A 104053-nucleotide genomic window follows, 5' to 3' on the forward strand; every position below is an offset into this window, starting at 1 on the left:
GTAGGAGCTTTGCCGTTATACGAACTCAGTGGTCCCGAAAAGAATGGACATGGTCCGGGACAATGTATTGATTAGTATGTTTAATAATATTAAATTACACATATTTGCTGCCTCGCTTAAATGTCTCAGATTTGGGTATTATATCCCGGGTGTTTTGGTTATTGGAATTTTGCGGGTTTTGGTGGTCTTGTTATCCCCAAGGGTAGAAGGGTAGGTAGGTTTCTTATATATATAAGAAATGTCCACGTGTAGTGGGGGATTTCAAATTAATTTTAGTGCTATCAGGGCTTTTAATGCAATTTTACAAATTAATTACTTATTAACATTGAATTACAAGCGGCATCACTCAGAAATTCCTAAAAATGCAGATTGTTTGTTGAGGTGGGACGAAAAAAATATCACGCGTCTTGTTACCATAGACAAATTTATTACATTTATCTCAAGTATGAGTCTGGTGCAACCCTAGTTTTGCAAATAATCTCCCCAACTTAGCCAACTAAGAATAAAAATACTGTGCAATCGCTGACACACATCCGTTTCTTTTTAATGTGCATTTAAACAGTCAACCTACCACCCACCCCGAAAGCGCATTGACTTGAGATAATTGTCTAAATTGACTTAATTGACTTGACTCAAATTGAATTCATTCTTCTCGTCCTCATCTATTTATCTATCTACTACGCATCACACAAATTTACGTCATGCATCAATTATTTAATACCATACGTAGAATAAGCTGCATCAAAAATAAATTCTTCTCACTGCTTCTGGACCAGGAGTACATATTTATAAGACGACTGTTCCAATCGCCAGTTCACTCACCATACACATACATATTTCGCATACTCAAGTGTTACCAGTTACCAATATTTCCTTCTGAAATTATGAATTTCTTGTTTTTCATTTTCAAATACTTTGTACTCACGGGTGCCCTACTTGCTATGGTAAGATGTATTTTTTATATAATGATACCGTCAGACTTATAATTATCCTACCGGGGTTTGGTCTAGCCTATGCAAAAAAAATGTATGGGATCTGAATTGTAAATTTTTACCCAGAAATATTCTGCATAGATTCCACTCAGTTTTTGAATAAGATCAAAAACAGAATAAGATAATTGGATAAGATACTACTGGTAGAACTACCAGTAGTATCTTATCCACTTTCAACTTTGAAAAAACAAACTTTTTCGTAAAAATGGTGACCCTTGGCATTTTTGACATTAATCTGAAAAAGAACGACAACCACAACCTAAATTATGCAAACAGGTAAATTCTAGTCAGAATCAAGATGTTAAGCACCTTTAAGATAAGCCAGGTGAAAAAACGGTTGCATAATTATGAGACTTACTGTACGTTCAACATCGAAAAAATACATCCTTATTTTCTCACAGAAACCTTCCTATTCAGAAGCTTTAACTGGTGGGGTTGCTCGTCAAGATATTCAATATCAGCATACAACTCAACTCAACAAAATCACTACCATATTGGAGTTCTTGCAATCGAAAATGCCGCAATTACAGTCAAAATTGGATATATTGTTAAGTAGAAAGGCAACAGCGCAATTGCCACCTGCCATTACGACACAGCGTCCAAGCACAATTAAACCGACGGTGATAATCCCAGACAACAATGCAGAAAGACTTCTAGCTGAAAGTGGTCGAAATGGAACCTACAACGGAGAGGGGTTCGTTCACTGGAACAATGCGACTTTTCCAGCAAATCAGCCCAATAACTCGACACCTACAGTGCGACCACTCCGGTCATTTCGAGCAAACAATAATCAAACATATTCACCGATGACGACACAAACGTCGACAACTTGAACAATTTAAAGTTAAATTGGGAGAATTATTGTTCACAGACATTATGAATGTAGAATTAAGAAGAAAAAACTTTATTGTTTTTAAAATTGATGTCATGCTTTTCATTTCGATTGCGATCGTCATCAGGACGGAAAATATTGCTTTACAGATAAAGTTAAATTTATACATATTATCAACTAATATTAAACTTTTAACCAAAAAATCGACCCATTATGTAATTTATGTATGGATAACTTCACTCCTTAATTATCGGGAATATTTCCCATGTAACGCAATCAATTAAATTTTCCAACCTTTTTAGAACTCGAAAAAATGACTGTTCCAAAGCGTTTCCAAAACTGCATTTTTTTAAATTTCAGAATATTGTTAAAACACTCCAGAATTGTTAATTGTTCATAGAATTTTATGTGGGTGGTATGACAATTTTTGGCATCTATGTGGCTTTCATAAATATCTCATAAATCTCCCAAAATTTTGTTAACTCATTCCATACCAGGTGGATTTGTACAAAAAAAGCGTGAGTAACGTATATTTTTTGTTAAATGGAATTTTATATATCACAATAGTTGAAATGTTTTCAGGTTTATTATTTTAGCAATTAGATGAGACATTACTGAAATTGCTACCAGTGCCAAAGGTATTAAAGGTCAAAATCGTTATCACGGAGACGCCCTACTCTCTGTAGAGACCCGGCAACAATTTTGAAATCTTGGTCTCTAGACCCGGCTATATTTGGATCTAGACCGGCTATAATTAGAATAGGGCTATAAATACGGTATGTACGGTATGTTTATACATTATATATCTTGGCTAGTATGTCTAGCTGAATTTAAGTGAGGATTATGAACGTTTGGAAAAAGCTTAGCTAACTTTATGGTAATTTTATTATAAGCAGCTTCAGTTACTGGATAGGTAATTTCCAGTCTGACAATTTGTGAAATTGGCGTACCACAATTCGGGAACATGACATCAACCACTTTCACACAGTAGGGATCCATATCCGGCAAGCTGACCTGTTCCATGGTATACTCAAAGTGGCGAAGGTAAGGAAGACAAGTCCTTAAAGTTTCGTCTTTCTAAAAATTACCAAACTATTAGCAAGTTTTATAACTTACAAGGGAACCTCAAAAACTGTCCCACCTCGATTTCCTTTGGAATAGCCTTAATCGACAGATAATTTAGTGAAACTAAAACCTTTTCATAGAACATGCGGTGCAAAATCGCGTTTTCGTGAAATTTTTGCAAATTTTTTGCAATAAGAAAATTGTATTTTACATTAGTAAGACTTGTACATTTTGTTGCATTTAAAGGAACGAAGAATTCAAATATGCAAACATTTGCCATTTTTTGCAAATTGCGACAATCGGAAAAATTTCGCAAATTTGAATTCTTCTTTCCTTGAAATGCAACAAAATTTAGAAAATTTACTAATGCAAAATACAATTTTATTATTGCAAAAAATTTGCAAAAATTTCGCGAAAACGCGATTTTGCACCGAATGTTCTATGACAAAGTTTTAGTTTCACTAAAGTATCTGTCGATTAAGGCTATTCCGAAGGAAATCGAGATCGAACAGTAGTTGAGGTTCCCTTGTTAACAATATTTTGAGCTAATTTAATCTGCCCAAAATGTATGTACCTTAAAGAGGTCAATAATTTTGAATAAGTTCATTGTCATCTTAGACTTTTCCTGTATATGCTGCTCATATTTACAAAACTGATCCTGAAGATCCTGGTCGTTTCCTTGGTATACTGTAAGTATTATTATAAAAATTGCACTTATTTGTGCAGGCACAGTGGTTAAAAATATATGTACGAGGCGAAAATTCTCTAGCAATAATTTCTGCTGTACAGTAATTATGTAATCTCTTCTCTTCTCTATATTATAAGCTGGGAATGTTTGTCTGTAACGGAAGTGAACGTAATTTTCCGTGACGGAAGTGAAAGTGGAGAAAGTTTCACTTCCTTTGCCAACAGAAATTTACAGTTAATAATATGGATAATATGGAAAATATTTCCACAATAATTGAAAATAATTGAACAATCCTACTTAATTTTCACCACAATCAAATAAGCCCGTCTCCTGCCGGGAGACGGGCTACGGTTACCACGGTTAGCAGACGTGGGGGCCCCTGATGTGGCGGAGCCCTTAATTCTTGCCTATATGCTAACTGCGCCACTCAAAAAATAGGCAGTCCGACGGACCACAGGAATTCAACATGCAAGCTAATACTGAATTTCGCTTGTAATGCATAGCGTCGTCGGACAGGTGGCGCTAGAACACGTCCCACAAATCTCACTATGAAATAAATCCATTAGCATTACTCACCTGGAAACATATCTCGTATAATCAGCTCCTTCACTCGCGGTAGTTGTGGAAGCCTCAAATAAGTAACGTACTTGACTAACCACAACAGGTTTCTTTGAATCTATCCAAAAGTTGAAGCACAAACTCCCCACTAAACTTGAGATAGACTTTCTTGAGCCTTACGTTTAATTTCAGAACGGCTGTGTGATGCTCCTTCGTGGATTTATAAAAATTCATCGTGTCCTCCGGACTTCCAAGGGTTTCCAATTTGCATAAAGCTTTTTGGCTAGCATCGTCCGTAACCAGTTTGATTCCCTTCGTGAAGTGGTTAACTTTTCCATCATACGTGAGGGTTTTTAGATTAACTGCTTTTCTAAAAATGCTTGGAAGCAGGATGAGGAGCTTGGCTCGTGTATCTTTTCCGCTGTGCGAGACTCTAAAATTTAGCTCTTGAAGGAATGCCCAATTTACTAGCCCCTCAGTGGGGAATGAGTTGACGTCCAAGTCGTCTTCCATTGAAATATGGAGGTGTATGGTGAGGGATGTGACTTAATACATGGTGAAAAAAGGAATAGATTTGTTTTGGAGGAGTTTCCGTATGTCCTTCTAATCGTACAATGGAGGTTTTAGAGCGTATGCTCGCAGATTTGGACAAATCCATCACAAATTTAATTAGTTCCAAATTTGCAAATGGAACTATGTATCTGCCAATGCGCAGGTTCGGCGGAGACATTGGCATAAAAATATGAGAAAATGCTCCCCTAAGGCTGGCAAATCTTCTATATTATCAGCTGAAAATGTCTGTCTGCAACGGAAGTGAAAGTAATTTTCCGTGACGGAAGTGAAAGTAATTTTCCGTGACGGAAGTGAAAGTAATTTTCCGTGACGGAAGCGAAAGTAATTTTCCGTGACGGAAGTGAAAGTGGGGAAGTTTTCCCTTACCAACAGACATTTCCAGCGTATAATATAGATACAATAATTCGGTGGAATTATGAACAATCTGGTTTAATTTTCATGAAAATCAAATAAGCCCGTCGTCCAGCGGGAGACTGGCTTATCCGCTAGTCTACATTATAAGCTGTAAATGTTTGTCTGCAACGGAAGTGAAAGTAATTTTCCGTGACGGAAGTAAAACTAGAGAAAGTTTCACTTCCCTCGCCAACAGACATTTCTGGCTAATTATAAAAGTAAAAAAATGATTCGCTGGAATTATGAAGAATCCGATTTAATTTTCACGAAAAGCAAAATAATAAGCTCTCGCCCGGCGGGAGACGGGCTTATACACTAGTTTTTCATATTTTTAATTTGCTCCGCATTTTTCCCCTTTTGGATGTAACTATCTTCGCCAAACCGGCGCATTGGCAGATAGTTCCATGTGCAAATTTTATGCTAATTAGATTTGTTGTAGATTGTTTAACCCAAATCTTTGAGCATACGTTGGGAGATCTCCATTGTCAGTCGGCTAACGTGGGATCCGTGAGTTAGGAAAAAATTGGAAATATGACTCATAAAAGTTTGCACCGAGTCACGTGGCAATTTTCCTTTCCTACAATTAAACATTTTTGTGGAAATGGTAAAGTTTCGGTGCATGTATTGAGGATAAAGGTCAAAATATTGGGATAGCTCGGGTCCGCAGGATCGATCGGATAAATTGAATTTTATAACATCCAAATTTCGATAACGGTTAGAGGACCAATTCAGCCAGTCGGAATTTACTTGACGAGTTAATTTTACACACGAGAGGTTAAAATGGGCCCATATTTTTTCGATAATCTGTAATTGAAACAAAAAAATATACTTACACACCTAAATTGAATTTCCTCCACTCCGGTTCCAATTTGCCACTTGGTTGACCTTTCATGCATAACTAACAATAAGCACATATTTTGTTGACATGACCGTCAGTAAGACAGTTTAGGTAATAAATTGTCGTTTATTTGTGACAGATAATAACCATAATTATCATTTCCAAAAGTAATTGCATCTATGTACATACATGCATTTCGCAGGACCTAATGACGACCCTATAGAGATCCCGTACTATATAGTGGCGATGGAGAACTTTGATCTAAAAATGGTCAAAAAATGATTCTAGAAATCTTAAATTTTGGTATGATATCCTAAATATATCTAGTCATAGACATTCGCGAACAAAAAACACTGAAGTCCATTGTCCATCTCGTATTTAACATTTTTCATCACACCCGCCATTACTGCTTTTTCGGAAGACTTTGCAACTTAATGGGTAATTATATCCAACCTGAATCCAAATTTTCTTAAAGTTTCGACTGTTTCACAATGCTGGGAGTATGTCTTCTTGCAAATGGCCACATTTTTTTTATTGCGTGAAGATAAGGGTTGAATGTGAGGTTTTAATTTTTCAACTCCAAACTGTCATTTTTGTCAATTTTTTCGTTAACAGTTATTTCGTAGTGGATGGTCGCAAGGTCGGGCCAAGAAATTACAGTCTATATTTTTTGATACTTCTTGATGAAAGAAATCCGACGGTCTATCACACATTTCCGAAAATAAACTTGTTTGCTCATGCACCCATCTTGAACTTAGGGGTCCGAAATATGCCCAAATTGGCCGTAGTATTACCAGTATTTAATACTACTAATTAATTTAACTTAAGTTTTACTCTATATTAACTTATTGTTTAATTTATTTTTAATTTATTTTCAGGGTGTCCTCTTCGGATGGAGGGTGACTTGGAATCCCTGTCCCGACGCCCCGCTGCTCCACTGACCGCCGAGGACTTCGAGGAACCTCCAGAATTTGATGAAGATGGTGTACCCATTGACGCTTGGATGGACAACGCAACCGTGATTGCTCCCGTGAGATCTCCTCCCCTGCCCACTGTTGCTGGTTCATCCGTACCTCATGCCGCGGCCGTGACTCCAGTTATCATTCCTGTTGGTGTGGACGCTCCCATCATTGCTGAGATGGATGTAGATGGAGATGCATCGTCGTGGTCTTCGGATTCCTGGTCAACAGCCTCTTGGAACGATGTTCCATATGAGTGCACGCAATGTGGCGAGTACATTTCCTTATCTTTCTTCGGTAGTAGTTTCATATCACGCGACTTTGCATAATAGTAAACTTACGTTCATTCAATCTTGATTTGTATATTTTCAGCGTTCCAGTCCACTGAGTACGACGAGATGCGACTTCATGATGAAGCCTATCATCCTTTGACGTATTCCTGTATGCTTTGCAATAGGACCAGCGCCGATCGTGAGGAGATCTATGATCATATCGCATCTTATCATCGTGTTCGTTCTCACCAGCAAACATACATTTCTCCGTACTAGTTTTAGTTAGATTTAGTTACGATTTTGTACGGTTATGATTTGGTTACGCTTAAATGGATAGTCCACTGTTTTTGTTCAAATTATTGTACTTCTTGTGATATTACAATGCTAAACTCTTGTAGTAAAATTGAGAACATATTTATTTAACTTATTTCCTTTTTGCTTGTGTCCATCCTCAATTTATTTGCATAAATTTTAACTTGCACTTATTTTTTCTCATACTCTTCATCCTATTTTTTCATCATTTCATATATCACCAAATTTTGACTCATAAATTTGTTCTCATCAGCTCATCTTAACCTTCTAGTTACTTGCACCATTTCAGTTTCATTTAATTTGCACAATTTCTCTAACACTTATAAATTCTATAAAAAATGCAACCACTAGTGCACAAGCCCGTTTCCTCCAGGGGACAAATTGACATATACATCCACTAGTGTCTAAGCCCGTCCAACTTCGGTGGAATATTGACCATGCATTCACTAGTTGTATAAGCCCGTCCAACTTGGGGTCGCATATGTTCATACTGCTTATACAGAGGGTGATGCATCAGTTTCTTCTGTTGAGATTCTTTCAGAATTTTCTTCTTTTGTGTTTGTCGTGTCAACTGGTAGCAAACAAATTTTTACAATTGGTCTTTTTAGTTCTCCACTGGCTGTCTTAACTGTCACTGTACGAATCTGTTGATCCTCTCCAGGATGTAATTTAATTATCCGACCAAGACTCCATTTCAACGGCGGTGTATTATCATCTTTAATAATTACGAGAGATCCTAATTTAATTGAAGGGACCGGGACTAGCCATTTTTGACGAGCTTGCATTCTTGTAAGATATTCTGCGGACCAGCGTTTCCAAAATTGTTGTAGCATATTTTGTATTAATTGCCATCGGATCAATCTTGAAACTGGTACTTCACTTAAATCTGAATCTGGTACTGAGGTCAAGGCTTGTCCTATAAGAAAATGACCTGAGGTCAATGCTCGTAAATCTGTAGGGTCTGTTGATTCTGGTGTAAGCGGTCTTGAATTTAACACTGCTTCAATCTGACACGTAAGCGTGCTTAATTCTTCGAACGTTAACCTCTGCAGTCCCATAATTCTTTTTAAATGGAACTTAGTAGACTTGACTCCACTCTCCCATAGACCTCCAAAATGAGGAGCCGCTGGAGGATTAAAGTGCCAAGTAATTCCTTCCTCTGACAATGTATTGAATACCTTTTGATTATGTTCGTTTGATTTTGACAATTTGATGAACTCTTTCAGCTGTTTCTCAGCACCCACGAAATTTGTTCCATTGTCGCTGTAAATATCTGCAGGCTTTCCCCTCCTTGCCACAAACCTTCTTAATGCTGCTAAAAATGCCTGGGTAGTGGCATCACTAACTACTTCAAGATGAATGGCTCGGGTCGTGCAACATATAAATATACATAGATAGGCCTTTAAAGTAATTTTACTTCTTGGCGAGATTGGTCTGATTAGATATGGACCCGCGTAGTCTAAACCAGTATGTTTAAACGCTTTTGAGGGGTTTACTCTAAAGGCTGGCAGATTTGCCATAATCTGCTGTAAGGTTTCTGCCCTTAGCCTTGTACACATGATACACTTCCGAATTACTTTTCTAATAACATCTTTTCCACGAACAATCCAATATTTTTGTTGTAAAAAAGATAACAGCACTTGAGGTGCACCATGCAAGTTTGATAAATGAGCATTTTCAATGATGAGGTATGTTACCCTGTGATATTGTGGGAGAAGAATTGGATATTTTTGATCTGTAGGCATCTCAGCGTGTTTAAGCCTTCCGCCTACGCGAAGAATATGGTCCTTATCCAGAAATGGATTTAATGGTAACAGTCTGCTTTTTGTAGATAACTTCTCCTTATTTTGTAACTGCAGGATTTCTTGAGTGAATTCTTGCTGTTGCGCGATACTTATCCACTTTTTTAAAGCACCATCCAATTCAGTAGTCGATATTCCACATGATAATATTTTTTCACTCACTTGGCCTTGTTTAGTCTTCAGTGAGCATAAACAATTATTCTAGAATCGTAGTAACAAAGCTGTGATTCGTTGCAATTTGGTAATGGATGAATATCTAAGCAATAACTCATTTTGTACTTTGATAGCTGTCATCTGACACACAATATTTTCACGTTTTTCTTCCTTTGGATCGGATACCTGATGAAACTCTTCTGGAACTTCTGGTTTAGGAATGCTTTCCACTAGCCAGTTAGGTCCATTCCACCACAATTGATGATTTATCAGTTCTTTGACAGTAATTCCACGAGAGGCACAGTCTGCGGGATTTTCTACACCACGAACAAATCCCCAATATTCTGCTGGTAAATTTTCTTGAATTTTTGAGATGCGATTAGCTACAAATGTATGATACTTGTATGGCTCCGACCTTATCCAACGTAGCACTAACGTAGAATCTGTATAAGCTATCATGCTTTTGAAGTGAATTTTTAGTGCCTTTGCGATTTGTGGCATAAATTCTGACAGAAGTAGAGCTCCACAGAGTTCTAATCTCGGTAGGGATTGCTTCTGCAGGGGCGCAACTCTCGTCTTAGATGCTATTAAATACGACAATCCATATCCATGAGCATCATACGATACAAGATATACCACAGCCGAGTATGCCTCTTCAGAGGCGTCGCTAAATCCAATTAAATACGTGATATTTTGTTTTTTACTTGCATGGCCTGTTTGAGACCGCGGAATTTTGAGTAATTTCAAATCTTGCAATCCGATTTTGAACTGGTTCCATGTATTTTGGATCTTTTCGGGAACAATCTGGTCCCATTCAGTCCTCAATTTCCATGTAGATTTCATTAATATTTTTGCCTTGATGAAGACCGGCGCACACCAACCGATGGGATCAAAAAGCTTGGAGATTTCTGATAAAATAACTCGTTTCGTTAATGAAGTTGTTGTCGAATTATTACATATATCAGTTTTAAATCCAAATGAATCTTCAACTGGATTCCAGTAGATCCCAAGAGTTTTTATGGTGGCATCTTTGTCGAAAGTCGTGCTTTGCAGTTTGCAAATTTATTTATATTATTTTTTATTTTTACACAGGCCGTCGCTATTAATGGGTAGCAATCTTCATGTGTATCTTCTTGATTTTCTAGTCAACCCGAATTGGTGTAGAACAGACTCGATGTTCCATTACTTCCTGCGGACGAGTTATTTTCACTCATCCCCTGGGTGTGAAACACATGGCTTGTTCTCTCTGGTTGCTGTTCATTTTGTTGCTGATTTAAAGCCTGACGTTCAAACGGCCTCTCTCTACGATGATTCGTTGGATTCTGACGATCATTTCTTTGATTGTCCATAGAATTGTTTTGCAGTAAATAATTATGTGGCTGATTACACTTTTTGCATTTAAATGCACTGTCACATGCGTTGCCATGCTTTGGAACTAGGCACGTATAACAGAGTTTCTTATTTTTTACAATGGCCCAGCGCTCTTGTACTGATGCTACTTTAAATTTTTCACATGGATACATTTGGTGACTCTGCTTGCTACCTAATTGACACTTGGATTGTTTTGGCACATTCGTTTTGGTATGCAATACAGTGGTCTTTTTCTCATGGGTCGGCTTGTGCTGTAACGTATGGTCTTCTAATGCAGTCGCATGACGTTCTAAAAATTCACATATCTGAATATTTTGGAATATCCTTGTCCTTCACAGTATGTTCCCACAGGTCTCTGGCATTAGAATCCAACTTATTGATCATTTGATGCACGTAAACGATTTCCATGGTATTCTCAATAGAGAACCCTAATTGTTCTAGTGATCGAATACATCTATTTGTCCCATCAATAAGTGATTTGATGGATTTTGCAGAACCATTACTGCGAGACTGAGTAAAGTAGCGATCCAAAATTGCTGTCGTAATTTTTCTTCTATTTTGATACCGCTCATGTAACTGAATCCAGGCCAAGTCGTAGTTGGCTTCTGTTAGTGTCAAATCTGCTGTGAATCTAGCGGCTTCGCCTTTCAACAAAGACTTCAAATAGGTAAATTTTTGAACTTTGGACAAACTTGGATTCGTATGAATTGCAGCTTCAAACGTATCTTTGAACGTGGTCCAGTCCAAACACTCCCCGTGAAATTGTTGAATTTCAAATTTAGGAAGGCGCATAGCTTGTACAGGAGGCGCTCCACCTGTCGGAGTAGCAGTTGCAGTTCCCCCCACGGGCATAAGAGACGTTATAATGGCACGTAACCCACATTGTACTTTTCGCACTGCAGTTAACTGTTCATGATACTCAAGCAAATGATCATCGATATCAGCCGGAGCTAATTCCGACACAGCTAAAAAGTTATCATCCAGTTTCTCCGTGATTTCATCACAGTTTACCATATATTTATGCAACGTTGGTAAATCCAAAAACGGAGTTTTATTATGATAGTCTACTTCTTGCGCAATAAAGCATAACTTTGCCGCAATTCCATTCCTCTCCAACCTTAATTTCTCGGCCTTTGCCATTTTAGAAGAGTTACTGATTTGAAAAAATAGTGGAAAAATTTAAAAAAATGTGCTATCACTATTAACTTCAACTAACTATTCACATTAACTTCAATTCACAACAAAAAATTATTGCAACAATTATAGTTCAAATTTACCTAATTATCACTAATTTTCTCAAGTTCGAACTAATTTAATTTTTATCACACTAAAAAATTCATTGGATCAAATTAAAAATCGATGAATTAATTAATATTTTTCGGTTCACACCTACTTTATTCGCGAGACCATGTTGAGTTTCGTGAGAAACTGTGATAAGTGTTTTTTGTGTAATTTGTATTTGTGAGGATGGATTTTATGTGAATAATTAAACTGTGTACGAAAAGGTTAATATTTATAATAATGTAACGATTATTGCTTTATTTACACTTTTGGCATATTACATACACATATTTAATGCATGCAATAGTTATTATTATTTGGGGTAAATTGATATTTTTGTATTTATAATTAATTATGAGGCAAATTGATACGTGTATATTTATTTTCTCCGTTCCTTCTCATTTGAGGTAACGTGAGATTTAATGAAACGCGCTTGTGCATAACAGCGTTTGCTTTAGCACATAGATTTTTTGGACCTGTTTTGGTGGTGGACCGTTACCGTTTATATACGGAAGGTCGGACGCGAAAGCGCGCTGCTTACGTGACCTGAGTCGCAGTTATTTTGGTCATTCCGAGAATTGACCGTCGCATAAATAATATGCATAAATCTTTCTCTGTTTTTTATGAACAAAGTTGGATGTATTTACATTGTATGCGTTGGTGGGTGACACAAAGCGAGAGTATGAAACTGCTGCATAGCGAGTCGAGCAAGTTTCTCGTGCCATCCATCATACACACATATGCGTTACATACATAATATTTCCTTGCATTTTACCTACAATGCAAATTCTCAACTTCCTCACATCTTCAACTTTTACTTACCTGTTTACATGTTTTTAAACATATTAAACAACAATGACAGGTTTTTAATAGATGAACCATAATAAGGTGAGTTCACTATTAATCTAATTCGTTGGAGTTTTACATATTACTCACCTCATTTGGAAGGAGATCGAATGGATTTTCATTTTTTAGACCAATAAATTCCATACAGTGTTCATTTTGAAATGGGAAAGATTCCATTGTCACTTTAACGTATTTATGTATCCTTTAGAAAATGGAGACGTGTTTGTAGGACTTTCAAAAAAACGATCAATAATTTGCTAACTTGTCAATGAAATTTTACTTAACTACCATATGTTTACTGTAAGGAAAAAGGTTCCCAAGAAGAAATATTCTGCTTACGAAATGGAAGACACACAAATTATGTATGGCAGCATACACAAAGAAACCTGAGGAACCAACGGATAAAAATGCCACAAGTTAGAATATTTAAGTAGGTCAACCTTTTTCCTATTCATGACTTACACATGAATAGCTGACTGGCACAAGGATACGTATGTACAGATTGTATTGAATTCTAATGCACTGTACTAGCGTATAAGCCCGTCTGCCGATGGGCGAGAGTTAATTTAATACTCCAAATTCCACAAAGTATATTTTTTAGATGTTTATTAAAGGAAAGTCTTTGTCTCCAATGGAAGGAAAGCAACGAACATTAAAATGAACATTTAAAAATGGTCCTCAATTAATTTTAATTTGAATTTTCGCGCCATTCAAAACTTAACTTTCTCCACTTTAACTTCCGTAACGGAAAATTACTTTCACTTCCGTTGCAGCCAAACATTTCCACATTATAATATGGATAATAGTTTAGAGGAAACTTATACCCATGCGTACGATAGGTCGGGTTAATGTAGTTAGTTGAAGTTATAGTTCAAGTTAAGAGCATAACTTGACAGGTTTCTCATCTGCCTCGATTATTTTGCCAATAAAAACGGTCTTACAAAGGATACTTTTGAGGTGATAGTCGTATCCAGGGTACCCATTATGTTTTTTAGAATCTACTAGACCCCACATGAAGGGTTCACTCATAAATACATATTTCCGTGTAAAACCCATATTTGCCGCCATGGCGTGGCACCACATTGGGCAAATTTGAATGTTTTTATTTTTTAAATCGCCATAACTTTTGAAATCTTGGACGGATTTTCAAAATCTTTTGCCAAATGGTACAATAGAGTTTAATTAAGTTTTTTTGTATATATAATTAAATTCATAAAACACAATTTATGCATACATAGTCCGACCATAAGTTCCCGTGCATGCATTTCCGGTGATAAAGCCCAAAGTATTAGAGCTATCTGATAGAAATTTTTGTGGATGAACAAGGTATTAATCTTGTTTAGAAATCATAACTTCGTTTTCACAATTTCCTCCACGGGCTTGTACACAAGACATAAGTCGTGGCGAAAACTGCTCGATCGCGGCACGCACGGATTTCCTGGGAAAAGCGCCAGATCTTCAGTAAGTGCGACCTCAGCCCTTCCACACTTGGGTGAAATTTAGAGCATACTTGTACCTATAATTTTCACCACCAGTCATAATTTAGGGGATTAAGGTCTGCAGATACTGAGCACCGTTCTACGGATGAAAAAAAGTCATGAAAATTCGTCTGAAGCCAGTTTTGGACAATTTTGCACCTTGCGCATGAGCAGATTCTTGTTGAAAGGTCCAATGTCGATTTTCGGAGGGTCCAGGGTTCAGGTTATTAACGTTTGGCTTTAGGACACTCTGAAAATAATTCTTGGCTTCAACTTGTACCCTTTGCGGTAAAAAACAGAGATTTCATTTCTCCAGCCAACTTGCTCCCATGCACACCACGGTGATGACTTCGTATTGACTTCCGCATACTTAAACGGATGTCAGACTTCTGTACAACAAATATCTGGCCTTTTTTTCTATTAAATTTTTTGCCAACGGTGAAAAGTCTGAAATACTTTTTGCACGAAAATTGGCGCGTACCACGATCAACCTGTGGCCGTCAAGAGTTATGTCTTGTCTAATTGCCCGTGGACGAAATCTTGACAAAGAAGTTATGATTTCTAAACAATATTAATACCTTGTTAATCCATAAAAATTTCGAACAGATAGCTCTAATACTTTGGGATTTATTACCGGAAATGCATTCACGAGAACTTATGACTCAACTATGTATATATCAGATATATATAGTAGCAAAGGTCAGAATCGATATGTATATGTACTAGCCCCAGTTACAATAAACGATCAAGGGCAGATTTAAACCTTTTCTTCAGATTTATGGAAAAACAACAATGACAAAGGGACTCTATGTACATACATCTATAGCATTGGTTAGATTAGGCTGAGGGTATATAAAAAGGCAAGATTTTCCCATTTCAACAACAACCTTCTCGTCTTTCTCTGGGGATGTCTAACAAGGGAACATACCGAGGTGTCCAACGAGTTAAGGGTCAACACCTATACCAAAATGACCACAAAACACGACTTATTAAACAAACTGAAGGAATTTCCGTGTAAAATTCACTTTTCGTCACTTCAATTTCGAAGAAATTTTGAAAAATTTGAAAAAGTTTTTCAAAATTTTAAAAGGTTTTTCAAAATTTCAAAAAGTTTTTCAAAATTTTAAAAAGTCTTCAAAACTTCTTCAAAATTGAAGTGACGAAAAGTGAATTTTACACGGAAATTTCTTCAGTTTGTTCAATAAGTCGTGTATTGTGGTCATTTTGGTATAGGTGTTGACCCTTAACTCGTTGGACACCTCGGTATGTTCCCTTGTTAGACATCCCCAGAGAAAGACAAAAAGATTGTTGTTGAAATGGGAAAATCTTGCCTTTTTATATACCCTCAGCCTAATCTAACCAATGCTATAGATGTACATACAGTCCCTTTGTCATTGTTGTTTTTCCATAAATCTGGAGAAAAGGTTTAAATCTGCCCTTGATCCTTTCTTGTAACTGGGGCTAGTACATATCGATTTTACACCTTAGCTACTATGCCTACATATACCTGATATATGTATATGTGGTTGAAAGTTTCACTTTCAACCTTGAATCAGTCTAATGCTCATTTTTTTATTCGGCAAATGATTATTTACCAAAATTCTGCAACACTAAAAACCATCACAAGGGGTTCAACTTTCGATTTTCATGAAGTTTTCAGAATACTGAAATTTTCAAATTTCTACAAAATTTCAGAATTTTTTTTAAACATGGGGGTTCGTCGAAAAAATCGTAATTAACCCGAAATCTAACAAACTTATCTGTATTCTAGTACAGTTGTAACGCATATAATTGTACTAGCGAATAAGCCCGTCTCCCGCCGGGCGAGAGCTCAGCTGATTTTCATGAAAATTGAGTGGGATTTTGTGTATAATTATGAAGAATTATTTTTTTTATTATACCTCTTATTAACTGGACATGTATATTGGAAAGAAAAGTGAAAGTAACTGTTCCGCGCGATGGAAGCAAAAGTGACATCCACTCAATTTTACCTCACTGTAAAGTACAGGGTCCATGATAACCAATATAACTATTATTAGACAACCACTCACGATAATCCTAAAGAAACATCGTCAGACAACCACTATCAGACAACAAATCACAGATGAGTTGTGTCACGTCACAGCACAATATCCTCAGTGCCAACGTGACACAATTCTTCGACCCTGGGCTGTGCGCACAGCCCAGCACAGCACAGCACAATAGCCTCAGTGCCAACGTGACACAATTCTTCGACCCTGTGCTGTGCGCACAGCCCAGCACAGCACAGCTCAATAGCCTCAGTGCCGACGTGACACAACTCTTCGACCCTGTGCTGTGCGCACAGCCCAGCACAGCACAGCACAGCTCAATAGCCTCAGTGCCGACGTGACACAACTCTTCGACCCTGTGCTGTGCGCACAGCCCAGCACAGCACAGCACAGCTCAATAGCCTCAGTGCCGACGTGACACAACTCTTCGACCCTGTGCTGTGCGCACAGTCCAGCACAGCACAGCACAGCTCAATAGCCTCAGTGCCGACGTGACACAACTCTTCGACCCTGTGCTGTGCACAAAGCCCAGCACAGCACAGCACAGCACAATATCCCCAGTGCCAACTTGTGGACCCTGTGCAGTGGATGCAGAACAGCACCGACAACTTCATCACAGATCGATGAGTTGTTTCAGGTCACCTTGTGCTGTGCGTACATCTGGGGTGATTATCTTAGACGGTTATCTGGGGGTGGTTATCTTAGATGGTTATCTGCGGGTAGTTATCTTAGATGGTTATCTGGGGGTGGTTATCTTATATGGTTATCTGGGGGTGGTTATCTTGGATGGTTATCTGGGGGTGCCTGTTAGATGGTGGTTAGCTGGGCATAATTGTCAGGAGGTGGCTGTCAGGAGATGGTTAACTGGGGGTATTTGTTTTTTTAAATTCAAAATTTAATTTGAATTTTCGCGCCATTCGAAACTTAACTTTCTCCACTTTCACTTCCGTTCCGGAAAATTACTTTCACTTCCGTTGCAGACAAACATTTCCAGCTTATAATATAGATCGCTTCAGATGACCTTACCTATGTAGAACCATCATACATATCAATACATAGATTCTAAATTAAGTGAATGACATTTCTTAGTTTATTTAGAATTACCATACGAACTGTATAAAATGCATGCCATACTGTGACGGAGCTTTCTCCTATAAACACACCCACACATTCTAAACTTAGAAAGCCATAAAGTTGTAGAATCGTTCTCAATGCCTGGAGCGAAACAGGATATGCTTCCGAGAGGGGCAAGAAAATTGTAGAGTGTGCACGAATACCTACATACATACATACGCATGGAGAGGCGAGAATCCGTATTAATGCAAAAATATATTAATGTTTAAAATAATAGCTAGGATTCATTTATCATGATTATCGTATGCAATATGCAATATGCAATATGCTAAGGAAATAAAGGCTCCCACATTTTTCTGGGCAAAATGTATTTATTTCTTCCGGGTCCTTTAAATCTGTTAAACGTCGATCCATTACATTACAATTTAGATATATGCATATATGCATATATCTAAATTGTATCTATATATTTTATCTATATATGTTTTCAAGCTATAGCTTGAAAACACTTGTTTAAATTAATTTACCAGAAAATCATGACTCATTCATCGCTACTCCGCCACCTTTGCCGAACATTTGCTGAGCATGGGTGTGCACGTCCTGATAAAAAGAATAGTTGTGCAAGTCTGCTGCTGTGCAAGGCAGGTACAGGTTCCCGTGGGGGTCTCAACCTCAAACGACTCCCCAGGTTTCACACCGCCCCACTGCAAATTATATTTATTTTTGTAATAACGGTTCCAGTTTTATCCGCCATTTACTCGTAACCCGACCCACCACTAAGAAGTCTATCGTAAGTTAACTTTAGAATATTTACCTCTGGATAAAACAGTCCATCTAGAGTGCATGCCTTCCCTTCCGTCGTCAAAAGTAGCCAGGTAGAGGGTGTTCCGGAAGTAATGCAACTTTGGTAAAATGCATATATGCAAGGGTATCAATTTGCCCCAAATTCGAAATTGGGTGAATATTGTAGTCCACACATTTATCTAGTAGAATCCGAAAACCAGAAGTCGATATCTCTATCCGTTCCAAAATGAGGTCAAATACCACCAAGCAACTCGCAACCATCGTCTGCCACTACCTCGAAAAAGTGGTTACGCGCTCCAAGAAATTGAGCTGTGTTCACTTTAAAAAATAAGAAATTCCAAAAGTGACGATTTGTTGTGTTATACTAAGGTATGAGCTGCAAAAAACGACTAATCGCAAAAAATATCTGGTCGGTACATTCGTGTGGCAGCCCCGAAAGTAATAAACTTCGTGTAGATATAAATTTGTTATGTCGGAGCGAAATTCGCTGAAGTACTTGAAGTTCTCACCGAACACCATACATTATTTGAAAGCTTAGAAGTTGGACATCAAATCCTAGAAGGTTCTAGAAGCTTATAAATATAGTCAAGAGTAAAATAAAAGTAGCAAGCAGGAGGGCAGAAAAAATCCTTGACCTGAAGTAATTAAAATTAACCAAAATTGATCGTCCTGTACAAGACGATTTACTGCTCAGATTATCAAAATGCTTTTATTTGCACATAGTACAACTCTCCCACCTTCAAGAAAACCATTTATGCAAAACTGGAAATTAAATATAAGCCAAAGTATCACGCTCCGCCTTAAAACGGATCAAATGCAATTAACATGGGAGAGGTAACATGGGAAACGTTCCCAAATTTGCCAAATACAAGACCTATTGAAAAATTTTAGTTCCTATCCTAGAAAAAATATTGTAATCGAAAAACTTCAGTCAAAAATTTGAACTTATTTCAACACATGTGGTCAAAAATCTCAAAAAAGGTGACCAAAAACAGTGGCGAAGCACTAATTGTGAGCGCCTAACAAAAACGTCTCCAAATTTGGCGGAAGGGGTGTACGGACCATTGGAAGCAAAACTTAATTAGCTTTAACCTTTGTCCCTTTCTGACCAAAATTTCGCTTTAAAAAATTCGTTCGTTGAGTTTATATGTGCATTTGACCAAAGTTGCATTACTTCCGGAACACCCTCTAGCCGCGCAAATAAGGAAAATCTTGCCAATTTCCATTATGCAAGGAAATATGCAATCCTGAATTTCCTCCTTCTTAATCTACTTAACGAACGAAACTGTAGTTCTTTTGATTTACGACTCGCGTCGTTGCTTCTCTCTGTGTTACAGTAAAATGAGCAAGAAAATCAGCAACACGAATTAATTTGAGTCTGTAAGAGTTTTTTTTGCGAAAGGTGGTGCCCATTAAACTTATTTAATGCGTCTGGTAAACACATATGTTTGTTCAGCCTGAATAGCAAAATTAATTCAGGGATGGTCTAACCATATAAGAAATATGTGGGCATAAACGTCAACACCTGTACATTAGGGGCTTATTTATTTTTCTAATAAAAAACGATTAATGAATAAAAACTGAAGTCATAAATTTTTCCACGTGCTGGATGGAACAATGATATGTGAACTAGTTTGTAGAGTGTGTTGATTCAAATCGTCCCCATTGATTTGTAGAACCCTTTGTACAAAACTATGAAAATTTGCACAACGTCAGAAGGAATAATAGGTTAAGGAGATAAATTTAGGAAAACTACTTACATAATTAGGAAAGAACCTCTAGTAAAAAAGAATACCTCGAAGTTTTCACCATTTTCGAGTAGCAAGTCTTCAAATATTGACAGGGACGAATTAAATCAACACTCTTTAGTAAATACATCCGAGGAGGTAAGGTATTCAATTTTTATGCGAAGTTCTTTTATGCTTCGGGTTAACCACGAGCATCAATTAATTTGAGCACGCAACCGTTTTTTGTGTTTACAGATAGTGCGGTGGCAATAAAACCAAACGAGTCAGAAAAATGTCTTACAATGGAGGTCTCCCAACGTATGCTCACGGTGTTTCGTCTTAACAATGATTAATGCATTATGAATTTGACTTATTATTTGTATGTATTTTAACTTATGATTTCTTATGCATTTTACTTTATGATGATTGAACTAATCTCAATTCCATGATTTGACTAATATAATTAGCTATCTTTTTATGTAAACTTACCTTTTTCCTCTTTACTCAAGTCAGTATATGTACGTTACACAAGAATTGTGTCTCAAGTCGCCAGTTTGTCGCTGGACTTTTGAATGTATAATATCGTTTTATCAGTTCATTGTCATGTCCTTTAAAGTTCAAATATTTTCCTCTCTTTGCGTTTCTTCTCTACATTTCTATTGGTTAACTGACTATTTAAGTGTGACGTACATAAACTTATAAATACACCTCGAACTCAAGTTCACCTGGTCAGTCGCTCAGTATCAATCGGTCATTTTCCATGTAATAAGTATTTCTAAATGTAGTAAATTATCTGACCCAAGAAAGTAACCGAGTCTCAATTCACCTCCTCATTTACTTCAACTTTGTCGACAACTTGTGCATCTTACCATCCCTGCATAAAGTTGTAAAATAGTGTTGCACTCACGAACATTTTTTGGTCTCATCGTACCGGATACTCTCCAGATATTCGTGAACTTATCGTGTTTTAGTGTAATAAAATGGCACCGTCAGCCATCGACAAAGTTGAACGTGACCGTGACACTGTTAAAGTTAATCTTACCTGGTTGGAAAAGCGTTTCAATGACCACGTCACAGCGCCTGCCCCAGAAGCGAAGATTCGACACTACATCAAAACAGTGGAACGTGCTCAAGAGAAGATTGAAGATTTATTTCAGAAAATCGCATCAATTGTTGACCCCAAAGACATGGATCCTCATTCAGCAGAATACATGTCAATGAAAGATCGAGCCCTGGAATTGGAGCACCAGTTTGCAACAGTTCTCAAGACCTTCGCCGTTCCTGTCATCCCCACAGCTGCATCACCTTCAACTCCAAGTACCCTACAGCTACCTAAGTTGACCCTTCCTACCTTCGACGGTGACCTCAACGAGTGGATAGCTTTTCGAGATATGTTCACGAATGCAGTCCACAACAATGCAAGTCTAAGCAAATCACAGAAACTTACATATCTCAAAGCGCAACTAAAAGGTGAAGCTGCACGACAGGTCCAGTCCATTACAATATCCGACGCCAATTACGATATTGCATGGACACAATTGTCAGATCGATACCAAAACGACCGTGAGATTTTCTTTTCAATTATGAAGCGATTCCATGACCAACCACTTGTTCAGCCACACTCAGCCCATGGCATTCGCCAGCTACTCGATGTGAGTCGCGAATGCATCCGATCCCTTGATGTTTTGAAGTTGTCAACGCACCATTGGGGTGCCCACCTCATGTTCATCATCGCAAGGAAGATGGACTACGCCTCCAAGGAATTGTGGGAGCAGTCTCTCAAAGACAGCGCAATTCCGTCCCTCCAAACACTTTACGACTTTCTCGAGCAGCGTGCCCGTGCTCTCTCAGCGAGCTCCACCAACGCCCAGAAGTCGTCAAAGCAAGCAACCCATAGACACGACAATGAGAAGACTTCACGTCCCAATGGCCAGCCCAGTCGTAATCTTGCTCATCTCGTCCAGTCGCCACCATGCAAAGTATGTTCGGAAAACCATCCAGTTTTCAAATGTCCAACCCTAAATGCCATGTCCGTACAAGAACGGTCCGAAGCGGTGAAGAAAGCCAGCCTTTGCTTCAACTGCCTCAAAGACAACCATACAAGCGCCCAGTGCCCAAGCTCAAAGACGTGCAGAACCTGCAACGGTAAGCACCACACTCTTCTTCATCGCGGACGGAACCCTGACGCCTCCCGATCGCAAGAAACCAGCAGTCACATGGTCCACCTCGCCCGGTCCGGTACTGCCACTGCCACAGCAAAACCTGACAAGCAACACAACGGTTCAAATGGTCAAGTTTTCGCCACCACATGTCAAGATATGAAGACCAAGAATTTAGAAACACTTCTGGCAACAGCAAGAGTCCTCGTTCCTGATCGGTACAGTAAATTGCAACCCATCCGCATTCTCAGCGATAGTGGATCCAACACCCACTACATCACGGAGAGCTGCATCAAAAAACTCGGATTACCAAGAACCCGATGCGTCGCTTCCGCCACTGGACTTGGTGAAGGAGCCCTTACTGTCGCCAAAGGATTTACATGGCTCACAGTTAGTCCCCATTTCAATCCATCCATATCAATGAAAGTCAAGGCGCTCATCATTCCCAAAATCACTGGAGATTTGCCCTTGAACCCCATCAGTCAGCACCAATGGCCACATCTGCAAAACCTGAAGCTTGCAGACCCCAGTTGGCATCAGCCTCTCCCAGTAGACATGCTACTGGGGGCCGAGTTCTTCTTCGAGGTCACCAAAGACGGCAAGAAGACTGGCCCACCCGGAAGTCCCGTCGCACTCAACTCATCATTTGGTTGGATGATTGGAGGAGGGTGCCCGGACTACAACAACTCTCTTCTCCGCAATGTGTCCCATTTGTCCACGACAGATCACATGACCGAAGAGCAGTCCCTTGACCAAGCAATGCGCAAATTTTGGGAAATTGAAGAAGTTCCACCTCATCGCACCCTGACCAAGGAGGAAGAAGCATGCGAAGAACATTTCACCTCCACCGTCAAGCAAACAAGTAATGGACAACTAATGGTTCACATCCCGTACAAGTTACCATGCCCTGTCCTTGGTTCCTCCCTGGAAATTGCAATACGAAGACTGAAACAAATTGAACGCAGATTAGCCATGCAACCCCACTACAAAGATGAATATGCCAAATTCATGAAAGAATATTTGGACTTAGGCCACATGACTGAAGTCGGCCCACCAGACAAGGACGACACCAATCACTGCTATATTCCTCACCATTTCGTACTCAAGGCCGACTCCACTACAACAAAATTTCGTATCGTGTTTGACGCCTCCTCCAAGACGTCAAACGGCGTGTCGCTCAACGACACAATGTTGATTGGACCTACCATTCAAGATAACCTGTTCGACCTCATCCTGCGCTTTCGTCTCCACAAAATCGCATTCACCGCCGACGTGGAAAAAATGTACAGACAAGTCCTCGTCCGTCCCGAAGATGCAAACCTGCAAAGAATTGTGTGGAGAGAGAACAGCAACGAACCAATCAAGCATTTCATATTGCGTACCGTTACCTATGGTACTGCAGCTGCCTCCTTTCAAGCCACCAGGGCCCTACAAGAAGTTGGACAACTCAAGAAAGAAGAGTTACCAAAAGCTGCTGCCGTCATTTGCCGCGACTTCTACATGGATGACCTCATCAGTGGAGATGCGAATGAAGAAGATGCACTCATCACTCAATCTCAACTCCTCGAGGCTATGGAATCAGGCGGATTCAAACTCCGCAAATGGTCCTCAAATTGTGAAACCCTGCTCAACGCACTACCCGAAGACCTACCAGAGTCAAAGTCAACTCTGCCCCTTGACGTGGATCCCACTATCAAGACGCTGGGAATCTGCTGGAACCCCAAAGAAGATGTCTTTGTATTCAAGATACAACCCCCTGCCCACGACGATACACCTCTAACAAAGAGGAAAGTTCTCTCAGAACTCGCCAAAATATTTGACCCTCCCGGCTGGTTATCACCCGTCATCATCAACGCTAAACTACTGATGCAATCCCTTCACACTCTCCAAGTTGGATGGGATACTACGCTACCTGAATCCATTCAACAACAATGGATATCCCTGGTCCGTGACATGTCAACCCTAGCAAGACTCCAGTTACCACGACACTATCTACACGACTCCACGATCGCCAGTCCCACGCTGGATGTTCCGGTGGTCACAAATATGTCTGGTCTCTGTGGTCAATCAAGTCAGTTAAACCCCGCGATCTCCAGTACCATGCTGGGTGTTTCGGTGGTGGACACTGACTCTTCGAAACAAAGACATGGTCACACTCTCCAATCAAGTACTCCTCATCATCCCACCCAATCCAACAATTCATCATTGCCAGCTTATTGTCTCGCTGGATTTTCCGACGCATCAGAACGAGCCTACTCAGCCGTGGTCTACTTTTGTGCATACCAAGAAGATAAGATTTCGACAAGTCTCATCACTTCGAAAACTAGAGTTGCTCCAGTCAAGACCGTTTCTCTTCCCCGACTCGAATTATGTGGAGCACTCCTCCTCTCTGAACTCATGTCGTCAGTCCAATCAGCCCTTCGGATTCCACTACATTCCGTCACAGCTTGGACCGACTCCTCCGTTACCCTCTCGTGGATTAAGTCACACCCCTCTCGATGGAAGACCTTTGTTGCAAACCGTCTCACAAAGATCCAAGCTCTTGTTCCCCCTGAACGCTGGGGTCATGTCCGCTCCGAGGACAATCCTGCCGACTGCGCATCCCGTGGCATAAGTTCATCCAAACTTATCAATCACTCTCTATGGTGGAAAGGTCCACACTGGCTCAAGCATGGAATTCCAATTCCACATGGAGTTATTGGACCCCATGATGATCAGTGCAAAAATGAAGAACGGAATCAAACAATTTGCCATGCAGAAATCTCGTCTCCAAATCAAGTCCTACTTAACAAGTACTAGTCGTTGGATAAATTGCTACGAGTAACAGCAATTTTACTCCGATTCGCTACCAATTGTCGAGTCAAGGTCAGATCCAGTAACCCGACCATGCTCCCTCTCACCCCAGTGGAACTCAACCGTTCTCTACTCTGCTGGGTCCGAATCACTCAAGCTGAAGCATTCGCATTGGAGATTAAATGCCTGCAACAAGATAAGAACATCCCTCTTTCAAGTAAAATTGTCACCTTGAAACCGTTCATGGATCAAGACTCTGTCCTACGTGTTGGTGGTCGCTTACGCCACTCTCTACTGTCCCCAGAAGAGAAGAACCCCATCCTCCTCCCACGCCACGGAAGACTCGTTGAACTCCTCCTCCTGCGAGAACATCTCAACCACTTCCATGCTGGTCCACAACTCATGATGTCCATAATTCATCGCCAATTCTGGATTATCCGTGCGAAGGATGTAATTCGCCAATTTGTTAAGAAATGTGTCACCTGTGCTCGCCACAAGCCAGTCACCCTTCAACCAATGATGGGAGACCTCCCTTCCTTCCGCGTGACCCCAAGTCGTCCGTTCCAGAAAACCGGGGTCGACTATGCAGGTCCCTTCCTAATCAAACCAATCCAACCAAGAAGCACTACAACAATCAAAGCCTACCTTGCCCTCTTCATATGCTGCTGTACCCGTGCAGTTCACTTGGAAATTGTCAGCTCCCTGTCAACTGACGCATTCCTGGCAGCACTCTGGCGCTTTGTGTCGCGACGTGGACTTCCCTCCGACATGTACAGCGATTGAGGCACCAACTTCGTTGGAGCCGACCGAGAACTCAAGGAGATGCTGACCATGTTCCTGTCTGCAAAACACAACCAAACCATAGCCGACCACATCTCAACCAAGGGGATTCGATGGCACTTCAACGTACCAGCAAGTCCTCACTTCGGTGGCCTATGGGAAGCAGGAGTCAAGAGTGTCAAGTTTCACTTAAAACGAGTGATTGGATCTCAACGCCTCACATTCGAAGAATTTACGACAACAAGTGCGAGAATCGAAGCAATACTCAACTCCCGTCCCCTTTGTCCTGAATCGAGCGATCCCAGTGATCTCACTACGTTAACCCCCGGACATTTCCTTATTGGTACCGCTCTCACCTCCATCCCTGAACCACATCTCCAAGATTTGCAAATAAGTCGCCTCTCCCGATGGCAACTCCTCCAGAGAATAACTCAAGATTTCTGGAAGCGGTGGTCCTCCGAATATCTCACCAGAATCCAACAACGAACTAAATGGATCTACGGTGACCACAAGATATCAATTGGTGACCTAGTCCTCATCAAACATGAAAATTTACCCCCCATGCAATGGCAACTCGGACGAATCACGCAACTCCACCCTGGACCAGACTCCGTTGTTCGTGTCGCAACAGTGAAGACAGCAACCGGAGAACTTAAGCGTCCCTTGGTGAAGTTGTCCCCACTTCCCATCACTTCCGCATCGGATCAAGCCGTCTCATCCACACCACAATAAAATTGAAAATTGGCATTTCAAGGCCGGCGGAATGTTTCGTCTTAACATGATTAATGCATTATGAATTTGACTTATTATTTGTATGTATTTTAACTTATGATTTCTTATGCATTTTACTTTATGATGATTGAACTAATCTCAATTCCATGATTTGACTAATATAATTAGCTATCTTTTTATGTAAACTTACCTTTTTCCTCTTTACTCAAGTCAGTATATGTACGTTACACAAGAATTGTGTCTCAAGTCGCCAGTTTGTCGCTGGACTTTTGAATGTATAATATCGTTTTATCAGTTCATTGTCATGTCCTTTAAAGTTCAAATATTTTCCTCTCTTTGCGTTTCTTCTCTACATTTCTATTGGTTAACTGACTATTTAAGTGTGACGTACATAAACTTATAAATACACCTCGAACTCAAGTTCACCTGGTCAGTCGCTCAGTATCAATCGGTCATTTTCCATGTAATAAGTATTTCTAAATGTAGTAAATTATCTGACCCAAGAAAGTAACCGAGTCTCAATTCACCTCCTCATTTACTTCAACTTTGTCGACAACTTGTGCATCTTACCATCCCTGCATAAAGTTGTAAAATAGTGTTGCACTCACGAACACACGGATTTGGACCAAACTAGTGTCAATCGATCAGAAATATAATTAGTATGAAATTTGGAAATGGAACTACCTGCCAATACGCAGGTTTGGCGGAGATATTTGCATCAAAGGGGGAAAAACGCGCAGCAAATTTGGAAAATGAAAAATATGCCAGCCTTTTGGTGCGTTTTCTCCTCTTTTTATGCAAGTTTCTCCGCTAAACTTGAGCATTGGCAGATAGTTCCATTTGCAAATTTCATACTAATTATATTTGTGGTCGATTGACATTAATTTCGTCCAAATCTGTGAGCATACGTTGGGAGAGATCCATTGTTAGTATAGTAAAACAATTTCGCATCCACAAAGCTGGATACATGTCTCTGTGTGCTTAAATTGACTATTTCGTCACAATCATAACCATTCCTTCACAAAGAGAAGTAACACATTTATGTAACCATGAGTATGTATATCGTTACATAAATTACTTTATTTGGTCTACAAGCACTGCCTCAACTCAACAAGGCTTAATTGAACTGATTAGCATAATGTACATATATACATATATAAGCAGTCCAGAGATTAGCATCCCCATAAATTTATTCTCGTTAATGTATTGAGTCTGCTGTTGCCCCCATTTTTCTAGTCTAATGCCCCCTCCCCCCCCACCTGACTTTAAAAATAGTGTTCGGACGAACGTCTTTCAGACTCTAATGATCGAACTTACCACCTTGCGGCTACCTTATTCTACGCTATTATTCTATAATGGGGTCGACATTCAGCACTAAAAACCATGTTTGTACCCCTCCCACCATCCCAACGACTATCATAAGTGGCTTGGCTAAATTGACTTAATTGATTCGACTTAAATTCAGAGATGGGTGATTAAACATTTATTTTCTCCGGATTAGGGATTAAGGATTAGTTTCCTCGGATTGTTGGATTAGGATTAGGATTGGAATTGGTCAATTTTCTTGGATTAGATTTTCCTGGTATTAGTGTTTTTAAGAAGAACATCCTGGATTAAGGACTAGAATTAAATAATCCGGATTAGTTCTATGATTAAGGATTAGGAATTAGTTCCAAAATTTTGTCTTCGCTGGATTATTGATTAGGGATTAACTAATTCTAATCCGGATTAGTAATCACCAATCCTTAATCCAGATTTTTCCCAACTCTGCTTAAATTTCATTCCATATTTTTCTATCATGTGCAGTGGGCCACAGAAAAAGAGTTTTCCCAAAACAGCAATTGCTATTTTTTGGGGGTCATGCATGAAATCTTGATCAAAAACTTAAAATATTTTATCACTCGAGGGGAGAGAAACTTCTGCCAGTTGGAAATATTTAAAAAAAAATTAACTTATAAACACAGTGCAGTGTGTTTCGCCACATAAAATTATTCTTTTACCTAAAAATTACATTTTTCCCCTTTTTTGAACTTTAGCAGATAACAGATAATTCCCCAAAAGATTATGTGACCACGCTCCCGCTGACGGACGGACGGACGGACAGACACACTGACGCAAAAGGTCATTCCTTAATAGGGTTTCACTTCACCCTGCATAAATTGCCTATTAAGTTCAATTAGTTTCAATTCACTGCTCCCAGTACATATAAATAAGTCGACATTACCAGAGTACGCATCATTTACATAGCAAACAGATATTTATAATTTATACACACCAGTGTTACTAATATTCTTCAGAAATCATGAATTTATTGGTTCCCACTCAAAAATGGTTTGTCCTCCTCGTTCCTCTACTTGCATTGGTAAGCTTTTTTTTGACCCGGATAATATTTTTCATGCGTAAAAATGCTCATCCTAATTTCCATAAATGTCATTTTTTGCATATTCTCGTAGTTCGTTTTCCCTTCTGCAGCCGCATTTAATTGGGGGGCTCGTCCGGACACGCAAACCCTTCAGACAACGCAATTATACATTATCACTTTCAAATTGCAACAAGTGGAAGCAAAATTGGACACATTGTTAAGTCAAAGGGAACAACAGCAGTTGCCGTGCAGCACAACGGCACCGCATCAAAACCCGATCGAACCCGGGATGACAAGGGCAGATAACAATGGACAAGAATTTACCACTGAACGTGGTTCAAACGTGGGTTCGGACTCATCGAAATAGTGATGCGACTCTTCAAAAAATTGCCCCATTAACACCACATTGAGCAAACAGAACATATTTCATATTCACAAATCAAACTATGTACTTGATAGCTAAATACAGGGTGGTTTAAATGTCGGGTTACAATGGAAAATTTTTCAAAGGGAAAAATTCGTAAATACCATTGGTTACGGATTTGGGATTGAGATTTTTATCAATTTTTATGAAAACTTATGGAACACTGATGACAAAATTCTTAAAATATTGAATTTCAGAGGCAAAATGTCGGTAACTAATGGAGATTTGTGAATTTTTCCCACTGAAAAATTTTCCATTATAACCTGACATTTAAACCACCCTGTATGTACACAAGAAAAGACGACTCGAACAATACAAAGTTAAATTAATATTGCAAAATAATATTAAAATTTTGACAAAAAAACAACTTTCACAACATACGTACATACATATATATATATATCTCTACTGTGTTTGCAGCCGCATTTAATATTTCATTTATGATTTGTTTAGTGTCACTAAATTAGTGATTTATGTAGGATTTTATTATTTTATGGTTTGAATTTGAAAATTGGGCATTATATTAATTTAGTGATAACAAGGTCCTTAAATTCCAGAAATTTTGTCCGTGTCCGTTTTCCCATCGCTTGGATCGCCCCTGTGTTTTCGAAAAACAAGAATTTTCTTTTTAACCTGAAAAATGTTGGCGAATTAAATCAACACCCTTTAAATATGATTATCTGTATGACTTAATTGTGCACAGTTAGTAAAATCTTTAATTTAGGTTTAGAAAATCATCAAATTACATAATTGCACAAATTTTATGGAAACCTGTCTTCTTGGAATCGTATGAAATCTGATGCTCATGCATTTTCATGGATTCCCTTTGTTGAGAGTGGAGGGGTACATTGAGTCTCACTTTTTTGGCACGAGAGAATTTGAGCCCACCTGCTCAAATTCCTTGTCAACATTTTCCTCGAGTTTTTTTTTTAATTCTTAACTACAAATTAATTATTAGTGACAAAGAGAGACAACAATGAACTACATAATTATAAATTTAAGGTGAGTGCAAAGTTGTAAACAAGGTACTGTCCCAGGGCCTTTATCTTCACATGTAAACAAACACATGGGGGTGGGGTCCATCCAAAACAATGTGTATATAATTGGTCTCTTGACCGTGGTCAGAAACATTAGTTTAATATTATTGAAAAATTATTTACTACATATTTCTCATGAAGAAATACTGAGAATTAGATTGTTATCGTAATTTGATAACATCGTACCTGCAAAAGACATGGAGTTTTACCGTGTTTTAACGTCGCAGAGTCTTATACGTACAACACATGCAGAAGGCATGTGTTGTACGGGATTGGTAGTTATACGGCGCATGGATGATGTGACGTCAGCAGAGATCGGCAAAACCTGCTTTCATTATATACCTTTATGGCAACTTTAGAACGAAATCGAATTTCGACATGCGGTTTTCGCCAACCTGTTTCTAATTTTTCAAATACGGCCGAGTTAGAAGATGGGCATTGTAGATCATAAGGTCATGGCGCCACGGTGATGAGATGAACCTGTCAAATTTTTTGTTTCCACAGTTTTAGACGTAGTTTTGGGCGGGGATTTCAAAAATCGCCATCATTTCGTCGTGTTACGACGCCAAAGTAATTCCGTCGAAATGAGGCAAACTGAGATTTTTACAAAATTGAATATATACATGAAATACAGTTAAATTAAGTGTTCCCGTGCTGTCGCAGGTTTGTCTACACCATGTCGAAAAATGGCGGGAACACTGGATTATGGATCTAAATTCGAAATTTAATTTTATTTGGAGTTGAATCTGGGAATGATGCAAATAGGCGAGTATGTAGACCTGATGAGAGCAAAAATTTAAAACATGTATGATGCATGATTCTCCAGAGTGGCTCGATATAAATGAAATGAGGGAACCTTAATTGTTTCATTATTTTTTTTAATAATTCAGATTTCAAAATTTCTTTATTTTGTATCGCATTCTCAGAATTTTGGGTTGCTTAGGTACGTGGCCTTGCTGCAGTTTATTTAAAAACATTAACACTTCAGGGGGGTGTGAAGTGAATTTTCAAAAACTAATTATTTATAGTGTAAACACGGTATGTATAATGTATTATTTAATTTCAAATGTATTTAACTAACATTATAATAAATTATTACAAAAAAATCAAAATGAAATAAACTCTATTCTATCCTGAGTTCGTTATGTGGGCTTCTCACATGTGGAATAGTTGATGTCTAAAATACAAATTATAATATTTATTTGGTATCAAAAGCTTCCATAATGTTGTAAATACTTATGTACTTCATCATCGTCAGTGGAATGGACAAATAATTGGCGACGACTGGATGGGTCCTCTAGTGGTGTTTCCACTGCTGTCTCGATTTCCAATTCATCCTCATCCGTATAGCCATACATAGTGGAAAGTCCCATGTTCTCATAATCATGCACCATACTTTGAATTGTCATTGACTCTTCAAGATCGGGAAAAACTTCGTCATATTCGAAGTCTTCGTCGTCTTCGTCATCGATTTGGCCCGGGTTGATCTTAAATTAAGTTACAAATAATAAGAAAGTTATTGAGTCCGTGCAATGCAATGTGTCTTACAATTAATCTTTCCGTTGGAAGGGAGTCAATTAAGTCTTCATAAAATCGATCATTTGTCCAGTATTCTTCCCCTAACCTAGAGAAATTAGTTTAACACAGTTACCTATTTCTATTTAATAAGCCTTTGTATGAACACCTTTTCACATGGTTGACATGTGCAATCCAATAACTGGTATTATAATTTCTCATAAATTCTTCTGCCGTCCTTTGCACTGTGGAAAGGTTTTGATCAAGATTATTTTTCCGGATATAATCCTTTGTATCCTTCCAAACATATTCTATTGCCGAGAGGTCGCAATTATACGGGGGTAATCTATTGAAATCTTTGAGTTATTACAATGCCAACGATCTATTACATATGTTTGCTACATTACCGAAGTATTTCGTGACCAGCTTCCTTTGCCAGCTTATCAATAACGTAGTATTTGTTTCCAACCTTCATCGACTTAATAATGTCCCAAAGTTCCCATTTTAGATATTGCTTCTCTGGTTTTATGGGGCCGCGGCTTGGATCCCAATGATTCGTTAGCCAGGTGTACATGACCCCCTTCTTGTCCCTGGAGACTGGTACCTCGGCAGATCCGTGATATCTATTTCAGCGACACAACAGTACAATGTAGTTAATATATTAAGCGCAAAAACATTTAGATATATATATATATATATATATTTATATCTAGTATATTTGTATAAAGATGAGTTTAAGTTATGATTCTTAACGGTGCATTGTCCACAATAATCAGGAAACTTCCTTTCCCTTCCAATGATGTTAACAATTTGCGAAACCAGGCGAGATAGGTAGGGCCATCTACGTTTTCTGAAAATATTATGTAACATTAAAATACGAAAAAATCCATCTTCACCACCTGCAATTTTTTAAATGTCGACAAAAAATAATTAGATATAACGTATTTTATTTCTTACCCGCGTTAAGCACGATTAGCCGAGGTCCTCTACCTATTTTATTTTGCTTAAATGTATATAGTTTTCTTTCCTGCCAGCTTCTGAATGTTCTTGGCACCCATGCTTTGCCAGTTCTGGCGTGGGGGTCCACCCAGGTTTCGTCTGCTTATTATTTATTAACTAAACCGACAAAAACAATATTTTTATATAAATATACGGAACTAGTACGCACCTGTGTATATAATTTTTTTTTGTTGGGGTCCCTTTCGTTTTCTCGTAGACGTTTAAGAAACCGACCTCGCCATCGAATTATATCTTCTCTTTGTAGGATTGCAACTCGGAGATCAACTGTGCCAAATTTATACCCAATTTTGTGCATCAGCTTTCTAAACGTATACAACGAGCACTTAAATCTCGTTATTGGCTTAGACGATGTTCTCTAGAATAATAGTACTTGGATGTAAACTTATTCCTGGTTAAAAAAAACTATTTTTTGTACCTCTAAAACATCGTCGTCATCCTTCATCCGCGCCATAAACTCGTTATAAATTTCTTCCAGAAATGCGACGCGATTATTCTGAAAGTGTTTCTGTATCATGGCTTTTAGTATATCTAGTTTGAATTGGTCCAGCAATTTAAAAGTCCTCATTTCTCGTGGTCGTTTCTTTCCAGGTGTCTGTATTTGAACGTTGTTGCGGTGTGCTACAACGACCCTTGACACCGTCCAGAGTTTGACATTTGTGGCTAATGAAGCTAATTTCGAGGGCGATCCCACGAGTAGCTCTGAATTAGCTGTCGCCCTGTCAAAAAAGTATTTCACGTTGATAATAATCTGCTGAGCTGTTGATTGTAATGCCCGGCCACGAAAATTGAATGGGCTTTGAAATGACACCGGAGTATCTCTGGGACAATTATTCTCGGCTGATGGTGTTGGCGTTGCAACAACAAAGTCATTCATTTGCATAGGAAGCATCGTCGAGCTACACCTACTGAGACTTTGATATGGCTTAACTGCTCCCTCGACATCAGGTATAGGGTATATAAGGTTATCTTCTCCAACAAGGCTTTCTACAATTGCCCATTTCAAGAACATACCACATTCGTCGAAATTGCATGGCTGACCCATTAGTAAAGAGTCCTGGAGATACTTTGTGATAAGACTTTCATGATCTTCTGTCAAAGGTTTTGGCTCGTAAACTCCATTGTTGTTGATTGGCAGCCAGAATTTTCTGGCTGTTGGTATGTGTTTCATGTAACTAGGAATATAAATTAGAATGACAAAAATTGTTCTCGATTGGGCGGACGGAATAGCTAAATTATACTGGTCCGCAAACATTCCTCTGGAAATTTGTTGATTCGTTTGAGTACCTCCACCACCCACAACAAAATATTTGCGGGTAACCTGATTTCCGCTAGAAGTGGTCTCCACAACTTCTACGAGTTCTTTGTTGGAGTGGTCAATCGTCCCGATAATTTTTGGACTATCGCCACTTTCTAGAAAGATGGTCAAAAATCCAGAAAGGTTCTCGTGCTTCGAGCGCCTTTTGGATGGGCACAACATTTCATATTCAAGGAAAGATTGTTGAGCACTAGTTTCAGTGACTAATTCTGATATAAGCAAACGACATTTCCCAAAAGCTGCTGGTGGTTGTGGATATTCTAGGGTTGTTTTCTCAGTAATTGACGATCTATCTCAGAACCACCTCTTCTGGGTATCTCTGGAGTCTTCGCAGGTGTCATCCCCGTGGTGTCATCATCGGTGGATTCAGGTTGAGGGCCACTTGCTTCTTCAGCGTTACCGCTGTCAGCACAAACGCGGGTGTCGATTGGTTGGCTGGTGGTCGTGTGTATATTCGAAGTAGACACTGGAATATTACTCTCCGCATTTATCGGTAATGATCCATTCTGCAATAGTGTAAATAAAAAAATTAACTTGGTTCAATCGTACAAATTACACAACGAGTTACCAAATAGAACGAAGGAAATGACGGATATAACTCAGCAGTGTGACAGACTCCTTGCCACAAGTCGGTAACAAGTTGCATCCATTGTTTCCCCAGATCGGCACCCCTACTTGTTGAGATACCTTCGTCCTCGAACGATGAAAATCTTGCGAAGAATAACGTCAGGCTAGGGGAGAACTCGAACGGAATGTACTACAGTGAAGATGTATATCTCTTATGCACTGTTGATTCAAAAATAGACTTGCTTTTCATTACTAATGAAAATAAAATAAATAAATCCGGTCTCAATTTTTGGACTTTTTCAAGCAATTCGTTGTCCGCTGTTTCAGGGGGAACACCTAACAAGTATGCCTTGTCATGTTCACGGCACGCTAAGTCTGCAAACAGTTACTAAGCATTGAAATCAACGTCAATGTATTATTTGTAATTGAATTCATACGTATGTATACCCAAGGCATTGATTGGACCCCCAAGATCATCCATTTTTTCCAAATTTGTACCAGGACCACAGTAACTATATATATAACACAAATTTGAAATTGTAGACTCTTTTATGCACCAATAATGCACTAGCAATTTTATGCAACATTTACCGATATCCTGGTAAGTTAAATCTCAGAAGTCCCGAGTTGCGGTTATGATTATTTGCAGTTGAGTTGCTTGCGTCAATTGCTGCTCTTCGAACTCGTGCATCTAATTTTTGCTGTGTGCAATATTGTAATCGTCGTGTGTATCTCTGGGCGTAGAAGTTGCTTAACAGGGTTAAGGTGAGTATATGGGTGTCGTTAAAAATGGAGAGGTATGAACAACCCTCAGGGAGGGGTCCATTTAACTCCACAATAAAATGCGAAGCATTCTCAGCACTACAATTGAGTGAAAATTCATTGAGAATTTTTGCAGACCGTACTGCTTCTAATAGACTTTGAGGCTTATAATACGGCCTTCCTCGATGTCCTTCAGGGGCAAATAAGCCCTTTTCTCTGATAAAACTTTCATTCGAGCCGGGAAAAGTAAAAAATTGGTTTATCTAGGAGGTGATTGTAGAGTTGTCGACATGCATAGAAGGATACATGTTGCTGATGCTGGTGGAAATGGTCGACCCATAATGGGCCTGACGATACCCATGAATTTCTTGGGCATGTTGAGACATGTTCTTTGTGATTCCAGATTTCCTTAGTAAAGTAAAATCTATGCTTTGTGTTTCGTAATAAAAGCAATTGGTTGAGTTACATACTGCTATTGTGGAGCAGTCGGATAGATGAGCTAAAACTCTTTTTGAATATATGAAATTGGTGGTGATATTTTTCTGGTGGCAATAGTGCGATCGAATTACTTTTTCGTAGAATGCCGACAATTGTGTTCCAAGCAAATTGTAGCTTCGTTTCCAAGCAAATGGGAAATTTAAATCTGGGGTCTGACCTTGCTCATCCAAAAACGAGTTCCACTCTGGGGGAGTGTTGAATGGGTCATTGATACCAAAAGCCGCATATCCCTGGTATAATGCCGCATTGACAGAAGCATCTAATTAATTAATTTTTATTATAAGACCAGTTGGTTCGTAAAGAAATTGTGTTATAAATTATACAGCTTACAAAACATCACGAACACGGCATTCAGATCTGGGATAAAAAAGGGACGGTCGTTCCAAATATATTGTGACGTGGTTCCATTTTGGAACACGGTGTGCATTGTGACAGGGTAAACCATTTTCTGTAGTAAAGTCAAGACTTGAATGAATGCAGGATTGTCCTCGGAGCTACTATTTATATGACTCGAATAGGGCCTCAGAGGTAATTTTAATTACTAATTTGCAGGTGTTCAACGCAATATTAAATGCTTATGCAAAGTATTGTTTTTGAAGTGCTCCGACTGTGCGTCACTTGTTGAGTTACGAAACATTAATTACTAATTTGCAGGTGTTCCGACGCAATATTAAATGCTTATGCAAAGTATTGTTTTTGAAGTGCTCCGACTGTGCGTCACTTGTTGACTTACGAAACATTACTTACTAATTTGCAGGTGTTCCGACGCAATATTAAATGCTTCTGCAAACTATTGTTTTTAAAGTGCTCCAACTGTGCGTCATTCGTTGAGTTATGAAACATTAATCCATTGTTTCGACGCAGGTGCTTATCATAATTGACTGATAAGCCACCCAGATAACCATAATTCACTTTTTAATTATTTTCATCGCGTACCGTGCTGCTGGTGTAATACCATATGTGGGGCATGACAGTATAGCAGGTTTGCCTTCATTTATATCGAGCCACTTTGGATAATCATGCATAACGCATATTTTACATGTTTGTTCTCAACAGGTCTACGTACTCGAATATTTGCATTATTCCCACATTCAACTCCAACTCAAATTAAATGTGGAATTTAGATGTATAATCGCATAGCACCATAGTCCAGTGTTCCCGCCAGTTTTCGACATGGTGTAGACAAAACCTGTAACAACGCGGGGACACTTAATTTAGCTATATTTCATCTATAGATTAAATTTTTGTAAAAATCTCAGTTTGCCTCGACGTAGGATTACTTTGAGGTCGTCACACGTCGAAATGATGGCGATTTTTGAAATCCCCGCCCAAAACTACGTCTAAAACTGTGGAAACAAAAAATTTGACAGGTTCATCTCATCACCGTGGCGCCATGACCATATGATCTACAATGTCCATCTTCGAACTCGGCCGTGCTTGAAAAATTAGAAACAGGTTGGCGAAAACCGCATGTCGAAATTCGATTTCGTTCTAAAGTTGCCATAAAGGTATATAATGAAAGCAGGTTTTGCCGATCTCTGCTGACGTCACATCATCCATGCGCCGTATAACTACCAATCCCGTACAACACATGCCTTCTGCATGTGTTGTACGTATAAGACTCTGCGACGTTAAAACACGGTAAAACTCCATGTCTTTTGCAGGTACGATGTTATCAAATTACGATAACAATCTAATTCTCAGTATTTCTTCATGAGAAATATGTAGTAAATAATTTTTCAATAATATTAAACTAATGTTTCTGACCACGGTCAAGAGACCAATTATATACACATTGTTTTGGATGGACCCCACCCCGATGTGTTTGTTTACATGTGAAGATAAAGGCCCTGGGACAGTACACCTGATAAAGGATAGCCTTATCCTGTAAATGATACCAAACCATGGAATATCTGATTTGAAACGATGAACATTTGTAAAAATAAGTAAAAATCAAAGTTTTTAAAATTTATTGGTGCTTCTTCTTGTTGTTGTTGACAAGTTGTTGCAGGATAAATTCGGTAATTAAGATTTGCTTAATGGCTAATTTCGTATTGTGTTCTTTTGCACAAATTATTACTTTCTAATTTTCAAATTGCCCAGTAATCAATAATTAATTATGGATTTATCAATTATTTTTACGATTTGCTAGTACCGTTCCGACAAGGACTACATAATGGCCCCAGAACCCCTTCAGGGGACCGGAAATCAACACGTGGCCACCGAATCTCCTCCTCGAAGAAAACCCCCCCGACGCCTCACCCCAGAGGAGAGGGGGGTCATGCTCGAAAAGCGAAGAAACACCGTGCCCGAACTCCTCGGCCCCCTCGTGGACGCCGGACGGGCGAAAGATGTACGAAAATTACGAAATCTCTCTCGAAAATGGGATTTACACCTGCGTCACGTGCGGTTTTGTGACGGGGCCGCAATACAAAGAAAATTGGAAGCGATTACAACTGATTAAAAGGCACGTTAAGGCGGCACATTTAAGTAAGGGGGAGGATTTCAATTTCAAAGAATTTTGTGTACCTGGCACAAAATTTTTGATCGTCTCGAGTAATTTAAAAATATTTATTTCCAATTTTCAGACGCGTATCAATGTCATTTGTGCGAAAAGAAGTTTATCAGTAGTAAAGGGTAACTTAATTCTTTTTATTTTACACTATGATTAGGAAATTATTAAGATTTGATTTGAATTTTTCCCGCGCTAAACGTGACCACGTGTCCTTTCCAAGCTTGGAAAGGACACGTGGTCACGTTTGGCAAAGATGCTTGCCAATATCTGTGCCAAACGTTTCCCCAAAATAGCCAAAATTGCTCGCCAAATAAACCCTTAAAATTTGATAAGTACTCTTCGTTCAAAATTAATAAGCAGTAAAAAATCTGAAAGGTTATTCGGCAGATGAATTTTTCCCATAACTTGATTTTGTTTAAAAATACTTTTATTTTCCAACTTTGCTCTGATTTTCGTTGGAAAAGGAGACGAAATATGCACAATTAAATCGTTCTCAATGGCAACCTGAAACTTCGGCCATTTCTAGGGTTTTAGATTGTCAACTTGTCATGATATTTTGACATGTCATAAATGTCACACATTTATTTTTATTGACAATATGACATTTATAAAAATTTGTCAAATTCGAAATTGTCAACTTTTCTGTCAACTTGTCATTGACAATTATGACATTTTTGTTTTTTCTCTTTTCCCCAAATAAAAATCATCGTAGGCGGTATATTTTGTTTCTCAGCTACACATCTTTCTTGTCATACATTTTGAAGCTGTGACATTTATGACAAAAAATTGACAAATTGACATGTCATGACATTTATTCCGTTGACACTGACAATGTAAAACCCTAGCCATTTGACTTCTTAAAAAATTTTGAGGCATATTAATTTTGAACCAACTTTTCCCATTAAAGTTACCAGCTCCACCTCCGTAAGATGCATCCCCCCGAAGAATTCAAGGCCCCCCTCCGGCTTTGTGATCTCTGTGGAAAATCCGTCTCCAACCTGGACGCGCATTTGTGGGGTCACAATACCCCCGAGGAAAAAGAGCAAGTCGTCCAGTCCGGAAGAGGCTTCGCGATCTTGCCGTGTGACCGGTGTGGCAAAGAATTTACCGGTTTTGACAAATTCGCGGCGCATCAAACGATCCGGAATCGGTGCAAAGGGACCGGGCATCCGGTAGAATTTACGTCTCCGAATCCAGGTCTGGCACCGTGTTCTCTCCGATTTTGACAAAAAAACTAGTCTACATAAATCTGTCACAAGTTTAGTTAAAGGGTGTTTATTTAATTTGTCCCAATTTATCCGATCAATATTCGAAAACCTGCACTATAAAAAAGGTTGAAAAGGTAATTTTCTATTAGAGACACACCACTAATTAGTCTTTCGGCAAGTTGTATTAATCATTCCCTTAGCATTCTTCTTTTGAATTTGTCCTAATTTTCGTAAATTTATGCCGGGTTCCTACAAAAACATCGGAACAAATTAAATCAACACCCTATATAAATTTCCCAAAGATTAATCACCAAACCAATTTATGTACCTGTGCTAAAAAAAGTTGACATTTTCACCGTCCAACTTTGACAAGAATCGGGACAAATTAAATCAACACCCTTTAATTGAAATAAATTTGTGATCGATTTAAATACTCTACTGTTCATGTGAAAAAAGTGTAGCCTTCGCCGAGCCAAATTTCTCTAAAAGGTTACCTGGCAGCTATCCTAATTTTTTGGGGAATATCGTAGCAACGTTTGATTTTTGACACTGAAATAAATTTCTTTAATGGATAAAATCCGAAAAATGGACAAATTCCGCCAGGTAACCTTTCAGAATTTCTAGGGCCACACTTTTTTCACATGAACAGTAGTTGATTTGTCAAAACCGGAAAGAACACGCCTGCATTTCATTTTTTTTAAAAAAGGTTCAGCCCGGAAAATTGCATGTGCCACGTGTGGCAAACCGGTCTTTTACACGAACCTCCCCCAGCACGAGTGGACCCACAAAAATCGGATAGAAAAAGCGGAGAGTGCCCGACTCGGGAAGGCACCAATACCTCGATGTCACGTGTGCGACAAACTCGTGACTCGCTCGGCTCTCAAGAGTCATCTCCAAAGTCATGGAAATATACCGGAAGTTGAGAGGAAATTAAAGTACTTAAGAAACGTGGATCATGAAGGTGTCCCCCTTTCCCCCAGTGGGAAAGATGACGGTTTGTTGCAATGTCCTGGTAAGATTTTTCTTAACGGGGAACAACAATTTAGCCTCTAAAGCGTTTTACTCAGGACGGAATTTTCGATTGACAAAAAAAAACGGGAAAAGAAGATGTCAATACAAATAACATTTTGCACTGGAAATACTCGCATTTGTAGACAATTTCAAGTATTTAATTCCAGTTGAGTAACACAATTTCAATTTAATAGAAAACATTTGTAGAACTTGAACTAGAATTTCACGTGAAAAAATCCGTCCTGAGTACTTGACTTTAAGGAGTACGAAAATAATTCCGGGAATGTGGAGGAGTAGTGAAATATTTCGTTTTTTATAAAACTCGAGAAAACCAAAAGATCCTAAATTTAAAATTTGTCCAAATGTCCAAATTGTCATCCTACTGACTGCATACATACCTGTTCAAAAAAACTTTTTTTCATTCAAAGTTCTGTCATCTTGATTTCTGATTGAAGATTTTCACTCAAGTTCAGTCATTTTCTTTCAACCAAGTTTCATTTCACTTCATCCGACTTCATTTCTTACTTCGCCCCATAGGGTGAAAAATGAAGGGAGACAGAAATCCTTTCATTCAAAATCAATCGTCTGAAATGCGGCATTTATAAAACCACCCCCACCCCCACCTAAATCCACCCCCACCCCCATCAAATCCACCCCCACCCCCATCAAATCCACCCCCACCCCCATCCACCCCCACCCCCATCCACCCCCACAATTTTAATGGGGCAACGTGAGATACCTTGGGGCAAAGTGAGATTCTATTTCGTATTGGGGTATCGTTCGTAATTAGCAAGCGAAGCGAGCAGGTTAGGTTAGATCAACTAGGTACGCGGAAAGCCTGGAAGGCTGAGCTAGCAAATCTAGCTAGCTAGGCTAGATAGGACCTAGGTAGCTAGGGTAGCTAGAACCTAGGTAGCTAGGCTAGATAAAACCTAGGTAGCTAGGGTAGCTAGCCTAGCTAGCTATGCTAGATAGAACCTAGGTAGCACTTCTAGCTAGCTAACCTAGGTAGCCTTGCTAGCTAGCAGAGCTACCTAGGTTAGCTAGCTAGAATTTCTACCTAGGTTCTATCTAGCCTAGCTGGGTGGGGGTGGATGGGGGTGGGGGTGGATTTGATGGGGGTGGGGGTGGTTTTATAAATGCCGCTGAAATGACTGAATATTCCATTCAGGTTCATTCAAATGACCACATTTTCATTCCCTGTCATAGTCAATCACGTGAATGAAAATGAACAGGTATGACTGACTGACTGACAGACAAAATCTGCACATAAAGTAGCTAAATCCACTTTCTTCTTGCAGAACCGGCCTGCTCATCGCGCCTCTTTGCGACGCAATTCAACTTGGAAGATCATATCAGTCGTCGCACCGGGCGCGGGCGGAGCGCCCCTTCAAATGTGACGTTTGTCAGGCGCGATTCCTCGTCAGGAGTGATCTAATGCGACACGCGAAGAACCACCCGCCACGTTCCGCCCTCCGTCTCACGTGTCCCCAGTGCCCCGTCCTCTTCGCGAAGCCCAACGAGCTGAGAAAGCACTTGACGGTGGACCACGCCGTCCCGAAGGAAAGCGCGACGGAGAGAAGGCGCAAATACCGCGAGGGAGCAAAAAATCTTGGTGAGCGAATATGTACCAGTTCACATTCATTAATTCAAGGGATACATTATTCCTTCATGAAATTAATGAATATTTTTTTATAATTTTTGACCGAATGACGATTGAATTATATGTTCGTGAATGAATAATTTTATTCATTGTTCACTTTTCACGATTTGCTTCATACATGACATATGTAAATATGTTGAGAAATCAATCTAAAGGCCGGTGATTTAAGTCGTCTCCATCGTTTTTTGAAAACCGACACACATTTACTTCAAAGTTTTTCCGATTTTTGGAGCAACAAGTTTTCAAATATTAATCGGGACCAATTAAATCAACACCCTTTACTAAGAGATAAAATGAGTAAAAAATTCATATTGAACAATAGCAGTGTCTAAAGAAACACTTTGGACGCCAGCCCCCCCTTTCGATTTTTAAAGTGGGGTGAACGGTTATGTGACCGTGATGACCTGGTCACATGACGATGTACTTGTCGTCGTCGTCGTTTTATGCAAATAAATATGCATTTAAAAAAGTAGTATGATTTTCATAAGTAAAAAAAAAAAACTTATTATTTTTAAATGCATAAGGCTGCCATGGACATATAAATTATAACTTAAAATTATGACGTGTGACTTATTTTATAAGTTATAAGTCATGGAAATGCCATGTGTCGACGTATCCTTATAATTATATATAAAAAAGTGGTGGACGGTGTACATAAGGAGGGCCGAGTCGTTGTTGGTTGGAAGGTGGTTGTGGTGGACGGTGTATTTAGGAGGGGCCGGGTCGTGATCTTCTGGAAGTTGGGATGCGGGTCGCGATACGGTCGGAACGGCGAAGTGGGACGAGAGGGCGTGGGACGAAATTGGGAGAAAAAGGGTTCGTGACGGAGAGTGAGGGAGGAGGGTTTGAGGAGCATTGGGGAATAGCTGGAGGTGGGCACGATGGGCGACTTTGTGGGCAGATTCGAGGGGAGTAGCGGCAGGTTCTGCAGGGACGTCGACGACGTGGTGCTGCGGTTGAGCAGGACGAAGAGGAGGGGGATCACGGCGGCGATTGAGGAGGGCCTGCACGCGGCCTCGGAAAAGCTTGCAGTAGGCAAGGAGGAACGTTCCACTGCACGTAAGGAAGACGAAGACCGCTAGCCAACATGCTAAATAAATTTAAAAAATAGAGACAAAAGTCCTTAAATTTTTCTAAATTATTTTTTTGTGGCATGTAAACAAACTCTGCCAGATAACCGCTCAGATTTTTTAATTAAAAAAATATACCTATGATCGCCACCGTCGGCCATCCACTTTGTCCACACGGTGGACACGGCTGTGGGCCTGGAATGGGAGGACACTGTTCCCCATTTCCAGGTCCTAAGATGGTCGTCCAGCGACCATCAAACATGGTGGCGTTTGAGGCGCACGCGAAAACACCCTCCGCAGACTCCCCCCACCAACAGCTCCTCACACAGCTGTTGCAGTCCAAGGCTTTGGAAAGACACCCCATCTAAATTATAAAATTATAATTTTGAAGCAATCCCTACAAAGAATTGCAAAATAAACTTACCGTATGAGTATTTTGTATGAGAGGGAGCGAGAGAGAAAAAAACTGGACCAGACGAGTCGGACTCCGATACGCACATGTGCGGTTTTAATACACCGTTTACCACCAGGAATTGAACTTTTAATGGCTTTTCTTATTTTTACACATCTTGTACTTTGCAAGTAATATGGCTTTTACAAACTTTACAAACTTGCAAATAATTTTTATGTAGTCGTAAGAATTATGCAACAATTAACTCTTGCATTTGTACTACCTCCTCTTGAAAGACCGAGTCTCCCTTTTGGTGCGGAGATTGAACTATGCTCCAGTGACGGAAGATAATTTTCCAATGTCAATCATTTGAAAATTTGCTATTAATAATAAAAAGAGTTACTCACTTGTGACCAAGATCGGATGTCCTCCACTCCATATACCCTCTTCTCCATTTCGTTTACAAAAGGGCCGACATTGAATCCTGGTTGGATTTGCGATCCCTTTTTTATGCAAAGTTCTTTACTCAGAATAACCCGAGCGACGCCAAACGGTCAAACGATATGACTGCAAGTGTAAACCGAAATGTAGTTAAGCCTTTGTTTCTTATAAAAGCCGAGTTTTTAAATGCTAGCCAATGCTGAATAATGATGGAAATGCATGGAAAATGAAAACGCTATGAAAATTATTTCACAGTACATAGATTTATTAATAAATGTTAGATATGCCTATTTACAAAGATATTTATGCCTTACATATTAATTTATCTTTTGGTGGTGTTGCTGGTTCTGTGGTGTGGAGTGTGGTGGGTAGGTGTGGGTTTCACGGATTACACTTATCTATTTACAATACGGTATTTATATACATAGTATTTACATATTTACAATTTCTCGAGGTGGTATCTTCCTTCGGCCAGGTTGTTGTTGTTGATGTCCTCAAGAGAAGCTTTGGATAGAATTCCGAGAATTCCCTGGATTAAAAAGAAATAATATCAATGACTGTTATGATTAATATTTGGTATTCATTTAAGAAGGACTTCCAGGTGCATTTGTCGTACCAAAGTTTTGCGACAAGTTGTGTCCAAACAAGAGCGACTTGAAGAATGATAAAAAGCGCTGCAGCTGCTCCAGCAGCAATCCATGAAATAATATCATGCCCTGAATTTTCTGGCTGGGTTTGTACACTTGTATCATGTTCATTTACGAGTGCTGGGTGGTCAAAGTTGAGCTCAGTAGAATTCTCAGTTTCATTCGCAACAGTAGAATTATTTGCGACACTTGCATTACATTTGCTCCAAAACTCAATGAATTTGGTCAGAGGTCTTAGGTGAATCCTTTTGCATTCAGCAACAGTGCACGCCTGTTCAACGATAATTCCAAACTGTTTCTTCTCGGCTGTCAGTTGACAAAAATAGTCAGGTCGAGCTATCGGTAACCAAACTGACTTGTAAAATCCAAAAGTTCCGTTTCTTACACACTCCACACACTCGACTTCTATGTTCCGGAAGCATAGAGCTGTTGGGACGAAGGCGCAGATAAGAAAAATGTACAAGTTGATCTCCATTTTTACAGAGTTTACTGAGTTGATGACTACCAATTGATAACTATTTGACACTTTGATATTATTTATTCCTGAAATTTTGGTTTGCTAAGAGTTTAGCTACTTTTCGACTGCAGCAAGTCTGTCCACCGGTTTTCTCACTGTTCAAGTGTGCACGCTTTATAAAATTTTCGACAATTTCGTCGTTTGTATTTAGGTTAGATCCGAATACTCTGGTTGCTGCCTTCAGACTGAGCCCTTGACTTAATTTGTAGAGTATATATAGTACGAACAGGTCACAGTTAGTGGATGTGTCACTCTGAATCGTTCTAGTTAATTGGGAAACAATTGGAACGGGAATAGGGATATGATAGTGGTCAAAGTCTTCTCCCAAACTATCAATTGCAAAAGCAACTGTTTGTCCACCACGTCTCAGAATATAAATTCCTAACCAATGCTCACCAATTCCAGGTTTGCTATTTATAATGTACGCGGCGGGCAACCTTTTTAGATCTATGTTAACTATTTCACTGGGACTAAGTACATTAAAATTGTGGATTCCTTGTGGGATCATTAGTTTTCGAAGGTAACAGAGAAGTGACAAAGTATCCATTTTAAAACTGCAAAAGGGCGTCAGAATACACTTGGTTATTTTTGTCAATTTGAATTAGCGTTTGATTCTGGGCAATGGCAAAACAAGTAATTGTGTTAGTCAGGGCTTCTCGAAATTTCAATTCTATTTGAAGTTGGCCCTGTTTTTGTGGCTGAAATGCTCCTCCAAAGTTGTCAGGTGATAGATCTAAAACTACCATGAATGTTCCGTTTTTATAATCATCCTTAGTGATCCCTGTACCAAGTTCGGGGTATGTGAAAGCTGCTTGAATCGTTTCAAATCCAATCAGGTTGATGTCTTTGCTCATGTCAAATGTGATTTCTCGCCACAAGACCGAGTCTCCATTTACAGTGATGACTAAACTTTGAATGTTGAAATGGTTTAGGCAGAATATTGACTAAAACTCGTTCTGTATCTTGCATGAAAAACACAATCATTTCTGGCAATACACCAGACCATAAAATTTCTGAAGCAACGTTCATGGAACCTTTTGCGACTGAAAAAGTTTTGACATCGTAAGATCTTGTTGGTAGTTGCATTCGCTTCCCACTCGAGAGAAGTTTTTGGTGGTTTGTGATAATTTTGGGGTTGATTACATGTCTATGAATTCGAAGCTGGACATCTTCAAAAACTATTTTGTATGGGCACGGTGAAGTCGTTGTACTTGATACGAGATAAATTTCTGGTTGAGACCTTCGTAGGTTTAGTTTTATTTCTATATTTGGAGGTATCCACCTTCTTTGGTTAAATACTGGTTCGACAATTCGGCCAGATGTTTCAAAAATTTTGCTCGAGGCGCTGAGGGCGCGACGTTTCACATAACCTGGGTTTAATGCAGTAAATGTGTCCTGTGGCGAGTCGGGAATGAATATTTGTGGTGCAAGATAGTTCTCTTTCCCACCCGCGGTGAAAGAGAGTAAGTCTTGGATGTGATGGCGATACAAGTAATAATTGGAGCAGCGACTCACTACATGACCATTTAAGAGACACTCAGAACTCTCCCACAGACTTGGGAGAAAGTTGAACTGTGGAGCTACCTCGTCTGCTGCCTCGTCTGCGATGTCGGTACCATCGGCTTTTACGATTTTGCATTTCAAGTACAGTCTCGCTGACTCCAGGTCCAAATAATGCCCCCCACTGCTATTCACTATAAACTGGATAGGATTCTGGTTGTCACGAAAATTCGAAATAGGGTAGTACACCGAAATTTCAGAACTAACTGTTGTTACGTCCTGGTTAGGTAAACTGAACAAATCTACAGAGTTTGACGCTGCTTCGACTGAGCCCTTTTCCATTTTTTACAATTTCACTTCTTCTTTGTTGCAGACATTTTGGGAGCTTTTTTCTTCGGTGCTTTCGGTTTGGGCTTTGGCTTAGAACTGCGTGACCGTCGACCAGCGCCACACGCTTTAATATTTACACTTGTACTTTTTTTAGACTTGCCTTTACCACTTTGACGCGGTTTTGTCTTTCGTTTGGTTTTCTGGGGTTGTTGACTTTTAATCAGTGGGATTAGATCAGTCAGTCTGCTGTCTGAGGATTGAACCCTCCACTTCCGAATTTCATTTTACCTTCACCAGTTTGAACCTTGAGCGCCTTTGGGAGTTTGTCGAGGAAGCAGGCTCCTAGCCGACAAATAATTTTTCTCATAAACGTTTTGGCCTGAAGTGAAACGTTAACGCACTGGCTTGCAAGCTGGATGGTAAATATTGCAACTTGTCGTCTACTGGTTGGATTCTAATATTTGAAATTGAATTTGAGGAGACCGGTAAATACAACGGACGTGGAAAATTGATGTTAAATTGTTTGCTCGAGCAAGATTCTCTGGGAAATGTTCGAATAACTGGAAGTGTTTTTATTCCAATATACTGAGGGTGTACCACATTTGTCAGGACGAGACCAATGCTCGAGAACGACTGAACAGCAGGTTGTGGTGTTGGTGGGTTTATATTTCTGGAAGTGGTTGCAGTAAAATTTCCTCGTGTAGTTCAGAAAAAATGAAGTCTTCTGGCAGTCCGAATAACTTGTTTATATGTGATTGCAATTGTAATTGACATTCGAGGTTGTCAATGAATACATGTAAGATATCTATGGAATCAACCCTGGTTAGAAATATTCGCACCGGCTCGTCATCTAAGCTGTCAGCATAGGAATCAATTAGATCAGCGTATGAGTACTCTTCAGGTTCTTTAACCGTTTGGTAATATTGAACCCAATGTATCCCAGTAATGGATAAATCGGCGTCATCTGGTAGCAACTTGTACTCGTGGTCTGACTGCAAATTTTGTGATGTGTACTCTGATCCGTGTGCAAATGAGTTTGCTGTGAAGCCGAGGGGGCGAAGTAAATTTTCAGAGAGCGTAAATATTTTATCTGGGCCGGATTTTGATATTTTTAGTACTGTGCGGTGGCTTGGATCTTCATCTTTTTAAAACTCAATATCTCGATGGGAGCTTTGTGAATTTTCAAGAATGTGTTTAAAGCCGAAACGAACGACACAACTTGGGAGGGAACGGTTTTTGATGCGACCGTCGCTTTCGTTGTCGTGTATTTTACTTTGGATTGCAGCCATGTTTTAAATACATTATTTTTCCCATCGAAAAATTTGGGAACGACTGGAGGCAGGGGAGTTGGAGGGGTCGGTGGCACTGGAGATGGTGGAGAATACGAGTCAGTAAAAACTAGATCTGTGAGAGCTACTTCAAAATCGCGGTTTTTAAAATTCAATCCGTCTGCCAGCACATTCACAAAATTCGAATTGGAACTTATCAAGTCGTCGCTTCCCGCGTTGCTTATGACTGTCACACAAAACTCGTTGTCATATTCCACGAAATTATTCATTTCACTCATCAGAATTTTCAGGGCGACTAGTTTTTACAAGATCTTCATTATAAAAAGACGATTCTACTAATTCGTTGTTTTGATCTCGAAGTTGATAAGTTGGAGCCCCAGGAGTAGTGAATGAATTTGTCTATAGTGAATATTTCCATAGAGTATTGTGGCGTGAATCCTTTATAGAAAGTTTTTATTTTACGGGAGGATATTCTGACTCTGTCTCCTTCGGCATACTTTGGTAGAATGGGGTCTCTAGCGACGAGAGACGCGTAAATATTATGCCAAACTAATCCCTCGAGTTCTTTGGTTACATCTCTGCACTTTCTAATAGGAAGTGTAGCAATTTCGGATAAAAATTTGTGTGCTCTGCTAATTCGATCTGTCATTTTTAGGTACATAGATGGCCATATCCAAGGTTGGAAAGGCAAAGTTTCTGACACGGAATCTAGAATATAAGTGAAATGAAATTCGGTAAGACCGAGTATTAAATAGAAAGTACCTGTCTGCTGTGTCCACCGTAAAGTCAAATAGCAAATATTTGTGGTTGTTATTTTGTGTAGCCTTGTTCATTGCGTCAGTGAGAAAATTCTTTTGCCCTGGACTAAACTGCTTTTGTAGGTTAGTCAATACAGTTTTGTCCTTGATGGGTTTAAATAGGAATAAATACGATGTCTGAAGGAGACAAGTTCGCAACTGCTTCACGAAGACATTTTGAATTAGTATTGCTATAGTTGTTCGAGAGTGATGGCTTCGGCGGCAAAAAAATTCTGTGATGTAAGTATTGCTGGTCGGATCGCGTTCAAATTTTAATAATGCATCATCAATGACATAAAATACGTTTTGGCTGGGATCTAAATTCTGCAAATACTCTTCAGCTTCTTCGATTGACGAGAAAAATTTTGCCTTAGGGACATCTAGTAAGAACGATTCAAAAATATCCTGCCAGTGTGTGTAAACGATGAGTATTGAGTCAAATAGTGTGTCGAATGCCAGCTCCTGATTACGCAACAATTCTAACAATGCAAAAGTTTTTCCGACACGGGAAGCTCCTGCAAAGACTATATTACAACTATGCTTGAGTCTGTAGTCGAACTCCGAAACACTTTCTGATGGCATCACAAATCTTCCCCACGTAATAATCTAATGTGTCCTGTGGCTGTGGTATCCACTTTGTTCTTGTTCAAATATCTCGAGAAATTCAAAGCCGAAATTGCTGCTTTAGAAGTTTCATAAAGCCCTGGTGAAAATTCTTTTGCTTGTCATCCCTCTTATCATGACAAGAGACAAGGCAACGCCGCCACTTATTCCTTAATTCGTTCGACTCTTCACTCACCCCGATCATTATTGGCAACAAAAGTTTAACTAAATGTAACGTTAAAAGTGCCACAGCGGGGAAAAATAAGAACAAAGGCATCGGTATTATTCGGTACATTTTCAAAGCCACGAAATTATAAATGATGCAAAATAAGAAAGCGTAAAAGAGAAATAGAGCTGCCGCCTGGGTCGTAAAGTCGGCCGCCATGTGTAGAATTATTTGACAGGAGTCGTACTCCAAGAAATATTTAGAAATCTTAGCCCTCCCGCTAATTGCAATTATTCTCGCTTTGTTATTAAGGGAAGAAATACAGCTAGTTATCATTAACGCGGATAACGTGGCCACGCACACGGTCAGCGATAAGGTTCGAATTATTATCCAACAATTGATGAATAAGGTAACTTTTAGCGGAGTTATGATGTAAATTGACACGTTTCGGAAGGCAAGAGGTACCAAGTGGATTTGAGTAAGGCTGTAAGCATCGAATTGCATGTATGCGCTGGACGTGGGGACGATAAAGGTGTAGGAGGCGAAGGAGCCAATCATTCCGTTCAAAACGAGCCCGATAATGTCCAGTTTTTGTCCGTTGGTCAACAATTTTTTGAAATCTAGAAAAAAATTTCATTAAAGATTTATAAACCACGTTTCCTTGATTACATTTACGTATTTGTTTTTCCAGGATGACGAGACTGTTAATGGACTGAGAAACATTATCTGTAAAAGAAAACATCAAAATTTCCAGCAGTTTTATGAATAGACCAAGGCCTAAGAAAAGAATGGAAATTAATAATTGCACAAATGTTAGCTGTACTGAGCCAAATACTTGACCGAGTAGGAGAATTATGTATAAGGAGTTTGCACCAAATAAGCTGAACATTAATAGCTTCCAGAAGAATAGATTTTTCGAGTTTTTGTATGAAACCAAGGTTTGGCTGGGAATGTCCCAATCCAAGGGAAATTTGGGCATGTATTTAAATAATTTTGCAAAGTTGTCAAGTGCTCGCCACATTAGTGGGGTCACGGTCATTCTGATGAAGGTTCAGTGAAGCTTCAGTAATTCGAATGTTTTTTGTAGGAAAATTTCAGATTTGTCGTTATAAGTAGAGACAGATATGTGGTGTGTCTTCAATATGATGTTAAAATGATGTTCTGCCCCAAAATTGTGTCGGCTTTTAAGACGCAAAGGACATTTGGTTTCATTGTTTTGTTTTGAAAATTAATGACTAATTCGTGCATAATTGAATATTTTCCTAGAACTCATTTCAATGTCAGTATTTATATTTATTGTTCATTGGCGTGTGGCGTATCATTGGCGATGGCATTGGTAGGTAATAACCTGACTAAAAGTAATAACTCGTGTAATGAAAAACTTTTTCTAGGATCTGTATCTAGAACGGCAAGCTTTTCGGTATTTATTAAAGGTGATAGTAGCTATATATATACCTATATGTATGTACGTATAAATTCACTAAATCTAATAATGCAACTCTGTGGGCATGAACCTGCTTGAGCTATTATGTACGCCTCTTGCTCATGATAACGAGCGTTTAACACGGAATTAACCCAAACGGCCACTTTTATGCATATATGAATTTGAAGTATTAAGTATTTTAAGCCTTAAAAGCAAATGGAAATACATTATAAGCAAAGTTTTTTGTTATTATTCGACTCGTTGCTATACTCGAGTTCTTAGTTACTAATCCCATGCGTACTTATGTATGTTCCTACTTTAATATGCCACATGCCTATGAATAATAAGTACAAATATTTACAATGACAGAACTCTCAGTAAATATTCAATTATGCGCAAATTGTCAGTTGACGAATTTATCCCCCATAAGGGGCAATTAAACGCCAAGTTAAGTACCACCATTGATTTCGGGATTGATTTTTTAAAAACTAATCCCAAAATTAGACATAACAGCCGACTCGCTTGTCATGTTTTAAATGAAATCAGAGGCAACACGTTGCAAAACGTTGACATAGGTGTCGTTTAAATAAACTTAAGCAAAAAAGAAGCGAGAATGGCATCGGCATAACTAAATAATTCTTAAAATAGACTGACAATGTTAATAATATTTAATTTATATGAGATGAAATCAATAATCCCTCCATCCATATAACATGTATTGCATGAGGATATACACGAGTAGACTAAGCAGGGGAGCTTCACCACCTGCCCCTCTCAGATCTTGATGTGGTTTGGATATGTGGTAGTGTCCCATGAGTGCACTAAAACCCTGAAGTGGTTTGACTCCCTGGCCACATTTGCCCCCGCCATACCCACTCAAAGGCGCCAAAAACACGAAAAAAGCCCTGTTTTCACTTGTTCAAACCCTCACCAAAAATCCAATTTTGCTCGGATTTTTGTAAAATTTACATTTTTGTAATCCCGGATACTTGCTTGATCATATCCAGTAGCAATCTGAACTTTTTTGAAATTTTGAATTTTTTCGAACAATGCATCGAAAATGCCCGAAAATTTCGAAAATTTCAAAAAAGTTGAGATTGCTACTGGATATGATCAAACAAGTATCTGGGATTACAAAAATGTAAATTTGATCAAAATCCCATCAAAATTGGATTTTTGGTGGATTTTTGAAGTTGGTAACAAATCAGATGAAAATGGAAATGCGTATTTTGTGCTGGGCAATTTCACTTACCATTCAACTTCTTACTATGAAATAATGCGGAAATTGAAAGGTTTCGAAATATTTGAGATTTTAGAAGAGCTTCTCCATACCAGAGAAAACGGGAAATTCTTCGATACGAGTAATGGGACAACGCGTTGTTTTCTCTTTAATCCAAAGGATGGGCAAATGCAGCGTTTCCTTTTCGTAGCTTTCAACTTTTGGAAGAATGAGCTACAGCAGGTGGGAATGTATTTGGAGCAGGCGGGGATTCATCGGTACTGGCAGGTAGTGGAGAATTGGCAAAGGCTTTACATCGAATTTGTTCCAGGGAATGAGGAAGGGGTTTCTTTTGGAAACAAGGCGTATTCCCCGATACCCTTGAATTCCCATTTACAGATGATATTTCACCTTTTGATTTGGGCATTCCTATTCACCGGGATTGTTTTAGCATCGGAATGTCTAGGATTTCAATACATGCATCGCGTAAAACAAGCTGGGAAGAAAATCCTAAAAGCTGGGGGATTTGTAATTGTGAGAGTGATGAATGGGATTAATTACTACGTTTCAAAATTTAGAGATATGGTTAGCAATTGGTTGTACCTGTCAAAGAAATGTGTCAGAGCTCAATTCCGGTTAAAAAGTCATACAAAATCTTCTGCAGCGGAAGCACAGAGAATGTCTACAGCGCCAGATGGACAGTTAAGCAAAAAGTAGAACAGTAAGGAAATTCCACACAAATAAGTATGTCCCGTACAATTTTGAATCCTTTAGCCATGAGTTAAACTAAGGTTCATGGAACAGTTCTAACAATGACGATGTGTGAGGTGGTTATCGCCGACATCCACCTGACTAATTTTAAATTGTTCACGTTCAAAAATAAGTCGACCCGTATTTTCAAAAAAAATTTGAGCCAAAATTAGGATTTTAAAAAAAGCTCTTCCAATTTTAACCCGATTTATAAAAATTAACCCAATTTGTGTTGAGAATTACAACCCTGAAAATATACAAATTCAGTTTTACAAAACTTCTAATTTTCAAAAAATTATCGTCTTTTGGGGTTATAAAAATTCAGCAATAGCATGAAAATATCAAATTTTTTAAATTTTTAAAAATAAATTTGTATATTTTCAGGGATTTAATTCTGAACAAAAAATGGGTTTATTTTTTTAAATCGGGTTAAAATTGGAAAAGTTACAGCGTATTTAAAAATCCGAATTTTGGCTGAAATTTTTTTTGAAAATTCCGCCAAGGGCGAAAACATGAACAATTCAGGAAAATGAAAAAATACGGGTCCACTTATTTTTGAACGTGAACAATTTAAAATTAGTCCGGTGGATATAGGCGATAACCACCTCACACCGTTGCATTGTAAGTGCTCTCGTGATTTAGAAAATTTTCAGTCGAAATATGACGGGAGGCCTTATAAGTAAATTAAAATATATCATGGCAATTAAGTATACCTAGTACTGCAATAAGTTTTGACCACTACTCAAATAAATCTAGCGGACTCGGTTTTTTGAATTTTGAAAAAATAGCGATATCACGAGAAAGCCCATTAAATTCCCTACAGAATATACTGAGCACTTTTCCAAATTTCCTCCTTTCGAAGCTACAAGAGCCCAAAGTTTAGGTACCCATAAATCATTCGCGGTACGCACTCATTCCCAGGAATATTAGTCTCATTTCTAAGCGATAGATTTTTTCTCGGAATCAAAACTTGTGTGGAGTTCAGCACGTGCATCTAGCTTCAGTTTGGACCACATGTCATATTCCAGAAGGTTGAGATCCGGCGACAGTGAATTTTGTTCTTGGTCCGAAATGGAGTCAGAAATTTTGAAATTCTACCCTCTCTTTACGATTTTGGCCTTATGAGAAGGTCCTGAGCCCTGCTCGAATATCTTGTAGCTATTTTTTGGTTGGGTGTGGTGTAGTGGATCTCCCATTGGCTCGATTATTTCAAAAAATACCTTCTGACAAAAAATTTCACCTCAAGAGAAAGAAAATTTACTTTTTTGACCAAATCCAGTTTACGCAGAATAAAAAATCACAGGAGCTGGATAGTGTGTCCGATTAAGATTTTTAAAATTTTCGTGAATAATATGGACTGGTAGGGTGTGGACACAGGCCTTGTACTGATTTTATATGGCCTCAATTGTAAAAGTTTGCCTATCTTTCAAAAATATTTATTTTCATCTTTCAAGCGCGTACCGCATGATCTGCGCCCGGCCTCTCAGGGTTCTATTTTTGCTTGGCGTGAAGTTAGCAAGTATTTCTCTTCAAATCTTGAAGACATAAGTTTAAGGTCAAGTTTAGTGGCCTGGGATCTTGTTTTACTCAGCCCGTTCATTTGGAGGGAAATTTTTCTTTGGCTCCGGCATGGGTTCGGCCGAATTCAGGTTTTCCGCGCCTTCGTGATTTTTTGTGACCTTTTTGACCGTTCCCGTCAACTTTTATTTCACTCATTAACATTGCCAGTACCAGTGGATCATTTTATGGTACGGTCGACCATCTTGCGATTAGTTTCGATTTTTATTGAGCAATTGAAAAATGCCGGATTTTTATGCTTACCAAAATGTTTCTGAAAAATTGCAACACGTCGGTTTGGCGGATCTGTCATTTTAGAACCTCGGGTCACAAAAAATTTCGGAACACGGCTTCTGATAGACCATTGCATGGGGAATTCAATAAAAAATACTACAACTGGCTAACGTAACTGGTACTAATGTTTTTGGTGCCCGGAATGCTTGAGACATAACTTATGGCAGTAGTAGGTAAACAAACATATTCGAATTACAATTGTTTATTTGTCTATCACAATATTTGGAGCATAATATTCTGAATTGGTTACCAATTTTATTCCCTATATTTCAAAGATCTCAGTGAAAAGGAACCTAACAAATGGACACTAAGGATATGAATGTTCACACTAAAATTCTCGGTGGACGCGAAATAGTCCAGATTTTGTTTGAAAAAAATATTTTACAAAACACAATTTTACACGTGTTAATTTGACTTTGGGATTTATTTTTGGACCCATTATTTAACCGAATTTAACCGTGTATGAAAATTTGTAAAGCTATTGAGTTACTGAACATATGTGGAACTATCAGTTTCAAGGCCGGGATCCCGCCGTTATGAAACTATGATAGTGGCAAAATGATCTTATAGGAACGCCTTAACCTTTAGTATTGAATGTCACATAAAATTTCGATGGGCTTTTGCTTTAATCGTGTGATTGATCAGAATTGAGCTAGCCAAAATACATATATGCATCTTTGTCTGCATATTTTAATTGTACACGAATTAATTTTGTTTTATATTCCTGATTCTTTGTTTGGATTAATAAATGTACAATTTGACTGCCTTTTTGGAGCCTTTTATGTCGTTGTGGTTGTTGGCGTGGTTGTGGGGGCGACAGTGGTTGTGGAGGGGTTCAAACTTGGAAGAGGAATCCAAAATCCGGGGAAAACTGGAAATATGTATTTTTCCTGATAAGCCACATACTTCGTACACTGTTAAAAACCTGGCAGAGCCAGATACTAGTATTGACTCGGTATTAATTCAATACCGAATTGGTAATAATTTATTTCGACATAAGTGGTAGGTTTTTCATTACCCAAGCAACTTGGTAGAGGTAAAGGGTGTTTATTTATTTCTTGCCTATTTCTCCTGTCAATGTTTGAACGCTTTCACCTTTTCAAAAATTGCTAAACCTTCGAGGTATGCATATTTTCGTAATTGCAACGTATGGCTAACTACTTTTTCGACAACTTATGACAAATACTCATCCCAAAAACTTTTTTCTTTTGACTTTCTGCTAATTCTAAAAAATATAGTATCAGTTTCCCAAAAAAAGCGATTGGGACAAGTTAAATCAACCCCCTTTATAACTCTGTTCTCCGGTCAGAGTAATGATTTAATACCAGTTTCCTTAGAGATTCATAGATTTATTTGTTACTTACACCACTTGGCCTCTTTGCCTTTTCCTGCTTGCTCACCCTAAAAATTAGACAATTTTTTTTTCAAGTGGTTAAAATATTTTCAAACTTCAAAAGTCTTCAAATAATCAAACCATAACAAACTCACCGCTCCCTGGACTGAGAAGAGTGACGCCACCAACAAGGCGAGGATTGGAAGGAATATCTTGGAAAATTTCATAGTGATTTTTCTTGTTTCCTTTTTCGTTGTGAAGCTACTGAATTAGATTCTGCAGAATGATTTATGTATTTATTCTACGGTTTTGATCTGTTTTTATATGAAAAGTTTTCAAAAGCGAGAAAAAATACATTATCTTGTCCGGATTAACAAATAGTTTGAGCAAATAGAGGTAAGGGGATTTCTCGGAAAGACTAAAATTTGGGTAGTTTTTAAATTGAAATAAATGCAATTGTACAAATAAAGGTTAACTAATAACGAGAATTAATTGTATTGATTCTTTTTTGATCGACGTTTGGAAAATAATAGAAATTGACCTTGCCTCGCCTGAAAAAATTGAATAATGAAACTGATTTTTACTAAATTTACCTCACCATTGGTTACACAGGTGTTTTATGTACCTAAAATTATGGTTTAAACTTCGTAAGCGTTTATTTCTGACGTCATGCAAAGATTGTCGAAGCTGCGTTGTACATATTTAGTATCCAAATTTCACCGACGATTTATTGCCTTTAGCGTAAGTTAATTTGTTGTGAAGTCATTAAAAGAATAATATTTAGTCAATTTAATTGTACCATAGGTGGGTTTACAGGTGGGATAAATGGTCTGCATACATAAGCGTAGCGGCGAAAACTCCCCCACATTTTTATATTGGTGGCAAACGAAATGTTCTAATAGTTCAGACAACTGATTTCGACTTGTCCCTCTTTCAAAAGTTTCTGGTAAAGGTTTGGTAAATTTTTTCAATGGAAACCAAGCTTGCTTCAAGTAACCGGTTGCCCATCGAACTTTGGAAATTTGAGAAAACCAGCTCCGATTTTGACGAAACAACGATAATTATGTATGCAGCCTTAGGTAAATAATTGAACACGTGTTTCAGGATTTTTCAAAATGCTCAGTTAAAACGAAGTTCTGAGGGAAAATGTTAGCGAGAATTTGTGCGTTTCTCCCTTGCTGAAAAAAATTTCAAGGTGAAAATGCAAATTTTTGCGCACTTTTCCATCATAACTTCGTTTTAAATGAGCATTATGAAAAATCCTGAGACATGTGTTTAATTATTTGTCTAAGACTACATAATTATCTTGTTTGTTCAAAGTCGGAGCGAGACCTCTGGCGTCATCGCATTTTTAGCGTAGTCTCAGCTTCCCCCTAACGACTCTAATGTTTAAAGTCGGTGGGTTGTATGAGGAAGTGAAACTTACATACCTGTTAAAAATATCCAAATAAACGTTGAACATTTCTCATGATTTGGTGGGTTATCATTTTGTGCGTGAAGCATTGCATTGTTTTCGAGAGATAACAAAAGTGATTAATTACATGTGTCTGGAATTTTCACTGTGTGTAAAAATCACAAAACGGTTGGGTATAGTGCGAAAGATTGTTAAACTGTGCGAGATTTATTGTGGTTAATATGCAAAAATGTGTATTGCTGAGTGAGCAATATGTAAATATGCACATATAATATAATATTTCTTATATATATTATATAGCTCGAATAAACTGCTTTTGCAACACACACCCATGTATTCCGACGAAACCCTTCTCAAATGATATTTCTTAAATATTGGTCGCTCATTTCTTATCTCGTTATCCGAGGTTGGCAGCTAACTCGACAGATTTATAAATCGATGGATGAAACGAGGCAAACAATTAGAAACTAACAAATAACATACATAAACATTCATGCCGAATCCTAAAATTTAGTTGTCATTAATTCATTGTGTAGCTTAAACAGTCTTATTTTAATCTGCCCCGTAATCTTACAAAAGGCCACTTAAACCATAAAAACCCGGGGTAGCGAACCCTGCTATCAATTCACAACCAGCCCATGCAGTAGGTTCTTGTAAAGTCGCGATTGATGCTAACTCGTGATGAATAGTTCTGTCGATTATTCCCACTGGTTTTATGATCTGTCAGCTATGCAGCAAAGTCCCTTACCGACCTCAAGGAAAAACCAGACTCGTCTTCGTCGCCATGCGAGTGAGAACTCAAAACCAGTTTTGCATTTACTTGCATACATACATAATTTGTGCATCATAAATTACTTCCAGAATTTTGCGTAAAAATCAAGATAAAAAACGAGAATTATATAATTTGAACACAACCTTACCCAATGTTTTCCGTCTGGAACGAGTTGTTCTATCTCATGTTTCGTGGAGTTGGGTGTTCAATTCAGGTCAAAACATATTTAAATGTGCGTCCAATTTATTTATTATTTTCCTGTACATACGTAAATAAGCTTTGAAGCAACATATATAAATAATTTAAGCATTACAAATATTTGCAACACAGCACCAAGCATACTATGACAAATCAAATGTTTTTTTGTTAATATTTAATTGCTCAATCTCATCTCGATTTGTTTAAACATAAACTGCATAGCTTGCAAGAATGGAGGTCTTGCGGCGCATACTGTCCAAATTAGTGTAACTCGATCACAAATTTAATTAATTGGGAATCATCAAGAGCCACGATCTCCCAAACGGACTTAAAAGTCGACAAATTTTACACTTCGGAAATTTACTACGCTTTTTCTCCTCGTTGGATGTAAATATTTCTGTTAAAGGTGGTATGTACTTAACAGGGAGATTGTGTCTTTACAAATTTCACACTAATCAGATTTTATTTTTTTGGATTGCCACTCGTTTCGCCAAAATTGGAAAGCATACGATTGGAGGCCTGCATTGTACATAAGCGAGTCGTGCTACTGTTTGTCTTGATCCTAAGTAAATTCATTTGTAGTAATTACGTCAGAAATCAGATAAAAAACACTGCTTACTTAATTTTGATCTCACACAATAAAAATGTTGTCAGTGCCCTTGACTGTCTGGATATCATTTTTCAGGTTCTTTTACAATCAGCGAGATCAATTCGCAAATGTATTCATCCAAGAATAATGTTGACACGATATGCAACTTAATTTTTCTCGTCTACGTATGCTTAGGAGGGGAACCTCACTAGTTGCCACCCACAGATCTCGATGCCCTCTGGATATGTTGGAGCACCCCATGAGTGAACAACAACCCCCAAGTGGTTTGATGCCATGGCCACATTTGCGCCCGCCACACCCACTCAAAGGCGTCAAAAATGCTAAAAAAGCCCTGTTTTCACTCAATAAAACCCTCGCCAAAAATCCAATTTCTATAGGATTTTGAAAATATTGCACCATTATACTCCCAGATAGTTGTGTTATCATATCCAATATCAAACTCAACTTTTTTGAAATTTGTATTTTTTCGAAGACGTACCCCTGGTCAGGAAATTTTCGAAAATATTAAAAAAATTTAAAAAATATATTTTGGTGCCGGATATTATAAAACAGCTATCTGGGAGTATAATGGTGCAAAATTTTTGACATTGCGGCCAAATTTGAATTTTTGGCGAGCGTTTGAAGATGGTGATTTTCGTGTTTTTGACGCCTTTAAGTGGGTGTGGCGGGCGCAAATGTGACCATGGCATCAAACCACTTGGGGGTTGTTGTTCACTCATGGGGGGCTCCAACATATCCAAAGGGCATCGAGATCTGTGGGTGGCAACTAGTGAGGTATTCCTCCTTAGAAGTAGGTACTTACCGTAAAAACTCGAATAGTAGCCGGGGGCTACTATTTATAAAATCGGTGGCTGAGACCCGGCTACAATTTGAGCAAGGCTACTATTTGGGCAAGGTCACTATTTCTAAAATTATGAAGATAGACACGGCTACTATTTGCATACTACTATGATTTTTATTTCCTGAATCAAGCTCAAATGAAATTTTAAGGACAAGACCAATTTTGCCTTTAGGGTCGTAGTCTATTAGAATATTATTTTGCTCGACATGCTCTTCAATGATTCCTTCGATGAGATAAAGTGGTGTTTTGCCATCGACTCATAGCTTCGATGGTGTGTAACTGCGATTATATTAAATTATAATTTAATTCTTTTAATTAACTGGCCAGAAGTGTGGTTGTATGGAAAGAGAGACGCGTATGTTCGAATAAGGCTACTATTTGAGCAGGGCTACTATTTGGGCAAGGCCACTATTTGAGCACGGTCACTATTTACAAAATTTTGAAAATAGACAGGGCTACTATTTGAGCACGGCTACTATTAGAGCAACGGCTACTATTTGAGTTTTTACGGTATTTGCATAAACCAGACAAAATTTATTCCAGCAAGGAAGATTATTATCCGGTCACATAAGCTGAAGCTGGATAAGATTACGTACCCATTAAAAGGATTAAGTATATGTGCATTGTGCACAAAATGCAAATGCTAAGCTCATTTACAAGCAGGACAGGATCATTCTTGTCATAAATAGTTATGCAATCGTATAACCAAACCAGCATTGCAGAAATGTGTTATGTAATTATTAACCGTGCACTTTCCTCCTTCTCTATTAAATAACTAGGTTTGGTGATTTTTCCGTCAAGTCGAGAATTGGCTGTGGAGTTGTGCCCTGTTGCTGCTGATTTTAGGTAATTTCCGTAATTGAGGTAGTTACCAAGCGATTATCATAAAATTTAGGTAATTATTTAGTTCAACAATATACCTGAAATGGGTTCTGAGGGGAACAACTTTGTTTAAGACTATAGGTTTTGACTGCCATATACGTCAAACCGAATGTTCAAAAGATTTCAGAAAAATAAATAAATAGTAGGTAGTGAGTTTAGGATATTACGTTTTTAAATTTTCGTAATTCCCCTAAATTCTGATGTCATCACTCTCGGCTCCTATTTTTATCATTACTGAGTTTCCTCCTTTACATTAACGCATTAAATTATCTATGGAAATTTTGACGCAACAAATATCTTGGCAGCGTTACCTGAAAATTTAAAAATATAATAACCTAAACTTCGCAAGTATTTTGTTAAGAGCATAACTATGTATTTTAAAATTACACCCTTTTTGTATGCACTTTTTATGCAGAAAAGGGTCTAATTATCAAAAACAAACGTTAGCTCCAAACGTATGTACATATCTTAATATTCTCAATTTTTTTTAGCTAAAACAGCTGTGTTGAGATCCCTGAACGAAACAACATTTTTGTTCACCATGTATCACCTGTATTCCGCAAAATTCCAAAAGCTCTGGGAAACGATTGCACAAGAGGGGCAAAATATAAACGATCCCGACTCACTGGGAGATACACCCTGGACCTTGTCCTCCATAGGGGAAATGTTAACCCAAGGGGAAAACGGGATTTACTCGGACAAATTTAACATCGAAGCAGTTACACGTCTTGGTAAACCATATCTTCCTGACGAGAGCAAATCAAACCTTTCTGATTATCCTTCACCTCTTATGGAACCCATTATTTCTCGCGTACGACACCCCGCTTTACGCGCGAGTTTCAAAAATACAAGGATTGAACGAAACATGATTCGCATAATAGATGACTTTGCGGCAGAAAAGCTCGACCGAACTGCTCCATACCAAATACAACCATTCCCTCTAAAGCTGGAGAAGGACAGCCTAGCAGCACGTGAAGGGTTAAAGGAATACTACGCTGAACTCGGTGTCACCGACAAGGCAGAGTTTGAGGCACGCAGTGTCAGAGATTACGTGTTCAACATCTACATCCTAAGTAGCCCAAAGGGCTATAATATTTACGATCTTTCCATTGCCGCTTCTGCAATCTGCCTCACTTTCGGAATCGATTATCTCGACAATTATGACGGTTCCAACTTTGGCACGAGGGACGGATACCATGCCGCACTAACAGATGCGGTTACGGTTTGTAGCGGAGCAAAGTACGCTGCCGTCATGGAACATGTCGTAATTAATGCGGCATTCCTCGAGTACAAGAATGACCTAACGGTAACGGCACTGACTAGCACTATTATTCCAACAATTACTGATCACCCGATGCCCACGCCGTTGGAATATCTCGAAGTACGCTGGCTGGACGCATTTCTCGCGATTCATATCAAGTTTGCCCTTGTACTCGCCGATGGGGCCGGAATTCCCGTCGATGCCCGACTAAATCCGACGGGAACCCGCTTTTGTCCCCGTATCCGGAGGTGTCTCGACATGTACATCCACAACAATGATATTATCGACCTGATCAGTGATTTTCATGGCGAGCCATTAAATTCTGTCTATGTAGCGGCAAGATATGGCGGTCGTAACGCTATTATTGGATATGCCGACGCGTGTGCCACTTGCGTAGATGATTGCGCAAAGTGTGATTGTGATGCAGGTGATGCTGTACATGACTGGGCAGTCGCTCTTGTCGAAGGAATCTTGACCATGTATCAATTAGTACCGAGATATATTGCGATAACTCAACTTGCGGAAGTGAGCGACTTAACGTCTCAGATTTGCAAGGACTTAATAAATTCTTCACAACATGGCGCTTTTACTTCTGGAAAAGTAGCCACATTTCATTCGAACATTCCCGCGTTGCATGACGCGCAGTGGAAACCGCTGTACAACATCGACAAGGTCCCGCCATACGACGGTGTTGGAGAATGCAGTCACTGTAAATCTATTACGACTTGGTTAGTAAATCGTGGGCTGTATCGCGAACGGAGGGACATTTTGGGGAACCAGGTAACAATTTTTGAAGAATTAATCAAATATGTTTGCTAGCAAATGTGTGTGAATGGTTGAGGGGTAGTGCGGACACTTTTTGGCTAAATTTCCAGTTCATATTAACGCCTCGATTTCTTATCAAAGAATTACGTCCCCACTAAATAAATACGGTCGTAAATATTTCGAATACAACTATGTCTGTTAATAAATAAAATGTCCCCTGAAATTTGTTGAATGAGAGAAACACTTTGATGTCACTTCGCCAACAACTGTACAATTAATCGACCAGATTTCGTTACTCTTAGTTCCATTTTGAATCTTCCGCAGGTCCGGGATTTTGTCAAGGAACATGTTCACCTGAATCCTAGCCCCGAAATGAACAAATTCTGGGGCCAACTTATCTATATTCTGGCAGGAGAGGAATGTTCTGCCGAAATCGTGCAAGAGTGCGCACGCGTCGTTGACTCGACTTGGAATCTACTCCGATTGGCTGGTGATGGGGGGGATGTGTTTCTAATTAGAAAACGGCAAATTCGACTTTACTTTGACGTTTGCAACATTGTCACAAGAACGCATGACTTCCCCAAAGGGCACCATCTCAGGAGAGCTGTGGTTGGATTAATCAGCGTGATGGGTCACAGGACCGATGTTTCTGTGTTCCAACGCATTCTGGACGGACTGCTTGAATATTCTGCACAGCAGGTGTAAAATTTCAACGATTTTAGCTGATGAACAGAATGTTACAGATACGATTTTGAATTAAATCATTATTAGCCTTGTAATATCCATTCAGGAATAATGAAAAACCGAGGAAATATTACTTTAACCCGGACAACAGATAAAGTTTGCTGTGGATTTCATATACATTATTTGCCTTTTATTGTGAATTATTTAGAGGTTTACAAGGTAGCGGTCACATTTAAGCGAGCACAATAAATCATTTCATCTGTCTCACCTACCAGTAGTTAACTTATTTGAAACAATTTACACGCTACTCATAATTTGTCCCTCGTTCTGCAAAATGTATCAGATATTACTCAAATTTTACAGAATGAAGGGTAAGTTATACACAATTGTTGCCAGTTCATACTTTAATCAACTGTTCAGTAAATTTGATACGTTTATATAAACCCTATTAGGAATGTAAGGGATGAATTAATTTTGGGTGACATAAGCTTAAGTGCAGTAGTCTTTAAGTCATTTTCAAATTTCTTCAATAATATACATATTATACTTTTAAAAAAATTATTAAGATAACAGTGAGAGTGCACTTGGTATGAGTTATGATATGAGTTATCATATTTGATCTTTGTTGTGAACTATTTGGTCTCACATGGGGCACTCACGTCCTGTCGTTTGAGTCCAGGGTCCCTTTCCTTGGAAATTCATTGGCAGGAAAGGCGAAGAGGCCAAGTGGTGTAACAAATAAATCCATGAATTATTTCACTCTTGGGAACCTGGTATTAAATCATTACCCTGACAGGAGTACAGAGTTCTATTGATTAAATTCGTCATTATCGTTTTTTTTGAAAACTGATACTCTATTTTTTAGTATTAGCAGAAAGTCGAAAGAAAAATGTTTCTGGGGTGAGTATTTGTTATAAATTGTCGAACGAGTAGTGAACAATGCCGTGCAAATAAGAAAATATGCATACCTCGAAGGTTTAAAAAATTTTGAAAAGGTAAAAGTTTGCCAATATTGGCAGGAGAAATAGGCACGAAATAAATCAAAACCCCTTACCTCTATCAGCGCGGTTGTAACGAACAATACGGTTTTAATATGGGGTGCTCCATAAGTATCCGGAATTTTTGCATTCGCATATATCTATGGGATATCAGGTTACCTCAAATTCTGAATTACCGAGGTCGTGTAGCACATACATCCTCCTACCAAAAGCCGAAAACCAGAAGTCGATATCTCTTACCGTTCCAAAATGGGGTCAAAAGCACTGAAGCAACTAGCAAAAGCTGTCTCCACTACCACGAAAAAGTGGTTGCGCGCTCCAAGAAATTAAGCTGTAGAAACTTTAAAAACCAAATAATTCAAAAACCGAAAATTTGTTATACAATACTGAGGTATGAGCTACAAAAAACTGCTAATCACAAAAAAATGTCTGGTTGGCCCATTCGTATAGCAGCACCCAAAGTGATAAGATTCGTAAAAATAGAAATTTGCACTGTCGGAGTGTAATTCGACTCCGTACTTGAAGTTATGACCTAACATAATACATTATTTTAAAGCTTAGAACTTGGACATTAAATCCTATTAGGTTTTATAAGCTAATAAATACAGGGAAGAGTAAAATAAAAGTAATAAACCAGATGACAGAAAAAAGACCCGACCTGAAGTCATCAAAATTGGTCGTCCCGTACAACACGATTTACAGCCAAGATCATCAAAATGATTTTGTTTGCACATAGTACAACTCTCCCAACTGCAAGTAAACTATGTAAACAAAACTTGAAAATAAATCTAAGCCAAATTATCCCGCTCCGCCTGAAAGCGGATCAAATGCAATTAACATGGGAGAGGTGAACAACGTTCCCCAATTTGCCCAATACAAGACCTATTGAATAATTTTTGTCTTTATCCAGTAAAGAATATCATAGTCGAAAAACGTCAGCCAACAATTTGAATTTATTTCACAAAGTGTGGTCAATAATGGCAAAAAAGGTAGCCCAAAACAGGGCGAAGCACTTTTTGGAGCGTCTGCCAAAAGCTTCTACAGATTTGGCGGTACGGACTGAATGAACCATTTGAAGCAAAAAATAATTAGGTTCGACCATTGTGTACTTCTGACCAAAACTGGGTTTAAATATATTTGTTACTTTAATTTATATGAGCGAATGCAAAAATTCCGGACACTTATGGAGCACCCAATAATGCTAGGGTGATGAATAACCGACCACTCACGTAGAAACAAATTACTATCAATTCGGCATTAAATTATTACCAGTATCTGACTCTGCCAGATTTTTAACAGCGTACGAAATAGTTTCACCGAGAAATATATATCTCTAGGTTTCCCCAAATTTTGAATTCCTCTTCCAAGTTTGAACCCCTCCACCACCACTGTCGCCACTACCACCACACCAACAACCACAACCACATAAATGGCTACAAAACCGCCGTCAAATTTTACATTCATTAATCGAACTAAAGAATCAGCAATTTAAAACAAAATTCATTCGTTTACAATTAAAATAGGCAGACAAACATGTATAATTCATTTCTGATCAATTATACGATTACAGCAAAAGTCCTTTGACATTGTATGTGAAATACAATACTAAAAACGATGCGTTCCTATAAGATCATTTTGCCCCTATCATAGTTTCATAACGGCGGCATCCCTGAAACTGATACTTTCCATTTCCATATATTTTTAGTAACCCCTAACAAATTTAGCCTAACAAATTTTCGAACCCGGTTAAATTAGGTTGGAAAATGCTTCCAAAAATAAATCCTGAAGTTAAATTAACACGCATAAAGTCGTCTTTTTGAAAGCATTTTTTTTATCTGGACTTTTACGAGTCCACTCAGCATTTTAGTGTCCATGTGTTAATATCCAGTGAGATCTTTGAAATATAATAAAATCGCGTAACCACTTTACAATATTATACTACAAATATTGTGCTAGACGAATAAACAACGGTAAGTCGAATATGTTTGTTTATACTTAATTGCAATGCTATATTTTAATTTATAAGACCACCTGCCTGCAGCAGCACCTAAATAAAAGTTCTAGTCAGATTTATAAATAACTATCCGTTTCTCCGACAATTATGCACAAATTATTATGATTATATTATTATAATTTGCTCTCAGCCTCAACTCACATTTTGATAATCATTTCGATCCATTTAAACCAACAAATATCATATTACAACTTGAAGTTTCGTAAATCATGGGAGCAGATTGAAACGTTCCAGGAAGCTTAGCTTAAGATATGGCTAAAGGATTAAAAATTGTATAGGACATACTTATTTGCATGGAATTTCCTTGCTGTTCAACTTTTTGCTTAACTGTCTACTTCGCGCTGCAGAGATTATCCGTGGTTCCGCTCCAAAAGGTTTTGTATGACTTTTGAACCGGCATTGAGCTCTGCAACATTTCTTTGACAGTTACAACCATTTCATAACTATATCTCTAAATTTTAGACCATAGTAATGGATCCAATTTATCACTCTCACAACTACAAATTTCCCAGCTCTTAAAACTTTCTTTGCAGCTTGTTTTACGCGATGCATATCTTCAAATCCTAGGTATTCCGAGGCTAAAACAATCCCGGTGAATAGAAGTGAACAAATCAAAAGGTAAAATATCATCTGTACATGGGAATTCAATGGTATCGGGGAATACTCTTTCCCTCCAAAAGAAACACCTTCCTCATTTCCTGGAAGAAATTCGTTGTATAGCCTTTGCCAATTCTCCACTACCTGCCAGTACCTATGAATCCCCGCCTGCTCCAAATTCTTTCCTACCTGCTGTAGCTTATTCTTCCAAAAGTGGAAAGAGACAAGAAGGAAACGCTTTGTTTGTTTACCGTCGTTTTGGTTAACTAGAAAACAACGAGTAATCCCATTTCTCGTGTCGAAGAATTTTCCGTTTTCTCTTATATGAAGCAGCTCTTCTAAAATCTCAAACATATCGTAACCTTTCAATCTTCGCATTACTTCGTAGTGGGAAGTTGAATGGTAAGTGAAATTACCCAGCACAAAGTACGCATTTCCATTTTCATCTGATTTGTAGGGTGAGGTGAAATTTACCCCTTGCTTAAAATTATTTTTTGCCGCAGTATCTGTAATCATATGACCAAGGTGACTGTAAATTGTGTTAACCAAATGTCGGAACCCATTTTAATAGAGATTTTTTAAATCAAAGAATTTGTGGTTTGAAGGCATAACCAAAAATTCGCTCGTCACAATGCCAAAGTAAACGTTGACAAGGATCACCATATTCAGAGCAATAAATGATAATACTACTCGATTGGGTTTAAAGTTATGGGATAAATATCCATTGGATAGAAATGTGAACTGAACGCTGTCCAAAATACTTTTACTATGTTGTAGATATTCCTTTCCGGTTGTGTGACTAAGGCGTTAAGGACGCTTATTAACAAGCCAAACAGCGCAATAACGACCAAAACCGGGGGCTCAAAAGGCGCTAGAAACATATCCCATTTTAGCCCAAAAACCCACGCTACGTTATCGACGCAATAAAAATATGTATTCCTATCAACCGTGTGATAAGCAAAATCTGAATTCAGTTTAAAAATGAAATTAATATCTTCATCAGTTATTAAATCTAAAGATATATATCTTGCTTGACCAGAAAGAAGATTGGTTTCTGCCAACTCGTCAAAATCCATCGCCGGTAACACCGTTATTTCGCTGGCGTTTAGGTGATCCATGACAATTACTATAAGGATCGAAAGGAAACGACAGTGGTTTACATGCTTTTCAACCTGTCCCTTCTTGAAGCAGGGAAGCTTGATGGTATTGAAAATGCCGAAGAGGTCGTCGTAGAACGCTTTATCTCGCAAGGAATCTCGTACTTCCTTTGCGTTCCTCCTTTCGAATAATTCTTGCCCGTAGAGGAAATCCGAATACCCCAAGGGGAAGACAATTTTGGCGTTTTCCACTGGGTAGAGGTGTTCTTCCAGCATTACGCTATAGATTTCCCATAAGGTTAGACTTTTCCTGTCCGGACGCGGATCGAAAGGTCCACTGAGCAACAAAGTTGTGGTGATTCGCAAATTGTCAGGTTCTTCATCTTCTGTTAAAGTCCTCCTCAACTTGTTTCGGGTCTCTTTCCACAATTCCCAATTTGTGTAGAGCAGAACGAAAACTGAGCATTTCTGATTAAAGGCGTGACGTGAAGTTTGGACTACGGCATGTGTTTCACTCCATCCGACATTAATGAAGTAGAAAACGTTGCAAGGAGCACTGAATATGCATATGTACATAATTTACAATTTTGTATAACGTTTTCTATCGATACAACTAACAATGGAAGTTTTTGTCTAGCTACACGCGATAAGCTTAGTGACTTATGCTAAAAATCAAGCTAAAAATTAGAAATGACGTGGTACTTATCTTTCCGTTGAATGGGCACTCGGAGGTCAAATATTTGAGGGCAAAGTTCACAGTAGCGGCGTGTTGTTTCTCAAGCGGGCGAACGGAGAAATGAAAATTTTCTCCTTCGAGGTCACTCCGCTCACTTCACTCTCGCACGCTCGCTTCATTCAATGCATATTATTTTTGTCAAAATTTCACGAGCTCGAAAATTGGTGTATATATTCATATAATTTTATATGTGCTTTTAAAAATCATACTATCCACCGATGCGTAATAAAAAAGTGACCATGGGTTCAAATTATAAGTGCGTCTAATTAATTAATGTATTACTTAGAAATCATAGTTTTTAAAGTTGACTTACTTTTATTGCCACATTTCGTTGTATATTTTTGGAAATTGATTGCATACTAGTAACGAAACTAGCGCGAGAGTAAAGGGAGCGGAGTGACCTCGAAGGAGAAAATTTTTACTTCTCTACTCGCCCGCTTGAGAAAAAAAGGCCGCTACTGTGAACTTTTCCCTCATATATTTGACGTCCAAGTGCCCATTCAACGGAAAGATAAGTACCACGTCATTTCTAATTTTTAGCTTGATTTTTTAGCATAAGTCACTAAGCTTATCGCGTGTAGCTTGAAAAAAGGTTCCATTGTAAGTACGATGTAATTTCCCAGTAACTACCAAGTCATAATTTTCTTTGGCCGGTGTAAAATTTCCATTCCAAAATACTGTAGGACTGTAGGATACTTTGCGAGAAACAATGTTATTACGCTGTCACCTTGATCCATGAATGTAAATACTATAAGGATTGGAATTGTATGGGTAGAAGAGCGAGACAGAATGGGGAGAGATTATGCGGGATGTTGCCTCATGCCACGATTTGGTGTCTGGTGTACGAATACATAGTGCTTCTATAGGATTTGGTGCTTGTGCCCGATTACTTAGTGCTTTATGTAGAATTTGGTGCCTCTATCCGAGTAATTAGTTATTATAAAGAATTTAGGAATATTCAAAGGTGCTGCGGGGTTGGAAATAAGTATTGTGAAGTACAAAGTTAAGTTCAAGTTTTGTACAACCTAAAGCGACATAAATTCAATACTTGACAAAACTATCATTTTTGACAATAAACATTAATACATTTCACGAATATCTAAAACAATCAGTCCCCATTAAATAGAATGTGTTTACTTAAACGTTGGCGAATTTGAGGTTTATTTAACAATTTTCGTTTACCATAAAAGTAAAACCTGATCCTTAAAAAATTGCACGAGCATTATAGTAAGGGTTTCTTGGGACGCTGGTTTCGAGTAAATCTTAGCTGGCTGTGGGACGGCGGAGCTAAATAATTCTCTGGCAACCGTTGGTTTTACTTGTCGTTTTGGTGTGCTTGGTGGGGACGCCAGAGTGTCAGATTTCCTTTCTAGAATATTAAAATTCATGTTTAGTCTCATTGTTAGCCTTTCAGGGTGTTAAAATTAATGTACTGTAGGTCACGTTGGATTGGGAAGCTTGGGTTGTTGATGGGCTAGCCAAGTGGTTCTTTATTTCGTTGTGGTAACTGTCAAATTTATGATAAGTTGGGGCAGCAAACCATAAGGTGGTCAGAAACAAATCCGCGTTCTCGAATATGTGGAGCTGTTAAAAAATCCTTAGGTTAATCCCAAGATCAATAGGGTTTCATGTAAAAATGGTGTTCGTTAATCTTACGAGTTTGGACCGAAAGTTCCATATTCTGAGAATCCGGGTTAGGGCTCGATTGCACACAATAGGTGGAAAAAGCGTTAGGAAATAAACGTCTTCGATTGCCAACACTACGAGATACCACCTCGAAATGCAATGAACATACCGTGGAGGCATCACTGTTCCCCCAGTTTTCGTCGTTCACCAAACCTCTTACAAAATCCAACCATTACTGAAGTCGATCGGGTGCTTTTGGAAATTTAAAAATTTAGTAAATAAATTTTCGTACATAAATTCATAATTATTACAACGATCGAACGAATTAAAATATCTGAACATTGATATTCCCGGAGGTAAACCGTAACGCGATTTGCACCCAGGCACGGATCATGTTATGTGACAATTTGAGTTCTGTCAAAAATATAATTTCAGCAAATGCTAAATTTAAATGAACAAAATTGTAGTATTTGCCAGTATTTAGATTAATTGTAACGATAATTTGAAAAAAAAACTAAAAACTAAAACTAAACACAATATTTGTACACATAAAATCAATACTGTACTCAATTCTTACAGTAATGGTCACCCGGAGCCTATGTGGGGGTGACTACAAGTGATATATTTGTAACAAAGCTTATTATCAAAAATAGGGGGTCCAGGCACCAAGTTGTGCAACACAAAGGCCTAACTCTGCAAAAGTTTATGACAGCCCCGTCGTGGTGCTGGATGATGACTCATCCAGCCACAACGTGACACAAATATGCATACATGTTCATAATGTTATAGTATTTACATTCATGCCTTGATCGTGTCTTGCAGTTACGACTTCTTGAAACCAGGGGAGATCGCCCAAAGCCAGATTTATTTCCGAGATAACAATAGCCCAGTAAAAGAAATATGCATTTTTATATAAATTTCTTGCTAGTAGAGAAAACATGTCTCTGCAGTAAATGGGGGCTTAATTCCTTAGTTACATGATGCATGCCAGAGAATCCTACGATTAAGCATTTCTTGACTAGACTGGGTAAGTTGCTCTATAATAAAGTTCGCCACAATACACACGTCTAAAACGTATGTACTGTTGTCGTCCAAGGTAGAGTTTTTCTCACTTTTGAATAACGAAAGTTCGTGTGGCCCCAATTCCTTAGAGCTTTTAGTCTTCTTATGTATATCCTCATGACATGCATATGTTATGTAGATGGGGAGATTATTGATTTCATCTCATATAAATTAAATATTATTTACATTGTCTCTTTTTTTACTGAGAGCTCTCTTATTTTAAAAATATATTATTCATAGGCATGTGGCATATTAAAGTGAGGATCTTACATAGTATGCATACGAATATGTCGCAACTAAGAACTCAACTAAAAGTAATGAGTCAAATAATAATAAAAAATTGATTATTTGTAATCGCGGGCTTTTAAGTATGTATAAAACTGACCGTGTTGGGTTATTTGGAGCCCATAGAGTTGCCTTATTAGATTTAGTGAGCTTATACATACATATTGTTGCCAATCACCTTTTGTAAAGATTTGGCGATGCGATGACTGTATGTAATTTGTGTGTGTATGTATGTATGACTACCTAACTCGTTGGCGAAAATGTGAGCGTGTACTTGAAAATAACGGGGGCGGAGTGGTCACAATTAGTTACTTGGTGGTGGTGTCATTAATTCTCACAAAGGCCAATAATTACAAAATTTGAGAGTTTAAAATGATACGAGAGGATAATTCGAGGGTATTTGTTCTTCATCGTAGTGGTGAGTCGACACCGATCACTTTTCACAATTGTTCAAGAGAATATCACACAAAAAAGACCCTACTTTTACAAAACCTTACCTAACCATACCCATTATTAACGTGAAATTAATAGAAAAAGTTTAGTGGTTGAACTTATTTGTTGACTAGCATAACGTGCTTCATTTTTCTTGAATGGGGACACAGCGGACAAGACAGGCCATAATTAGAGATACCCGGCTATAATTCGGGACCCGGCTAAAATGTTGAAATCTTGGTCTCTGGACCTGGCCATATTTGGTGACCGGCTATAATTAAAGTATGTCTATAAATAGAGGTTTTACGGTACCTTCAAACGAAGAATTGTGGAAGAATTGAACAAATTAGTTTCAATCGGTTTTTTTCAGTGAGTTATTGCGAATTGTTTAGGGTTTCATAAGATAGTTGTCAAATTTGGGCGAGCATAATAAATCCCCTCCTCTATCTCAGTTATGTACAGTTAAATTGTAAATTGAAACGTGGCATTGTGGCAGGGTTGGTTTTCACAATGTTAATTAACTCGGTAATATTTTGAAATTGTGAAGAACTTAAAAAAAAGAACGGTTCAAAACTGTACCTAATAAACCAATCCCAAACGTCGTGCTAATGGCCTGTGTTATTCGGATTTGTGTCATTTTTTAAATGTCATGTTTTACTGAAATTAGAAATTATTCTACTAATATCTTTACAGACATCCAATCCAATATGACTGGAAAGTTCAGCATATTTTATTAAATATTCCCATTTTCTTATTAATTTTGGTAAGTAGTTTTTTGGCGTAATAATTTTAAATGAAATCATTAACATTTTCAAATTCCAACAAATAAATTTTAATTCACAAAAATTTATTGACAGGCAAAGTTAGAGCTATAATTGTGTGCGTCACACATAAATTAGTTACGGTTCATAGTGAATGATTTGGGGTTTATTTGGGATTTTATAAGACGGTGGACAATTTTTGACTAACACTTGCATCGGTAAAATCGATGCAACGTGGAATAGTACATATCCCTACCGATTTCTAAGAGTTTATATAATCAGTTGAAATTTAAAATGGAGTCGAAAAAAAAACTTATGATTAGCATATGGGAGAGTTGAATTTCGGAATTTTATAGGGACAAACTCTGCTGCCTCTGCTGGTCATGGGAAGTATTCAAGGGGAGGGGATAGTAATTTTTTTTAGAATTTGGAGCCAAGTATTTGTAATACGAATAATTGATGATAGTGCAAGAATTAGTGCAAAGTAGTACTACTGGCTGTGTATGTTCTGGTGTTGAAAATTGTGTGCTAGGCTACGTAGCACACAATATTATACAAAAGTAGAGTGACGAACATGGGTTTACTAAGCAATCCCGGTTCGGGCTAAGCAAACTGTACTGATAGGTTTCGTAATTGCAAAGTGGATATGTGTGTAAAACATCTATACATAATTTGGGTGGATGCTTTTACATTTTCGTTGGAAGAAAAAATTAAACTCGTTGCACATTGCATTATTGGCGATATCATTAATTTTGCTTGGATAAAACTGTATTTTCGTTGGACCGTTTAATTGGCACCCTTGTTGCCAATCAATAAGTTTAGAGACGTGTTTCGACCAGGTGGCACATATTTTAGGGCTGTACAGGAGTGCATGGGAAATCTGAAGGAACCACCCACATGTCACGAGTCGAAGCCTGTTTCGCTCGACCTAATGCTGCCCGTCTTTTCAGTATGTGTAGTTGTTATGTCGTTGGGAGTGGTTGGATTTGGGCAGAAAATTTTAGATTTGTCACGCATGTCAGGATTTCTGATATAATGAACATTCTAAATAAAGTTAGAGGGGCAATAAGATTGTGAATAGTTCTCGAATATGAAAATTGCAGCGCTCTACAACATCCATGGTAATGACACGCATATCGATTTGTTATTGTTTCCATTTTATGATGGAAACGTGCCTTTGAACTATTTGACCTTTTTTTCCCTCGTGTGGAAAATGTCGCATTTATGAACTCTGATTTGTACAGGATGCAGCTATGCAGACTTTCAGTTTTATTATCATTAGCCACACTCCTAGTGGGTGTGGTTCTCAATTTCAACGAAACCATGGCATTTGGTATGTCATTTTTCTTAGCTTGATGAGCGGATCTCGACCGAATAAATACAATTCATAAACCACACCCACCGATATATATCCGATATCCATCTCAAAATCTCGCCCTCCAATCTCCAAACCTCCAATATGCATGGAGGTTCAACATGTTAAATTCTCGCCCTCCAACCTCCAATATCCATCATATCCGCCGATCGGGTTATTCAGATTCATGTATGTTGTACATATTTCCCTTCACTACGTAAATACATAACTAAACTGATTAAACTTGATCAGAATAACACAATCCAATCTATACAATATAATATAATAATAATAATATTTATTCAGAAAATTCTTACAAGGCTCATGGCCCATAGAATTACGAGTTATTTATTACATACGTTTGAAAATCCAATTTATATTGAACAAGTGCAAATCCCTTGAGTGCATTTTGGGTTCGGAGGTTTCCCATAGATGCCGCATCTCCCACGCAGATAAGAACACGCACTATCTGCAGAGCACTGAAAGAGAAACAAGAATAGGAAATATAGAACGATTGTAACCTAACCGTAACACCGCTATCTATAGCCGGGGCCAAAATCCAAAACTGAGGATCACGGGCACGGCTATGTAGAATTAGAGATCGGCTGTAATCAAAGCCCGGCTAAGTTTTGTTTCCCCAAAAATTTTAGATGTTACAAAATCATCCATAAATAATTCATGTTGACGCGATTTCAGTTTTTTAATTTAGCAAAATATGCCATCAGTAACCCATTTATTTTAAATCTATATCTTTAAACGAGGTTTAGCAGGTTTTGTTTTCATAAAAAACTTCATTTTCTGTCATGAGAGTATGCAAGGTGATTCAAGGTTTGCATATTTTTGACAAGGATAACATTTTGGTACAATGTAAATAATCTGGTGATAAGCACAAATATTAAAGCACAAATGGTAATGATAAGTTGTACCCTGTGATAATGGCTTGGTAATAAAGTTTTACTATCAGGGTGACCAATTTTTACTACCTGGTAAATCATTATTATCAAATTTATTACCGTGAACTCATTACCTAGATACGTGACTTTACAGGATTATTAAGAGTGTAGTCATACGAGTGTGAATGGATTCCTTACCGTTTTGGCATAACAACCACACGTGTTTATTTGGGTATCACAATCGGGAAAATTTATCCGTGTGGCGTCCAAGCGGTCGCACGTATATTCGAGGGCGGAACAATTACCAGTTGTGGTACACTTTAAAAAAAGAGGTTTTACATTTAGGCGGCCCATTTTTTATTGCAGTACTTATGTACTCGAGACACAATGTTTCTTAGATATATTCCCCTAATACAAATTATATTTTACTTAACCGTGTCGGGTTTTCAAAATATAGATACCTAATCAAATAAACTTTTAAACGCATGTAAAGAAGAGGTGAAACCGACAATTTAAAAAGATTAGTGGGGTAAATACATTTGTGCTAAATTTAACACTGCGGGTGTCAGTTAACAGTTATCAAACACTGGTTTTAACAATTTCGTGTTCTTTGAGGTGCAAATGGAGGTTAGAATTGAATTCGGGGTTAAATTTCCTGTTAAGTCGACATATGTATAAAATTTGACCCTTACATACATGACCTGTTATGATGCTTTCACCCGGACAGGGTGATCTTCAGCGCCCTTCAACCTTTGTTTTTATATAAAATATTTATGTCCCAAATTTAAAGTCAATATGTATGTTAAACCGTTCTTGAATTATCGCACGGACAGACGCTGATAATTTTAAGGTTTTAACTGTATGTAAATTAATGATTTGAGATATTGGGCATGGGCAATGACACATTATGAAACAGTTTTATGAATATGAAATTCCCATATGTATGTATGTATGATGAAAAATGCTTGTGTAACAAAAAGTCAAGACAAAGTCGTATGTAAAACTCGGGCCACTATTTAGCCAGTGAATGTAAATGTAAGGATGATGTGGCATCAAGAAAAGAGGAGTTTTAGTCAGGGAAAAGAAGAAAGAAATTCAGACCCAATCGAGCCGAGGAGGAGGAAACTTACCTTCAAACTAACAGCCAGCTTTTAAAATATTTCTCGATATTTTTAAACAACTAAGGTCTCATGTCGATATAAGTCAATCTACGAGTAATCGCCCTATGTAAAATAAAGCTCCGTTTTGAGTGCATTTACGCCTACTTTCGAACTCGGCATAATAAGACGGAGCCACCCCCATCGCCATCATAATGTTCCTGAGGTCAAACTGAGATATCCCCCCAATGAGCAGACAGCTCACGCCCCAAAAACATTGGTCTCGTGAAACCGGATATCAAGTGCTAAGGACGACACTCCTGTGGTGACCTCAAGAACGAGAAGGACGACTACAAGGTTGACGACATACCTGGAAAAGTGTCGACTGGATATATGGGGAACGTGCCACCTCTATAGAGAAGTGCACCCCTTAAAGTTAGTTGGTTTCCAATTTTACCTATTAATTTCGCCGCTAATATTTGTTGTCCTATTGCTGAGTGGTTGGAGTCCATCTGAGTGGAGCCGATCCATATTCGACACGAGTACGCGCCGTAGTTGAGGGTCAAACGAAGGAAGGAAGTAAAATCCCAAGGGTCTAGGGATTTCCTCACTCCTGTCACCGACAGTGACAAATCTGCAAGGGCCGGAACCACCCGGACATCGCCAAAAAGTCACGGACAGTGACAATCTGAGGGCCGGAACCACCCGGACAATCGCCACAAGGTTGACGACAGACCGCTAACGTGTCGACCGAATAACAGGGGTCGGTGCAACCTCTACAGCAGAAAGACTCCGGAGAGTCGATCTGCAATTGTACCCTACCAGGCAAGACGTTGTTCCATGCCAATTCATTCGTAATTAATCTCATTCTAAAAGACGAAATCGACGTTATTGATTACTTTTGAGGTACAATGATGTCACAATCACTAAATAATGGAACAAGGAGGAGCACTCGCGACAAGTCGCAAAAGTCCAATCCGACCGCAGCAAACGAGGATGATGTCGTCGACGTCAAGTCAGCATCATCCAGCATCAAGAGTTCCGTCCGGAAGATGGAAATTGAATGCAAGAAAGACCGTGCTCTACAAGACATCGGAGACCAGCATCGTCAGGCCAGAAAAGAGCATGCTGAAGCAGAGATTCAAGTTACGAGTCTGAATAAAGAAATGGAAAGCTTAAAAGTCCAAGTACAAGAGCTACAAGATTCATCCGCCGTGGACCGCGACGTCAAGATTGCTGAGCTACAAAAACAGCAACTCGACACCAATTCCAAAATAAGAGCAGCCGAAAAAGAAGTCGCATTAAAGAAATTGGATCTCGACATCGCTACTGAAGCACACGAATCCATGAAACAAATTATCATCAAAGGGGCAGTGTATGAAAAGCGAAAGCCGATCTTGAAGAAGAAAGTGAGAGGAAGCGCTCTATTGAGGATCTTGCCTTAATCGACAAGGAAAAAGCAACCAAGAAATGGGCAGCAAATGTGGATGCAGTTTTTTACTCTGAAAACTCCACGTCAGAATCGGAAGAAGAATTGTCCGATGATGACACTCCACCGTATCAACCCCACAGATCAGCAACAATGAAACCCCAATCCACGTCCCAGAAAATACTCGCCAGACAAATACAAGGAAGAGATTTGCCCCCATTTTCCGGGAAAATTGAAGAGTGGCCAGCTTTCATCCTCGCCTTTGAAGTTCAACAACAAACTGCCAGTTCACGGAGGGAGAAAACTTGATCCGACTGCAACGATCACTGAAGGGAGAAGCATTGGAACTCGTTCAGTGCCTACTTGTCGACCCCAGAGGAGTCAGAATCGCCATCGACAAACTACGGAAGAGATTCGGGCGCCCAGGTATCATTATCAAGACAATGATGCAAAAGCTACAACAAATTCCGAATGTCAAGACTGACAACTACGAATCATGGGTGAAGTTCGGAACCGGTGTGGACAACTTGGTCTCCACCATCAAATCTTTGGGTGCAAAACAGCAACTACCAAATCCTTCACTTGTGGACGAACTTGTGAAGAAATTGCCTGCTCAAAAAGCTATGGAATGGGAAGAATTCAAATTGAGGAAGAAACTGAAATTTCCCTCATTGTCACATCTTGCCAAATGGTTACAGCCAACGGTGGAAGCAGCCTACGCACTGTGCCCACTCCCCGGAACCTCCACAGAGAAATTGTCGACTGAAAAGCCAAATCACGACAACCGACGGCAGCCAGCCAACCAGAGAGGAGTCCGAAAGAATGACCGAGTCATGGTCACGACAGAGAAGAATGAAGCCAGACAGGCACAATCAAATCAAAGAGGGACTGAGCGGAAATGCCATTTCTGCAACGGGTCACACGGGCAGCGACACTCCCAAATTTAAGGAAGCCGATGTGAACACACGCTGGGCCATGGTCAAGGAGAAGGGATGTTGCATAGGGTGTCTCAACAGGGGTCATCGTATGCACGAATGCCGAAGCAAACGAGTCTGCGGGATAGAAGGATGCCAGCAAACTCACTGCCAATTACTCCACAACAGAAACGCCAGAAATTCAGAAGAATCATCCCACATTACGCAACAGCAAAGAAACCAGTCATCTGAACAGGAAGTTGCTCTCAGCGCAGTCAGCGGACGGAGTAACTGCAACATCAATTATAACGTGATTCCAATTTACGCCAAGCGAAGAGATGGACAATTGTTGCCGATGTACATGGTGCTAGATGGATATGCATCGCTCACATCAGCAGATGACTCAATTCGACAGCAATTAAATGTGGATGGGAGGAGACGACCTCTCACGGTGCAAGGATTTCAATCCACCACCACCACGCCAAACTCGTATGAAGTGGATATCGAAATCGTGTCAAGATTAGATGGAAAATCTTACACGTTACGCAATGTGAGAACAGTCCCCAAGTTGGATCTGCCAAGCCAGTCATTAACAAAGGAAACCCTGAAACGATTCTCGCACATTGAAGGAACCCCTATCCTGACTTATCAAAATGTTGTCCCAACTATTCTCGTTGGAATGGACAATTTCGAGTTGCATCTACCTGAAGAAATGAAGATTGGAAGATTTGGAGAGCCAGCAGCAATTCGCACAGCAATGGGATGGGCATTAGTGGGGCCGACCGCCTCACCCCCAAAGAAATTGCATCATGCATTTCACATCAACGACCAACAAGACGACCCACTACATCAATTAGTAAAGCAGTTCTTCACTACTGAATATGTAGGTGTCAAGCCAAATCTGGAGAAGCCAAGGTCAAGAGATGACATCAAAGCCCAAGTCATTATGGACCAGACAATACGACGAGTTTCGCACGGATGGGAGAGCGGACTGCTCTGGAGATATGAAGATGTGAAACTTCCCTTCAACAAGAATTACGCGTTTCAACGCCTGAAGTCCATGGAGAAGAAAATGGACCAAGACCCAGAATTTGCACGCCAGTATGTGGAGAGAATTCAGGAATACCAAGATAAAGGATTCGCCAAAATCCTGCCGCCAGAAAAAGCCGCAATCGAAACGAGCCGCACTTTCTACCTGCCGCATTTCATGGCCTACAACGGCAAGAAACCCAAGAAGTACCGCTTCGTTTTCGACGCCGCCGCCAAAGTATACGGGAAAAGCCTCAATGATCACCTCCTGCAAGGACCAGACAAATTGGTATCCTTACCCGGTGCTCTGTTCAAGTTTCGCCAAAGGAGAATTGCGGTCACAGGGGACATTAAAGACATGTTCCACAGAATCAAAATCCGAGAGGAAGACGCTTCTGCTCAACGCTTCCTCTGGAGAGGAATGGATCGCGACAGAGATCCCGACGTGATGGAGATGGGCGTCCTGATTTTCGGAGCGTCATGCTCACCAGCCTGCGCCCAAGAAGCCAAAAATAAGAATGCCGAGCAATTCAAAGAAGAATTCCCCGACGCCTACAAAGCAATAGTTCATCGCCACTACATGGACGATTTATTGGATAGCTACGACACGGAAGCCCAAGCAATTCAAATGCAAAAGGACATCTTTGAGGTCCACCGCCGAGGGTCATTCCATATCTGCAATTGGTTATCAAATAGCCCAGAAGTCATGAAGGCCATCCCTGCAGAACTTCAGTCAAAGACAAGTCAGAGTCTCGACATCAATAAGGAGGACCAGATTGAGAGAGTTTTAGGACTCTTTTGGATGCCGGAGGAGGATAACTTCACATTCTGCTTGAAGTACCTCAAAGTCAGTGAAGACGTCATGAAAGGAAGACGCATTCCCACCAAGAGAGAAGTACTTTCACTCGTTATGTCGGTATTCGACCCACTCGGATTCTTATCCACATTGACAATCAAAGCTAAGATGATTTTGCAAAGAACATGGATATCAGAGATAGGATGGGATGACGAGATTCCCTCGTCTACTCATCAAGCGTGGAAACTGTGGCTGACATTATTGGAAAGTATCACAGAGTTCAAGGTACCGAGATGTTACAGCCCTACTTTCTCTCGGTCGACAGACAACCAGCTACACATCTTCGGAGACGGAAGCGAAGAGGCGTTTGGAGTTGTAGCTTACTTTCGGATCGCACACGGTAGCCAAGTAACTACAGCCCTGGTCATGGCGAAAGCAAATGTCGCCCCAATCAAACACCTCACAATCCCTCGTATGGAATTGCAAGCCGCCGTTATAGCTTAACGCCTAACCATTTTTTGATTAGCAGGTCGAGCAACTTGCAGCCTATTGGGTCCTTCGACCGTCACGACTTGTTTGGAAGAAAGCAATGGAGATGTGTCCAAGTGATGGCAGATCATTTTTGGAAGAAGTGGACAAAAGAGTATCGACCCACGCTACTCCGACGCCATAAGTGGTGCCAGACCACCAAGCCGATCAAAGTTGGAGACGTCATTCTTGAAGTGAACGACAATTTACCCCGAAATACCTGGCCAATGGGAAGAGTGATCAAGCTGTATCCAGGAAAAGATGACGTAATCCGGGTAGTAGACATTAAATTAGCAAATGGTAATTTATATCGAAGGCCTGTTGCTAAATTGTGCATTTTAGATGTTGACGAAGAGAAGACGGCGACTACGCAAAGTAGTACAAATGTAAACAATTATACGGATGGGAGAATGTTGTCGCCGTGAATAATTTTACTTATTTGAATAACGATATAATTTTTAGCTGATAATTTTAAGGTTTTAACTGTATGTAAATTAATGATTTGAGATATTGGGCATGGGCAATGACACATTATGAAACAGTTTTATGAATATGAAATTCCCATATGTATGTATGTATGATGAAAAATGCTTGTGTAACAAAAAGTCAAGACAAAGTCGTATGTAAAACTCGGGCCACTATTTAGCCAGTGAATGTAAAATAAAGCTCCGTTTTGAGTTTGTAAGCCCAATTCAAGTAGTTTTCGCGTATCATTTCGCACGAGTGCATTTACGCCTACTTTCGAACTCGGCATAATAAGACGGAGCCACCCCCATCGCCATCATAATGTTCCTGAGGTCAAACTGAGATATCCCCCCAATGAGCAGACAGCTCACGCCCCAAAAACAAAAGTGGTTATATTTAGCCCTTAATATTTAAATATGGTGTCAACATTAAAAGAAGAGGCCTGCCCAGCATAAGCTTCTCATCGAAAATACGCCATAAAATTATATGTAACTGATTTTTGACGATTAAAAAGTATTATGTAAGTATATTCAATTGGACGTACGAGACACTGGTTTCACCCCTTGATTACATGCGTTTGTAACGGTTTATTTATATAATTTTCTACCTAAAATTATGCTTAAAAGAGTGAAACCAATCACCGCAGTGCCTCCCGATTGCCGTCTACAGCTGGAGGTGTGGTCTAGTGTTGGATTCAGTGTGCGGATTGCTGGGCAGGGTCGGCCGAGTGTGTTCGGCATCGTCTCGCGGCTGGGGAAGACGTACATTTTTGCGAATGTTGGGATAAGGTATGCTTAAAAAATGTATTGATAAAACCGTGATGTAGTAACCACCGGGCTTAACCTGAACTCTCTATTTTCGAAACGATACGACTTAACTGGACAAAATTAAGACATTCTTTTTAAAAATCTCAAGAAACTATTCATCCGCTTTTCTTCTAAGTGTGAGAAATTTGAAATTGGTCCGATTAAAATGAGAGATGTGCACCTCACAAATTTCCATTATAAGATACATAAATCTATTTTCTACAGTGTACTGGTAGCGATGATTGTACCTCCCTTGAGTACACCTGCGACCGTGCGAGACCCCAACTTTTGGGTTTCGCCGAATGCAACACCACAATCAGCACGTGCGGGTGCAGCTACCAAGAGGTAAGGATACCAATATCCTTACCAATATCAATACAACCAACGTTTCTTCAGGCAGTTGGTGCGATGGTCAGAATCTGTCAGAATATTTTAGGTCAAAGTTCAAAAACGGGCGATTTTTACCAGGCGGAGGAAGCAAACTCAGCTTCTATTCTTTTCCCGTGCTAAAAATTCCACATTTTTCAACTTCAACCTAAATATTTTGCCAAATTCTGACCATCGCACAAACTGCCTGAAGAAACGTTGGTTGTATTAACATGGAGCACATAATTTCGAAATATCAACCAAATCGGAGGGTTACACTTCACACCATCGCATTTTAAGCTAGTGTTAACAGTCATAAATTTAATTGATATGAAATTTCCAAAAGAAACAATCTCCTAATGAGCAGGTTTCGCAGGAAAATTTATCTCACAAGGGGAGAAAATGTGCCCACAAGTTGCGTACGAACTTACTGTACTGAGGTTTTTCCTCTTGGTAAATATGCAAATTTCTCTACAAAACCTGCGCATTGGGAGATCGGATTTATGCAAATTTCATATTAATTTAATTATTCATCGATTGACACTAAATTGGTCAAAACGGACAGCACACGGTTGGAAACCTCCATTGTTTTTTAGATTATTAACACAACTAGCATTTTAATACACACCGCGTTCTTTATTGCTTTTCAGTGTTACATGAATTCCAACTGCGCAGCTTATCAGGGGAAATGCGGCATTTATGGAAATTTACCGAACGCAAACTGCGTTGATGGAGTTTGCAGTTGTACAGACTAATCCTGCAGGAATTTAAAAAAATAATATTCAATTGTTCTACTTGGATAATCCTTTCAATAACTTAACGTAATTTCTTTAATTGGATGAACTTGAGAAGAATAAATACTTGTGACATATGTATTTGTTGAGGGGTGACTTATCCGATTATCCACATCACATTTTCTGGAAAATGCATATATTATTTACACGATTACACAGATTGTCTGCAATTAGTGTGGAACAAATTTCCCAAGGGCAGACTGATCCCGCTTAATTGACTGGACACTTATTCACTGGCGAAACTATGTTTTGCGACCCTTAGACAAACAGAACTGGGGTTTTTCCAGGTTGACAGAAACACAACGCAATAATTGGAAAATATTCGTCGTGCCACGTTCTGCAAAATTTATCAAATATTACACAATGCAAAATAAGTTTTACGCATTTGTTGCCAGTTCGTACTTTAATCAACCCTTCAGTATATTTTACATAGATTCATTAAGTGCGAATAATCTGTGACCTTCGGACCATATTGCCTTCTGAGGTGTTTCGCATTTCTAAGCAGTATCACAACGTCTATCAGCTGAAGGATTCAATTTTTTAAACTATGACGAAAATGGGGAAACAGATACTCCAATAACCCTTGGACTTCTTGTTCCACCAAATTGACGAATTAATTTCAAAACATTGAAGAGCTACAAAGTATTATGTATTTTACACAAGTTGACTTTATGCAATAAATATTATTCAATAATAATTGATTAATTACATAAATATTAAACTTTGTTAATTTGTGATTTTGCAGTCTTTAAATATATTTGTAGAATAGGTCTAGATTTTAAAAATTCATGTTCTGCTATTGTATGTAATATTGGAAATTAGCCCAACTTGGTAAATATGATCAGAAATCGATTATGGATAACAAAATTAACCAAAAAATTATGTATTCGACGTATTTGCCGCATGTGTGTAACAAATTCTCTGAAAACTAATAAATTTTAAAATTATTTTAATTCACAAAGCGGCCCACGGCGAGGCAAATGGTCCCAAACGCACATACTTTGCTGTTCTGTTTACCGAAAATTATAAATCATGAGATGAAAATTGATTTAGCACATTATTTTAATACACGATGATAACCGCTTGTTTTCTCCTTTTAAGCAAGGCTCACCTAAGTTTTTTTTAAAGAATTGGTTTATTTTTTGTTTTTAAGTCTCTTTAAGATGTCATCAATTATAGATACCAAATTAAATCTCCACTAGTGTGGAAGCCCGTCAATCGACGTGCAAAATAGGCCCGTGGATAAGCCCGTTACCCCAACATTAGTGAAGTTAGCCTCTCCTGTTCTCTCTGCAGAGTGGAGAGAGAAAAGGAGAGGCCAACTTCTCAACTAAGCCACCGACCCAGTCAGCAGCGATACACTCGCCTGCTTTATATAGTTTAGATAAGCCCAGAGGTGCATACATGTACATAGTACATACATATATACATATAGTATTTACATGCGTAGATATTTACAGTGTAGGGCTTTTATATGTTTCTTTTCTGCTGGTTGCTAATAGAAACGTGGATTTTTATAAGTAATGACGAACCATTATAATTAACGTAACTGGCTGCATATGCAACCAAGAAAAGTCTCTCATTTCTTATCCGATTTCGCTCGGGTTGGTTTCAAATGACGCGTTATAGATTTCCGCACATTTAATATCGGGGTCGACACTACCATTGCTTGGCAAAAGTGAATTTGCCAGTTATTTGAAAGTTTAAAATCGATTTTTAATGGGTTAAAATAAGATTGCCATGTCTCTAGACCTGACGGGCATCATCTACCCAGCAAGGTCTGCACCATTGTCTTTTACACCATTTTGATACGATTAGCCGTTTTGTCACAAACTTGAGTGGAACTTTGGGAGGGGGGGTCTGTTTGCATTCTTAGGCTTCGCCGTAACCATGCACTTTTTCATGTGGTCATGGTTACTATGCCTCACCTAAGAAAAAATGCAAAATCTTGACCTGGTCATTCTAATTCCGAGATTAAATGTGCACTCAAAAATGTGAAATTTGTTGAATTACAACTAGTGATAGTTGCGCAACAAGAAAATAAGGCCCTTTGAGGAATTGATATGCTACTTTTATTTATATTAAATGCCGAAAATCAATTTCCATCAAAATTTTGTTTTTCTCGAGATTAATTGATTAATATAAATAAAAGTAGCATATCAATTCCTTAAAGGGCCTTATTTTCTTGTTGCGCAACTATCACTAGTTGTAATTCAACAAATTCCACATTTTTGAGTGCACATTTAATCTCGGTATAAGAATGACAAGGTAAAAAACCTGTGCAAAAAATTATGCATGTTGTCAACATACGGAGAAATATTGAGCGAGAGACTGTATTGGCTGATAGAGAGGCCAGAGCAAACTATAATGCCCCTTTAATTCATTCCGTGAAAATGAACTTTCCAACAATCCATACTCCACATTGGCTAGTGACCACACTTACGCCATCTTTCCTACTATTATCTAATTAAATGAACTACATACACAATTTCGTTCAACCTATTTTTGCTCTGAATTTCCCACAGGTCCGGGATTTTGTAAAAGACCGGATCCACCTAAATCTTAATCCTGGGATGAACAAATTCTGGGGAGAGCTGTTGGTCCTCCTTGTCGGAGGCGAATGTTCTACTGAAATCCTTCAAGAGTGCTCAAATGTCGTGGACTCGAACTGGGAGCTGCTGCGACTGGCTGTGGCTGGCGGGGATTTATATATCGTTAGAAAGCGGCAGATACAGCTTTACTTTGACCTTTGTAAGGTTGTCACCAGGACGCATGAATTCCCTAAAGGATACCATCTCAGAAGGGCGGTGGTTGGATTGATAAGTGTGATGGGAGACAGGACGGACGTTTCTGTGTTCCAACGCATTCTGGATGGGTTGTTGGAGTATTCCAAACAGCAAGGGGTGTAAAATTTCAGAAATTTTTAATGTAAACAGATTTTGGTGGATGTAATGTTACCGATTGAGCAATAAATTTTACTGCATCAAGATGCAAAATAATAATAAAATTTTCAGTACACATTATTTATGAGTTATTGAGAATTGTTTAGGGTTTCATAAGATAGTTGTCAAATTTGGACTAGCATAATAAATCGTCTCCTCTATCTCAGTCATGTACAGTTTAGGCTTACCCTCAAGCTCGGAAGAGTGAGTTGGGTTTGGAGCAATATCCCAGTTTCAACCTTCTCTCGCGTTGCAGAATACATTGAATCACACATCTCGAAACTTCTCATCGACCCTGTGGGGAAGGGGAGGAGTCGACCTCAGGGGGAATAATAGTGGAATGTGTTGCACTCGTCTTTCTGCGTCTGATGGTTTTTTCAAATTTTTTGAACTCGCGCGAGGGACTAAACATACACTCACAGAAAAATCGACACCGAATTGACACCATGCCGGTGTATATATATGACTCTATCGGTTTGGTGTCAAGTTGACACGGGGCGGTGTCAATTATGTTGCACACCGCTGCGGTGTCAATCCAACATGCCGTTGCGACAATACCAACACCGCAAATGGAAAATAGGTTGTGCTCAGTTATGTTGATTCGACACTGCTAGGTAACAATACGTAGGTGTTTTATTATTAATTTTCAAAAGGTATGTTCCGCACTGTTTCTGACCAAAATTTTGATGAAATAACAAACTTCAAATACATTTAGGAGGCTGTGATTTTTTTCAGCTCTGTGGGTTAACATAAACACTAGCAATAAATCGGCAAACTTTACCTCGACGGAAAAAATGCTAGATTTGCAAATTAAATATCGTAGTGTGATTTAATTTTTAATGCTGGATCGGCAATACGTGTCGCAGATTTATGGTTGAATCCTTAAAATTTACGATGAAGACTGCCCAACACAAAACACAAATTCAATTGGGTCAATAATTTTAAATGATGGCGAAACGAGGTCTCGGGCCAAAAGTCGCCAGGACGCTCAAAATCCGTTTCTTCCACAGAAAGGCTCCGGAAACTAGAGGAACAAATAATGAGAGATCCGCGATTGAAACTGTCCTATTTAGCAGATGAGATAGGTGTTTCAAAACCAGCAATTTGTTCCATGTTAACTGAAGACTTAGGTATGAAAATGGTTTCCGCCCGTTGGGTACCAAAATTGCTTTCAGCATCTCAAAAACAAGATCGAGTCGACTTTTACAATGCCAATTTTAACCTATTAAATGAAGACTTGAACCTGCTCAATATTTTATTAGTTGCATATGGTACTTGGGTTTACTATTATGACCCGGTGACCAAATAATAATTCCCTCAATGGAAGCACGAGGGGTTGCCACCGCCCGTGAATTGAAAAGTGCAAAAATCTGACAAAAAAATGATGATGACCACTTTCAAGGATACCAAAGGTCCCCTCCTTATAGAATTTATTGCTGTAAATACTACAGTAAATGGGGCCGTGTATGCAGGAACCCCGAAGGAGCTGCGTCCTCCGGTTGAAAAGAAACGTGGGGTCAAAATAAAGAGTTGGCCTTTTTTAGACGACAACGCGCCACCTCATACCTGGCTTTTTGCGAGGGTTAGTGCAGACGAAAATCGCTTTACCTGCACAAACCACGCCCCGTGCAGTCCAGACTTGTCCCTTAGTGATTATTATTCGTTTCGAAACTTAAAGAAAAACATCAGGGGAAAACGGTTTTCGGATGATAATGAAACCAAGTCGTAAATTTTGGCATATTTTCGAGGTAAATTTTAATGAGTTATTGCTAGTGTTAATGTTAACCTACAGAACTGAAAAAAATCACAGCATTCTAAAAGTATTTGAAGTTTGTTATTTCATCAAAAGTTTGGTCAGAAACAGTGCGGAACATACCTTTTGAAAATTAATAATAAAACACCCACGTATATGTCCATTTTAATATATGCATGTCACCACCTGGTGACAAATTGTCCCCGGATTGTGACAACTGAAGTACAACTTTTAGTAATAAATATTTTATTTGACATTGAATAATATTAAGCACTTAAAAAATTAATCAAACATATTCACAAGTAACAATTATTACACTCGCACAAATCAAATAGTAATTTTTGCTTCATACCTTATGCACTTTTACAGAAAAAGCTTATATGTTTTTAACACGGTGATGATCTAAAATATGAGTAAATCTTTCAGTTACATTAACTTTGCAACAAGGTATTTAATAATAATTAAATAGTTTGCCGGTTGGACAAATCCTTATTCGTCACTTTTGGCTCCCTCGTTGTGTCCAGCGTCGAATTTTACCTGTACTGGAAGCAATAAATTTTCAAAATAAATATACACACAGTAAAATAATTTTAGTTAAATAACGGAAAATTAATATATCTTACAGATTTTTACTCACCTGAGTCACGAAATTGGAAGTAGTCCATAAATATATTAAAAACAAATTTTTCCCTCGAAATCTAATGAACACAATAATTAATTTATCCATTTTGTTGACGTTTTTGTGGAGGAAGAAAAATGGCCGCCAAGAAAAACCGTGCTAACACGAGGAAGAGACTGACACAATTTTGTGTTGAGTCGAAGTCCTGCTTACTGCGGTAACATCGCACCGTGTCAATTCGAGGCTATTACAGGAATATCGCTGATACCAGTAGCGTGTCGACGCGTTGTTTTTGATCAGTGTCATTTTTACACAACGGTTTGACACAGTTTAGTGGAATTGAGGTTGACACCGACGGTTGGTGTTAACGAAAATCTTGGTTTTGTTACCAAGTTGCTAAGAGTGTACTTTTCCAGTCTACATAAGGTTTCCACACTTCATTGAAAAGTATGTTTAGTCCCTCGCGAGAGTCCAAAAAATTTGAAAAAATACCATCAGACGTAGAAAGACGAGTGCAACACATTAAACTATTATTCCCCCTGAGGTCGACTCCTCCCCCCACAGGGTCGATGCGAAGTTTCGAGATGTGTGATTCAATGTGTTCTGCAAAGCGAGAGAGAAGGCTGAAACTGGGATATTGCTCCAAACCCAACTCACCCCTCCGAGCTTGAGGGTAAGCCTTAAATTGTAAATTGAAACGTGGCATTGTGGCAGGGTTGGTTTTGACGTTAATTAACTCGGTAATATTTTGAAATTGTGAAGAACTTAAAAAAAGAACGGTTCAAAACTGTACCTAATAAACCAATCCCAAACGTCATGCTAATGGCACTGTCTTATTCGGATTTGTATCATTTTTTAAATGTCATGTTTTACTGAAATTAGAAATTATTCTGCTAATATCTTTATAGTCATCCAATCCAATATGACTGGAAATTTGAGAATATTTTATTGAATATTCCCATTTTCTTATTAATTTTGGTAAGCAGTTTATTGGCGTAATAATTTTAAATGAAATCATTAACATTTTCAAATTCCAACAAATACATTTTACTTTACAAAAATTTATTGACAGGCAAAGTTAGAGCTATAATTGTGTGCGTCACATATAAATTAGTTACGGTTCATAGTGAATTATTTGGGGTTTATTTGGGGTTTTATAAGATGGTGGACAATTTTTGACTAACACTTGTACTGTTCATCTACCAACAGCATTTTTTATTGTGTAGCTGAAAAACATAGAATACATAACAGCAAAATTCCAAGATTGTTTTTTATGGTACTTAATTAATTCCCTTTCAGAATTTTAAATCTTTCAGCTCCAAATACAGCCAGCCCAAACATTATGACAACTGAACAGAGTAAGAAGGCCGGCAGAACCAGCTCCAGAGAGACAGCATTTGACTCGCTAAATGTGACTGGCTCCCTCACTTTACCAAATACGTCTTGAACAGCTTCAAAATATTTACCGAGTGCCAACAATTTTTTCTTGTTCTGCAAAGTACCGGGAATATCTTTCAGACTATTCCACATATCAGTCAAGCCAGACTCGTGTAGGCGCCTCAATCCCTTTGCAAGGTATGGAGAGAACAAAGTTCTATTTCCAACCCGGAAAAACACAACTCGAAATCGTGAGTCACGACTATTTTGGACAACGTGGTCTTTTCCCTTATATTTTATGGACCTGATGACACTTTCGAGGACATCGCTCAAAAGGAAGAACACCGTCATGTGATTGATTCCTTGTGAGCTTGGCTTCTTCGCTTTGGGGTTGATGTCTAAAATTGAAGTATATTTTGATGTTGAAAATTTTGCTTGCAATTTAAGCAGAAGATTTAAAAATTTTGGGTTGTGCGAGGGACTAGACAATAATTGCGGAATAACGTCATCCCGTAGATAGGTCCGTCGGGTACCACGGGTTGTGAAGTATGCATCCAAAGCTACCATAGGAATATCCAAGTCGACTACCTCCTCCACTGTACGTGGGGTATGAGGAGGGAAGAGGACAGCAAGGCATGAATATATTGAGCCCTGGTAATGATTTACCATGAGGAAGAGATTGCCAAAAAACCATAAGATTAGGATGATAATTGCCGCTTTTCTTTTGCGATACGTCGCTCTCGTACTATCGCCAACCTGGCCAAGGAATATAGAGGCCACGGTTATGATTGTTTCTGTGATTGTGGCGACCCAATATATTAAGGAGTCCTGGCCTGCTCCATTTAATTCGAACACCGCTAACAATCCCGCAACTAAAATAACACTGGCCAAAAGAGTCCATGTTTCCATGTATCCATGTATCCATGTCCATGAATCCATGTTTGCATGTCGAAAGGCGACAAGAAAATTGTCACCCCACCTGCAGGGGACGGCGGTTTGGTAATTGTTATGAAATTAATATATTGAAGGTCAAAACCATAGCAGATGAATTCCAAAGCGGTATTGTAACCGTACCATTCTACTAATGCCAGGCCAAAATTCTTGTTACCCTGTAGCATATCGCCGTGCCTGTGTTCTAGTAGGGTAACATTAAACCGTTCCGCAATTGTAGCCACGGGACAGAACGCGAAATCTTTTAAATTGCTAAGTCCATCCTGTAGTAGGGCACAACTTCCTTTTACTGGCATGTTTAGATATGTGAAATATTTGTGTAGGTCCCTATTCTGAGCGTCCCAACCTTCTCGGATGCCTGGTAAAGACAACTTCCCCAATTTTGACAACACTACCCTGTCACATGTCAGACATGGAACAAACAAGGAATTAGTGTGGAACAAGACCAGTTTCCCAGTGACTAAAAATCTAGGATGCCTTTGAAGACAATAAAAGTCTTTACGATCTTCTGCTTTTACGAAAAGCAACTCCGGTCGAAATGCCGTAACGAAAGAAAAAATCGAGTTTTCGCAATTCTTGTCCAATCTAGCTGACGCGACAAAATTGAGAGAAAGGACAATCGGCCGTGAAAATTTCTTTGTCTCAGGATACTCAAATTTTATTAGATGGTTTAAGTGTCGGTTGATATCCATCGCCGAAAATATTGACTGGTTAAAGACGACGTGGCGCAGTGGGGTGTAAAAATTATCAGCCATCACAACGTGAACATATGGAAAACCTGTGTCCACGGCGAAGGACTTGTCACTCTCCGGAGTGTAGACGAATGTGAGATCGGCGTCTATAAATAGCCCACTGCAAACAGTGCACGTACCGTAAGATGTGGAAATTGTGACGAAAAAGAGACAAATCCAACCTGAAGAAGACATTACTTGTCCGAAAAACAGATCGTCGAAATGATTCGTTCAGGTGAACAAAAACATTTGTTATGTTCATAACAAAAACATTCACAAATTTGCATTGGAATAAATATATTCCGCATAAATCGATTTGAGTTGTCTCCAATGTCTACCACTCAGAACAGTTAATAATGTTGTTACTGCTACATATATGAGTAGGAAATAGTACTAAATTGACTACACGAATTTCGTGTAGATACATACTTATAATCAATGCCCACTAATAGCTTCACCTTCCCGACGTTGATTAGTTTTGTTTCCGTAGTGAAGTTAATAAGTAAGCTATATACTTTTCGTGGCCTGTTTAAATGCAAACTTGCATTATCAATATGCATATGTATCCAAGCGGTTTCATATAGGAAATATAAATTTTCCGTAGTTTTCAAATAATCTCTCAACTTTTGTACTTATTTAAACCCCAATTGCATTTATAAATGACGACTATGGAAATGAAAGTCGATTTTAAATACCTACTTTCTTCTGCGACGGAAAGGACAATTCCATGTTACATTAGTACAATTCTAATTCATTATATACATATATCTAATTCACAGGAGTGGGCAAGATACTTTGTCAAGATACAAGATAAAGGATACAAGATATGTAGTATCTTTATCTTGTATCTTCGTCGCCTGATCAGAGAAGTATCTTGTATCTTACATATATCTTGTATCTTTAAGACAACCCAATAGTATCTTGTGTAAGTATCTTATCTAGATATGCCTGGCAGAAAAGTATCTTAAGATAGTTGACAAGATATAAGATACTTTTTTCAAAATTCCGATAAGTTAAGCCAATTTCTTACTACTGTCAGTGAATATGATCATGAATTTGTCGTAACCAGAGTTTGGCGAATGTTTTGTCAATTAGTAACAAACCTGATAAATGAATAGTAATTTATTTATTACCCTAAGGAAGTAAAAAATATACTTTATTCCGTATTAATGATCATACGAATGTGGCCTACATACATGTACATTCCCGACGATGGGGAATTGACCAACTTGACCCAATTACTTAGCAATTTTGTGATATGCTACATACGATAAATATTTTGTTTTGTTACATAATGTGGTAAAAATTGTCATGAAAGTACCAAATGGTGAAATCATTTTCACATCTGGCGAAAGTGGAAAACTCGTAAAAGTACGTTTGGTGAAATTTAAACTTCGCATTTATTTATATCAAATCGCTGAAAATTACAACTAATTCTTATATTGTAAGGTAAAATAAAATTAAGACTTGTAGTCCGGAGTGTATTTCACAAGCTTCAACAACAAAATTCAAATTTTTCATAAATTTATTTTCGCCAAAAGGTACTTTAAAAAAATAAAGATAACGTACGGTGAAAATCATGAAATTCATTTTTTGCCAAACGGGATTAGTTTTTGGAGAAAGTATTTCGCTAAAAGTGTTTTCGCCAAACTGACCGACTTCCCCCAAGATACGAAGAGGAATCTTTGTTATTATCGCCTATTTAGATGTTATTATGTTATTGTAGAGTTTGTCGCACTCGTGACCGTATTTGGTTCATTCGACATGCAAAGTATTTCGTGACACGTTGACGTGTACCCATTGTTATTCATACGAACATATTTACATAAGGGGACGTTCGTAAACTTCGTAACGCAAAGGGGGTGGGTGGGTGGTCAGGGCCCAATGATATCGTTCATATGTGACACATGTTAATGGGGGGTGGGTGGGTGTCCAAAAAATCGAAAATTTGCGTTATGAAGTTTATGAACGTCCCCTAACATAAGTTAGGCGAATCTGAAAAGTAAATAAATATGTAAGAGTAAGAATACTTGCTCTTAAAGATCTTTGCATTTATTCATTTAAATCAGTAAGGATCAGGGTTGTCTCATCTTATCCCACCTTCACAAATCTCATCTCACTGACAATGCAAGTCTTTCACGTGTACAACTCAGATCTGGTTGGGACCAATTTTATTTTGTTCCCCACAAAAAATAAGTATACCGTATTTTTTCATTTTTCATAATGCGCTAATTTGAGCGCGAGGCGCGAATTTTGAAACATTTTTCAGCCAAAACCTAGGTTTTTAAAAATTCCGTAAATTTTCGAATTTGAGCGAGAATCCAAAAATTCGAAAACATGTCTCTTCAGAATGATTTACTTGACTTATGAAAAATCCAATTATCTCGAAATTTGAATTTCAAAATTTTTTGCCAGTTTTTGAAATTCATTAAAATTATAGACTCTTTCAAATTTTTACTTTTTCGAAAAATAATGTATTTGGATTTTTTATAAGTCAAGTGAATCAATCTGAAGAGACATGTTTTCGAATTTTTTGATTCGCTAAAATTCGAAAATTTACAGAATTTTTAAAAACCTAGGTTTTGGCTGAAAAATGTTTTAAAATTCGCGCCTCGTGCTCAAATTAGCGCATTATGAAAGATGAAAAAATACGGGTATGCTTATTTTTTGTGGGGAACAAAATAAAATTGGTCCCAACCTGTTCTGAGTTGTACACGTAAAAGACTTGCATTGTGAGATATAATGAAAAATAGTGAGACATGAGAAATATGAGAAATAGTGAGATTTATAAGCCATGCACTAGCGCCACCTAGCGGACGGGTCATGAACTACAAGTTTATCTCATTATTTCTCATATTTCTCACTCAGCCCCAAGTGAGATGATTGATATATATCGTTAAATCTCACTAAATCTAACTCACAATGGAGGTCTCCCAACGTATGCTCACAGATTTGGATCAAACTGGTGTCAATCAATCACAAATACAATTTGTATCAAATTTGCAAATGGAACTATCTGCCAATGCGCAGGTTTGGCGGAGATATTTGCATCCAAAGCGGGAAGAATTGGCGGCAAATTTAGAAAATGAAAAATTTGCCAGCCTTGGGGGTGCGTTTCTTCTCTTTTTATGCAAATATCTCCGCCAAACCTGCGCATTGGCAGATAGTTCCATTTGCAAATTTCATACTAATTATATCTGTGATAGATTACACTAATTTCGTCCAAATCTGTGAGCATACGTTGGGAGACCTCCATTGTCAGTGATATATATCACTTGTAACCCTGGTAAGGATGTTATGGTTTAATCATTTTAATAAAATACTGCTCGCCATAACCATCACCTTTATATTTTAAAAGTTTCTTATTTAAAAAATCGAACCGTATCCCGTGATGAATTGATTATGTAATCATTATTACATGGGCATGTTGTCCTACATCATTTGTGCAACGAAGCAATGAAGTGAGTTCCATTACCAACCTCAAGAATCAGACTCGCCCTCGTCCACATAAAAATCAGTGACAACTCAGAACAAGTTTTGCCACTTCATAAATTACGAGCATTTAACGTACTTATGTATGTAAAAATCATGATATATAACCCCGTACAGACAGATTTAAAAAAGTAGCGTCAGAACCATCTAAATTTCCCTTAAAATTACACCATATCCGACAATTATGTATTTTTTATACTTTTAACCTCGTCCTCAAGGTCCTGTGGTCAAAAATGTTGACACAGTTTCCGTAGTGAATTTTCCGTTAAAACAATACCCAACAAGCAAATTAAACTTAAACCTAATTTTGGCTACACAACCTCGCGCGTGAAGACTGGCTGATCCCATTATAGAACTCGACCGAAAGCTAAAATTAGAAGCAGAATGACGCAAACGGCGTTTCATTATATTGACTCATTCCTGCCCACGGACGGACGGACGGACAAAACGATCGCAAAAAGGAGCTAAATACTTGATAAACGAGACATAATTTTCACCCATGTAAGCTAACCTACCCCAACCTTTTCTGGCTGGAATTAGTCATTCGAGGTCATGTTTCAGGTACATATTTACATAATAATTACATATTTATTAAGACTGGTCTACCCATAAACCTATGGTAAATTTATTCATCGTAACCTTTGGGTTTGGATAATTAAAGCATTGTTGATAAAAGAAGTTGACTCAAATTTGTTCTACACTGTTGTGCAAATTTCTGGTCAGGTCGAAACGTCTGCAATTTACAATTTAATTGTGCAATTTCATCTTGCTTTTTTAAATGAATACCTTCTTGGTATTTCCATCAAGTCGAGACGGACAAAGGAGGTCTCCCAGCGTATGTTCACAGATTTTGAAAAAAATTAGTGTGTGTAGCTCCATCAGAGACTGAATTAATACGAAATTTGCAAGAAACTTTGATATGTACGGCAGGGATATCTATTTACCTGCATCCGTAAAATAATAAATGTGCAGTTGGTTGAGAAATTTTACATTTTCATAATTGCTCTGCGCATTATCTCCTTTTTAGATGCAAATTTCCCTGCCAAACGTGATCATTGGCACATTAATTAATTAATTACATTGCCTTTTAAAGAATTTTATTTTAATTAAACTCCTGGTCGATTTGCACTAATTTAGTCCAAATTTGAGTGCATAGGTGTCAAGTCTAACCTTCCGATTTGGTTGAAATTTTGAAATTATGTGGTCCATGTCAATACAACCAACGTTTCTTCAGGCAGTTTGTGCGATGGTCAGAATTTGGCAAAATATTCGAGATAAAAGTAGAAAAATCTGCAATATTTAGCCAGGGAAGAGAACAGAAGTTGAGTTTGCTTCCTCCGTCTGGTAAAAATCGCCAGTTTCTTCACTTTGACCTACAATATTTTGCCAAATTTTGACCATGACACAAACTGCCTCAAGAAACGTTTTTTGTATTGACATGGACCACTTAATTTCAAAATTTCAACCAAATCGGAGGGTGACACTTCACGCCATCGCATTGTTAGTAATTTCGTTCCAATAACTAGTTACGCAAGAGTTTATGCAAGAAAACCGGTACTTGCGTATGCAATTTTTATCACAGTGACCTTGACTGTCTGGCATTTTCTACCTGGTTTTCCAGGTATTCAGCCAGGTCAGTTCACAAATGCGGACAAAAATAAACCGTTACAACGAATGTAACCAAGGGGTGAAAGAACTGTTTCATACGTTAAAATGAATTTCCTGTTAAATTGACATGTATATGCCCAATGACCTTTAGATGACCTCTGAGGTCAAAATGTAGGTCACCATTGAATTTGACGTTGAAAAATAGTTAAAAATGATGTGTCACATGCCAAAACTGACAAGTGACACTTTTTCGTCACTGTGACGACGTCATCGTCACAGGTGACGATGTCACAGTGTCCATCTTCGAACTTGTCCTTCCCTTGAAGTTACGAGTTAACGTTTAAAATTTCAAGTCTCTATGTTGTTCCGTTCAAAAGTTATCGGACCATCAGACAGACAGACGGACGGACGGACATAACGATCTTATAGAGGGCTTTCACCCCTTAATAAACCGTTGCAAACGAAATGTAGCAAAGGGGTGAAAACACACGGAATTGTCCTTGTGGCACGCCCACAACGTCTTTCTGCACTATCCCGTCATTGTCTCACATTACCCCACGTCTCATTTTGCCCCGTTTTGACACCCCTACCCGCGTACTTCAAACGGACACGACAATACCTTTCAATAGACACCCCACATGACAAAAGTCATTTTTTCGACATTCGATACCTCCCACACGGTCATGGAGTCGTCGCACGTCGAAATGATGGCGATTTCTGAAATCCCCGCCAAACAATACGTCTAAAACGGCTGGCAACAAAAAATTCGACAATTTTCGACTTTGGCGTCGTCTACACGGTCACACGGTCATCGCACGACGAAATGATGGCGATTTCTGAAATCCCCATCCAAAAATACGTCTAAAACGGTGAAAATGAAAAATTCGACACCTTTGACCGTTGACGTCATCACCGTGGCGCCGTGACCTTATCACCTCCAACGCCCATCTTCGAACTCATCCATATTTCAAAAATTAGAAACACGTTGACGAAAACCGGATGCCGATATACGAAACCATTCTAAAGTTATCGTGGATACAGACGGACGGACGGACGGACGGACGGACAGACGGACAAGACATTTCCATAAAGGGGTTTTCACCCCGTAATAATGCAGACAAAATATGTACATGCCAACACATGTAGTTTTTCTTCACCACGCTCACCTCTCCTCAGTTCAGGGTATCCCGACCCAGGGTTTTATTGGGTTGGGGTTTTCGGGTAATAATCCGGTTTAATGTGTTGCAAATGAATAAAACCCAATAGATTTTACTAGGTTAAATCGGTTTTGTTTAGGTTTTATTGGATTTTAACTGAAGTTTGTGTTAAATCTGCATCCTTAAAGTTGAAACACCTCTCTTACATTAGACGAATTTGTTTCACTGGAGCCAAATATGCAGTTTATTTCATTAATATCGTAATTTTTGAATACCAGGAAAAAATCAATAATGGTAGATACTACATAAAGTACTACAAAAAATTACTTTCGGAATCTATATAATTTCCCATTTGGACAAGGAGATGTTGAATATTATTAAATCTGGATTTTTAATAGTTGTAAAGTTTTTTTGCTGAGTCTATTACTTAAAACCTAATTAAACCCATTAAAAACCCTCACTCTAAAATATATTTACCCTAGCCAGTGTAAAATCTTGCACGAGCAGGAACTAAAAGTGATCCTGCTCTGAGCAGGGAATATCGACTAAAAGTGATAAAAGGTAACCAAGTTTGCCTGTATAAGGTAAAGGGGTATACCCGTACCAGGGATGCAGGCCTGAGCTGGGTAGTGTTCAACCCTGAGTAGGGTTGAGTTCAACTCTACATTGGGTAAACTTATCCCCGCTACCGGGTTACTACTTTACTGGTATATGGGTTAGATCAACCCTTGCCGTAGTTGTAATTAATTATACGCATTTCATAATTTCAATTAATTGAAATTTAATTTATTTATTTATTTTTATTCATTACACATCATTTAAACAATGGAATAAAACAAATTAAAACAAAACATGTTACGAATTAAAAATAGCATGAGAAATATATCTGAAATATCATGGTAAAAATAGAACGACAAAGGAAGCACAGATTAACCTGGGTTGAACTAATCTTGCTGATGACCTTCCATAATTTTGCTCGGTGTCTTACACTAGGAATTAAGGGGATGAGGTCATCTTTCTGCAGCAACAGCAGCTCTTCATAATCGATATAATTATCTAAAAAGTTTAATTTTTAATTATATCTTTTTACAAGTATTATGATGATTCATGTTATACTCACCTTTAAATTTGTCGACATATTTATGCAGCTCGAACTGTTGCAGCAAACGCTCAACTTCCATGAAACTTATTTTAATTAAGCTTTTAAAAATTAAGAAATTTTGTTGACATTTAGTTTAATCAAAGTTAAATAATTAAAATAATAGATTTAAAAAACTGAACTAAACACAGTTCGCTCAGGAGGGAATGATGTGTTGCCTGTTGAAAAGCCAAGTAACACAAAGAACCTTGCCCGCCCATTATTTTTAACTCCACTTAGGGTAATGTCAACCCTGAGTGGGACATATTAAACACCGATCAGATGTAATTTCTATGTGGCATATGTGGCATTTATTGCCGTTACCTTACTAAGGGTTAACTACTTAGTTCTGTACGATACTAGTTTTACTTCGGACAGAGTAATCTAGAATCTAACTATTCCTGGGTAACGCAGATTTTTAACAGTGCTGGGTTGCTAATTTTTGAATAAAACCCTGGGTTTTTCCGAACCCTGGCCCAGACCATAGCTGGATAAGATTTCGGACCCGGTAAAAGGATTAACAATCATAGGATAAAAATGTTAAGCTTATTGATGTATATCAGGACATGAGGATTGGTTATGTCATTATATAAACAGGTGTGCATACACAAATGTGTGCCGTAATTTTTAATTGTGCTCTTGTCTATTTAGTAACTGGCTTTTGGACTTTTCCATCAAGTCGAGACTTGGCTACGGAGCAGCGCCTGATACCTCGGTAATTTCCGTTCATTTCATTTTAGGTAATTTCCGTTCATTTAACAAGACATCTACCGATTTACTAAACAATAACGTGCAAGAAGGGAACTAATTTGTTCACAAAATTCTGTAAGATTCTGCTTTAACATTCTTTAAAATTCCTTAAGTTGAAATGAATTGTTATGGGAAATACGTTCCCTATAGGCAGTAAATATTTCTGGACTACAAATATAGATCTTATCCACGTAAAAGTGTGGATCAAGCGACTAAATATGGGAACAGTACAAATTCATTAAAATTATTAGGAGGTTTGCGATTTAGGGTTATACATTTCCATAAAACCTCTTATTTCCTGGCCTTAGTCAATATTTTTGGGGTGTACTTGAACATCATCATTTGTTGTGCTAAATACCAAATAACCCATCTTCGAAAGCCTTTAACTATGTATTTAACATCATTTTTTAACTTAATACTCTTCCTGTTAGATAAAACTTCCAGATTGTGACCACCCGACGAAGGAACTTCTCGCTTAATCATGTATCACCTGTACACTTCAAACTTTCAACAGATCTGGGAAAGGATTGCGCAAGAAAAGAACAATGTAAACGATCTAGACTCGCTAGAAGACACACCCTGGACTTTGTCGTCCATAGGGGAAATGCTAGCCAAAGGGGAACATGAGATTTACTCTGGGAAATTAAACCTTGAAGCCGTGATCGGACCAGTTATTCGTCTTGGTCAACCATATCTTCCTAATAGCAACAAATCAATCACTTCCGACGTCACTTCAACTTTTATGGAGTCGATAATTTCTCGCGTACGTCACCCCGCGTTGCACGCTTGTTTCAAAAACACAAGGCTAGAACGAAACATGATTCGTATCATAGATGATTTTGCGGCAGAGAAGGTGGACAAACCTACGCCTTATCAAATTCATTCGTTCCCTCTAATTCTGGAAAGGGACAGTCACACAGCACTTAAAGGGATAAAGGAATACTACGCTGAGGTGGGGGTGACCAGCATAGAGTTTGAGGCACGTAGCGTCCGCGACGCCATACTAAACGGCTACATCTTCTCATGCGCGAAGGGCTACGATATCGCCGATCTTTCCATTGCTGCTTCTGCAATGTGTCTCCTTTTCTGCACCGATTATCTCAATATTTACGACGGTTCCAACTTTGGCACGAGAAACGGATTCTACGCCGCTCTCACAGATTCGATTACGCTTTGTAGCGGAGGGAGCTACGCTCCAATTATGGGACATGTCGTCATTAATGCGGCAATCCTCGATTATAAGAATCACCTAACGGCAACGGCACTGAACAACGTTGTTTTAGAGAGAATTCGTGCCAACCCTATGCCCACGCCGTTGGAATATCTCGAAGTACGCTGGCTGGACGCGTTTCTCGCGATACATATCAAGTTTCCCCTTGTACTCGCCGATGGGGCTGGAATTCCGCTGGATGCCCGGTTAAATCCGGATGGGATCCGAATATGTCCTTACATCCGGAGGTGTCTGGATCTGTTTATTCACAACAATGATATTATCGATTTGATTAGTGATTCTCATGGCGAGCCACTGAATTCTGTCTCTGTAGCGGCAAGATATGGTGGTCGTAACGCCGTTGTTGGATACGCCGACGCATGCGCGACCTGCGTAGATGATTGCGCCAAGTGTGATTGTGATGCTGGTGATGCGGCACACGACTGGGCGGTCGACCTTGTCCAAGGAATCTTGACTACGTACGAATTAGTGCCGAGATTTGTGGCCATGACTCAAATGGCGGAAATGAGTCATTTGACGTCACAAGTGTACAAGGAGTTAATCAATTCGTCGCAACATGGCGCATTCACCACAGGAAAAGTAGCCAAATTTCATTCAAACATTCCTGGTCTACATGACACGGACTGGAAACCGCTATATAACATGGAGACCGTCCCCCCATACGGGGGAAGTGGAGAGTGTGGTCATTGTGAAACTATTGCCACTTGGCTGCTCAATCGTGAACGGAAGGACGGTTTAGAGAATACGGTAAGAAATTTTTCGAAATCAATTAAATCCATTTTTTGCATATGTGCATGGTCGGGTAGGCATTGTGCAGAAAATCATTTTCTGAAAATGATTAAGCGTGATGGAATTTCAGCCGCAATAAACACGTGCCCCCTTGATTTACATTTACATGCTCGGGCACGGGCTGAAATACAAAACAACCCCGTCACGCATAATCGTTTTCCGCATAATAATACTGGCAATTTTTGACTATATATTTCGAATACAATTATGTTGAAGTTCTGCTAATAAAATTAATATCATATATAATTTATTCTATGAGAAGAAACACTTTAATTCTACCTGGTCCTGGACTTTATAATTTTATGAACTAATTTTGTTGTTCTTAATTCCATTTTGAATCTTCCGTAGATCCGTGATTTTGTAAAAGCACATGTTCACCTTAATCCTTGCCCTGAGATGAACAACTTCTGGGGCGAGGTTCTCACCCTTCTTGCAGGGGAGAAATTCCCTTCCGAAATCGTGCAGGAGTGCGCACGCGTCGTTGACTCGACATGGAAACTACTCCGACTGGCTGGTGGTGGAGGGGATGTGTTCCTCATTAGTAAACGGCAGATTCGACATTACTTTGACGTTTGCGAAGTTGTCACAAGGACACATGACTTCCCTCAAGGGTACCATCTCAGGAGAGCTGTGGTTGGATTGATAAGCTTGATGGGGGACAGGACGGATGTTTCTGTGTTCCAACGTATCCTGGACGGACTGCTGGAACATTCTGCACAGGGAGATGGATAACACTTTGTTAATGCACTCTAAATAAGGATCAGTAAAATTTCCTCCTGGTTGATAAGAACATATACATAACGTTACAATTGGTAACGTAAACGCAATAATAAAGTCAAACATTTGTCCCACGTTCTGTAAAATTTATCAAATATCATGTCAAGTTTTATACAATGCAGGATAAGTTTTACTCAATTGTTGCCAGTTCATATTTTTATGAAGTTATAAATAAACTTTATACATGTAACTTTATTCAGAGTGTAAGGTGTGAATGGTTTTTGGGTGAAAAATAAATAAAATCATTCTTAACATTTCAAGTTGGTTCAGAAAACCAATATATATAATATTTGATAAATTGCACCTTTGCAGTTTATTAATATGCAAAACGTGGGTACAATTAAGTGTGTATTACAAACATATGTACATAGTATTTGTTATTTATTGTGAACTACTTGTGGTTTTAGAAGACCATGGCCAACTCTGACGAGCAGTTTCTATTGCTCATGGACTGATAGCTATTTTGATTGTACATATGCAACATAGCATAATTGCA

At 38.7% G+C, this 104053-nt stretch overlaps 11 protein-coding genes and 2 long non-coding RNA genes across 15 annotated transcripts; 7 read left to right on the top strand and 6 right to left on the bottom strand.

Moving 5' to 3' along the window:
* Positions 1-754: 754 nt before the first annotated feature.
* On the top strand, positions 755-7597 carry LOC110859574. Of its 3 annotated transcripts, none has more exons than XM_035859561.1 (6): positions 755-944; positions 1394-2600; positions 2721-2868; positions 3508-3578; positions 6818-7195; positions 7271-7597. In XM_035859561.1, the coding sequence occupies exons 3-6, from the start codon at positions 2846-2848 to the stop codon at positions 7444-7446; spliced, it is 648 nt and encodes a 215-aa protein (XP_035715454.1). In that variant the 5' UTR covers positions 755-944; positions 1394-2600; positions 2721-2845; the 3' UTR covers positions 7447-7597. The 3 variants fall into 3 exon arrangements, 2 of the variants coding, with proteins under 2 accessions (XP_035715454.1, XP_035715455.1); XM_035859562.1 differs by having other exon boundaries at positions 756-944; positions 6818-7172; XR_004837073.1 differs by lacking the exon at positions 3508-3578 and having other exon boundaries at positions 757-944.
* A 379-nt stretch (positions 7598-7976) lies between these two features.
* Positions 7977-10280, bottom strand: LOC110859463. The gene is made up of 2 exons (XM_022108420.2): positions 9564-10280; positions 7977-9461 (listed from the first exon to the last, which is right to left on the bottom strand). Exons 1-2 carry the CDS (start codon positions 10278-10280, stop codon positions 7977-7979), a joined length of 2202 nt encoding a protein of 733 aa, XP_021964112.2.
* Positions 10281-21028: 10748 nt separating this feature from the next.
* LOC110859464 lies at positions 21029-25006 on the top strand. Its single transcript, XM_022108421.1, has one exon. The coding sequence runs from the start codon at positions 21029-21031 to the stop codon at positions 25004-25006; it is 3978 nt and encodes a 1325-aa protein (XP_021964113.1).
* Positions 25007-25093: 87 nt separating this feature from the next.
* Positions 25094-25783, top strand: LOC110859466. The gene has a single exon (XM_022108422.1). It carries the CDS (start codon positions 25094-25096, stop codon positions 25781-25783), a length of 690 nt encoding a protein of 229 aa, XP_021964114.1.
* Positions 25784-25822: 39 nt separating this feature from the next.
* Positions 25823-26512, top strand: LOC110859467. Its single transcript, XM_022108423.1, has one exon. The coding sequence runs from the start codon at positions 25823-25825 to the stop codon at positions 26510-26512; it is 690 nt and encodes a 229-aa protein (XP_021964115.1).
* A 2229-nt stretch (positions 26513-28741) lies between these two features.
* LOC118438801 lies at positions 28742-29427 on the top strand. Its single transcript, XM_035859555.1, has 2 exons — positions 28742-28874; positions 28966-29427. Exons 1-2 carry the CDS (start codon positions 28815-28817, stop codon positions 29239-29241), a joined length of 336 nt encoding a protein of 111 aa, XP_035715448.1. The 5' UTR covers positions 28742-28814; the 3' UTR covers positions 29242-29427.
* An 866-nt stretch (positions 29428-30293) lies between these two features.
* On the bottom strand, positions 30294-32952 carry LOC118438824. The gene is made up of 7 exons (XM_035859595.1): positions 32808-32952; positions 32604-32700; positions 32258-32473; positions 32020-32196; positions 31884-31959; positions 31580-31822; positions 30294-31512 (listed from the first exon to the last, which is right to left on the bottom strand). Exons 3-7 carry the CDS (start codon positions 32422-32424, stop codon positions 31459-31461), a joined length of 717 nt encoding a protein of 238 aa, XP_035715488.1. The 5' UTR covers positions 32425-32473; positions 32604-32700; positions 32808-32952; the 3' UTR covers positions 30294-31458.
* Positions 32953-37539: 4587 nt separating this feature from the next.
* On the top strand, positions 37540-42781 carry LOC118438823 (zinc finger protein 766-like). The gene is made up of 6 exons (XM_035859594.1): positions 37540-38033; positions 38165-38502; positions 38601-38649; positions 39435-39724; positions 40442-40747; positions 42048-42781. The coding sequence occupies exons 2-6, from the start codon at positions 38364-38366 to the stop codon at positions 42182-42184; spliced, it is 921 nt and encodes a 306-aa protein (XP_035715487.1). The 5' UTR covers positions 37540-38033; positions 38165-38363; the 3' UTR covers positions 42185-42781.
* Positions 42782-42946: 165 nt separating this feature from the next.
* LOC118438784 lies at positions 42947-43751 on the bottom strand. The gene is made up of 2 exons (XM_035859535.1): positions 43618-43751; positions 42947-43499 (listed from the first exon to the last, which is right to left on the bottom strand). The coding sequence occupies exons 1-2, from the start codon at positions 43739-43741 to the stop codon at positions 42985-42987; spliced, it is 639 nt and encodes a 212-aa protein (XP_035715428.1). The 5' UTR covers positions 43742-43751; the 3' UTR covers positions 42947-42984.
* An 804-nt stretch (positions 43752-44555) lies between these two features.
* On the bottom strand, positions 44556-45392 carry LOC118438785. Its single transcript, XR_004837061.1, has 2 exons — positions 44928-45392; positions 44556-44840 (listed from the first exon to the last, which is right to left on the bottom strand). It is a non-coding gene; the product is annotated as an uncharacterized LOC118438785 (long non-coding RNA).
* A 4577-nt stretch (positions 45393-49969) lies between these two features.
* LOC118438783 lies at positions 49970-52566 on the bottom strand. The gene is made up of 2 exons (XM_035859534.1): positions 50836-52566; positions 49970-50780 (listed from the first exon to the last, which is right to left on the bottom strand). The coding sequence occupies exons 1-2, from the start codon at positions 51197-51199 to the stop codon at positions 50056-50058; spliced, it is 1089 nt and encodes a 362-aa protein (XP_035715427.1). The 5' UTR covers positions 51200-52566; the 3' UTR covers positions 49970-50055.
* A 3023-nt stretch (positions 52567-55589) lies between these two features.
* LOC110859531 lies at positions 55590-57018 on the bottom strand. Its single transcript, XR_002548864.2, has 3 exons — positions 56892-57018; positions 56768-56804; positions 55590-56274 (listed from the first exon to the last, which is right to left on the bottom strand). It is a non-coding gene; the product is annotated as an uncharacterized LOC110859531 (long non-coding RNA).
* Positions 57019-78987: 21969 nt separating this feature from the next.
* Positions 78988-82236, top strand: LOC110859468. Its single transcript, XM_022108424.1, has 4 exons — positions 78988-79410; positions 79493-81765; positions 81813-82111; positions 82154-82236. The coding sequence occupies exons 1-4, from the start codon at positions 78988-78990 to the stop codon at positions 82234-82236; spliced, it is 3078 nt and encodes a 1025-aa protein (XP_021964116.1).
* The last annotated feature ends 21817 nt before the right edge of the window (positions 82237-104053 follow it).

The sequence above is a fragment of the Folsomia candida genome, unplaced genomic scaffold, assembly GCF_002217175.1.
Source record: "Folsomia candida strain VU population unplaced genomic scaffold, ASM221717v1 Fcan01_Sc026, whole genome shotgun sequence".
Lineage (NCBI taxonomy): Eukaryota > Metazoa > Arthropoda > Collembola > Entomobryomorpha > Isotomidae > Folsomia > Folsomia candida.

Excerpts from the sequence above, each read along its gene's own strand:
- LOC110859574 (XM_035859561.1), top strand. The coding sequence starts at position 2,846 with ATGGTATACTCAAAGTGGCGAAG. Across the intron at positions 2,869-3,507 it reads GTATACTCAAAGTGGCGAAG|ACTTTTCCTGTATATGCTGC; the intron begins GTAAGGAAGACA and ends TTGTCATCTTAG. Across the intron at positions 7,196-7,270 it reads CATTTCCTTATCTTTCTTCG|CGTTCCAGTCCACTGAGTAC; the intron begins GTAGTAGTTTCA and ends GTATATTTTCAG.
- LOC110859463 (XM_022108420.2), bottom strand. The coding sequence starts at position 10,280 with ATGAAATCTACATGGAAATTGAGGACTGAATGGGACCAGATTGTTCCC. Across the intron at positions 9,462-9,563 it reads GTCAGATGACAGCTATCAAA|ACTAAACAAGGCCAAGTGAG; the intron begins GTACAAAATGAG and ends TGCTCACTGAAG.
- LOC110859464 (XM_022108421.1), top strand. The coding sequence starts at position 21,029 with ATGGCACCGTCAGCCATCGACAAAGTTGAACGTGACCGTGACACTGTT.
- LOC110859466 (XM_022108422.1), top strand. The coding sequence starts at position 25,094 with ATGCTCCCTCTCACCCCAGTGGAACTCAACCGTTCTCTACTCTGCTGG.
- LOC110859467 (XM_022108423.1), top strand. The coding sequence starts at position 25,823 with ATGCTGACCATGTTCCTGTCTGCAAAACACAACCAAACCATAGCCGAC.
- LOC118438801 (XM_035859555.1), top strand. The coding sequence starts at position 28,815 with ATGAATTTATTGGTTCCCACTCAAAAATGGTTTGTCCTCCTCGTTCCT. Across the intron at positions 28,875-28,965 it reads TCGTTCCTCTACTTGCATTG|TTCGTTTTCCCTTCTGCAGC; the intron begins GTAAGCTTTTTT and ends ATATTCTCGTAG.
- LOC118438824 (XM_035859595.1), bottom strand. The coding sequence starts at position 32,424 with ATGTACACCTGGCTAACGAATCATTGGGATCCAAGCCGCGGCCCCATA. Across the intron at positions 32,197-32,257 it reads GCTGGTCACGAAATACTTCG|ATTACCCCCGTATAATTGCG; the intron begins GTAATGTAGCAA and ends AGATTTCAATAG. Across the intron at positions 31,823-31,883 it reads TTCCAACGGAAAGATTAATT|ATCAACCCGGGCCAAATCGA; the intron begins GTAAGACACATT and ends ACTTAATTTAAG.
- LOC118438823 (XM_035859594.1), top strand. The coding sequence starts at position 38,364 with ATGTACGAAAATTACGAAATCTCTCTCGAAAATGGGATTTACACCTGC. Across the intron at positions 38,503-38,600 it reads CGTTAAGGCGGCACATTTAA|ACGCGTATCAATGTCATTTG; the intron begins GTAAGGGGGAGG and ends TCCAATTTTCAG. Across the intron at positions 40,748-42,047 it reads CGGTTTGTTGCAATGTCCTG|AACCGGCCTGCTCATCGCGC; the intron begins GTAAGATTTTTC and ends TTCTTCTTGCAG.
- LOC118438784 (XM_035859535.1), bottom strand. The coding sequence starts at position 43,741 with ATGTTTGATGGTCGCTGGACGACCATCTTAGGACCTGGAAATGGGGAA. Across the intron at positions 43,500-43,617 it reads GCCGACGGTGGCGATCATAG|CATGTTGGCTAGCGGTCTTC; the intron begins GTATATTTTTTT and ends AAATTTATTTAG.
- LOC118438783 (XM_035859534.1), bottom strand. The coding sequence starts at position 51,199 with ATGACCGTGACCCCACTAATGTGGCGAGCACTTGACAACTTTGCAAAA. Across the intron at positions 50,781-50,835 it reads CATCCTGGAAAAACAAATAC|ATTTCAAAAAATTGTTGACC; the intron begins GTAAATGTAATC and ends ATTTTTTTCTAG.
- LOC110859468 (XM_022108424.1), top strand. The coding sequence starts at position 78,988 with ATGATGCAAAAGCTACAACAAATTCCGAATGTCAAGACTGACAACTAC. Across the intron at positions 79,411-79,492 it reads AGAAGAATGAAGCCAGACAG|GAAGCCGATGTGAACACACG; the intron begins GCACAATCAAAT and ends CCCAAATTTAAG. Across the intron at positions 82,112-82,153 it reads AGACATTAAATTAGCAAATG|ATGTTGACGAAGAGAAGACG; the intron begins GTAATTTATATC and ends TGTGCATTTTAG.